General features: G+C 42.4%; 1 protein-coding gene across 1 annotated transcript; it reads right to left on the bottom strand.

Annotated features, from left to right (window-relative positions):
* Window positions 1-23,632: 23,632 nt before the first annotated feature.
* Window positions 23,633-88,103, bottom strand: LOC124709083 (homeobox protein CDX-1-like). Its single transcript, XM_047240731.1, has 3 exons — window positions 88,022-88,103; window positions 79,584-79,729; window positions 23,633-23,875 (listed from the first exon to the last, which is right to left on the bottom strand). Exons 1-3 carry the CDS (start codon window positions 88,101-88,103, stop codon window positions 23,633-23,635), a joined length of 471 nt encoding a protein of 156 aa, XP_047096687.1.
* Window positions 88,104-144,179: the final 56,076 nt, after the last annotated feature.

Here is a 144,179-nt window from a genome sequence, read left to right as displayed (position 1 = left end):
CTAATGGAGAGTGTTTTTGTCATTGCTGTGATATTATATTAGAGGTTGTCGCCGAACTTGTTAACTGGCATGCATGTGTACGGTTTCATCTCCGGGCACGAAGTATTGCTTTTAGCAAAAATTCATGAAATTTTAATGATTATTCACTATCTTAAGTGTCCCAGCAAAAAAAAATTAACTTGCGCATCCTTCACAGGATGTTATGTCTATGTACTGCAATTATTTGTATCTTGGGTCTATTTTCTCATCTAAGCAGTATTATCCTCCTGTGTACTGTACGCATATTTTAGTTGACGGTAAAGTACTATATGCAACTGATGGTCTTTAAGCTGTGCATAATCATAGAGAGACATATGTGTCAGAAACAATGATATTACCAAGGAGCGAAGACAGCTCCTAACTGTATTAAAGAAAACTGCCGCGGAAGGCTGTGTAATTTATGAACCAATATTTTTCTGTGGTGTGAAACTATCAGATATTAGTTTGCAGAATTTGTAATACTAAGATAGTAAATGTTAACAGGTCATTCTGCACATTAATCACTCAGTTCATCGCTTCCACTACCTACCATTGTAACAATTATAAATGCCAAACGGTACGTGACGCTATAAACAGACCAGTGGCTGACAAGACAAGGAAGGATACGAAGCTGAAATTTTGCAAACTAATGTATTGTAACACGCAGAAATGAATCTGGGATGTTAACTAAGAGAAAGAAAATAAAGTCGGCTGAAATGAAAATTTAAGGAATGTCGGACTTTCTACCCTTAGAGATCAAATATGAAACAATATTAGAGGATATGTAGTTAATACGCATTGTATAAATGAAAAAATACAGCGAAGAGTGATAAAATGGAATCGACATTTCGACAGGTTGAGGAAAGACGGATTAGTTAAAGAAGTAATAAATTGTAACCGGCAGGAAAGGCGAATATAGGACGAACGTGAAAGAGCTGGCTTTAGCGAAGGCGGACCGTGCTGTAAGCGTACTTCATGAAGCGAAGAAGATTTCTGTCTTTGCTGCCCCTGTAATGTAAGGTACATATTTGTCTCTAAAATAAATTTAATGAATTTCTGTCCACTACAGTCTTTAAATAATTACTGCATGAATGATCTGGAAGCAGTCTTGATCGCATAAATTTTTTTAATGTGGTGACGGGTTTCGATTTTATTATAAGATCCATCTTCAGACCGTAGATGTCTGCCGGAGGCTGTGGCGCATGGCAACCCTCTTGGTTCTGGCTGGTGGTGTACTGCACCACATTAAAAAATTTATGCGATCAAGACTGCTTCCAGTTTATTTATATTAATTATAGATCGCTGTTTCCTATAATAACAACTTTGTTCTTTAAAATGTTAATTAATGTATGGTTGTTCTGTTTCAGAGTCATAAAACGAGCAGGAACAGTGGCGCTTAGAACGAAACACAGCTTTGACCACGGCCAGCGCCTGGGAGAATATGTTCTCATTCCCTGTGATCATGATATGAACATTGTGTGACTGAAAAACAAAAACTGAATGTTGTTAGTGACTTGTTATATGCATGTTGTACTTGTGAGTTCTCATTTGTATCTCAAGCAGAAAAGCTGTCTCTCGTATGACCACGGAAGCAACACAATGTAACTATGAATTTAAAATACTGCAAAAACAGAAAATAAATATTTTATTTCATGTTCGCCGTAGTGGATAATCTTGACATAATCGAGGCACTGGAATAAGAAAAAACTCAATTATAAATTATGTACACTGTCTTAAACGTAAACACCTCTCACGGGTTAGCCCGTAGTCCTGGTCGACTCCGGCCTTCAAGGCAGTACGAGGAGCGATCTATGACCGTGGGACATGTGACCGACACATCAGCAGTCCCTGAAGCTGTTACTGCCAGCAGATGGATGCTGCGGCTGCTCTTTATTAAAGCAGCTCCTCATCTGACCTCAAGAGACAGAGTGGACCCAGTCTCAGATCTCTGTACCTCAAATAAAATCCGAGGAGGTACCTGGATTCGAACTTGGGTCTTTCCTAGCCGAAGCCAGCGACGCAAATTTTTTCTTTTAATTAAGTAGAATTTTTTGTTTTGTTCGTCCATTTTGTCGTACACTTAGGTGACAAAATTCATGGGATAGGCCTGCCTCCTTACATCGTGTCGGACCTACTTTTGCACATCATGATCAGGGTTCAAGGTTGGGGCCTTAGTTCTGGCGCTGCGCGAGGCTAAGGCGGAACTTGAGTAGATTATTGTTTGTACCTTCCTACTCGGTCTTGTCCAGACTAGGATCCCTTACCTCACATTCAAACATTTACCCTTCTGCATCAACCCTAACAATTTGTATCATCATAACGGAATCACGCTGTGCATAGCAACCCCAGGCATATGTCTGCCGGCCGCTGTGTCGGAGAGGTTCTAGGCGCTTCAGTCCGGATCCGCGCTGCTACTACGGTCGCGGGTTCTAATCCTGCCTGGGGCATGGATGTGTGTGATGTCCTTAGGTTAGTTCGATTTAAGAAGTTCTAATTGTAGGGTACTGATGACTTCAAGATGTTAAGTCCCATAGTGCTCAGAGCCATTTGAACCATTTGCGCAGCGTAGAGTAGTACCTCGAGGTGGCATGGACTCAAGAAGTCGATGCAAGTCCCGTGCAGAAATATTGAGCCATGCTGCCTCTATAGCCATCCATAATTGCGAAAGTGTTGCCTGAGAAGGATTCTGCACACGATCTCGATATGTCCCATAAGTGTTCGATGGGATTCATTTCGGGCGATCTGGGCGACCACATCATTCGCTCGAATTCTACAGAGTGTTCTTCAAACCAGTGACGAACAATTGTGGCCCAGTGCATTGTCATCCACAAAAACTCCGTCACTGTTTGGGAACATGAAGTCCATGAATGGTTGCAAATGGTCTCCAAGTATCCGGACATAACCATTTTCAGTCAATGATCGGTTCAGTTGGATCAGGGGACCCAGTCTATTCCATGAAACACAGCCCACACCATTATGGAGCCATCACCAGCTTGCATCGTGCCTTGTTGGCAACTTGGGTCTGCAGGTTTGTGGGATCTGCGCCACACTCTAACCCAGGGGTCTCCAAACTACGGCCCGCGAGGTCCGGCAAACCGGCCTGCGTTAGCTGGTGGCCGGACACCCCCGGTATCCGGACCGCCAAATAATTGAAATGGTGCCTATACTGCCAACAACTGAGTTTCGAGGCAAATCGCGACCAATACACCGCGACATTGTCGGAGCTCTATCTTTACAAAGCGGAAGGTCATGGTTAAACTTGTGGCTATCCACAATAAACAGACAGACCATTCTCTGTGCGATAGTGAAAAAAAAAGAACGGTTAACAGACTAGTTTGGCGAAAACATTTTAAGTAAAAAAAAATTCTTTGCATTTTATTCTACTCACGAGTCTGGTGCAAGTCTTTCAAATGGACGCCACTTTGGCGACTAGCCTTAGTAATCAATCATTATGGAAGATGCTTCTTAAGCGAGGTTTCACTTTCTTTTGATTACGTTGTAAAATACGCATAGCAAGTAAATCGTATAAAATATTTCTATTTAAAGACAATTTAAAGAACGTACAATACCTGGTGTACATAATGATATTGAATATTTTTGTTGTAACTGATGTATAAAAATAACTGTAATTACTTTATATCTGGAAAACTCACAGTGTTAGAGTTGTTATTCAGTGTTTACTTTCTTAAACAGTGACTGCTGGGTTTTTACCTGGCGTTTCAGAGACTCATACATTTCTAATCGTTCGCATCCTGTAAACTTGGAGTAATTCTGAGAGTGCTTAGTCTCATAATGACGTTTTATATTGTATTCTTTGAAGATTGATATTGCTTCATTGCAAATAATACACATTGGTTTGTTGCTTGACTCCACCACGAAATATTGACATCTCCACTGCTCTTTAAAAATTCTACATTCACTGTCAAGCTTTCGTTTCTTTTCCATATTTGTACAGAACTTCACAAAAGATTGTAACCTGAAAATAAAATTGTGCTATCTAATACTAATAAAAGTAGGGAGTAGTCTGCCTAAACAGAATGCAATGAATTTATTTTTAAGGTACTTTAATTACTTAATTAAACTCACAATTACACTGTAGTTCCACTAAAAAATACAGTGAAAAAATACTCAAGTCGTGCTATACGTATTTAGATTTTCAGATTATCCTTGTCTCTTCTATTTCAAACTTTGAATTGTCCCACACTTCGTCGTCTCACCTACTAGTACAGCGCATAAAACACTAAAAAACTCCTGAGACACTCGCAACATAGACACAATCACGCAACAGAGCTATCAAATATATGCTCTGGCTCTGCTACTCGCTACAAGGCTACATAACTAAACTTATTGTTGCGCCGCTTGAAATAACAATGCGTTGACATACTCTGCCTCTGTTAGGTCTTGGCTGGCTCTGAGCACTATGGGACTTAACTGCAGTGGTCATCAGTCCCCTAGAACTTATAACTACTTAAACCTAACTAACCTAAGGACATCACACACATCCATGCCCGAGGCAGGATTCGAACCTGCGACCGTAGCGTGTTACGTCTTGCAGTAATAGTGTTGCTAACAATGATTTTAAGATTTCGTTAACTTTGCAGGACGCTTTCGTGAAGAATGTGCAGTGACATACTTTTTTGTCGGTGAAATTCGCCAGAATAAAATACGCCAGAATTTCGGTCAGGTACGCCCACCAATCAAAATTATGTAATTAAATAAAAATCATAGTTCGTTTCAGTGCTAGGTATTCCCACAACCTTAGATTTTTGTGATTTCATCTTTCCTTTAGCCTTACATTACGGTGATCATTGAGTGCTAGGGTGCTTTACTGCCACTAGGTAGATCTTGGCCCTTATGACTTCGTGGAGGAGTCAATGTGGCCCGCGGACTAAAAAGTTTGGAGACCCCTGCTCTAACCCTAGCACCAGCTTTTGCAGACTGAAGCTGGGACGCATCTGACCAGGCCACGGTTTTCCGGTCGTGTAGGGTCCAATCGATATGCAGCCCAGGAGAGGCACTGCAGGCGATGTCGTGCTGTTAGCAAACGTACTCGCGTCGTTCCTTTCCTGCCACAGCCCATTAACGCCAAATTTCGCCGCACTGCCCTAACCGATACGTACGTCGTACGTCCCACATTGGTTTCTGCAGTTATCTCACGCAGTGTTGTTTGTCTGTCAGGACTGACAACTCTACGCAAACGCCGCTACTCTCGGTCGTTAAGTGAAGATCGTCGGCCACTGCGTTGTCCGAGGTGAGTAGTAATGCCCGAAATTTGGTATTCACGGCACACGCTTGACGTTGTGGATCTCAGGATATTGAATTCCCAAACGATTCACGAAATGAAATGTCCCATGCATCTAAGTCCAATTACTAGTCCGCGTTCAAAGTCTACTACTTCCCGTCATGCGGCCATAATCGCGCCGGAAAGCTTTTCAGACGAATCACCTGAGCATAAACGACAGCTCCGTCAATGCACTGCCTGTTATACCTTATGTACGCGATACTAACGCCATCTATATATCTACATATCGCTAGCCCATGACTTTTGTCACTTCAGTGTAGTTTGCTGTAAATGGACTTTTATGTATGTATGTATGTACAAAGCAGTTGATGGACTATTGTAAGTGAAATGGGGCCTCTCCTCTCCTTAGTTGCATGTCAACACGTTAATGAAACAGAAAATCAAGTTATCTTAAAGTTAAAATTTGTAAATAAACGAAGGTGTGTAAAACAGAATCATACAGCATGAAAGATAGGGCGAAAGAAAAAGATCAGTTTTTGACTGAGTAGAAAGTTTCTTTTGTCATAAAATAGCTACAACGCAATTACAACAGAATGAAGTTCGGTCTGTGACGAACCTGAAGAAATTTCTCCTCTTGAGTTAAAGTTTGACACCATAGGGAATAAATATTCTTGTCATTTTAGCTCACAGTTACAGTGGGCTTACGTACAAACATATTCTCGCAGTTTTTTTTATGTCTGAATCTTACATTTGTTACAGGTACCGAGGTTAAGGAAACGACTGGTTGTAATACTAAGCACAAGAATACCATGTTCTTGACATGACAGCGAGTCTCCCTTGAAGCCATTGCCATACTTCCTTGGCTGTAGAACATGTGTACAGATGAAGGGCTTATTTCAATAGTGGTACAAGTCCATTTTTGTTCATTCTGAGATACAGAGTCATAAAGTTAAATGAGCGCTGAAAAATCTGCTGTTGAGATACCAAAAATATTCAAGAATATATATATTTGAATATTTCTGGTATCTCAACTGTAGATTTTTCAGCGCTCATTTAACTTTAAGACTGTATCTCAGAATGAACAAAAATGGACTTGTACCACTATTGAAATAAGCTCTTCATATTTGCAAATGTCTCTTATTTGTTACATTTTCCGCTGTTGAGCTTGTCGATTAGACGAATTACATGCAGCTTACTACGTAACGAAATGTTTTGACAACCTCATAACACGTTGACCTGATATCTACTGTTAGTTATGGTTATTATTATTTTTCCAGACCACAGTCTCAGTTTAAAAGAGGTACTTGTTCTGGACTTTGATGATGCTTCAGTAGAGTGGGCGTACCATTTCCTCTCAGTGCACATTTTATCGTTCATACTTACACAGCTACTCTCAGGTATTGCAGGTTTCGTGAAGCCTTGTTTAGGGTGTATTTCTCCAGTGTTAACAGGTGCATTGTGGCTTTCAGGGGAAACAGCATTTGCCAGGATACCCATCAGATTTCAGAGTTTACTTTCGCCCTTTGATCATATTGCGTACAAGCAAGGCAACACCTTGTACTCTGCTTCCACTTCAGTCTTCCGATCCACTTTTCTCGCCAAGTGAAGTTAAACCCTTGTATTTGACACTGAATAAAGGATGATTTTTCCCAACATGTACAAACTCTAGGGATTGATCGGTGAGAGGATACGGAACAAAAAAGAGGTATGAACTTCTGCCCGGAAATTCATGGTTTCCATGCTAGACACCATTTATTCAATTATACATTGTCACAGAGACTTTGGTCTAATACGCGCTGTGCCATGTAGCCATAGTTAAAGTATGTGTTGAAAATGGTTTCCATGTGCCTCCGCGTGCCGTAGCATGTTCTGTCTCACACTTTCACATCGGTCAGGCTGCATGCGAACAGTGTCAAAGGCAGCATGAATACACTGCTCCAGTGTTTCCCCATATGGAATGAGCTCTGCATATACTACACTTTTGAGATGGTCTCATAACCAGAAATCGCACAGGTTGAGATCCGGCGAACGAGCAGACCTTGCATCAGGACGCCCTCGTCCGATCCAAAGACCAGGCAAGACGCGACGGAGATGCGTCCAGACGTTAACGGCAAAGTGGGCTGGAGTACCACCATGTAGCAGCCACATAACCATTCGAATCATCAATGGCACTTCTTCCAGCAGGGGAGGCAAAGGAACGCCGATAGTTCCGATCTGTTAGGCGACGTGGGAGGAAGACTGGTCCCAAAATAAGGTCGCCAATTATCCCGGCCCACACATTCCGGCTGCACCGATGCTGATGATTCGCTGTCACCGCACCATGGGGGCTCTGCATACATACTCATCTGTGAATAGGATGGATGGCACAAATACCAGAATCTTGGTTGCCTGGTGAAGAAATCAGTGACAAAACTGTTCCCGATCTGGAAAGTCTGTCGCCAGTAAGCCCTGGACACGCTGGAAGTGATAAGGGTAGTAACAATTGTCATGGAGAATGTTCCAAACGGTCGTCTTGCTTACCCTCAACTGGCAGGCCAACTGTCTCGTTCTGAAGCGGCGGTCGCCTTCCACGGTGCTAATCACATTTTCCTGCAAGTCTTGTGTCCGAACATTTCGCGCACGTCCTTCATGATTTCCTGCTTCATGAAACGATCCTGTCTCAGACAAACGGCGAAACACAGTTGCAAGCGTCAATGCTGTGGTTGTTGTCGGCGGGGATAGGCCTCCTGATACAACCTTGCCACCCGCCGCCTGTTGTCATTTGTCTTTCCGTAAGTAAGGACCATGTCGGCAAGCTCTCGAATCGAATATGGAATCATTGTGTACAACGCTGTATCACATCCACTACAACATGAGTTAGCACAACATTAACAATTACTAGGGCAGGAGAGGGTGCTAGGGCATGACGTATGAGGAACGGTACCACCATCTAGTGGGAAACCATGTGCGCTGTACTGTGGCCGCATGGTACAGCTTGGGTTAGACCGCAGCTTCTGTGACCAAGTGTAATTGAATAAATGGTCTCTAGCATTGAAACCATGCATTTCCGGACTTAAGTTCATTAGATCTGTTTTGTTCGTATCCTCTCATCGATCAGTCCCTAGAGTCTGTACACGGTGGAAAAATTCACCCTGTATATGTCCTCGGAACACGAAGAATTTTAGATCTGACACAATCCATTTAACTATTGCTGACGGAACTGACATAGGCAACTTGGGATGAGGCTGTTTTCTAGTCTGCCTTTTGATGCATATTTTTTGAGCTTTGACGCTGGCTCTAGCTCTGTGTAAATAAGAATTTGCCTGCGGACGCAGTACTGTGACTCTGGTAACCTGTCACATTGATAAATAATTATTGCAGATCGTATAACAAGTTTTTGCATATTATATCCGTACACAATATAGAAATATGATTGTTAAATAATTAACTTACGCTCATGTTTAATTTCAACTGCTGACAAGAAAAGGCGGTGTTGCTAATTCTTTTGTACAGCATGTAAGCAGAAATTTGTTGGAGGATTATACTGTGCTGCTTAAAATGTAAGTTTGTAACGAAGGAATTTTTTCGTTTACATCCGCTTTTCAATAACGTGTTGTCTGCGTGTATATCTCATTCCCTTGTTTTCCAATTTTTATTGTACGGAGTGTTTTTTGTGTTGGTATAAAACTGGCAATAAAATTTAATTTTTTTATTCTGTATATTATCTGTGTTGGTGTAAATTTCTGTCATGATTCGTATGAAGCGTATGATGGAAACAGAATTTCTGTGTACTTAATGTGATACGATGGCTCACCAATAATGTAGTCTAACATACAGTCGTGACACTCATTTCTGCGAAAGTTGTAACCGTTTGACAGTTGGTGCGACACTAGCGCCCCAAGCGGCGGGAAAGCAGCCCTAAAATTAAAGTTTGTTTTTTATTATTTTTCTAGTTAATTAGCGATATAGTTATTAACTTTGCGTTCCAAGCATTAGTTAATTATCAAGAGACATGAGTGATCATGAAATGCATGTAAAAACAGGCGAATCTCTCTGTTTCAGTGACATAAGCTACAACTTAATGATAAAGAAATACTTCGGAATGTGTATATAGTTGCCGCTTACTCCACTGAAAACAAGAGAATATAAACACATAATTTATGCAAGAGAAGAACATATTTCCCTTGTAGACTGTTCTTATTCTGACAGGCACTTTCCTTGACGCGTAGGAACTTTGTAGGGAGCCTAATATTTTGCACAGTCTTACGCTTCACTCTACTTTCTAGTACATAAATATTTTTGTAAATTTATTTGCTTTCGCCTTAAAGGCGGATGTGTTGAAAATTATTGCCGTTTGTGGCTCAAATGCAGCAACAATTGTGGTAGCGGAATCATTTGTGTCGGGAAACAGTTTTATTTCCTTTGTTCTTTTATCATCACGTCTGTGTGGTTTCTTCTTCAGCTACAGTTGTGGTAGATTATCTGCCGCATTAAATAAAGTAGGTATTGCATACCATACACGTTTTCTATGTTCTACATTCACTGATTTATTTGGAAGTGTAGTGAAGAAAAACTCGTTTTTGAATAGATATGCGATACCTTTCTGTGAAAGGTCAGGTCTTCTACCGTTTACTAGCAACTTCTTTGTTCTTGAGGATCGCTACATTGTCTAGTAAATATCTGTAGGTTACAAGAAAATCGTAAATAAACCGTTGTGAAATGTAGCGGTTCACACCCCCTAGGGTCGTTGGGAACCTAAAAAAAGACAAATGTGGTGTCTTCTTCTTGTTGTTGCTGCAATTTATTGCTCTACAGACGCTGCAGTTTGTAAAAACAATTATACAGACCAATATAAACAATTAAAACTTGCTTTAGCTTTCACAAGATCTCACCGAACTCAACAGTATTACTTCCTGACCGCTTGGCGCTCTGCCATCGCACTGGGTAACAAAAAAGAGACAGAGTGTCGTGATTGTCATATTGGACTGTGGTAATAACATCTGTAGGATTTTGCTGATGGTGGAGATTATTTTGTTAAAACAAGAGACTGTGTGTAGCCGTGCTGGCGTGTGAAGGCGAGAGCGAAACCGAACCGGTGCGCGTAAATTTCGGAAACTTTAATTCGGTGTTGTGAAAAGTCAAGACTTAATGAGAGCCTGGAAGTGTTTTGCTGATCGGAATCGTTTTGGGGACTGTGGAAACGCGATTCAATGTGATGCATCGTTGAGCAAGTGGCTGGCTGTTCCGTTATTAAAGGGGACCAACACTGGTAACTGAGATTGCGGATCTGGACTGTGAGACGAGAAGAAAATCAGTCGGCGGAAGAACCGAGTGAAAAAAGTGGACCGTGATACAGCTGCATTGCATGGTGTTCGTCTATGAGCAGTGACGTACAGAATTGTCGTGTAGGAGAATGGAAGATGCAAACGGATAATGTTACGAGCGCGCTAGCTCCAGATTGACTGTACGAATGACATTATACGGACAATTCGTAAGATTTGTTTGTGACGAAGGACTGAATAAACGAGCACGTTCCTGAAAAATAAACTGGAAGCGGGCGTGTATGCCTCGCTACAGATATATAGTGTTTCAGCTGCATTTCCGACTTAAAACTCCTTTATCGACTCTTCATTGTTCTTATAGAAATCTGAGGCGTAACCGGAAGAACTAAATTAACGTCTTTACAGCGTGAAAGAAGAAAAACATTATTTAATACGATATTAAATGGAATGCAGAAAGAAGAAATTTGCCCTTCCGATCGACTGCCATCTTTGATGGTCCAGCACAAGACGCAGATATTATTGCAGTACCACAGAGCTTCTAACGCAGGCGTGGCATGAAAGGCACGTCTTTGTGGTTCCACTACATCTCTGGAGAGGGCAACTGTAACACAGGAAATAACAAACTGTACGAAATTTTATAACCCAGTCCACTAACAAGGGGAGGCCACTACGTTTGGAACGCGGATTTACTGCAAACTTCGTTCACTCGTAGTACTCCATTAGGACAACAAAATGTGTAAGCAGTAGCGCGTACTTCTCAAGCGTTACTGAGAAAATCGCAAGATAATTTCGGTCATCAAACATATACCTGTGCGTGGCCATTTTTGCCAGGAAGCGGCGGCAGCCGACTGATCGCCGGCACGGTAACTCAGTGTGTTCAGTCAGAGGGCTAGCTGCCCTCTGTAAAAAAAAAAAAGTGGTTAGCGTTCAAGCCCCGTAATCGTTGGTTCGCTGGATCGAGTACCGTTCGTCAGTTTTTTTTTTATTTTCAACATAGTCATTTTCTTTACTATTTGTATTAGAACTGATATAATGGGAAAAATACCTGTAATCGGATGAACTTTTATTAAGTTTAAAATTTTATTTGGCAGTCTACAATTTTTTATTATCACAAATAATATAATATTCATAACTATCGACTAGTAAACGACCAAAAGCATAAAGTGATACTGAAAATGTATGCTTGCCCGTGATTTGAGAAGTCCCTCATACCTGGAAGGAGCCCCTAGCGACTTGTTACCTTGCTATGAGCGGCACAGACGGCTTTCGAAAGATGTGCAATTAATCGTCGCTTTCGACATTACGAGTACAAGTTGCAGGATGGTATTTTTCGTCAAAACATGGAAACAAAGTTACACGGCAACAGCAGCATTGAATAAATGTTATGTTTCCGCATACGCAAGGTCTTTTGAGGTTTTCCGTGGGGAACAGACCTCGTTAACATTTTCAATAACCTCTCTTTCAGACGATAATTTGGAAGCAAACCATGCATAACGCAGCATTTACTTAAATATCGGCTCTGCTAATTGGTCATGCAGTATCGACTGTATTTTGGTAGCGTCTTCACGAGAAGCAATTTCTCATTCTCTTTGATTAAATACGAACAATTTTGAAGATACGGACAAGCATGCATTTTTCGTATCACTTTATGCGTTTGGTCGTTTACTAGTCGACAGTTATGAATATTATATTATTTGTGATAGTAAAAATTTGTGGACTGCCAAATAACATAGTAAATTTAATAAAAGTTCATCCGATTACACATTTTTTCCCATTATATCAATTGTAATATAAATAGTAAAGAAAACGACTGTGTTGAAAATAAAAAAAAAAAAAAAACTGACTAGCAGGACTCGATCCAGCAGCCCAACGATTACGGGGCTTGAACGCTAACCACTTTTTTTTTCGGCTGCCGCCGCTTCATGGCAAAAATGGCCACGCACAGGTATATATTTGACGGCTGAAATTATCTTGCGATTTTCTCAGTAACGCTTGAGAAGTACGCGCTACTGCTTACACATTTTGTTGTCCTAATGGAGTACTACGAGTGTACGAAGTTTGCAGTAAATCAGCGTTCCAAGCGTCGTAGCCTCCCCTTGTAAGCTAGAATCATAAAAGAACCTTCGATCCAAGTAGGAAAGAAATATTTACGTACGAGTAGTGTAAGCAAAAACTTGCAACAGCTTGATACATATAGTATCTAGGTATATAAAATTGATAAATCTTTTACAAGAGACGTTCCTTAATTAAAAAAATTAACTGACTACTCGCAGACATTTACCACATGACATACCATATGATTAACGGGTTGTGTGACAGATCGTAGGGTTTAAAGACAGTATAATTCACCTGAAAATGGGATTTCTACTTCAGTTACATGTAGAAGGCATAACTGTTCTGCATGATAACAAAATAATTCATACCCACAACACTTAATATACTTTATTTTATGATGTATTATATTTTTATTGTTGTTGCCTTTCTTCTTGTTGTTGACAGAGAGAGAGAGAGAGAGAGAGAGAGAGAGAGAGAGAGAGTGTTATGTGGATGTGCCGCGTTGTCTTCCTACGATAGTGTCATACGTAAAGATTAATTGGAGGAAAGCCTGAGAATTGAATGTAGTTCATGTGTTAAAGTTTGCTCAGTGTTTGCACGCATTTCTCCCGCGGAAGACCTGAGTAACTGGAGATTTTTATTATTATTAACAACGGTTTAACTACAAAATATTCCTGCAAACAATACAGAAATAAAACTTCATTTATTTAGTGACTGTGGAGCAGCACGCTCTTATTACTATAGCAGTATTAGCGGTTGTATTAGAACAGTTCAGCCCTGTCAAGACAGGCGAACGGCACAATTGCTGACACGTTAATCATAATTGCATGTTACGGAAATAAACCGACCATAAAAATACATTTTCATCTGTATCACTTCATACACAGTAAAGCGCTTTCAGTTTGTCGTACTTGGATATTCACCGTTGAAGCTAGTAACCAACAAAGTTTGAAAACCTTCCGCACAATGTACGTTCTTTGTAGTCACTGTAGCTGTAGTATCTTTCTTGCATTGAGAGAGCCGGATTATCCCGTTCGTACATTACGAATGGCAAAAATAAAAAACGACGCACTTTCATGTTACGTTGGTTCGTTGCCACAGGCAACAAAAGGCAACAGGAATGCATAAGACAGATAAACTGAACAAATGTTGTCATTATCTTGCTGGAAATACTAAGAAAGATCTCAGCGTGATTTGACAGGCCGTTATTCTGTAACGTAGCATTAGTTGCAGTTTGTTATGCAGTAGATGAGAAGGATTTTAACCATTTGCATAGTACTAGTATTCGTATAACTATAAAAATATGGAATTTGATGTTATTTTGTTAGCAAAATAAAAATTGTACACCGTAATTAGTTGGGCCGAGCGGTTCTAGGCGCTACAGTCTGGAACCGCGTGACCGCTACGGTCGCAGGTTCGAATCCTACCTCGGGGATGGATGTGTGTGATGTCCTTAGGTTAGTTAGGGGACTGATGACCTCAGCAGTTAAGTCCCATAGTGCTCAAAGCCATTTGGACCATTTTTTTTCTGTAATTAGTTGAAGATTACAATATGACTACGACGAGATAGTTACTTCATGAAGAGAGGGATTATTCGTAATTTAAGATTTCCAGAAGACACCTTTATGATTTTCGTATTCTCTGTTAACTACCATTGTTAACTATTGCTTCTTTTATTTGATTGTCACTGATAATTTTATGTCATACCAACCATGATCAATAATTCATCTTCGAACCAAATTTCGCCTAGACCGAAACAGCATATAAACACTACATGTGACACATGTTCTTTAAACAGGTATGAATTTATTAGCTGTTAAATAATAGCACCATCTGCAAAGAATCTAAAACGCCTGCTGACATCGTGTCCTAAATCGTTTTGATTCGTTAAGACCGGCAGACGTTCTATAACACTACAATGGGGAACGACAGACCCACTCGATGACTTTTCATCAGTTACTACGAATTACCTTCCTGAGAAGAAATTACGAATCCAGTCGCACATCTAGGCCGATACTGACTTGTTTTGTGTGCAGTGGGGGATCTGTTCCGACTCTAATTAATTTACTTAGCACGAAACTCTTAATTCTTTGAATTTAAGCCGCATTTAGTCTACGCTTACACAGTCCGGATGGAGTGGAGATCGTGTCTTCGGAAGGCGCCTAGCAAATTCTTATCTGCTTTTTTAAATAGATATATTTTTCTGCTTGTTTAAAAAGACATTTTTTGTGTTTATTTCTACATCTACATGGATACTCTGCAAATCACATGTAAGAGCATGGCAGAGGGTTCGTCGGACAACTTTCACAATTCTCTGTTATTCCAATCTCCTATAACGCGCGGAAAAAATGAACACGTCCGTGAGACTTCTTATTTCCCTTATTTTGTTATGAAGGTCGTTTCTCCCTGCGTAGGTCGGCGTCAACAAAATATTTTCGCATTCGGTGCAGAAAGTTAGTCATTGAAATTTCGTCAGAAGATCTCGTCGCAACGAGAAACGCCGTTGTTTTAATCATATCCACCCCCAAATCGTGTATCATTTCAGTGACCCTCTCTCCCCTATTTCGCGATGTTACAAAACGTACTGCCCTTACATGAACTTTTTCGATGTACTTCGTCAATCCTATCTGGTACGGATCTCACACCTCACAACAGTATTCTAAAAGAGGACGGACAAGCGTAGTGTAGGCAGTCTCCTTAGTAGATCTGTTACATTTTCTAAGTGTCTTGCCAATAAAACACAGCCTTTGATTAGCCTTCCCCACAGCATTTTCTATGTATTCCTTTCAATTTAAGTTGTTCGCAATTGTAATTCCTAGGTATTATTAGTGGGTTTGAATGCTACGGCATGCAATTTTGCAGCAATGACTCCGTGGTCACTAATTCCTGTATCCGTCATGACACTATGTATTTGCTTGTTGTCAAGAAGTTTAGTATCTCAGGATTGTTTGTTGCCAATTGGTCTAGTACGTTATCAAAACCATCTACGCTTCGTATGGGCTCCTGAAGAAATTGCTCCGCCCGGGGCACGACACTTTTTTGGCGTCCTCTCCCTTCCTCCTCGGCTCCGAGGATACGACAATCCAGAAACCCATATAGTAACATAATATATATAATTTACTCCAGTAATAATTTATTTTCCGGAAAATTTTGTTTGTCTTGGAGACCCTTTGGCGCTCCTCTGCAAGCGGCGCTCGGGGCATGATAGACCCCCTGCCGCCCTCTCGCCTTGCCGCTGGACAGACTGAAGTCACTACCAACTTTTAATTGTATGAGTCGGCTGCCCATTCGAGTGCTGGTTATTAGCAAGTAAAAGTTCTCTGTGATCCGCTGATCCTAATGTTCTACAGCAATATAGTATTACCAAATGTCGTATATTAATGGTAAGAAGATGGGCCTTATTCTGCCCATTAATAGTGTTCTTAACGGCGTAATCGCGTTGCTGTTTTTTTCAGTTTGTGCTTATTGTCTTGCTTAAAACAACAACGTGAGGTGTTGAAACAGTGGTCAACCGAAAGAATAGTGTTAGTATGATGAACTGAATTTCAATTTGTGGTGTCATAGCATTTGTAAATTGGTTAATAGTGATTTTGAGAAGTAAAGATTACATGCTTCATACCATTTACGGTATTTAAAGTTTAAAACGACCATTATTTATATAACATATCACTGCATTCGTCAATAATTATTGAGGAAGCGAATGATAAATGAAAGTAAATGTTACAATAGGAGTGATGACGGTGTGCAAGATTGCGACAAATTAAGTAAACGATTGTTTCTCGTGATTGCGACCACAACATACTCGCACTCTGCTGTAGCTTTGTAATGTTAAATCTTTGGAATTATCATTCGAAGACTATGAATGTGAGATCGTATTGTTGTCTATTTGCTTCAATAATAATATAACGAAAGTGCGATTTTTTATCCAAAAGTGAAGGCATCACGCACCGATTTCTAAACATCTTTAAATGTTGTCTAAGCGACAAATATAGTCTCAGCAATGAATTTTAGTCTCTTTTCCAAAAACAGTAGCAACAAAATACGAAATTTGACGTACAGGAGGGAATATCATACATAAGAGTATTAAAAGCTGTGAAAATTTAAATCAGAAACTATCGCCACAGGCCTGACTTACGGAACGAATGTTTGTAGATGTTAAATTGATTAAAAAGGAAGCGAGAAGAGAACTACCATATTTGTATATACAAATGCTGTACCACATAATCGTTATTTGGAGCTTTAAAGCAATTTACTACAGTACCGCATGCACAACACTAGCCGACAGGATACATGATAGAAAGAGACATAGTTTACTGTGCTCTCAGCCAATCAGGGAAGATACCATTACTGACCTCACACTCTTGTGTCTGCATAGGGAACTCGTGTGCGCCATCTGTCTGTGAATCGTGTAAACTTCATTCTGCATATTTCCGGATTTTAGCTGTTTTGTGTATCGTTTTCTCTGATGCGGAGACACGAGGCCGACGTAGCATTTGCCTAAACGAGCGTGGAAAACCGCCGAGAAAACAACACTCGGTGTACCAGACAGGTGGCCGTTAACCCGGCGGGTTTGGATCACCTCCCACGCGGCGCGTTTAGTTACACGAGCAGTGGTGCTTTTGTATCACCCCGAGAGGGAGAGAACCGTGGACGCGGCCATAGTCGAACTTGGTTCGTCACTTGACTAGGTACAACCACGTTCTGGTTCAAAGTGGGCACCGTTGTTAGTGCAAGTGCGGGAAGTGACCGCACAAAATGCTTACTGTTACCGTCCTTACATTTGTTGACGATGACGAAGAAAAATGAATGATTGTAGTGCCGGAAACGATGACGGGCGTCGCAAGCACAGTGTTAAACTCAGTCGGTGGGCTACGCATTATATCCGGAGGGCGCCCAACGAACGGGCCACTGACGATATGGGCGTTGCTTTATTAGGCAGACATTACTGCAATTTTATTAACAAATAACGAAAAACTAATTTGCGAAGGCTTTGTTTTTGTTGCGCAGAATTAGATTCCAAGGATAGCCAGGGTATTCCGAGAAGAACTATTTTGCCTAGTCGCCGTGTGTGCGAATGAGGCGACGCACGAACCCAGGAGTGTACCTCCTCCTCCCCCTCCCCCTACCCGTTTCTCATGCGTAAACATGATCAGGTCTTCAGTTGACTTTGCGAGTAACATGCGCATTAAACTGTTTGTGAACCGTGTTTCGTAACCACTAAATGTGAGTACAGCTATCTTACCTGTGTGTTCCACTGGTTCCCAGGCTCGTCCACTCAAATTTTGCATTAAGAAGTACAAACCTACGTCACCAATCTCGGCACGTTCTGGAGTGGGAAGCCGGAATGTGGTGTTTGAGGATCAAAGGAAAGAACACAAAGGAGAAATGGAATTCTCCGTTGCTTTTTTTTTAATGAAATCACACAACAGCTTCATTTCTTTAAAAGTGTAACTAGAATATATATTATTCAGTAATATGTTACAAGGTAGGCACCGAGTGCTAAACATTTTCCGTCAGAGGAGGTCTGTTTGTACAAAGCTGTGTACGGGACTACTTTACAAAGCGATAAGCATTGTTCTGCGGCGCCTGCTGCGACCGACCGCGGCAAACAAAGAGCGACGCGCTGATAACGACGCTCAACCTGACACTCGCCGCTTTCAGCCGGGCTGGTTCTCGTAACGCACACATAACAGAGTTCACAAGTAATTTATATTTCCGCTAAATACTATCGCGTCGGTAAGGCAGAGATTGTGGACACCAATGTTTCATTTGTTCTCGTCTGACACGCTTTTTCGTAACCTTAACAACTGTGTCTTTGACTTACTGCGAGGCGACAAACTGAAAAAAGCGTAACGCCAAAAACGTCAGTGAAGTCTGTGAAAATGGAGGAGTACCATCGAAATGCTTAGGACTGGATCACGAAAATAAAAATCATAAAGATACTGTTACTGAACATGGCATCGCAGGTAGAAACGTCTGTCACACAGAAGCAACGCTCCGAGACTGTTAATGCCGAACTATCTGTCATTAACGTGAATAGAAGAGAATATGTTACCGAACGAGTGATGTTACGCTTCCTGTTCTTCATTTTGTTAATTGGTCTACGTCCTGTACGCCGATGAAATAAGATGTTAAAGAATTGCTACTTTGTAGTGTTTTTTTCGGGTTTGTGGCGGGTACTCTCTCGTCCTAGGCCTATCAGAATGTACACAGAGCTCAGCTGGTGACGTCTGCTGCTGTGTTGTGTGAGAGATTAGCCAGTTACGAGCCAGGCATGCGAGGCTACCAACTGGCGCTCGAGGGAAGTTAGCGCGGTATGCTGGATCCAGCTTTCGGTACCCGGCTAGGCGGGTTCACTTTTTCACCCATACAGAGCACAGTTACCTAACCTTTGACATCCGTTCTCGAAACGTTTTCCCCACATAGCATGTGTCCAAGAGATTCCCATGGCCGGAAAAAACAACATATATCACAAAAACAAGTGAGATTGCCATTTCATTTTATCGCCGAGAATTCGTCAAAGTGAATAGGATTATTTGACTTTCACTATAATTTTATTTTCTTATGAGACCCGCATCTGCGTCGAAATAAAAGCAATAAAATATGCCAGCGCGTTCCATGTCCTCTCATTTTTGAACTATCCTCAGCGGCATTAAATTTTTGGTACGGTCCGAGGCGCCAGATTCTTACGCCTCCCTTAAAGATATTTGCAGTCCGTTTTCACGTAGACAAACTCTGACTAGGAGCGCACGAAACGCGTTTCATAACTTGTATAGTCTTTCACCGAGATCCAGGCATTAACTTCGTTTCATCTCTTAAACATAAGTACAGTATAGACGTACCACACTAGCAAATAAGTATAAGAAGAAATCAGCGTTGAAACTTTTTTGTAAGTCTGGAAAGAAATTACGGTGTAAAACTACGTCCAGTGTAGGCTTTAGCACGGTGCGCCGTCCAAACGGCAGCAACAGCGGCAGCGCAGAAATCCCCACGTTCGACTGTTCTCACTCCGTAATTTCTTCTCGTATCTACAAAACAGTTATATCACTAAGTTCTTCTCACACCGATCTGCTAATAATAACTACCGTGTTTCCTTTTAAAAATAAAGAAACGAAGCTGAAGTCTGCATCTCGGTGATTTGTTGATCAAGTTGCGAAAATGCGTTGTTCTTTTGTTTCATGCACATCTGGCCACTATTCGTGTAGGTGAAAAGAGATTACTAACATCTGAGATTAAAACGTTATTTGAAGTTAAACTCTGATTTCCCATAATTATGTAAAAAAATTATTATGAACGGAATTTAATTTAGAAATTTGGTGTTCAACATATAAAAGAAACACACGCTCCATTGTGTAGTGCTTATACGTCAAGTCGCTATAGAAGAAGCTGATTCGGTACCCAGGGTTGGTAAAAATGGAAGTGAGTGTCCGATAAAAATGCCTAGAAACATATCGGATGTTGACAGACACAATTAGATTCGACTAACGTCAGTGGATGTTGATTAATATGGGCATTGTTTCCTTGTTTTCGGAGTCGAACTGAATGTGAGGTTCTGAAGTACGCGTGGTGCTTAGCGACAGTATTCTACAAAACATTCGGCCGTCGTTTGTCAACTGCAGTCGTGCCCTCTGTCGAGTGTGGTCGCAACAGGCGTGCAGAAAAGACAACAACCGTTTAACAACAATAACAACAACAACAACAACAGCATCTTCTGCTAGCTTCCCTCGACACAAAAGTCCCAGCAGCGGTAAACCAATAAATGAGACTGAAACTAGCACACTCCGTCACGCTTTGTATACAAAAATATACTCTGTCCCCGCTATCTGCTTTCGACGTGAGACCTGTTATACAGGGGAGGCCGAGCTGCCACGCAGTCGGAGCTGGGCTAAGTTCTGCTAGGAGCAGGCCACTGCAGGCTGAGTGCTAAACGCGACCCAGATACCCCTTCCGAGGTAGCATAGCGCTTCTGGTCTAAAACCCAGAGTAGATTTAAACGGAAATTGAAAATCATTACCGAGATAAGTTGCTCCTCGTGCAAAATCTTTTTATAGCTTACAATTTCGCTCGAAGTGTCATCATCAGCAATGTAAAAGATCGAGTCAATGTTCTTACTCAGTTAATAGTATGTCGTCAATAACAATATGTAATTTGGGAGGTTCCTTTATGATCACATGTACTGGTAGAAAATCGTGTGCTATTTTGACCATTACAGCTTCTATTAGCTAACGTAATCGTATGGTCAGTTGATCAGAACAGCTATGGGTGTCATATTATTTTCTGTCAGTAGATACGACTGTAGGTTACACTTTTTTCGACATACAATTATCTATATTAAGTACATCGGCATGACCTCCTTTTATGGAGCTAATGGTAATTTTTGTATTGGAACTGGGAGCCAATAAAAAGATTTTATTCGAGCAGCAGCTTATCTCACCAATGACATTTCCAAGGTTTGAGGCACCACCTACATAGCTGAAAGGTGGGAAATTCGGTGGACTGTCTTACAGTTTAGCGTGGTGTATTCGCCAGAGTGCGTTTCGGAGCACAGCTTCGTGTTCAGACCTTCGAGGAGCACTCTCTGCAAAGTCAGCACTGTGGAACGGGCGTCTATTGAATCTTAAACCGAAATCAATCGGAGAAAATCCGAAAGAAGCCATTAAAGCACTTTGGAGGCTTCAGTGGTCCGTGCACCACATGTCACGTTTCTCTCTTTATCGCCGCCACAGGTTCGAGTACGCGGTGACATCGGAACGACGTCGTCTACCGAATAAAACGAAATGTTCTGCCGTAATACAGTCGGGGCAGTTTTTCATTTTCACAGAGCTGCGTCAGTACAGGGAGGTACGTGCTCGCCAACGTATCGCGGCTTCAGATCTCGCCTTCTACCACGGCGCCACGTGAAGGCGGCTTACCTCGGTATCCCTCCGCGCATTTGCGTCAGCGCCGTCTCAGCGACAAGGCTGAGCGCGCCTCGAAGAATGGCGCTCCTCCAATGCCACGGATAGCATTCAGCCTGGCCTCCGAAGAATGAATTACTTACATAACCTGTAATTACTCCGGCAGACAAGTACTGCTGATTGTTATAATGGAGGTGCAGCGGCTCCAGTCTTACAAGCGGTTTCTCCCTTTTATAAATAGCATACTGCAGAGTCAGAAAGCTCAATGATGAAACACAAAAAGAGGTTCTTCTCAGCAAGTTTTTCTGCCTTATCCACTGATTCTCGATATTACTAAATAGCACACTCGTAACTAAAAAGTCCTAGTCACATGGCGTCCCTCTGTTCTTTTCACTGCACTCGGAGACTAATCGAAACGTCACACTGATTGCTCTCAAAGCGTCTTCAGGAAGACGAATCGTAGCTTCCCTATGCCTCTATTGTCTGTTTACACGAAGGGCCTGCTCTCTGTTGGCACGCTAGAGGCACCATTCACACGCTAGTTTGTGACTGCACTGGATTTGGAACGGCTGTTCTCTGTCGCGGCTTCCAATGCAGGACGAAAAGTGCCCAGCGAGGTATAGACAGAATTCAAAAGTTCATCAACTGTTGAGTTATTTGATGTCTCCTAACAGAATTGTCGAGACTGCACGAAAGAGGTGAATGGCCAACTATATGTCTCTTATTTCTCAGCAGCAATCCACAATCATTACGGCGAGTCCGCACACAGTGGGAAAACCTCAGGTTCGACAACTGAGGCTGGCAGCCGGCAGATCGTGTCGAAACCCGGCCTGAAGGTTGTCAGTCCAGAACGGCAGCGTGACTGCTGGGCTGGCCGCACTCGAGAACATCAGCCGCGGCTGTTGCAGGACACCACGCATTCCAGAGCGTGCGAGAAGCGCTGAGTGGCGTCGAAGCAGTGCGGCTCTGGAGGCGGGGTCACTTGTGGAGCTGTCTGTCAGGCAGAGCTGGTGGCGTTACGAGATACTCGCGCGGCACCATACGTGACATTCGTGACAGGCTTCACAATTGTAGAATACTTCCCTGTACAGCTGTCTGTCGATGGTGAAAATCTTCTTAAGGAATCGCTTGCGTCCTGAGCCGTCCCTAAATCAGGAGCAGCAATATTGAACTAGAGGCGTACTGTACATACAGTGATAGTCTCACAGATATTTTTTTGTTCTTGCATCTCTGCACCAGCTGCTGCCATCACATGACAGGGTTCTCCGTCCCCGTTCCAAGCGGCAACTTTGTGTGAAATGTGGACCCAGTGAGCTGAATAGTTGTAAATGTTATGCGGTACAGTATTCCTTCACGGTAAACCTTCAGACTGCCACTTCACCCGAGTGGCTGTTACAGGCTGGAGTTGTTTGATAACATTATTGTTCGACAGTCTAGACTGTACTGTTGATACTGGGGCTCAGGCTTTCTGTTTTCGAAACTGTGCAGGAGGTCAGTTGCGTTGGGCATTCTTCTGGGCGCGGTGAGACGTGTACTGCCTCGTAGTTGTGATACGATTCCTCTCCTCTAATCGTCACACAGAACGTTGTGTCGTGCCAGGTTGTCACAAGCTGTACAGGTTGCTGGACAAGCTGCTCTGCCGATTCACTGGCCAGTCTGCTGGAGAATCTGGAGGCTACGTCCGGTGTTCTAGGACAGCCACTAACAGACAGTCGCAAAGCTTCTGCTGCCCGATCCACTGGGCATGCGGGCAGTTCCCGGGACCGGTAGTGGTGCCGTCAACGGGTCCAAAATTAATGGACGAACGAGACAAACCGGACTCAGCAGAGGAGTCACTTGTGTTCTGTGTCACAGTTGCTGTGTGACTCGCCAGTGGTGGGTCAGGTGGCAGGCCGGCAGCAGGTCTACCGTAGTCTCCGCGTCAGTTGATGCCGCGTCGTGGACGATCACACACTGTCCCAGCCGGAGAGGCGCCCGGCTATCCACTAGAGCAGCCGAGGGAGCAGCGGCGGTGCCCAGCTGGGGTGGTCGACGTCGCCGAGCCGAGCTGCCGCGTCCTCGTCGCTGGGGGCGGCGGCCTCGCGTCACAGGACGGCCGCGTCGGCGGCGGCGGAGGCGGAGGGGGCGGCGGTGGCCGGCGCCGCCCAGGGAGGCGGCTGTCACATGACGGGCGCCAGCGCGTGGGCGTGCGCGTGGCAGTGCGGGGGCGGCACCTGCACCTGCACCTGCACTGGCTGCTGCTGCTGCGGCGGCGGCTGTTGCGGGGGCGGCTGCGGGGGCGGCTGCTGCTGCGCGGCGTGCAGCTGCTGCACCGCCTCCATCTTCTCCTTGTGCAGCAGCTCCTCGCGCTTCTTCACCTGCTTGCGCTCCTTGGCGCGCCGGTTCTGGAACCAGATCTTCACCTGCAACAGGCGTCAAACGCACACGCTATTTCTGCGACCGATACTCCGATATCGTACGATTAAAGAGTAAGAAGTGCACAGTAATCGAGAAAACGGTATGGGAGGCTGGGGCTCAACGGGGGACACGACCTTCAAAGAACGAGGCCGTCCACCCATTGAAACGAGTGTGTCAAATTTCGACTACAGCGTATTAGTCAGGGGAGCCCTCTTTTCGCCCAGAGCCACAGGAACCGTGGCGCCGGAAGATACCTGCCCTGTGCTTCCGCTGCGGGGATACAGACCAGTACGGAGAGGCCGTTTCGCAGGCAGAACTTACAAACCGATCAATCGATCAGATGCGGCACGATTTTCAGGTATCGGAGAAACTGAGCGTATCTAGATATAAATATTAAGGAATGTTTTAAGAGGAACTCTCTTGGCGAGTGCATGTAGTTTGGGAAAAGGGGTCACTACAGAGCAGCATTAATAGTTGATCTCAAATAAATAAATTAACCCTTCGGAGCTGTGAAGAATCCACGAATGAGAGGTAGGGCACAGTAGGGGAGGGAGAGTCCTAGACCATCCTGGCATGGAACCCGCCACCACTACTGTGCTGCCACACACGGACAGTATGCATTGCCCCTGTGCTGACATGTCGCCCGAAAGCCACTGTCATAAATGTACCCCTGTCGATGTACTGTTTGTCTCTGATCTTCTACTGAACCGTAAGAAAAGAAACCCTGAGATAATTATCAATACAATGGGCATATTATTGTCCCCTTATTTTTTATTGCAACGTGTGATGGAAAAATATTCCCTCATTAACACGCAGCTCCGGTTGACTCCAATAGGAATTATTAATTTTTATTTTTTTCCGGGAACTGTAGTAGATGCTCAGGAAGTAAATGCAATAACAGTCGACGGTAACAACAACTGCATACATTTAAATCTGGCCCGCATTTACACACGGATCCCATTGGGTTGTAGAGCGCTCTCAAGTACTGCAAGCCGCGCAGTAGCGTGTTGGTCCACCTTTGGAACACAAGACAACAATACATTTGCGGGCAATGGTGCGAAAAGTCCTCGGTACGTTTCCAGACCATGTGGCACCAGAAGTTTTCGCGCAGGTCACTCTTTTCCCACAAAATACGAACCGAGATTTCGTGGGCGCGGGGCCAGCGCCCGCTAGCATCCCAGATGTGTTGAATTCGTGTTTCAGACCGGGAGAATGTGGCCTCGACGGCAACGTGAGTTAACTTCTGTGCTCCTCATACCACTCTCCAGGGTATCTATGCAAAGTGGTTGAAAGAGGGCGCAACCACTATTGGGCGATTAGATGTCAGTCGTCCTCACCTCATCACACAACTTTGTCAACTGAAGACATAAAGTCTTGACGTTGATATTACATCAGAATATTTTATGATCTGAAGATGGCGGTGAAATAAAGTAAAATCCGCCCAAACAGGCCATGAAGGGCCAACGGTACCGACCGGCCGCCGTGCCATCCTCAGACCACAGGCGTCACTGGATGCGATGTGGAGGGACATGTGGTCAGCACACCGCTTTCCCGGCTGTATGCCAGTTTACGAGACCGGCGCCGCTACTTCTCAATCAAGTAGCTCCTCAGTTTGCCTCATAAGGGTTGACTGCACCCCGCTTGCCAGTGGTAACTGATCCGAGTGCTAGCCCAGCGCGGCAGCGCTTAACTTCAAGTGTCATCACACGACGGGGAGGTCGGAGCCTCGCCCGCTCTGTGAAGCAGGATAGGCGGCTGCCTGCTGCTTATCCGACGACAAAGTGCGTTGCTGCTGAAGACACAAGTGTTTCCGACCACAGCGTTCAGCGCACCTTACAGAACACGGCTCCCCGCAGCAGAATGCCACTACATATTCTCAATTTGGCCCAAAGTCAGTTAGGATTGCAGTGGGGACGGGATCATCGAGATTGGACCGTCGTTGGGCCATAACGGACTGCCCTTTATGTAGCAATTTCCCATATGCAGCCCGTGTAGTCGCTAGACCGACTCCGCATTCGTCTCTGCATCGCTTATCCACCGCAGCGCCAGCCGTGTCAGCTCACCAGTGTACAGGAAGACACGATGCCTTCACGTACAGGGTGCTCATAATTAAACGTACGCTATTTGAGCCAATGTACACGGAAACTACTTACCGTATGGCACTGATGTTCAGACTGTGTGCTGCAGGTTACTACTGTTACTGTCAAGATTGGCCGTTCGGCGACGTAGGATCGAAACATAAATCAGCGTGCATTACAGTTGCAGTTAACACGAATCAGGACGACTTGGGCAGGGCTTTACTCGTAAAGAAACAACAGCAGTACTGCAGCTGCTCTTCGCGAGTATTGATGCATTAAAAGAGTATGCAGAGGTTCTCATTCCGCAGCGGCGCTGAAGAACATGATTCGGAAGTTCGAATTACGAGGGCAGTTCAATAAGTAATGCAACACATTTTTTTTCTGAAACAGGGGTTGTTTTATTCAGCATTGAAATACACCAGGTTATTCCCCAATCTTTAGCTACACAACACTATTTTTCAACGTAATCTCCATTCAATGCTACGGCCTTACGCCACCTTGAAATGAGGGCCTGTATGCCTGCACGGTACCATTCCACTGGTCGATGTCGGAGCCAACGTCGTACTGCATCAATAACTTCTTCATCATCCGCGTAGTGCCTCCCACGGATTGCGTCCTTCATTGGGCCAAACATATGGAAATCCGACGGTGCGAGATCGGGGCTGTAGGGTGCATGAGGAAGAACAGTCCACTGAAGTTTTGTGAGCTCCTCTCGGGTGCGAAGACTTGTGTGAGATCTTGCGTTGTCATGAAGAAGGAGAAGTTCGTTCAGATTTTTGTGCCTACGAACACGCTGAAGTCGTTTCTTCAATTTCTGAAGAGTAGCACAATACACTTCAGAGTTGATCGTTTGACCATGGGGAAGGACATCGAACAGAATAACCCCTTCAGCGTCCCAGAAGACTGTAACCATGACTTTACCAGCTGAGGGTATGGCTTTAAACTTTTTCTTGGTAGGGGAGTGGGTGTGGCGCCACTCCATTGATTGCCGTTTTGTTTCAGGTTCGAAGTGATGAACCCATGTTTCATCGCCTGTAACAATCTTTGACAAGAAATTGTCACCCTCAGCCACATGACGAGCAAGCAATTCCGCACAGATGGTTCTCCTTTGCTCTTTATGGTGTTCGGTTAGACAACGAGGGACCCAGCGGGAACAAACCTTTGAATATCCCAACTGGTGAACAATTGTGACAGCACTACCAACAAAGATCTCAAGTTGAGCACTGAGTTGTTTGATGGTGATCCGTCGATCATCTCGAACGAGTGTGTTCGCACGCTCCGCCATTGCAGGAGTCACAGCTGTGCACGGCCGGCCCGCACGCGGGAGATCAGACAGTCTTGCTTGACCTTGCGGCGATGATGACACAAGCTTTGCCCAACGACTCACCGTGCTTTTGTCCACTGCCAGATCACCGTAGACATTCTGCAAGCGCCTATGAATATCTGAGATGCCCTGGTTTTCCGCCAAAAGAAACTCGATCACTGCCCGTTGTTTGCAACGCACATCCGTTACAGACGCCATTTTAACAGCTCCGTACAGTGCTGCCACCTGTCGGAAGTCAATGAAACTATACGAGACGAAGCGGGAATGTTTGAAAATATTCCACAAGCAATTTCCGGTTTTTTCAACCAAAATTGGCCGAGAAAAAAAATGTGTTGCATTACTTATTGAACTGCCCTCGTAACTGGCGATTTGGGAACTGCTTCTAGGTGAGACCGACGGCCAATTGCGCCAAAAAATGTTGAGGAAGTTAGTGTCCACGGCTGAGAATGGTGGACGCAATGTCCCGTCTTCAGGCAGCGCACGAGCTGTGTCACGACATTCCACGGTGCACCGTTCGCAGAATGCTGCGAACGACTGAGAAATTGTATCTGTAGTGACGTTCCTGAATGTCACGGATGCAGATGGGCGTCACACTGAGCAACGTTTGTAACCTAGAACGCAAACGTGGTACGCAATTAACAAATTTTACCTTCTCATGTGGACATTAAGATCTGATTCTTTCCATGGTTTATCCGTTTTTTCTCTTTTGTATGTCCTTACAAATGTTTCCACGAAGTTTTTCATGGGTACCCTACCAACTAGTGAAAGTTCAGTTATAACCACCCTGTACGTCGGACGGTACCTTCTCCTGTGGTGACGGTTTTTGTGTCTTGTTACATAGAGCTTCAGTGGTTTTTGTAATTGTGCTACTTTAACATTATTTTTCGTGTTTTGGCTTGTACAAAACGTTAACTAATCATGGTGCGTGATAAACCTTTTTAAAGATAAAGTCACAGAGACATTAGTTATTGTTACGTAAATATTGTTTTACGATGCCGTTTATTATCGTGTAACTGAAAGTGGAGTATTAATAAAACTGTCAGGAGAATGTTAATAAGTGACATTTTACAGAGTGTTGTGATACTGCAGAGCGGAATAAGAGCTCCCTTTCTACAAGAAAGTGCCTACCGCTGTACAAATGAATGAACTGACTCTATTCAGTCGGTTGTTTGAAAAATTTATACTCATTTGCTTCTAGTTTTGCGTTTAGTTTGATTTATTCATTCATTCCACTAAGTGAAAAAAGCTTCCACATCGGTAAAAACTAATTAATATATTGCTGTAGATTATGTTTTTCAGATACAGTTAACACGTAACTCGATATCTGCTCTTTATCTAGTGCCGACAAATAGCCTTCAGTTCAATTTTTCGACAATGTTTGTGAAAAGGCGTTTAATTAATAATTGATTTTGCATCTAGATCAAAAGTCCGAAACGCTCGGTGGCGTGGTAATGAGAGAAGAGAAGATCACATGATTGGATAAAAAGTGTTCCTCGAGATACATTCAATGCATTACCGTTTCTGCAAGGATAATTCATATTCTAAAAATATATTTATTGCAGATATTCAAAGAAAATGAACAATGACAAATATTTTTGAGGAAAAAATGCTCGCGACAAGTGACAATACACGATTAAAAAGCAAGTGATAAAGTCACCAAACAATTAAAAAAATATATCTTACATGCTTTCCGTTCACGTCTCCTCAGCATTTACCGAAAGAGAATTATCGGTTATGATTTCAAACCAGTGAGAAGACAGACACAGGGCTTCATCAAATTTAAATAATGTAGAGCTTAGATGTTTAACCAACAGACAAAACTTAAAATACAAACCGCACGTAAGGATATAACACTGAAAAAAAGAACCTACTACTAAAACAAAAATAACATACGTTCCATCAAATTACTTGGCCACTAAACGAATAAAATGAACGAAGTTTTACATACGATAAATGTAAAGTTAGCATTTCCACGACCAGTAATCTGAAAATACGAATTCGATCCGGGAAAGCCAAAATCTCAGAATTTTCGAGGCCGGAGTTAACAAAATTTATTACGAAAATTGTGCGAAATTCTACAGCAGCCAAGCAGGAGGAAACAACATTAGATTCAAAGAATATACGAGAGCAGGTGAAAGCAATCAATCAACTAACCGCCTACATCTTAAAAATGAAAACCACAAAGCAGAACACCTTGAAAACACTGTGCAAATTTTACACAAAATATCTAAAGGGCGTATTATGAATGTATTGGAAGAATTAGAGATATACATACAAACGAGAATTTCCTGATAGGCTTACTTAATGAACAAACTGACCTGAAACAGAAGCCCAAAATTTTATTGAAATTTTCAACCACGGGAAAGGATGGACGTATAAAATCAAAGATAATACATACACAAAAAATCTTAACCAATAAAATCTATGAAACAAAGACACCATCCGCGACTCCCAAAAGCGAAAAATTTGTAAACATACAGCATCTAAGGATACCAAATGTTAAATAGCTGTGAAGCAGTTACCACGAAACATTTTACATTAAAGAAAACTGCGTGGTTATCATCATCATCATTTAAGACTGATTATGCCTTTCAGCGTTCAGTCTGGAGCATAGCCCCCTTATAAAATTCCTCCATGATCCCCTATTCAGTGCTAACATTGGTGCCTCTTCTGATGTTAAACCTATTACTTCAAAATCATTCTTAACCGAATCCAGGTACCTTCTCCTTGGTCTGCCCCGACTCCTCCTACCCTCTACTGCTGAGCCCATGAGTCTCTTGGGTAACCTTGCTTCTCCCATGCGTGTAACATGACCCCACCATCTAAGCCTGTTCGCCCTGACTGCTACATCTATAGAGTTCATTCCCAGTTTTTCTTTGATTTCCTCATTGTGGACACCCTCCTGCCATTGTTCCCATCTGCTAGTACCTGCAATCATCCTAGCTACTTTCATGTCCGTAACCTCAACCTTGTTGATAAGGTAACCTGAATCCACTCAGCTTTCGCTCCCATACAACAAAGTTGGTCGAAAGATTGAACGGTGCACAGATAACTTAGTCTTGGTACTTACTTCCTTCTTGCAGAAGAGGGTAGGTCGTAGCTGAGCGCTCACTGCATTAGCTGTGCTACACCTCGCTTCCAGTTCTTTCACTACGTTGCCATCCTGTGAGAATATGCATCCTAAGTACTTGAAACCGTCCACCTGTTTTAACTTTGTTCCTCCTATTTGGCACTCAATCCGTTTATATTTCTTTCCCACTGACATTACTTTCGTTTTGGAGATGCTAATCTTCATACCGTAGTCCTCCATTTCTGATCTAGCTCTGAAATATTACTTTGCAAACTTTCAATCGAATCTGCCATCACAACTAAGTCATCTGCATATGCAAGACTGCTTATTTTGTTTTCACCTATCTTAATCTCACCCAGTCAGTCTATTGTTTTCAACATATGATCCATAAATAATATGAACAACAGTGGAGACAGGTTGCAGACTTGTCTTACCCCTGATGACTGCGTGATTATAATAATATTATTTCATAACAAACAGTTCACCCCGAATTCCACATGGCCGTCAACTCCACCTAGAAGTCAGCAAAAATTTAATCTATAAAAATCAGTTGTTGATCATGAATGAGACGTAAATTACATTCATTGTTCACAACACCCGCAGGTGCACTTGAAAATGGCTTTGCAAGCCGAAACAGGCAACCTTTGTGTGCAGAAACCTCTATATACAATCCAATAAAGATTACATTACAGCTACTGGAATTGATTTCATATTTTTTTTAAAAAAAAAGGTCGTATTTCGAATTACTCTATGCTGCAGGCTCTACGGACAAAAAACTATAATCAGTTTGCTGTCCTCCAAAAGCCATATGTTAAGTGGGAGGTCGTACAACTGCTTGCAATTCGTTCTATTATCGCAAAACGCGAGTTGCCCCTTGTGTTGTTTAGAAAAATCTGTTGGTGAATATTCACAGCCTGTCCCGTGAGCTGTCCTGAGGCCATCTAGCGTGTGAGGAGGACGCCCCCCCCCCCCCCCCCCCCACAACACACAACGCAATGCCAGTTTCAATTGTTTCCAGGCGCGCTCAGTCGCATTCGTGTAGGTAGGCGCCGCGGGCCTTTCTGGTTTCTGCATCTGCAGGAAGGTGTTCGCATTGTGGGTACGGTGTTCTCGGGCGCTATCGTCTCGATTTGATCGCCAAAATGTTGGCAGTGGGACAGGAAACAGAAGGTCCTGCCGCGATACTCCACAGCTCCCAAATTACCCTCGACAGCGATGCGCTCGACATCCGTACGTGAAGGCGGCCCAAAACATGACCCTTCCAAATATCCATCGTCACAGAAATTCTCCACCTATCGGTGAAAGGTGAAGAGGCTGATCCACATTTCATCCCAGGTCTTCCCGCCCAACTGTGCTGGGGCCTTGGCTGTGGCTCGTAATGGCCGCCTAGACGGCCAATTTGGTGGTTTGGAGACGAATGCGTTCTGTCTGTATCGCCACAGCTGGACTACCCCAGATGCCTCTACAGAGGGAGCTTGCAGCTCGGTCAGATCCTCCTCAGAGCACCGAAGTCACACAATGTTCAGGTAGCGCTCACCAGTCGGCGTTTGCCTACGGGTGACTGGTGCGAGACAGATTTTCAAACTTGTGTGTCTTACGACAGCGGGTGAAAGTCCGAATGACGTCGCTGCGGTGTGGTCCACGGTCACCGGAACACACGGTGGCTACTGTGATCGACGACCTCACAGCTGACCCTCTCACCTCACCACAACGCACGGAATCTTATACAGGGTGATCCCCTGATGAAGTTACAAACATTCAGGGATGAGGAAGAAGTGTAAATGCCTTAATCTGAGATAACAGACCATAGTCCGGAAACGACCGAGTCGAAAATTGTAAACAAAAAACGTCCTGATAGCTCTGTCAGTCGAATACATGTACCGGTACTGCTGTTGTTGTTGTTGTTGCTGCTGCTGCTCAGATTGTCAGTGGATAACCCCGACCAGCACAGCTACAAACTCAAGTAGCCCAACGCAGATGTGAACGTATTTGCCCTATGTGAAACCCCATCACATTCGCTTGACCCCACATTGAACACTTAGCACACTGAACTGTGTCTCATTTGCTTTAGAGTGACTAAATAAGTCATTACAATACAAACAAGGAACATCATCACCATCCTCGAAAAAGTCCACGCCTTCGTCACGTCCAATAGGCAAATCTAAACAAAGTTCCTTCTCAGCCTGTTTGCATCCCAACACTCTTTTCTTGATTGAGTTTGGCTTTTACTGCTAAGCCATATGGACTGCTGGTCAGAACTTATGAACTCAGTTTCCGTTTGTTAGAAACGCTGCTAAGCCATATGGACTGCTGGTCAGAACTTATGAACTCAGTTTCCGTTTGTTAGAAACAAGCCTAGCCTGAGATCCAGAAGGACATGGAGATATGTCTACATCTACGTCTGCATCTACATAGATACCCCGCGAGCCACGAACAACGGAGGGTATCCTGTACCACTACTACTCATTTCCTCGCAAAAGAGCGAAGGAAAACGACTGTCTGTATGCCTGCGTATGAGCTCTAATTTCTCGTAGCTTATCTTCGTGGTCCTTACGGGCAATGTGTGTTGGCGGCAGTAGAATCGTTCGGCAGTCAGTTTCAAATGCGGGTTCTCTAAATTTTCTCAGTAAAGTTCCTCGAAAAAAAGTTGACCTAATAAATGAAGGTCCTGATCGAGGAGATGTTGCAGTATCAGAATGTGATATAGGCCAGCTGATGAAATTAGAGACAGTTCCTAAACCAGCATAGTTTTCTGCTTGTAGGTTCGCTTTAGTAATTAGGCCTACAGTTTCATTTCCAGTAATTTCTTTTTTCAAGAGCGATCTCTCAGTTAAAACCGATGGACAAAAAAGATTATCTGGGAAAGTATTGTGGTTGAATGACCATATTAAGGTATTTGCAAAACCGCTGGTTGCGTAATGAATAGTGGCGGCTTTTCCATATGCTGCTAAATATAAACTTGCCACCCGAAATTGTCCCCCAGCTCTCCCAGGATGGTTTCTCAACAAACTAGAACCCTCTTGGTTATACTTGTTTTAAGGAGACCAAAAAATGCCACATCCAATGGCTGAAGACAGTGTGTACAATCTAATGGAAATGACAACATTATGACATCATTGTCTTTGATATTTGTGGGTTGAGTGGCCATGCAATAAAAGAATGACCTTATTCTCGTTGGCAGACCAAACCTGATTCATTAACCAGTCCTAATGTGCCAGTTGTAGCATTATCAAAAAGTTCAGCTTTTGCTCTTTTTATTTCAAGGATGAGAACAAGTGGAGTAAAATTTGCAGAAGAGCTCATACAGCACATCACATTTGCATGCTGACCTCGTTCTGGCCGCGCGGTTAGAGGCGCCATGTCAGTAATCGTGCGGCCCCTCCAGACGGAGGGCATGGGTGTGAGTGTTATCCTTAGCGTTAAATTAGTTTCAGTAGTGTGTAAGTCTAGGGCCCGACGACCTCAGCAGTTTGGTACCTTAGGAATTCACACATTTTGAACCTCGTTTTGCACCAGTTATTGCTCCTGCTTTCTTCTTTCCTCATGCTGCAAGTATTTTAGGAGGTCTCCACACACTTGAAATCTCAGACTCATCTGCATTCCAAATTTTTGTTGGCTGAATATGATGAGTTTGCACTACCTCATTCAAAAAATGCTTTGACTTGTATCTTGTTAAAGACTCGGGCTGCAGCAACAGATATCGGTTCTGGCTGCCTTAGTGAAATACTTGGATTTCTCTTTCTGAATCCATTCAACCATGCTTTTCCTGAACTCATCGAATAATCAAAATATGTTTAAATAAATTTATTGTAAATACTTTAAAATATAAATATAAGTTTGATGTATTAAAAACAATTGTAGGTAGCCTATTAAATGATTATTGTTTGTTTGGTTAAATTAAGTAGGCATTTAACTGCCATCAACGTCTCCTTGCTGAGTCGATTGCCAATTTTATTCCTCTTGGCCAACTCAAACGCCAGTTTCCTTACATCGTTCAATGTAAGTCCAAATAGCCTGGACTAGACGTCTTTAGTATACTGTACTAGTGCAGTTTCTAGCTCTGTTGGAAACGTTTTCTGGAATCGGCCTATGCCTTTGTCAGCTCCTACAGCTTGCTTATTTTTGTCGTGTTCTTCTTAAAGTGGCTAGAGGAACACCAAACATTTTTGAGGAATACTGCGAGCCCATTTGCTTGTTAACAACATCAATAGTCTTCTGCATGCCCTCTGAATCCCATGACTGGCGATCACTGCTTCTGTTATAAATTTCAACCATTGTTACTGAAATAATATTAATAATACTTGTTTTGCAAACAGTGCGTTCTCATTAGGCCAGCGCTCTTAAACAGGACATAAAAATTACTAAATACGGGCTTCATCTATAAAAGACATAACCCAGTATTGCGCCTGGTAAGTTCTACTTGTGCCGTGAACTTCGTTCGCCACGTCTGTTGACGAAGCCAAAAACCTGGCGTCCCTGAGCTGCCCTTCACGCCGCTCTTTGTTGGATCTTGCCTATCTCTTCTATTGATCCAAGATGCTAAGGCTCCGACGTTGATGAGCAATGCTCAAGAATTGGGCGACAAATTTTCTAGCAAGCCATCCCTTCAAATGCGAACATTTTGGTAAAGCTTTATCGTGAATGAAACAAGTTTACTGTTACCAGTCACAATTTGTTTATTTCCACGACGTGTTTCGGGCGTTTAAGCCTTCATCATCAAGTGGATTTGTATGGCGCAATACAATGTTATGTATCATGACAGAACCATCCCACCTAGAGCACAAGATATGAGACAGGGAAAGTTGCCCTAAGACTTCAAGAAAAATATTAGAACTCTAACTCCAAAAAAGACAGATGCCGACTGCCGTGCATACTGTAGAACCACCAGTCATTAAGGTCATGGTTGCAAAATACTGACGCGAATTATTTACAGAAGAATACAGGAACTGATAGAAGCCCACGTCGGGGAAGATCAGTTTGGGCTGCGGAGAAATGTAGGAACGGGCGAGGCGATATTGACCTTACATATTATCTCTTAGAACAGAGGTTGAAAAAAGGTAAACCTCGGGAAAAGTGTTCTAAAATAGCATAGTCTCGTGTTTCTTGCTACTGCCAGCAGAGGCAGAACTTTACGACACGAGATTATGGTCTAGTACTGGCTACACTTCTATGCCAAAATGGCGAGGCCGTTTGTGGACGGAGGTAAAATGACACAACTATGTCATTTTCCCACTACCTCAGTTTATGCTTCCTATCTTTCCATTCGTTTCTGATTATGGTTATACAACATGTAGTTCATTAATACTACTACTCCTATTGTTATTATTACTGCTGCAGCTGGAAAAGGCAGTTTGTTTTGCAAAACAAGTATTTATATGCTTGCTGCGGAGGGTGGCCACACAAACGAACTTGTTAATAATAATAATAATAACAATAGAAACTAGAGAAGGTCGAAAGAAGAATTTTAAGGAAAATACTGGGATAATGCTGAATACAGAGAGCTATATCTGAAAACGAAGAAACTAACTGATGTAATGAGGAAGAGGAGACTACAGTTTTTTGGACATATATTCAGAATGGATAACAACAGACTAACCAAACGGATATTCACATTACTCAATAGCTACAAATCCAGGCCAGCATGGTTCATAGAGACTGAAAAGGATATTGAAAATGCTGGAGTTACAATAGACACAATAGAAAACATAACACATTTCAGAAAGGCAGTTCAAAAGGCAGAATTTCAGGAGAGAAAGAAAATAACTAGACGAATGTGGACTCAAGAATAAAGGGAACAACACTCTAAAAGGATGAAGGAAATTTGGAAACTGAAGAAATCTAATACAATGAAGAGTAGCCAAAGTTGATTCATCGTACCCTCCAAATGGGTTATTCGAAAGAAAAAAAATAACAATAGTAGTAGTAGTATTAATGAACTACATGTTGTATAACCATAATCAGAAACGAATGGAAAGATAGGAAGCATAAACTGAGGTAGTGGGAAAATGACATAGTTGTGTCATTTTACCTCCGTCCATCGGATGTCAGTTTACCCGCAGTTTCAAGGGGAAGTGTTCACGCACCGTGTGCTTTGAAACGATTATTACTCAAGTAATCTAGGCGTAGTATGTCACACAAGAACAATTGTCGCTATTTCTAAATCCCGTTCCAAACGTATTCTTCAAGTAACACGCACCCTTTAAACAAACGGCCTCGCCATTTTGGCATAGAAGTGTAGCCCGTACTAGACCATAATCTCTTGTCGTAAAGTTCTGCCTCTGCCGGCAGTAGCAAGAAACACGAGACTATGCTATTTTAGAACACTTTTCCCAAGGTTTACGTTTATTCAACCTCTGTTCTAAAAGATAATATGTAAGGTCAATATCGCCTCGCGTGTCCCTACATTTCTCCGCAGCCCAAACTGATCTTCCCCGACGTGGGCTTCTATCAGTTCCTGTATTCTTCTGTAAATAATTCGCGTCAGTATTTTGCAACCATGACCTTAATGACTGGTGGTTCTACAGTATGCACGGCAGTCGGCATCTGTCTTTTTTGGAGTTAAAGTTCTTATATTTTTCTTGAAGTCTTAGGGTAACTTTCCCTGTCTCATATCTTGTGCTCTAGGTGGGATAGTTCTGTCATGATACATAACATTGTATTGCGCCATACAAATCCATTTGATGATGTAGGCTTAAACGCCCGGAACAGGTCGTGGAAATAAACAAATTGTGACTGGTAACAGTAAACTTGTTTCATTCACGATAAAGCTTTACCAAAATGTTCGCATTTGAAGGGATGGCTTGCTAGAAAATTTGTCGTCCAGTTCTTGAGCATTGCTCATCAACGTCGGAGCCTTAGCATCTTGGATCAATAGAAGAGATAGGCAAGATCCAACAAAGAGCGGCGTGAAGGGCAGCTCAGGGACGCCAGGTTTTTGGCTTCGTCAACAGACGTGGCGAACGAAGTTCACGGCACAAGTAGGACTTACCAGGCGCAATACTGGGTTATGTCTTTTATAGATGAAGCCCGTATTTAGTAATTTTTATGTCCTGTTTAAAAGCGCTGGCCTAATGAGAACGCACTGTTGCCGTCTGTTGTGCTTAATGGAACTACGGTGCATGAATTTCATTTATTCTCCTACTCTCTCACAGTTTACGCTTTCTTTGCGCATATGCAACTTGTGTTAATTTCCTTCGCTGTTCTCTCCACTTTGCTAGACAAATATCAGCCTCTTACTGGATGTTATGGTTCGTAGTACATGGGTTTCATTCGTTCAAACCGGCCCGACATTATCTATGTATCTAATGGTCCTTCATTGACCATGAAACTGCAATTAATTAAGGATGTAAAGGATAACGCTTACATTACATCGAACAAAGACATTCAGTAGAGGGGGCAGGGGGATAACCTTTTGATTATCATGAGCATAACTAAAACTTTCATTGATCTTCTTCCATTAATGCTTCAACTACTCCTTCAGCAATCTCTTAGTTTACCATTCAGACTATTTTTAAAGTGGAGTTGAAAAACAGTCCTCTTTTGATGAGGAAAGGGAGTGGTAATTTTGTTACATCGATAGAATTTCGTGATTTTTTACAAGTATCTACTTTAATTATTCTCGAAATAACTTTCAAAAGGGATTTATAAAACAAGAGTCTTGGTATGGCAAAAACATCTAGCGTTATGACTCCAAACAATGAAAACAGTTAAGATTTTCCTTTGTTCTCCTACGTACAAAAGAATTTCCGCCACGCTGTAGGATAGTGGACGTGGGTTACTTTCTATACCCCCTTCAGCATGTAACATAACATTCATGCAAATACGGGGGGGGGGGGGGGGTGATTCCTGAGGGACTTATGCTACTGTACACACTCAAATTATATTTTGTACGCCTTTCAAATCTGATATTGTTCTCATAAAGAAAGAGGGGCAGCCTGGCTTTACCAATAACATCTACACGAAATTTGAATTCTAAGTCACGTCTCTGAATGTCATTTTTCATGGCAGGATATTGAAACAAACTATTTGAACCACCGTGGGGGAGGTAAGACGCACGTGGCGGTAAGATGTGGGAATCCACTGGTACGCACAAAAACAGCTAACCGAAAAATACCAGATTGTTACGTAAAATGCGACTGAGGGCTATCAAAATCATTGTATGGGACTGCAAGAAGCAACATTTGAATTACTCTTGATACAGATATTATATAAACTGTTGCTAAACCACATGGTCAGATCTTACTTACAAAGAAACAAGTTGAAACTGAACAAAAATTCCCACAAAAAGCGGTCTTAAATTTCCCCGAATCACTTTTATAAATCATTGGTACAATTTACAACACTCTAAAGCCTTACGGGTCTTAGAATCGATTTTACACGCACACTTGGCGAGCCGTATCCCTCCACTACACGACACAAAGAAACGACCAAAAATTCACAGAATAACTAAATTAAAATACTTTTGTCGCTTTCTATTCCCCTTAGCAAACATTTAACATGGCTAAACCCATGCAAAACTTAGAATTTCTACTCGTTAAGCTCTACTCCCGCAAAATGGTACGTCCATGTGCTCACACCTTCGTTGCGAAGAAACCTGTATAAAAGTCAAACTTATTCTACAAAACCTACGGTTAAAATGCAACTTCATCAAACGTTCCCTCAACAGAACAAATTTCACCCGCAAATATTCACGAAGTGGAGTGCGGAACTGAAGGCCAACACAGCTACTCCTATCACCTGAATCATCAAAATAATCGTGATTAAAAATTTTTTAACATCGACTGTAAACGACATATCGCGAATCTTATCAATGACATAACTCGTTTTGATGCGTTTTTCTCACCATACCCGCAACATCTCCACAAGAACCTCTGCACCTCAGCACAGCCAGTCTAACAGTGGCGAAAAAATCGTAGACTTCCCGAGACAAAGTCTCCGTGTTCGAATTCTAGAGAGGGGAACGTCTCCTACTGGCTATGACAACCTGCAACCCTCAAACTCTCGATTCCGTCGATCTTTGCTTTGGCAAGACCACCACATTCTAACTACCTTTGGTTAGTCCATTCCCTTTCTGTATGCCATATATTCAAACTTCATGTAATCACACATTCATGGATGGGTACAGACAGGAAATGGGAAGTGTGACACATTAAAATGAAACACAAATGGGTCCATTCTCATATCAAAAGGCCATGTTTCAATAGTATTAAGTGGAGAAAATTCTCCTTATACCACGGAGTACCGTGACAAACAAACAATCAATATAGCAACACCCAGATAATGTCGGCAAGCAAGGGTTAAATTGAGCGTACCGTCTTTCTGGTACGACTTATATATATATATATATATATATATAAAAAGACAGGAAACGACGAATCGCTGATTAAAGGCTATACGTACTTGGTGCGTTTCGTATTATAGCTTGAGTATGCCATTTTAAGGTATTTGCGAATTGGAGATTAATCAAAAGACCGTTGTTTTTTGTACGATTTGTTATAATTAAATGCCAGTTAGTGACGTATCAGATTTTAAATTCTTCAGGAAATAGAAAGACACAGACTTCGTAAGGCACAGGTTCGAACTGACATCTCTTGACTGTAATGTGGTGAATAGAGACGCGGATTGAGATCTGAAAAAATTCCACTCTGCGTCCTGCTTACTGCATAGAGCAGTATTATTATTTATGTGCCTGTGAAGATTCTGGGACTTTCTTATTAACTTGGCAGCGCCAAAACATTATGACCACAGCCCAACTCCACAATGAATGCCACTTGGTGGTGTTACGGACAAATCACGCGGAAAGGAAAGTATAAAATGGAGCAGAGAGTAATGGGGAACCATTCTAGCGGCGTTACAGGTGCAAAGAGGGAAATGCAACGACATAAGCGTTTAGAAATGACCGTCCCGGAAAAAGCGAAGTTGTCTGCTGTTCGCTTACTACTGTCGTGAGCATCTGTGAATGAACAGTAAAACGTAAACACCGACGTGTTGACACGTAGGCTCTGGAGAGTTGGTTCAAATGGTTCAAATGGCTCTGAGCACTATGGGACTTAACTTCTAAGGTCATCAGTCCCCTAGAACTTAGAACTACTTAAACCTAACTAACCTAAGGACATCACACACATCCATGCCCGAGGCAGGATTCGAACCTGCGACCGTAACAGTCGCGCGGTTCCGGACTGCGCGTCTAGAACCGCGAGACCACCGCGGCCGGCAGACAATACAATCATCCGATGTAAGTTGCCTCAACTTAGAAAAGGCAGATGGAACTGTAATCCACCAAGTGGCTTATTTATTTGTCCTTTGAGGCAATATAAGTGATTCGCAGACATTAGTTTTGACATCTGTGTGATAGAGCCTTAGACACTGTTTTGTGACGGCGCTACACCACGTAAAAACGAATAGGAATTACAAGTGCAACAACTATTCATTCAAATAACTACTGGTCAGTAATTTTCAGAATAGTGAAATAAATTTTGCAGTGGACTTCTTATTCATTCAAATAACAACGGACCCTCTAATTCAGACCAGTGAAAGAAAAATTGCAATGAACTGATTATTAAACTAATCGTGAATTACAGGATCTGCTGAATTGAATGAACAGTCTAATGAGTACAAAGCAGGGACTGAGAGTAACTCGAGGGAAGACGAAAGTAATGAGAAGTGGCACAAATAATGACAACAGCGAGAAACTTAACATGGAGGTTGGTGATCACGAAGTAGATTAAGTTAAGGAATTCTGCTACCTGACAGCAAAATGACTCATGACGAACGGAGCAAGGAGGACACCAAAAGCAGACTAGCACTGGCAGAAAGGCGTTTCTGGCCAAGAGAAGTCTACTAGTATCAAACACACGCCTTAATTTGAGGAAGAAATTTCTGCGAATGTACGTCTGGCGCACAGCACCGTATGGTAGTGCAACAGGGACTGCGGGAAAACCGGAACAGAAGACGATCGAAGCATTTGACATGACGAATGTTGAAAATTAGGTGGACTGATAAAGTACTGAATGATGAGATTTTCCGGAGAATTATCGAGAAACGGAATATATGGACAACACCGACAAGAAGGACGGAGAGGACGGTAGGACATCCGTTAAGACATGGGGGAATAACTTCCTTGGTACTAGAGATAGCTGTAGAGGGCAAAAGCTGTACAGGATGACAGAGACTGTAATACATCCAGTAAATAACTGAGGAAGTAGGTTCGCAAGCGCTACTCCGAGATGAAGAGAAGAGGTTGGCACAGGAGAGGACTTCATGGTAGGTCGCATCAAACCAGACAGAAGACTGATGATTCAAGGAAACATAGAACGTCGATAGTGACTCTTATTTCAGCTGATACCAGCCGATTCTGTTTGTTTTGAAAACACATACAGATCTGCTTTATCTACCACAATGAATTTTGTCGTCGTTTTAATCGCATTTCACCACAAAAATTGAGATTTAAATTCGTTAAGTCAGAACACTCAATCTGCTGCTAACTTCAAGAGATGTCCTTTGAATTTCGCTTTGTGTAGTATTTTGCACAGCGATAAAAGACGTTTAGTAATTCCAGTGTAAACAATATATAATTGTGTCGTCGTAAGGTGAAGGTTGTCGCTATGCAGGCTGTGTTGAGTAGTATAATGTACAATAGTTGGTTACAGCAGCTAAGGTCTGTCAGCACGCACCGTTGCTGAAAATTATGGGAGTCTGGCCACAGTAGTGGGAAGCAACTGAATAGTCTCCGAACACTGCAGCAGTGGGACCACAGACACACCAGGACCTCATCGAGACTCCCAAAGTAAGTCTCCGAAAGAGACTAAGAGGCTGTGAGGACTTAGTCCGCATGTCTGTTTGTCGTTTAGCTTGTGCTCTATTTGTGTGACCCCAGTTTTTAAGATAAAAATAGCAGATCTGTAACATGTGAAGGCAAATGAATTGTGCGCAGGAGCTAACCTAAAGGCGTTATCAAGCTTTTAGAATAGTATGCAAGCTTTTTTACTGCTTTTGGACGTGTCTAACACTTCCGGATTGAGATGAAGCAATTTTGTTTATGTGCCAGTGATAAGCCTTCTTTACATCTCTTCGCCAAAGCTAAAACAGGGAAATGTGTTCATATACGAAAACATCAATTTGCCTTCAGGATCATAATTTATGAGAACAACACAGAGGGGATTGGTTTGGTAGTGGGAGGGGGGTGGAGCAATAAGGGTGCATAGTAATGCAACCTTGTACTCTACCTATAGCCTCCACAACAAGGTGACATCCTGTTGTGGAAGATACTAAATCAACTACAGAAATATGTAAGCATATGGCATATTGCCGTGATTGACGAACTTAAGTATCAGTTGCGACAGCAAGTTGTGCAGGAACTCTGCGACCACTACGTGTGTACTGAGCATGTGGTTTCGCACAGCAGTCCAGTTTTAATGAAAAATCTATTTGTTAACGCGTTACGGGCATAGCCCATAATCAGAAAATAACATAAAAGGATTTCATACACATTGTCGCGTGACACGATTTTGATCTTAACATTAGTGCTCAATTAAGAATCAAATCACACTACACGACACTATATTTTGTGAATAAAACCGGCTAGATCGCTTAATATATTTCTTTATTACTTCTTTTTCGCAACTGTTCCACGACTGCCATCATCAGATTAAAAACTGTGTACGATGTCCTTTAATATGATTTTGTGATGATGGGTTATGCACGAAACGCGTAAACAACCAAATTTTAATCATGAGTAAACCATCATTATTACGTACCGAGTAAATTAGTGAACTCAGGCGTGATCAATATCAACTAACATACGACAGGACTGTGTTGTATGAGGGATACATAAGTATTGACGCCGTTCACAGACTGTTGAACAAGTTTTAGTAATAATCTGGTGGACAACGAACACTGGTAGTTTAACACAGTATACAGCGTCTGGATAACCTCTCACACATTCCAGCATTGTCACGTCCGTTTCCGCAAATGTTGCCGTTTCTTTTTGTTTAAGAACTTGCTGTCATTGTGCTCTTCACTAGAATCAACTTTTTTTACTTTTACCGTAGCAGTCTATTCTAACAATTACTCCTCGATTATTCACATTATGAATATTTTGATAACCTAGAGGCTAAAACTAAAATAAATAATGCCAGCTATGACGAGGAGGTCCGTCCAGGCAATTTCCCCTGCTCCTAATTTATGGTGTTTCGGTCGGCTTATACTGATTTGTCTGAGGTTTACGCCATGTCTGTAAAGCTTAAGCTTTACTCTTGCTTTGTTAGCCCGCTCAAGAATCACATCGGCTAACTATCAAAGGCACGTTTTTAGTCTAGGAAGGTCATTCCACGCAGTAACTACACCTAATTTCGTCTTGTCATTGCAAATTATCTGTCGTAGCCACGTCTAGGACAATGAGTGAGCAGTGAATGCTGCAGTTGCTTGCTAGGTATGTGGAAGCGTCATCGCACTGTAAAGTCAAGGCTGCGTTGGGTGTACGAGGCATGGTTTTTTTTAAAGTAAGTACCGTTTTGAAATTAAAAAAAGACCTGCTAAGATATCTCAATAATTTAATTTTTATATGAAAGCCTATACCTTAATCTACGCACTGGCGCCATTACAGTCTGAACAGTCTGATTCTTTTACGTTGTGTACTGAGTGTTTAAGATGCTTTCGATAATCGTGAGTCCCGCCGACTGTGAAGTACGGGCTGTTATAAGATTTCTTAGTGCTAAAGGCCTAAAGGCGATCGATATTCATCGTGAGATCTGTACAGTTCACGGAGAAAACATTATCAATGATGAAATGGTAAGAAAGTGGGTGAGAGCATTTAAAGATGGCCGCACAAATGTGCATGATGAACAACGGAGTGGGCGTCCTTCGGTCGTTAATGAAAGTTTGGTGCAGGAAGTGGACAATAAGGTGAGAGAAAACAGACGCTTTACTTTTTCCTCCTTGCGGGATGACTTTCCTAATGTTTCTTGTAGTGTTTTGTATGGCATTGTGACGAGCACTTGAATTACCGAAAATTGTGCGCACATTGGGTACCAAAAATGTTGACGGACCTGGACAAAACCAAACGTTTAGACAGTGCATTGACTTTCCTTGAGCGGTACCACAACGACGGTGATGATTTCTTAAGCCAAATTGTTACGGGCGATGAAACATGGGTGGCCTACGTCACACCAGAATCAAAGCAACAGTCCATGGAATTTGAGCAAGGGCATCGTTGTGCTGCAAGACCAAAGATTTCATCATATCTTATCAATGGGAAACTCTAGATCATCCTCCGTACAGCCCCGATCTTGCGCCCAGTGTCCACCGTCTGTTCCTGCACTTGAAGAAACAACTGGGCGGTCAGCGTCTTCAAGACGATGACGAAGCCAAAACAGTGGTGATGCAGTGGTTAACAAGCCAGGCGGCAGACTTCTATGAGGAGGGTATTCAAAAACTGGTGCAACGTTATAAGTGCCTCAATATTGACGGAAATTATGTAGAACAGTAGATTAAGGTACAGCCTTTCAAGTAAAAATAATTGGGATATATTAGCACGTCTTTTTTTTATTTCAAAACGGTACTTACTTAAAAACACGCCTCGTAGTTCCCAGTCTCGAAGGAGACCAGCGTTTAACATTTTACGTCACAGAACTACAGCCGTTGGGTTTCCTGAATGTCTAAACGATACTACACGAAGCGAGAAAACCATTTTCTGACGTAATTTATTTATAAGACAAACCCCACACGTGGCACAAGCGTTCGAGATTTCTACCCTTCGTTCGCCCCTTCATTAAATCCAAAGAGAACAAAATGCCCCAAATCTTAAACTTTTTTTCTGTTCCCCGCTCATTCTTCTAAACCATAAACAAAGCTACTCATACCCGTCAAATATGCAACGTTCAAGGTAACATCGCTTGAACAATACTGGAAACTCAAATAAAAACCGACGCTTGATAAACACACAGTAACTTTGCGTACCAACACGTCACGCAAAATCGCCACTAATTTGTGCACAAACCTCAATTTTCCGGGAATTTTTTTTTCGCAGTCGTAGATTACATATTTAGTATTCCTAGCATCTTATGCCGCGTGAGCACGGGTTATAGCGTTGTTGTTATTGCATGATATACACTCAGTTTCTCGGAAACGTTTCACGCCGAAAACCAAACAGCGATATTAAATGCTAGGCTTGCCGACGTCTGCTACAGGTAATAGGCTGGAGGCGCAACGCGTCTCCACGACCTGTGCTGACGCCGCCGAGCGTCACGCGCTCCGATCAGAACAGGAAGCCACGAGCTGTGTCGCAGAAATGTTTTCCCAGTGTTCTGCTGTTACTGGTGGGTTAGAAAATGAAGTGAAGTATCTCTTAGCTTCCGACGGATTGATGCTGTTAGCAGGCAATCGAGGTGTGGTACATTACATGACGGTAAAATCAGTTCAGTAGCTCTGCCTTTATTTTGGACTGCGCGGCGTTTGACATGATCAAGTGGTGCAGCAGAATAGCTCAAGCGAAAGGCAACACCCCCCCCCCCCCCCCCCGTGGAAACTTTCGCATTTTTCGATATTGGTAGTTTGTGTACATGGCCATTATGCGATTTTATTTCTGTGATTACAAAACCAAATCGAATGGACATCAAGGCAGCTGGTTAATGGTGAATCGATCGAACAAGAAAATGAATGTATTGAACAGCTGTAATCCATTCCAGGGAGTCAGGATGTCAGAATCCTCATCATGTGTGGCACACCCGCATTCTACAAAATCATGACCCTGCCATATTTGAAGTTCGATTGATGCTTTGTTTGGTATTCCTAGGGTCTGGACTCTGTTCCCACTTAAGGCGACGGTTTTGTAATGGGCACAAACAAATCCTATCCACTTAGGTTCCGCAAAGTTAAGAACGCACGATTGCACAGTGGTTGCGAATCCACATTAAACTTGATGCCGTTTTCTACCGACTTCAACAAAGGCGGAATTGGTGGCACGTAAGAAGTCTGCCACCAGTAACCTTTCTTACACTAGTAATTTTATTTTACTTAACGAACCAAAAGTCGTTTATGTCCTAGGGCACTTATTTCATCTTCTGTTTGAGCTTGAGATGTTGAATATATTGCTTCTGGACTGGGACTCGAACTCGGATCTTCCCATTTTCGGAATCTGATTCCTTAGTGACGATACCGTTCCACCAATTCGTTGTTTGCTCAGTACTTGAAGCCCTTCAAGGTCTCCACGTGAAGTTCATGTCTGGGTTCAATTGCTGATCCGACACAGAACTTTTCGCCATGCCTTTTCAACCTCTATCACGGGCTCACTTAACTTCTGGTGGAAAATAATTTACAGTTTTAAAGTCTCTCCATTCGTTGTCAGCAATAATGATAGGTGACGACTACGACTGCTAGTGAAAGAACTTGCCGTCAAACAAGCCACTCTTAACTACTGGCGAAAATGAATTCGTCAGTTAACATCTCTTCGTGCGTAGTCAACGACGATCTGTGTGCGATTCGATTCCGAGTCAGAACTGAACTCTTCGTGACGTTGTTTCTACTTCAAACATACGCGCATCGCACTGCAGGTGAAAGGAACCTACTCTGATCGGTCAGAACATTATGATTACCACCTACTATCGACGTAAACTCGTCTAGGTGATAGCAGCGTCAACTGGCGAGGAATGACTGTTAATCAGACACAGGCACGGTGCATGTAGTATTAGTGACCGTGATGCCCATGGGTAGAATGCGGAAGGCGCGCGATCTATCTGAGATTGACCGACGGCAGATTGTGATGGCCTGGAGGTTCGGCACGAGCATTTAGGGAACTGCAAGAGTTGTCGGGTGTTCGGGGAGTGCTGTGGTGAGCGTCTTCAACACGTGGCAGCGCCCAGACTTGTGGGGGTTGGGCGGCGACCCCGCATTACTGATGTCGGACGTCGTAGGCTGGGCAGACTGGTAAAACAGGACAGGCGGCGAACTCATTCCATGTAGGCTTTCACGGCCGGCGTCTTTATCAGTAAACTCTTCCGGGCTAAGTTGCCGTGGTCGATCTGTAGAACTTCTTCTCCCTGACGTTTCGTTCTCAACTACGGAGAACATCTTCCGAGGTGAGTCGACGACTGGCTGCTAGGAGCTGGGGCCGCCGCTTATATAGAGATCGTAGGGGGCGCCACCACACGTCACGTGGCGTCGATGTGCAGCTATCTCTGGCTATCGTCTGTTCTCTCGATTGCAGGCAATCGATTGTCACGTGATTGATGCAACGTCGACCGCCATATCTTATCCAATTTTAATCCTTCTTCTTTACGATTAAAATTGTATTGATGTTTGTGGATTTCAATTGCCTCTCTATACATTCGTGTATAATAGTGCGACGTCCTCGCTAGCACGCTTGTTTCACCAAATTTTATTTCGTGATCTCCATCCTTAAAAACATGTTCCGCTACTGCCGATTTGTCGATATGTCCCAAGCGACAGTTTCTTTTGTGTTCCGTCAACCGTGTATTGATGCTTCATTTTGTAGTTCCTATGTAAACCCTGCCACAACTACACGGAATTTTATATACCCCTGGGGTGGCTAGGGGGTGACGGGCATCTTTTGTTGATTTTAGGCATTCACTAATTTTCTTAGTAGGTCTAAAAATGGTCTCTACCTGAAACTTGGCTAGTACTTTTCCAATGCGATCCGTGATATTATGGATGAACGGAAGAAATACTTTTCCAGCTGATGGTTGTTGCTGTCTCCTATTTTTAGGCATTTTTGTATTTGGGTGAAGTGCTCGGTTAATCTCGTTTTTCGTATAACCATTTTTCGCAAAGGCCATTCGTAAATGATTTAGTTCTTCTTGTAAGTAGCCTGGTTCACAAATATTATTGGCCCTATCCACTAGTGCTTTTTTATGACATAAAAACACCTCGGAAGATGTTCCCCGTAGTTGAGAACGAAACGTCAGGGAGAAGAAGTTGTACAGATCGACCACGGCAACTTAGCCCGGAAGAGTTTACTGATAAAGGCGGCGAACTGTGGCGGAATTAACGTCAGACTTTAATTATGGGCAGAGCACAAGTGTGCCTTTACACACAGTGCACCGAACACTCCTAACGATGGGCCTCCGCAGCTGACGACCAGTGTATCTGCCAATGTTAGCACTACGACATCGGAAACTACGACTGAAATTGCCACATGCCCATCGGCACTGGACGTTGTCGCAGTGGCAGAGCGTTGCAAGGATTAATGAATCCCGATACGTTTCTCATCATACCGATGGAGGGCTCAAATCCGTCGTTTTTCAGTGGAACAGCTCCTTGAAATCTGTACCTCTGACCGGAGACAAACTAGCGGCGGCACCATTATGTTCTGGGGAATATTCACGTAGGCATCCACGTATCCAGTGGGGCTCATACAAGGTTCAAATGGTTCTGAGCACTATGGGACTCAACATCTATGGTCATAAGTCCCCTAGAACTTAGAACTACTTAAACCTAACTAACCTAACGACATCACGCAACACCCAGTCATCACAAGGCAGAGAAAATCCCTGACCCCGCCGGGGATCGAACCCGGGAACCCGGGCGCGGGAAGCGAGAACGCTACCGCACGACCACGAGCTGCGGACATCATACAAGGCAACATGACGGCCAAGAAGTATCGTACACCCGTTAATGACTATCATTTTTCCCGACGGCATTGGCATTTTTCAGCAAGATAAAGCGCCATGTCACGAGGTCAGGTGTGTGATGAAGTGGTTGGAGGATCAGAGTGATGAGTTGCAATTGATGTACTGGGCCCCCATCTCGCCAGACCTGAGCCGATCGAACACGTCTGGGATGTGATTGAACGTGGCGTCAGAACTTACCGCCCCCCTCCCCGGAATTTACGGGAATTAGGTGAGTTGTCTGTGCGGATGGGAAGCCAGCTTCCTACAGCGTCCTTCCAAAGCCTTACTGCTTCCATGCCACGACACGTCGCCTCTGTTATTCCTAAGAAAGGTGGACACACCGGCTATTATATAGCTGGTCGTAATGTTCTGGCTGATCAGTGTACATTTAACGTTCATTCGTGGCTAGAAAACAATGGCGATAGGTGCTGGGCTCGATACCCGAGAAGGCAGAAATTATTCATTTGCCTAGCTATTGCATGTTCAAATATCTCGCTACTGCTGAGAAAATTTGATATCTGACATTTGATTGTGTTTAGTTAGCAATCCGTGCTGGGTTCGAATTCCAGTCCAGTACCAAACTTTACGTCCTTCATTTCAAAGATTGTTACTTGTGGATGAAACCATATTTAACATCTTTCGTGATTAATTAACAAGAATATAGTTACTGAATAAGAGTCCTAGTCCACTACAAAGGTTTCCGGTATGTGATTTCGAGTTTAGGTTTACTAACTGATTCTAGTTAAAATTAGGAATATCATGTCTTTTTGTGCCTATTTAACAATGAAAATCAGTCCTGTGTTCAAGTCTCGGACAGGCACGAAAACTTTTCTTTGTTAATACTGTTTATAGGCGCTGAGTTGTAATGCAGATCGAGAACAAAACAGTTAGTCACGTCCTTTAAAGTTCGAACACATGCACAACTAGCTGCGCGTGAATATTTAGATGTCTAATGTCACCTCGTATTAGAGAATAAGAGTGATAGGTTACTTTGAGGTGCACATAAATCTACGTGCCATCATGAATACAGTGAAACTAATAGTGACACGTGGTTGATGGTGGTGATAGCCCGCTTGGCGCTGTTGATAGGGTAAAACAAGGCTGTATGGTCACGAGTTTATCTAATGCCATTAAACTTAATACATAAAAAACTGGGAAATTCGTATACATCTCTTTATATATTCATAAAAAACAAAATAAGACTTAGTTCCGTAATTTAGACAAAATTTCTAACTAAGTACGAATTTTTTCGGATTATGTAAACATGACCATCTCACAAGTGTATCAGTATTAGACGGCGAGGCACGCAATAAGTAGATGGCCAACTGATTAAACACTTTAAAAACAAAGAGGAAATCGTACTAAAAGAGTATGCAATAACCTTACCATGTCTTTATTGAACTACGTGTTACTGGTATGTTTTGGAGAGAAAAATATAGGATCTGTTACTACAGGTTATCCGTCTTGAGATGACGGCAGTGGCTAGCCGGGGTGGCCGAGCGGTTCTAGGCGCTAGAGTCTGGAACCGCGTGACCGCTACGTTCGCAGGTGCGAATCCTGCCTCGGGCATGGATGTGTGTGATGTCCTTAGGTTGGTTAGGTTTAAGTAGCTCTAAATTCTAGGGGTATCAGTTTGGCGCAAGCGGAAAGGTAATTTATTTCTTTTCTGATCTATGAGTAACAGCTAAATTTTACAGAAACATTTCCGCGAGAGAGCTCAGAACACCCTGGGATCCAGAGTTTGGCCTCGATGCGGCAGACTTCAACCGCATTATTGCTGTAGTTTACTTTTGTGCGTGAAATGTCATCGATAAACCGAGTGAAGACAGTGATGTGACAAGAACAGTCTGACGATCGCTTATGCTGCATACGCCGTGAAAAAAAAATGAAATATGTAATTTACCATCACGGATAAAATTGATCTAAAAATATCAGAGTTATGCATATTGTTCTTGTTTGGCGTATTGATATAGCTATCAGCTGTCATTTTCTATTTGAAGAACTAATATTTTTATTGTGGTTACGCATTGAATTTTGCACATTTCAAGGTCATGGGTATTGCTTAAAGCTTAGAAAATGGAGTGTCAGTCGTGAAAAGATCTAATGTTAGCCGAGTATCGTCCGCATTGCAATTAGAATGTTTTGGAAGACAGTGACGGCAGGTGTAAACATTAGTGCCGCGTGTAGGGCGTCTGGCCCCAGGGTAATCATGACAGGAAATTTTTTTCTCGTTTCAAGGAGGAACGTTCTGAGATGAATGATTTGCCACACTCAGGAAGACTTAGAGCTATAATTAAGAACGTTTCGGCAGTTTAGTCAATGATAGTTCGTGTCAGTACACCCGATGATCAGCAGAAACCATTTGCTAGCGTCCTATTTGTATGTTGGCAGCGCTAAAGACCATGTTAATATCGCTGACAGCGGTCTGCGCCTTCGCCAAGAAATTCTGTGGTTAGGCGGACAAGCAGTTAGCGAGTGGATAGGGAAGTGTATGGACATGGTTTTTCTTAGTGAGGACTATTGTAAAGTGAGACGCAAGGAAATGTATGATGACGTGTATTTGATAGGTAATGTTTGGGCGGTGGAATTATTGACAACTATATAATTTTTGGAACTGGATATCAAATGAATAGGGTAAAATTTTCTAAATACATTGTTTATTCTACAACAAAATCTTTCTTTTGCTAACCATATGCCTCCCAGTACTTAGAGTCTATAGTAGTTAGAATCTTTTTATTTAGCTGGCCGTAGTTGCTGCTTGCTGTAATTACTGCAGTTCGTGTTATGAAGATTTTCTGTACGGTATGTGACTTGTGAATAAGAATGAGTTATTCTTAGGGTTTCTTGCAATTCAGGACCATTCTTTTGTGTTAATTATTGGAAGCCATGTTGTCACTGTATAGCAGTCAGATTGCGTTGGACCTGTGTTCTGTGGGTAATAAATGAATCGGTTAAGTTTGAGATGTCTTTGTTAGGGAAAATTCTGAAGATCAGTGTTTAAATGATGAAAATAATTAAAGACTTGAAACTTTCTGGCAGATTAAAACTGTGTGCGGGACCGAGACTTAGGACCCGATTTCAAGTCCGGTCTGGCACACAGTTTTAATCTGCCAGAAAGTTTCATATCAGCGCACACTCCGCTGCAGAGTGAAAATTTCTTTCTGAAATTAATGATTTAGTTGGTGAAACTAAGTCTTTAATTACTTTTATTATTATGAGTAATAAATGAATAGGTTAAGTTTGAGTCGTCTTTGTCAGGGAAAATTCTGTAAGTCAGTGTTTGAATGATAAAAATAATTAAAGAATTAGTTGGTGAAACTGCTGCTATACAGTGATGACATGACTTACGATAATTAACACAAAAGAATGACCCTGAATTGCAAGATATCCTAACAATAATAAAAATCCAAAAAATATTAAATAAAAGAAATATGAAACTACCTCCAACTCTGTTAATTGCCTAAACTCATCTCAATCACGAATCCCGATAGTGCAAACCCTATTATTTTTCATAAGTCACTTACCACACAGAAAATCTTCATAACACGAACTACAGCAATTACAGCTAGGAGCAACAACGGCCAGCTAAATAGAAAGATTCTAACTACTGTAGACTCTACACTAGGAGGCATGTGGTTAGCAAAAAGAAAGATTTTGTTGAAGAACAAACAATGTATTTAGAAAATTTTACCTTATTCATTTGACATCCAGTTCCAAAAATTGTATAGTTGTCAATAATTCCACTTGTAAGTAGGCTGTTTAGGTTTTTTTATTGGTAACCCCACCTCTGTATGAAAATCACTGGCTGTGCTGTGTGGAGTCTGTGGCTGCTTTGCATTGTTGTAATACTCGCCATTGTAGTGTTAGGCAGCTGGCTGTGAACAGCGCGTAGCGTTGCGCAGTTGGAGGTGAGCCGCCAGCAGTGGTGGATGTGGGGAGAGAGATGGCGGAGTTTTGAAATTTGTCATGAACTGCTATATTTATATATGATGATATCAAGGTAAATACATTGTTTGTTCTCTATTAATATCTTTCATTTGCTAACTATCCCTATCAGTAGTTAGTGCCTTCCATAGTTTGAATCATTTATTTAGCTGGCAGTAGTGGCGCTCGCTGTATTGCAGTAGCTTGAGCAGCGAAGATTTTTGTGAGGTAAGTGATTTGTGAAAGGTATAGTTTAATGTTAGTCAGGGCCATTCTTTTGTAGGGAATTTTGAAAGTCAGATTGCGTTGCGCTAACAAAATATTGTGTGTCAGTTTAAGCACAGTCATGAATAATTGTTCAAAGGGGACGTTTCATACACTGCCCAAACATTACCAAACACACGTCATCATACATTTCCTTGCGTCCTACTTTACAATGCATGTCCTACCAACACAGAGTCTCCACTAAGAACAACCATGTCCATACGCTTCCCTATCCACTCGCTAACTGGTAGTCCGCCCAACCACAGAATTTCTTGCTGAGGGTGCAGAGCGCTGTCAGCGATATTAACACAGTCTACAGCGCTGCCAACATACAAGCAGGCTACTTACACATTCATTTTTCGCTTAAGATTTGCATTCAATGGGTAAGGGTCAAATCTCGTGTGTCGGCGAAGAGCACGCTCTAATTCGAAACAACAAAAGTCAAAGCGATGGTCATATATGCATTTTTCCTTGATTGTCATCAGTTTTGTCCTCAAGCATTGCTACCCTACATCGTTACATCATTACTGACGACGACGTATGATGCCTTAATGTTAACTTCATCATAAGAATTAAAACATCTCCTGAAGCAAACGTCATTGTGAGTCCACAAATTAAAATTTCGCGCATATGGCGGCACGAAGAGGGTGTTGTGTGCTGCAAACAGCTTCCCAGGAGTACCTATATGTCCATCGCAGCTGGTATTGACTGCTACAACTGAGACGCCTTTTAGTGCAGTGTAAGAGAAACGGGCAAAAAGTCTACAGCAATGCTGTGTTCTGCTGATTTGCCAGAAACAACTACCCATAGCCAAGGTTGGGACGTTATCCCTCTCCTTACCCGTGCTGTTGATCTCGTGCTTCCAAAGATTTACCTATTTCGCTCCTTCTGGAAAGAGCATCGACAAAAATTTTTTTCTTGACGAAAATATGTTTCAAACTTTTTTTTTTTTTTCTAATTCCAAACGGATAGATTGCGATGGCCTTAGAATCGAAAAACCACCCGATTGTTGTCACGCTGCTGTAGTGGATTATGTTGGTGATAGATTTTTCTCTGATGTTTATCTGTGATGTTCGACAAATTAACGAGAAAACTATACAAAATATGCACTGAACTCATACAGATCAGTTGTAGCTTACCATGTAACTTTCTGACGAAAGACTCTTCTAATAAAATAGGCAATTTCTGTAAAAAGAGGGAGTCCGAAACTTCACGATTTAGTAAGAGATTAGATACTTTTAAATTCAATATGTTCTGTGTCTATGTGAAGTCATTTTACCACACTGAAGTAGCATTTCGTGACTAGCACATAAGACTGGGTATCTGGCCCTGAGAGGAGACGCAAAGAAACAAACTACAGTTAACAGTTTATTCAGTGAAACTCATTAATCAATGAAGTGCTGTATTCCTCCATTAGAAAAGATAAAAATTATGTCGGTGGAGGCAGAAAAATGCTGCTCTTGCCGAGTCTGCGATTATGTAATTTCATATGGCTTTCACCTTCGTATATATGACTCCGCCCAACGGCACCGACCGGCCGCCACGTCATCCTCAGTCCACAGGCGTCACTGAATACGGATACGGAGGGGCAGGTGGTTAGCAGACCGCTCTCCCGGCCGTATGTAAGATTCCGAAACAGGAGCCGCTACTTATCAATGAAGTAGCTCCTCAGTTTGCCTCATAAGGGCTGAGTGGACCCCGCGTGCCAACAGCGCTCGGCAGACCGGATGGTCACCCTTTCAAGTGCTAGCACTTAACGTCGGCGATGTGGCGGGAACCGGTGTTACCGCTGCGGCAAGGCCGTTGGCACCTTCGTATGTATACAGTAATGATTTGAGGAGTCAAGAGGACGTAAGGCGGAGAAGTTAAGATTCTTTTACTGATTTTCGATTGTTAGCATGTACATCAGCCAAAGACGAGATAAAAGGCTGCGAAAATATACTTGCTCTCGTTGACCAGAACTTAAGGCTAAGACAGTGCATGTTAGGTGCATATTTGTTTCACATACTATAAAGGGTAGTAAAATTTTGGAAATGTCACTAATTTCACTTCAGAAGCGTTTAGGAGCCCCTCAGCTGTATCAGTGAAGAGCCATCCCGGAATCCGGCACCAGTCGCAGCGTGCCTGCCTGGCGTCTTCCAGAGGCACCGAAAAAATTTATTTCAATAGATGGCGTAATTATTGTCCGAATATAAGAATTTAAAATGCTGTAGCAATCTATTCATTAAGTAGTATTATCTTATGTCAGTAGTTTCACACAATAAGACAAGAATTACACTTAGAAACTGTGTGTTTGTCTTGATGCGGAACTGATGGCGTGCTGGTACCCGGACTTCATTCGTCCGGTGGTGACTTCCAACAAACTTTAAACATAATTTCAAATATTTTATAAACTTTTTCTTGCTTACAGGCTTAAAATCAAATATTTAAGGGATTAACTCATTTGTAAAGTACACTACTGGCTATTAAAATTGCTACATCAAGAAGAAATGCAGATGATAAACGGGTATTCATTGGACAAATATATTATACTAGAACTGACATGTGATTACATTTTCACGCAATTTGGGTGCACAGATCCTGAGAAATCAGTACCCAGAACAACCACCTCTGGTCGTAATAACGGCTTTGATACGTCTGGGCATTGAGTCAAACAGAGCTTGGATGGCGTGTACAGGTACAGCTGCCCATGCAGCTTCAACACGATACCACAGTTCACCAAGAGTAGTGACTGGCGTATTGTGACGAGCCAGTTGCTCGGTCACCATTGACCAGACGTTTTCAATTGGTGAGAGATCTGGAGAATGTGCTGGCCAGGGCAGCAGTCGAACATATTCCGTATCCAGAAAGGCCCGTACAGGACCTGCAACATGCGGTGGTGCATTCTCCTGCATGTAGGGTTTTGCAGGGATCGAATGAAAGGTAGGGCCACGGGTCGTAACACAGCTAAAATGTAACGTCCACTGTTCAAAGTGCCGTCAATGCGAACAAGAGGTGACCGAGACGTGTAACCAATGGCACCCCATACCATCACGCCGGGTGATACGCCAGTATGGCGATGACGAATACTCGCTTCCAATGTGCGTTCACCGCGATGTCGCCAAACACGGATGCGACCATCGCGACGCTGTAAACAGAACCTGGATTGATCCTAAAAAATTGCATTTTGTCATTCGTGCACCCAGGTTCGTCGTTGAGTACACCATCGCAGGCGCTCCTGTCTGTGTTGCAGCGTCAAGGGTAACCGCAGCCAAGGTCTCCGAGATGATAGTCCATGCTGCTGCAAACGTCGTCGAACTGTTCGTGCAGATGGTTGTTGTCTTGCAAACGTCCCCATCTGCTGGCTCAGGGATCGAGACGTGGCTGCACGATCCGTTACAGCCCTGCGGATAAGATGCCTGTCATCTCGACTGCTAGTGATACGAGGCCGTTGGGATGCAGCACGACGTTCCGTATTATCCTCCTGAACCCACCGATTCCATATTCTGTTAACAGTCATTGCATCTCGACCAACGCGGGCAGCAATGTCACGATACGATAAACCGCAATCGCGATAGGCTACAATCCGAACTTTATCAAAGTCGGAAACGTGGTGGTACACATTTCTCCTCCTTACACGAGGTATCACAACAACGTTTCAGCAGGCAACGCCAGTCAGCTGCTGTATGTGTATGACAAATCGGTTGGAAATTTTCCTCATGTCAGCACGTTGTAGGTGGCGCCACCGGTGCCAACCTTGTGTGAATGCTCTGAAAAGCTAATCATTTGCCTGTCACAGCATCTTCTTCCCGTCGGTTAAATTTCGCGTCTGTTGCACGTCATCTTCGTGGTGTAGCAATTTTAATGGCCAGTAGAGTTATTAGATGTTCGAAGCTGTTTTATGCACGGGAGATCGATTCTTGAAGTCAGGAGTTTCCAGGTAGTATCCTATTAGAAGGAAAGCGGTCACCTGTAGCAAACGGCATAGGTCGAGAACATACTTGAAATCCAGCAGATTGTTGTCAATTTTTGGTTTTTGTGGAGTGCAAACATTTAACGCAAGTTGCCAATATTTCGAGCAGTTTGAAATCTTGTCAAAATCGGATACCGGAGTTGCAGTGGCCCTCGCGTAGTGTGCGTGACGCGCCCGCTCGGCGATCTCGGGGACAGCGGCGGCGTGCGGCGCGCCGCGGTAGCGTCTGCCGCTTGTTTACCGCGATGATTGAGCGCCGGCGCTCGGCGCTGTCGCTAATTAGCATAACGTTTGGCCAGCGCATTAGGCCGTTTATGGGTGGCGGCTTCGCTTTTGTTATTCGCGGCGGCAGTTATCTTTACTACTTCCGCGAGGCCGTAAACCGCGTCGCGGAGAAATATGGCGGTGTGGTATGTGTGTGTGTGTGTGTGTGTGTGTGTGTGTGTGTAGAGACGGGGCGGTCGCGTGGCACCGCAATTAGGGGCTGGCGAGACAGCCGACAGCGCCACTCATGCGGCGACAGCCGGCGACGGCTGCTGTCCACCGCCGGACGTGGGTCTGCATCCACAGGGCCTCGCAGCGCGTCGCTCGTGTTCCGCTGACGGGCTGCCTTAAGGCGTGTTTACATTGAGCTGAGAACATGTTTTTGTTCGGAACATTGTGTGCAACTTGTTCCCTCAACATGTAGGCAACTTTGTTCGTTGTTCGCATTCCCGTTTACACTAGCGACCAACATTTCTTCGTATTCGCATAGTCTGCTGCGGTGAACTGATAGGTTACTTTGTGTATTCACATCAAGAGATACGTTATGTCAAGTGAAGAGGAAGAATTAATGACATTTGGTGCTGCATTAATAATACTTAACGAAATGAACAGACGAAGAAATCGACGTAGTCGTCGCTGGTGGACCAAAACATACTATAGAAGACGTGGCGGGAATGACACGCTTTGTGAGCTGAATTTGGAACACGGTTCTGCCTTTCTTAACTTCACTAGGATGTCGCCGTCAGATTTTGAAATGTTGTTGAATATTATAAGACCAGTTGTTTCAAAGAAAGACACAAATTTCAGAAAAGCAATCCCTGTGAACCAAAGACTTGCTGTTATTCTTCGTTGTTACTCTTCGTTTTCTGGCATCAGGAGACTCCTATAAAAGACAACCATACCTCAAATAGTTCCATATCATTCAGGAAACGTAGATGTTTAAATCCAAACCACTTCGTTTCGTAAAGTGTGTCAGTACCACATCCAGATTTTTTACTTTCCTCCATTTTCCTTTTCTGTCGTCGGTACTGAGACAAGAGAGATTTGATTTCTTTGTCCACGTCACTGCTGCTGGTGCCAAGCGCCGCAGCAACTTTTTGTAATGAATCACGTTTGATTTTAGTATTTTTGTAACCTGCGCAACGTACATTCCACAGGCACTCCTCTGCCTCATAGAGCGATATCAGTTGTAAAATTTTGTCTGGCGACCACTCCATTTCAAATAAAAATGAAGGGACGTCAAATAAACGCACCACTACACTCCAGCAAAACAAACACCAAAACACTCACTCAGAGGAAAGGAACACTAGCGCTGCGTAGCGGAATTTAGTGGCAGCAGGCCACGACCAATGTTTCCTTGATCTCTACCGACGTAGCCGTGAAACATTGATTCTGTGTTGCGAACATGTTGCCAACATGTTGCGAACATCGGCAGTCAATTACTAGCCACGAACAATGTTGCGAACAATGTTGTGAACAATGTTGTGAACGCGCCTTTACAAGCTACAGCGTTCTTCTGTAAACACAGTAGCGCAGCTAATGCACTCGTCCGAGTGACTAGTGCTGTGGACAGGCACGAAACGACCATTTTATTAACGTTCGGCTTCAGCAACGCCTTTAACTCAGCTGAACTTCCCAAACAGTGCAGTGCTACGTCTCAACGAGTCGTCTGTAGGCTGCAGAAATCACCGTGGAAACATACGCAACCGAGAACCCCTCAGGTCTCACTCCTTGGTGCAATACTGTTCTCGCTGTGTACCGATGAAAGGCAGACTTACACTTGACGGAACGGAACGATGAAAAACATTCAGCAACGTATTTCAAATGGCACACAACGTCGTCTGATGACATATTCTTACTTTAGGTTTCACAATACCTGGACAAACAAAAACCTGCACTTTCCATAAATAAAAACATAGATTAACGGAACAATCAAGAACAAATAACCTGTAACAGCGAGAAAGTTGGCTCTATTGACGGACAAATACGCAGGTTTTCAGCGTTATTTGATACTTAGAAAGTAAATGCACAGAATAAGATAAAAAAGCTCCGTGAATTGCCTTCTGAATATTATTTCGTGTGATTGTACGTAGGCCTACATATTTTCTCTGTCAAATGAAACTATCCAGCTGTAGATGTTTTGAAATCTTTGCACAACTCTTTTTCTATTGTTTCACTTCTCAGCACAGGGGAAAATTTGGTTTACAGACTTTGCCAAGAACCTCCGTAATGAATTTTGCTTTGACCATTCACAAACTCTATCGCTGCTAGCTCCTTCATACTGACACTGTTATTCGAGATCATTTGTTCAGATGCTGAGGTTTAGGAACGGATGAAATTGTGAAGCCAATAATTCTGCATAGATTTTTTTTGTCATACAGTTATTGATCTTTTCATAATAAATTTTACAGGCAGTCAGATGTGAGCCGTGGCGCTCGTTACTGGCGCGCCAGTCTCTTGGATGTCCATTATCGATCCTTCGATGTTTCTTATCTTTGCTTGTCTTGTTGTTTTCCGCATTCGCGGGGCGAGTGGCGGTTGACGTTTGCTCGGGCTACCTGCTGAGACGCCGCGAGGTACGAGGTGGGAAGCAACCACGTATATGCGCAGTTGGTTGTACGCGGTCTGCCGGTTCAGCATGGAGGATATGTGTTGGCTGCCTGTCTGTCTGCTCTCCTGATTTTGCTCGCCGTGACTTGCGACCGCCTAGCTTGGATTGATGCCTGGTGTATCCTACACGAGCCATACCGCTCGTCCAGCAAAGGCCAGCAGAAGTTAAGCAGCCTTGTGTTTCTTATAAAGAAAAGGAGCAAATGTGTAAGACTTTTTGTGACCAATTTTGATGGCCTCTTAAGTGTGGCCTTAGCGTTTACACTGCCTTTGGGGAGAGCTAATTCGTTTAAATTTAAATAGTTGTGGTTCCCTGTCCTTTATAATCTTTTGGGGGTTTTATTTAAATTTTCTCTTTGGGATTCCTTCCTTGTGCTTGGTTAAATGTTTACTTGTATAGCGGGAAGTGACTCCTGCTTAAAACTCGGAGTAGGTGTTCGGTGTTACTGCCGCCTACGGCATTCGTCTTTTCAATTAAGTGTTGTCATCCCTTCGAGCGACCTGGTGTCACTCCTCGTTAATTAATGCTGGTTTATGTGTACTTAATTTTGAATTGGCCATTTGAATTAATATTTTGGAGTGCAGTATATCACTAAGGCAACCTCATTGTATACCACCTTGTGCCCCGGTCTAGTACCTTAATTTTCAGTGGCACGCGTTAGCTCCACTACCGGTTTTACTGATGTGCTCCCTTCAAAATCTTGTCTTGTATAAGTTTGCCCCATGTGTGTCTGGGAACACAGAGATGAGCTTCAGTGTGACTTCAGTGCTGGTCAGTTAATGGAATCTTCATTTTGGCTTGGCTTCCACTGAAGAGTTTGAGTGGAGCGTAGTGTGTTTGATTTGTTATTCATTTAATTACTGTAAGTTTGTTTATTTAATGGGGAGCAAGACATTTAAGGACTGTTGGTATTATCTCCCCTAGTTGTTGCTAATTCGTTCCAAATGGCGTACTACTTATTCAGCGGCCTGGCTGTTGATTAGTTGGTTACTGTGAGTACAAATTCACGCTATTTATTTGTTGCCGAAATTGTTAAAGTGTCTGTGTCGTGATTCAATCACTAGCTACGTGTTTGAGCTAAATTGTTATAAACCTTACATTGCCTCCTTAAAATTTGTTGCCACCAGAAACCCTTAAGAAACTAAGTTTTGTCAATGCTCATTTTAACCTTTACTGGAAGCAATATTTCATGTAGTTAAATTTTGTCTTAAAATGTGTATTTCTCTGATGTAATAAACCAGTGATAAAAGAAAAAAGAAAAGGGGCCTGGCCCTTCCTATTGTGTCCCGTTTGTAACACGTATCAAGATGGTCTAGCCAGGGGTATTGTGTCGCGGGCCTTCTCGCTGACAGCTGTTTGGAACGTAATTATTTTGCCCGTGCCTTCGCTGCTTCCGCTAACATCTGTTTTTACAGACGTTCAAATGGTTCAAATGGCTCTGAGCACTATGCGACTTAACTTCTGAGGCCATCAGTCGCCTAGAACTTAGAACTAATTAAACCTAACTAACCTAAGGACATCACACACATCCATGCCCGAGGCAGGATTCGAACCTGCGACCGTAGCGGTCACGCGGTTCCAGACTGAAGCGCCTAGAACCGCACGGCCACATCGGCCGACTTTACTTAGCACATACGTCTCCAGAGCGAAATTTACAATCAGTTTAAGCTATGACTATAATTCCTCTACGGCCATATTCATTATCTAAGTTGGATGCTAACAACTGCTTATCTGCTCTTTCTAGCAAAAACTGTCTCCTAGCCTTCTTCGTGGATTTCTTAACTTTAGTAACATCATCGCCGTGATATCACGTTAACTAATCCCTTTCTCTATACTAACACCGTCGATAAGGCCAGGTCTGTTTGTAGTTAAAAGATCTAAAATATTTGCACTGCGTGTGAGCTGTCGAAGTAGCTGCTGAAGTTTTCAAAAAACGTGTTCGAAACTGCTTCACAAGATTCTCTGTCCATACTATCTGCAATGAATCCACAGACGTCCCAGTCTATACTCAGCAGGTTAAAGTCGCCTTGTAACACCATAGCTCTAATGCTGTGCCGATTTATTTTGCCTTTTGTTTAGTTTAGTGTTATATCGTTGAGTTTCTGCAAATGTGTTTGACTGAATCGATAACACAAAATTGTATACTCCTTTCTTTGTAAAAGCTTTGATGTCTTTTAGAGTGTAGGAAGTGTAATCTCTGTAATATGTACAATATGAGCATATTATATGTTTTGTCTTTGGTTATCTTTAAAATTAAATAATTTTGTGTAGAACTACCAATATTAGCAAATGTTCTGTTTTATTTAAAATGTTTGTTTGCTGTTATGTAAACTGCTGATCTTCACTTAGGGTCCTTAGTTATTTTGTATGTCAAAAGGTGTTGTGGTTCCCCTCGGGAACGGAACTGTGTAGCGCGCGCAAATTGTGGTTGGCCTAGGTAGAAAAGGTGGAACAAAGAGTCAGTCGGGGACGAGCTACAAAACTATCAACTGCTGATGTAAAAGTTGTGTATTGTGTTGGTTCTGAGAGAGGCTTTTCCTGACGCCTTCCAATGCCTCGGATGGATGGATAAAGAGCTGCAACTATCCTGGAGTTGGTATCTATCATCGCCACCAAGAAGTGACAGAGTCCAGCAATTCTACCTGCAAATCCACCTACCAATATGCAATCGCCACCACATTGCGCAATCACTGCAATGGAACACTATATTTCGGAGCTTTCTACTACGGGTTTCAGCCAGCTCTCGGTTCCAAGATTAATTTGACCGCAACAACTCTGCTGGAGGGCAATAAATACGGGAACAGGCGTAGCTTCCCCCTCGATAGATCTCTGTTGTCTTTGTTCTGGTCAACAGCGGACCGGTGTTTTTGTCAGATTGTCAACACTACCCAGCTTTCCTCGTCTCTACATTTATTTTCTTCCTTTCAGTTCATCTGTTAACCTTACTCTATTCTTTCTCGCTCTCCCTCTGACGAATCTGCTTCTTCCCCATCTTTGATTATTTTAGTGCTTCCGCCACACACTTCTGTTACATGTCAATCACGTTTGATAAAAACTGTAACGAGAAAACTACTCGCGCGGTGTCAATCAGGCAGACATTTATAATATAATTTCGAGAAGATAATTCCTCGTACGTAGACGAAGAAAATATAATATACGGACATGGATGTGGAACCGCTTTATTTCCATGTAAGAGCTCAGTCTCTACAACTCTTCAACACATTCATCACGGAATATACACCGGAAAAGCACGCATCAGCACAATGTGAAACACTTTCCTAAATGCCCACCGCTAGCAAAGACACATGCATCAACCCGCTGTCGCACGTGATCCCTGTGCGCTGATCTCTCCCAGAAGTACCACGTATTAACACACATAAAAAAAAGTTTTGCATCACCCCGTTTCCCAGAACTCCTGAAAATAGACGCTGACTGTGGGTATCGTATCACAGACACAGTCCCTCTGAATGTTCAGAGATGTCACTAAACCCGCCCAAAGATGTAAACAACCATGCATGAGGAGCGCCTATTAGACGGAGGGGTTCCGACAGCCGATCAGTTCCAGTCATTCCACCAGGAAGGAGGTACACGGCTCGTGTTGTCTGCAGTTCAACCATGCCTAGACGGTCAATACCGCGGTTCGATCGTGTCCGGATTGGTACTTTGTGCAGGGAGGGCTCTCAACAAGCGAAGTGTCTAGGCTTCTCGGAGTGAACCAAAGCGAAATTATTCGGACATGGAAGAGATACAGAGAGACAGGAACTGTCGATGACATGCCTCGCTCAGGCCGCCCGAGGGCTACTACTGCTTCTGTCTGGAACCGCGCGACTGCTACAGTCGCCGGTTCGAATCCTGCCTCGGTCATGGATGTGTGTGATGTCCTTAGGTTAGTTAGGTTTAAGTAATTCTAAGTTCTAGGGGACTGATGACCTCAGATGTTAAGTCCCATAGTGCTCAGAGCCATTTGAGCTACTACTGCAGTGGATGACCGCTACCTACGGATTATGGCTCGGAGGAACTCTGACAGCAACGCCACCATGTTGGATAATGCTTTTCGTGCAGCCACAGGACGTCGTGTTAAGACTCAAACTGTGCGCAATAGGCTGCATGATGCGCAACTTCACTCCAGACGTCCATGGCGAGGTCTATGTTTCCAACCACGACACCATGCAACGCGGTACAGATGGGCCCAACAACATGCCGTAAGGACCGCTCTGGATTGGCATCAAGTTCTCTTCACTGATGAGTGTCGCACATGCTATCAACCAGACAATCGCCGGAGACGTGTTTGGAGGCAACTCAGTCAGGCTGAACGCCTCAGACACACTGTCCAGCGAGTGCAGCAAGGTGGAGGTTCCCTGCTGTTTTGCAGTGGCATTATGTGGGGCCGACGTAGGCCGCTGGCGGAAGGCGGAAGGCGCCGTAACGGCTATACGATACGTGAATACCATCCTCCGACCGATAGTGCAACCATATCGGAAGCATATTGGCGAGGCATTCGTCCTCATGGGTGACAATTCGCACCCCATCGTGCTCATCTTGTGAATGACTTCTTTCAGGATAACGACATCGCTCGACTAGAGTGACCAGCATCTTCTCCAGACATGAACCCTATCGAACATGCCTGGGATAGATTGAAAAGGGCTGTTGATGGACGACGTGACCCACCAATCACTCTGAGGGATCTACGCCGAACTGCCGTTGAGGAGTGGGACAATCTGGACCAACAGTGCCTTGATAAACTTCTGGATAGTATGCCACGACGAATACAAGCATGCATCAACGCAAGAGATCATGCTGCTGGGTATTAGAGGTACTGGTGTGTTCAGCAATCTGGACCACAACCTCTGAGGGTCTCGCTGCATGGTGGTACAACATGCAATGTGTGGTTTTCATGAGCAATAAAATGGGTGGAAGTGATGTTTATGTTGATCTCTATTCCAATTTTCTGTACAGGTTCCAGAAGTCTCGGAACCCAGGCGACGCAAAACTTTTTTTTGATGTGTGTATTTCACAGCGTTCCACAACCGTTAATTAGAGATGCGCGCGCAACAAAACTGGCCCGCTTACTTCGTGTCGTTAGTGTTGGCGAAGCCTCTTTGCCGTTCGTGGTAGGATAAAATTACTGAGAGAATAGCTGAGGAGCAATTAAGACGCTCAAAACGAAAATCGGTCAAATCCCTACTCTCCACCCCACAGTGGGAAGAAGATTACTTTTTCGATTCAAACACAAACCAGCCGTCAGTGCCTGTGCTGTAATGCTATTTTATTGGCGTGGAAGAAGTAAGCTGTGAAGCAAAATCCATGAGAAATTCGTGATAACGTTGTATACTGAGGAAATGATGGCCAAACTTCTCGAGCTACAACAGAAAAGACAGAAAGAAGAAAGTTCGTACAGATATACGTCATTTCTTAAAAATGTTTCTGTAATTGATATAGCATCGTGGTCCTTTGCCGTCGATTTCACTTCTTCCTTGTAACGTATGTACAGGGAGAGTATATCTCATCCACAATGATTGAGCAATGAGAGTAAGCTAGCACATAGCTATTAAAATAGCCAAAACAGGGACAGAAAATTTGTTTAAGAATATTTTGTTGTTGCTACAACAGTCTTGTCTCCTTCGACGCTTCCAGTTTTCGAAACAGTTCCTCTTTAACGGAAAATAGTTTGTAGACGCATCGAAGAAATGGCAAACGACATAAAAAAAGGAACTGAAAGGTTAGACTAAAGATTTGTTCTTTTTTTCTCATTGGCTTTGTATGAAAGCGTGGATGTACCGGATGTTGCTCAGTTTATGAGAGGTGTTGACCCTATTTCATCTTAGTGAACGAACTCCTTGATTTAGTGCCAGTGCACGGTACAGGTACGTCTGACGACATATTTTGCCTCTTAGGAAATAGTATTGACAAATATGAGCTTTGTTAGGAAAAACTTTCGTTGATTCCAACAGATGAAATCCCTGCAATGATTGGTCAAAAAGCTTGTGTTGTTGCTTTGGTAAGGAACAAAGTGAAATAAGATGGTATCCAGCAGGAAATAGCAACGATGCACTGTGTCCTAAATAGCGTTAATCTTCTGTGAAAATTTGTCACAATCAGTGGCATCATTTACGTTGTTGTAAGAAGAGTTAATAAATTGATATCACACGGACATCGGCAGTTTAAATCGTTCCTGGCGGAGCTCTGGTGTGATTATAGCGGTGTCCCGTTTATTTTTTTACTTTTTAAAAAGTACGCTGGTTGTGTCGAGACATGAAAAGAACACCAGTAAAACAGTCTGATGACCTCTATTAGATCTTGCATTTCTGGCTGATCTTACAGAGGACCTGAAAGTCTTGAGTACAACTTTACAAAGTAGGCATAAAGTAATTGCCGATGTTTATGACATCTTCTTTGGGTTTTAAAAGAAAATGAAGCAACTTTCAGAATGGCCATTTGCGCGGTTTTGAGAAGTTGTACTACTTACAAATGAAATAAATCTTGAAAAAAAGTCACTGAACAAAGATTCTGATGCATCTGTTACGATGCTTACAGGCTTTTTAACAAAACTTTGAAAGTAGATTTAGTGACTAAAATAGATCTGAAACTGATTTTAGTATTTTTGCAACTCCTTTTGCTGTTGTTATAGTGCCCCTTCTGAAATTGAGTTGGAGCACAGTCGTGTGCTGACGGATAGGTTTCGTACTGCAGAAAATATTGAAATGTTTTACAAGAACTTCCCTCGAGAACGGTTTCCGAAGTTGTTTCGAATAGCTGCTCGAGTCTGTAATATGCTAGGGATCACATATTTGTGTGGAAGTGTTTTATTCAGCAGTGAAATTAACAAATACTAATCTTAGCGTAGCGTTATTGACGTTGATCTGAATGGATGGATCGAGATGCTAGCGAAAAAGCATTTAAAGACGATAGCAGAGCGATGAAAATATTTTCTGTCTTCTAAGCAATAGGCCAGCTCCGAACTTCACACCTCTGTTATATATTAAGTTAATAGATTTTAGATATAATGTCCTAAAAACGCATCTGCTTTTTATCAGTGTTGTATCTGTGACCGAGAAATTAAGTCGACGAGCGTGCTATTTTATTCTCTTTTTCTTCCTTCCCCCTCCTCTATTAAATGACAGAATTTGGAACATTTGGTACTGATCGTAACTACTCTCAACCTATGCAGTGTATTACGTTGCGGCGCTGCGCAGATTATTTCTAACTTTGTCGTTGTGTTGCGCGTCTATCGAACAGAAGACGGTCACAACAGCTCCTCTACCGTCTACTGGTGTCATCCGAACGTGTGTACCTGCCATTAACTTTTCGAATGAAACAGAAACGATACCTCTCGCACAGAAGAAAGTGGAGTGGTGGACAAAAGTATGTACATGTTGCACTGCGTTGTCGTACTGCAGTAATTACGGCAGTGCAAAGGATACTAACATGACTACAAGGTCGAGCGTCGGCTGTCGACCGTGTATTACCGGCCGTCTTCAGGTCCGTTCGCGAGCGGGAGGGAACGGAGTTGGGTGGGGCGCGCGTCGTGGCGCAACTGGCCGGCCACAACCGGCGCGGACAGCTGACGCGCCCGGGGAGCGCGGAGGCCGAGGAACTGGCTCCACCTCTGCCTGTCCCTCTGTTTTTTAGAAGCCAGCCAGCGTCGACAGTGAGACGAGAAAGAAACTTAACTGCTGACACTACCTGCACACGCTCCACACGGTTCGGGTACCGCAGGTTCTCACGTAGCACTCTCCAGACAGTCGTGGGATCAACATTACTTGTTGCAGCTAATTCTCTTACGCTGACACTAGGGTCGTTGTCAATTGGACGAAGTAGTTCCTCCTCCAGATGAGGTCTCCCTGTCCTTCTAGGCCTCCTCCAGTTCGAGCTGTAGGCTTAAACGTCCCGTGCTCCCTAGCACGAGAACCAACTGCTTCAAACGTCGTCTTATCTTGATACCGTCGATTTGGACATCTCTCCCGTACAAATGTTGAACGCCACGGCCCTTATCTTCTAAGCCGTGCAGTAAGTGGGCATCTGCTACTCCACATTTGAGTGCACTTCAGTTGCACTGTACGGATAAACCAACTCTGTCATGAACACGAAACACTTGACGCTACGTGTTTGATGCTAGTAGAGCAAAAAGTGATTAAATTTACAAGTCAACACAAGCAGTGAAGTGAGTCACTTGTCAACATTACCTTCGCTCCGCAAGAAAAACAATCTCTGGCGGTGAACTGTACCTACATTCAAACCATACGTAAACACGAGGATATTTTGAACAGTTCATGCAAGAAAACATTTCCTGTAATACTGGTATCTTTTTTTCTGTATATTTTCCGTGGTTAATGTGATTATGCAAAGTTCTAACATGGAAATAATGTATTCCGAGAACCATGCCTGTTGTGAATAAGGCGGAACTATGGGCCTCATGGAAAAAGGGTGACCCGGCTGAGTCATGCAATTTGCCTCTTAGACTGATGACGAGGTGTGGCCATTAACTGCACGCGTTTATCACATAGGCTGACGTGAGGATCAATGAACTATCATTGACGGGATGTATCTGAAACATCGTAGGTGATTAGAAAGTTAGACAGGAATGCGGTTAAATACTTAGCTTTAATTCAGAATCAACGGTGAACGTCGATCTTGACTTTGTACAATAATATTTACAAGTGCAGTTATAGACGGAACTGCGAATACTTCTTTACAATTTTGATTGCTTCACACATATAGACCAGTTGTCAATGCATAAACTGTATGTGGCGCCTGGCTAGGTCGTAGCTACTGACTTAGCTGAAGGCTACGCTAACTAGCGTGTCTGCAAATGAGATCTCTGAAGCTATAACAAGTCAACCATTCCTATTAAAGTCGGCTGTAGAACTGGCCAGTGCGGTAGCTTGTCTCGTAAGACCAACCGAGTGGCGGCGCTCGGTCTGCTAGCGTCGACAGTGGCGACTCGCGGGTCCGATGTGTACTGACGGACCGCGGCCGATTTGAAGCCTACAACCTAGCAAGTGTGGTGCCTTGCGGTGACACCACAATGGCCATGTAATACGCTTCATTCCTACATATGTGAAGGATGTTTCCCGAAAGTTTGACCACACCTTTTGTCACACCCTGTATATCCATTACCATGTAATAATAATAATTATTATTATTGTCTACTGTTCATGTACTACATATACGTAATAATAATAATTATTATTATCTACTGTTCATTTATTACATATATTGTCATATCACCGAACTAGGCATGTCTAGTTGGATGTAAGACCGGCTTGACAGGTGAAATAAATGCATAAATTAATAAAGAAATAAAATAAAGAAGTTTTATGACTGCATCTGGGATAGTCCCTACTTACGTGTTAGAGGTTTGTCGTAATGTCTAAAGGGACCAAACTGCTGAGGTCATCGGTCCCTGAGCCTACACAGTACTTAATCTAACTTAAAAACTAACTTACGCTATGGACAAAAAACACACACACACCCATTCCCGAGGTAGGACTCGAACCTCCGACGGGGAAGCCACACGGACCGCTTCAAGGCTCCCTAGACCGCGCGGCTACCCCGCGTGGCGTGTTAGGAGATATTTCGCTGTTAATATAATTATATGGAAGGCATGCTGAACCATCGATAGTGTTGAGCTTTTTCTGCTAATCGCAGAGCTATACGATTCACCATTCTAGTTATCATTCCAAATCTTACTGGACATTCACTTCCTCTGTCCCGTCAGTCAACCCCATGTGGGTCTGGCAATCGGTAAGCGTTGTGAAAATCTGTTAGGTTGCTAAGCGTTCTACAGCGAAACATAGGTGCGGTAAGCTATTAAAAGACGGGGAGAAACAAATGATGTTTAATGCTTTTTGGAAGAAAAAGTTACTGATGGTGCTGACTGTAAAATAACATCTGCATTTCCTGAGTTTCTGTATCGAGTGTATAAAGAACACAAAGAGACGAACAGAGTGCCGGTAAAGTGGCTATATAAGTATTGGCTCAGTAGCTGCAGTGGGTAATCCCTACATTACACTTTAACCTCATGTATACAAAATAGGCTCTGTTTGCTACACATTTCCATCCTGATCGCTGCACGCCTAACTTAAGGTTACGGCCTGATGCCTTGTTAACTGTATTTCCACAGTTTTACCTTATATTAATCAATATATCCTTTTTACAAATTGTACTAAATAGCATCTGAGCTTTTATTGCTTGCCCACTTTTCATCACTAACACGTATTTTCTTGTTTGGCTGCTGAGGATACATTTATGCAGCCTGTGGCTTACTCCCCATAATCATAATATAGTACAGGAGAGCACATTAATTTGTATCAACAATGTAGTATGCCTTACCCGTCATGACGAAGTGGTAATCCAACTGCAGCAGAAACTGACTTGGTCACGTGACTGTACAGTCACGTTCCAGTTCAAAGTAACGCGAATTGTCACCCGGCAGGACGAGCGAGAAAACCGATCTCGAAAGCTACCGCGCAAAATACCTCCTCGGGAAGCTACGACACCTTACTGTTAACGTAATTAATTTTACAGACAGTCAGAACCAGAGGTGTGACGGTGCCGACATAGAATATAATGGAAAGGGGAGTAAATGTTCGCAGCCAAAAGATAAGTCAGTGAACAGTGCGCAAATTACGGAAGGGGGAGCACGCGACCGATTTTATTATATTTTTAGTTTCCTCGCCCGTCAGAGTCTCTCCTCCATTAGACAGCACACACTTTTTTGGCGTGACACAAGGCTTTTAAATTTTTCTAATTTCGTAGCAGCGAAAGGTAATAAAACAGCAATGAACACGAACTCACCGCGTGGTCTGGTGGCTAGCGTTTCCTTATAGTAACGCCGAGCTCCCAGGATCGATTCCCGATGACCACTGCTGACTTTTTGTGGTGGGAAAGTCTGGAAGGAGGTCCACTCAGGCTTCTGGGGCCAAGTGAAAAGCTGAGGGCAGCGAAATTGAGTTGCAAGTCGCCGAAGAAGCGGTACGTCGAAGGGCTACCACCGAGCGAGGCGACCCAATACTTTATTTACGAACGGCAAAAGATTCAGCAAAGTGGAGCAGAATTCAAAGCAGGACGAGTAAAATGGAAACAGCAAGTATTGCGTTGATGATATACATAAATTATTATTAGGCAGCAATTTCCGTCCTTTCTACTATCAGTTGGTAATTGTCAGGAAAAAATTAAAAACGCCTGGAGACAAGGAAGCCGAAATTATGGCATCAGTTAAGAAGCACCAACCTGTCCTCTTTATTCTACTGACAAAATTTTCCAACTAAGTAGTTATGTACTAAGTGCTGGCCTATAGTAAATCCTATACAACTGATCCGCAGTCGTAATGCGCTCTTAAACACGAAAAACTAACGGCTGATGAATAACCTCCAAAATTTTGCTCTGTTCGTTTTCCTGTAAGCTGCATACAGTTAAATTTGGGCCTTAAAAGGACCATGAAACGTCCACTGAGTCTTCTGTCCCAAATTCGCAACATTCCAGGCAGGCAGTACAAATGAACAGGGCTTAATGTGTTCGACAATTGGAAGTGATTATAATTTATTTTATTTTCAGTCGGACGCAATCACAAAATTTTTGCTTAAATGTCCGGATCTTCAGAAACTACAGTGGGAAACTAAAAAAACAAATTACCAACATGTGTTGTTGTCTTCCGTCCTGAGACTGGTTTGATGCAGCTCTCCATGCTACTCTATCCCGTGCAAGCTTCTTCATCTCCCAGTACTTACTGCAACCTACATCCTTCTGAATCTGCTTAGTGTATTCATCTCTTGGTCTCCCTCTACGATTTTTACCCTCCACGCTGCCCTCCAATATTAAATTAGTGATCCCTTGATGCCTCAGAACATGTCCTACCAATCGGTCCCTTCTTCTTGTCAAGTTGTGCCACAAACTTCTCTTCTCCCCAATCCTATTCAATACCTCCTCATTATTTATGTGATCTACTCATCTAATCTTCAGCATTCTTCTGTAGCACCACATTTCGAAAGCTTCTATTCTCTGTTTCTTAAACTATTTATCGTCCACGTTTCACTTCCATACATGGCTACACTCCATACAAATACTTTCAAAAACGACATCCTGACACTTAAATCTATACTCGATGTTAACAAATTTCTCTTCTTCAGAAACGCTTTCCTTGCCATTGCCAGTCTACATTTTATATCCTCTCTACTTCGACCATCATCAGTTATTTTGCGCCCCAAATAGCAAAACTCATTCACTACTTTAAGTGTCTCATTTCCTAATCTAATTCCCTCAGCATCACCCGACTTAATTCGACTACATTCCATTATCCTCGTTTTGCTTTTGTTGCTGTTCATCTTATATCCTCCTTTCAAGACACTGTCCATTGCGTTCAACTGCTCTTCCAAGTCCTTTGCTGTCTCTGACAGAATTACAATGTCATCGGTGAACCTCAACGTTTTTATTTTTTCTCCATGGACTTTAATACCTACTCCGAATTTTTCTTTTGTTTCCTTTACTGCTTGCTCAATATACAGATTGAATAACATAGGGGATAGGCTACAACTCTATCTCACTCCCTTCCCAACCACTGCTTCCCTTTCATGCCCCTCTAGCCATCCCTGCTTAGCCATTTTGCACTTCCTGTCGATCTCATTTTTGAGACGTTTGTATTCCTTTTTGCCTGCTTCATTTACTGCGTTTTTATATTTTCTCCTTTCATCAATTAAATTCAATATTTCTTCTGTTACCCAAGGATTTCTACTAGCCCTCGTCTTTTTACCTACTTGATCCTCTGCTGCCTTCACTACTTCATCCCTCAGAGCTACCCATTCTTCTTCTACTGTATTTCTTTCCCCCATTCCTGTCAATTGTTCACTTATGCTCTCCCTCAAACTCTCTACAACCTCTGGTTCTTTCAGTTTATCCAGGTCCCATCTCCTTAAATTCCCACGTTTTTGCAATTTCTTCAGTTTTAATCTACAGTTCGTAGTGGTCGGAGTCCACATGTGCCCCTGGAAATGTCTTACAAATTAAAACCTGGTTCCTAAATCTCTGTCTTACCATCATATAATCTATCTGATACCTTCTAGTATCTCCAGGATTCTTCCATGTATACGACCTTCTTTTATGTTTCTTGAACCAAGTGTTAGCTATGATTAAGTTATGCTCTGTGCAAAATTCTACCAGATGGCTTCCTCTTTCATTTCTTAGCCCCAATCCATATTCACCGACTATGTTTCCTTCTCTCCCTTTTCCTACACTCGAATTCCAGTCACCCATGACTATTAAATTTTCGTCTCCCTTCACTATCTGAATAATTTCTTTTATTTCATCATACATTTCTTCAATTTCTTCGTCATCTGCAGAGCTAGTTGGCATATAAACTTGTACTACTGTAGTAGGTGTGGCCACAATAATGCGTTCACTATGCTGTTTGTAGTAGCTTACCCGCACTCCTATTTTTTTATTCATTATTAAACCTAGTCCTGCATTACCCCTATTTGATTTTGTGTTTATAACCCTGTAGTCACCTGACCAAAAGTCTTGTTCCTCCTGCCACCGAACTTCACTAATTCCCACTATATCTAACTTCAACCTATCCATTTCCCTTTTTAAATTTTCTAACCTACCTGCCCGATTAAGGGATCTGACATTCCACGCTCCGATCCGTAGAACGCCAGTTTTCTTTCTCCTGATAACGACGTCCTCTTGAGTAGTTCCTGCCCAGAGATCCGAATGGGGGACTATTTTACCTCTGGAATATTTTACCCAAGAGGACGCCATCATCATTTAACCATACAGTAAAGCTGCATGCCCTCGGGAAAAATTACGGCTGTAGTTTCCCCTTGCTTTCAGCCGTTCGCAGTACCAGCACAGCAAGGCCGTTTTGGTTATTGTTACAAGGCCAGATCAGTCAATCATGCCGACTGTTGCCCCTGCAACTACTGAAATGGCTGCTGCCACTCTTCAGGAACCACATGTTTGTCTGGCCTCTCAACAGATACCCCTCCGTTGTGGTTGCACCTACGGTACGGCCATCTCTATCGCTGAGGCATGCAAGCCTCCCCATCAACGGCAAGGTCCATGGTTCATGGGGGTAGGATTACCAACATGGAATTAAAAAATCGTTTCTCATCTATCTGGGAAAGCATAATTGAAAATAAATATAAATACCCTCCGTACCTGTGGATCAGCAAATGCTATTAACGTGTTCAAAAGTATCCGAATGACTTGAATTGCGTTCCTCCAGATTTGCACGCAGCCCACATAACGTAACTTTCTTGCAGGTCCTCTAATCTCTTTTAGGTACAACGTTTGACTACACAGAATAGTCACCACAAGTGGTCCTGGAGGACACTGCTCTGTACGACAGTAAACTTCCAGACCGTTAAGGCCCAAGGTATGTAGACCGGCCGCCGTGTCGTCCTCTGCCTGCTGTGTGGAGTGGCACGTGGTCAGCACACATCCACCCTCGGCCGTTCTGCAGACTTCCAGAACGTGGAGTCGCTACTACTCTGCCACGCAGCTCCTCAGTCGGCGCTACGAGGCTGGTATCGAAACACAGTCCAACCCATGACAGCCGTTTACGCTGACCATCTAGCTACGGAGGCGGACTGCACGGCAATAGGTCCACACGTAAATGAATACCACTATACGCAAAAATACCAGAGACTAGTAAATCTCCTACTCTTCAAAGAATGCAACTCTCGTTTTAAAACACCGTCAAAAGTCTGATTACCTTCCCAGATGAGTTAATGCATAAATATTTGACTTCAGGCATGCAGGCAAGAAATTATCCTTAAAATGAGTTACGAGTCGATAAGTGCTCTCATTATGAGACACTGGAGGAATACAGTCTGGGCAATTTGCGCTCCATTTTAAGCAAAATCTAATTTTTCACGCAACTCAATATTTATAATGTCGTAGTTACTGAACTATTTGTTGTACAACGATATAATTTGGCAGGTACATTCAGCGATGTGTATGTGGCTACGTTCAGCAAGTTGTGTTGCGAATACAGTCCGTAGTAAAGAAGTAATAGATAAAAATGTCATGCCTGATGCGGCAGTTTTACTGCATGAGCAGTGAAAAATTTAAATTTTTGAAAATTTATTTTCCCTTCTTCTCTTTGTGGGGATATCAGCGAGAAAATGGTTCCTAAAGGTTTGAAACTATGTGTAACAATTGTTGGAAGTCGTAAGTGCTCTCATTCCCGAACACTAGATGAATATTGTCCGGATAATCTGGGAGCCGCAACTTACGCTGCCCTCAGGACATTTACACAGTTTCAACTTTCATGTTTGACGTATTGTCAGCTCTTGCTGAGTAGATTACGACAGCATTGTAAATTATTAAATTCGGGCAATAGTTACGGGAAATACTGAAAATAACTTTTTTGTGCTCCTCTAAGACGCCAAACAGGCAACCTGCAAGTGGTGGTAGGTTCTAGGACAGCGGTCTAATAATACAGATGAGACGGCCCTTAACGCTCCTAAACTCAGATTCATTACAGTGAGTGACATCTCTAAAATGTTACCACTCTAATTAATGTCTGAGACACCAAAAATGCCTGTAACTCTTCCACATCAATATTTTCCTAATCCTTACTCAAAACTATTTCTTGTTTGTTGATAACAGTTGGCAAATTTTATCGTGAAAACACATGACGAAAATGTTTATACTGTACCAGGACTCTTATCCAGCGATTATAGTCCTTGTTATCCATTCACGAAAGGTGATAACTATGGTTTCATTCACAAATAACAAACTTGAAATGGCATGTGGTAAATTTTTGAGTTGCATGAGGATCCGAACCCAGCACTTCGTCGGATTGCTAACGAAGCACAATCAGAAGTTAAGAGATCGAATATTTTCAGCACGGTACTCGACATGTGATAATTACATGACGACATTACTGTACCAGGACTCTTATCCAGCGATTATAGTCCTTGTTATCCATTCACGAAAGGTGATAACTATTGTTTCATTCACAAATAACAAACTTGAAATGGCATGTGGTAAATTTTTGAGTTGCATGAGGATCCGAATCCAGCACTTCGTCGGATTGCTAACGAAGCACAATCAGAAGTTAAGAGATCGAATATTTTCAGCACGGTACTCGATATGTGATAATTACATGACGACATTAGTGAACATCATTCAGACTATTTAATTCAAATACCAAGCAAATATCAAGTGAGTTCAACAGGATAGTTTGTGTCTCTCCAGGTAGTGCTGCCAAGCGTCTTCTACAATGTTGCCAAGTCCCACCCATCTCGCAGCAGGAAGAATAAAGCCAATACGTTTTTTGAGTGGGCTAGCAGTTCAGCAGCAAGACTTACACTTCAAAACTTCACAGACGCAACGGAGGCAGCCGCTCCTATCATAACTGACATTATTTTATTTTTGTTTTAGTCTCTAGGTTATCAGAATATTCAATTGACAATTATTAAACAAAATGTTCAGATGTGTGTGAAATCTTATGGGTCTTAACTGCTTAGGTCATCAGTCCCTAAGCTTACACACTACTTAAGGGAAATTATCTTATGGACAAACACACACACCCATGCCCCAGGGAACACTCGAACCTCCGCCGGGACCTGACAATTGTCGAGGAGTAATAGTTTCAACAGAATTCTTAATTAAGTGAAGAGTCGAATGACAGAAGGTTTTCAAATTAAAAGAAATTTTAAAAAAGTAGCGTGAAGTGGCATCTACACACAGCGATGTACACCAACAGGGGTAGTTGTCAGGCGTAATTTACCCGCTGCTTACAGAAAAAAGACGTGTTAAAAGTTCCTGCTATTTGGGGGCTCTCTTTGGTCAGTTCATTATTTAGCTTTAAAGAAATGTCCTGATTCCTTTTTCCAGTCTCATTTTTTACAGATGTCGAAATAATTCTTATCTTCTTGCAGGAGGAACTTTTTCTTCCAGAGACACAAATTCTGACGCTCTCATAATTTTGCTTAAAATTTTCCAAAACAGTTTGTAATGCGTTTAACCCTGTCATCATCTATGTTTTTTCTTCCTTACTTCGCATAATATTCTGATCATAGTTCAAGTATTTACATGACAGCATTGCACTCTCGCTGTGTATGTACAATCGGCATCAAGTGCAGCCGTTCCGGTTCCCACGACTCTTTTTGTAAATTGTATGAGAGAAAGACAGGTTATATGAAAAGGAAAGTGACTTAACCATAGTTTCACAATAGACACGCCCGAAACATTAAAGCTGAAATCTTCGCTTAATATTACCTTGTTTCGTTTAGAAGGTCAAAAGTTTAATAATGCGTCGCGTTGTTTCATGAATAGCTCGAAATCACCCACTCCAGCCTTGTATATTGGTGCCTGTTACTGTTAACTTCCTATGAATTTTGAATCCGTACTTCGACAGGACAAGCTGTAGAATGTCAGAGTATCATTGTTTTTATATTTATAATCCTTCTCAATGGAAATGGCAACTCCTGTTTCGACTTCTCAGAATGGTTCGTGCCCGCTGATGCCTACGTAGAGCCCTTACTCCGTGTGAGCAAAGCGAAACGAAAACCTGTGCGGAAATGAAGCGAGAGCGATAAAGACGACAGACAAGAAGAGGACAGAAGCTGTCTAGCATCGTATGACAGAACAGTGCTGGAAAGAGGGTGGCCAGATCGGGCAACTAATAAAAAGGTACTGCCTCGAATTGGCGAGAAAAAGAAATTTATGGCACGATTATCTCGGACATAGTGCTGCCTCCATGCCAGTGAGCGTGGATCCCAAAAACTATTGTGACAAATCCTGCTCGCGTTTTCTCACATGAAATCCCGAAAACCTTGGACCTACTTCAGCCATCTACGTGCGTACATTCACACCTATGTGCTCGGTAGAACGTTCGCAACACGACATTCAACCCATTTCTCTACCGTTCCACTCTCGAACAGTACGCGAGGGAAACCAACACCTGAGTCTTTCCATGTGAGCTCCGATTTCTCTTATTTTATTATGCGGTCATTTCTCCCTATGTAGGTGGGCGTCAACAAAGTATTAGGCATTCGGAGGAAAAAGCTGGCGATTGAAATGTTGCGAAAGATCTTGCTGCGACGAAAAACGCCTTTGTTTCAATGACTGCCACCTCAGTTCACGTGCCATATGCGTGACGATCTCTCCAGTTTCTTTTAATGAGATATCAAGCGAAATTTGTAACTGGATTTAGCAGGGAGGGCGCACCATATGTGGTGTCACCGCCAGACACCACACTTTCTAGGTGGTAGCCCTTAAATCGGCCGCGGTCCGGTAGTATACGTCGGACCCGCGTGTCGCCACTATCAGTGATTGCAGACCGAGCGCCGCCACACGGCAGGTCTAGAGAGACGTCCTAGCACTCGCCCCAGTTGTACAGCCGACTTTGCTAGCGATGGTTCACTGACAAATTACGCTCTCATTTGCCGAGACGATAGTTAGCATAGCCTTCAGCTATGTCATTTGCTACGACCTAGCAAGGCGCCATTATCATTTGCTATTTATCTTGTGATGCATGTACCGTCAGACCGATGTTTACCAATTATGGATTAAAGTTAAGTATTCCAGAAGCTACGTACTTTTTTTACTAGACTCAACTCCTTTAACTGTTCCAGACCTCACGCCAGCCTGCGTGAGCTTAAACGCGTGCCTTTCGGCTATCTCATAGTGGCTTGGATGTCTTGCCAAGTCACAACACCATACTCTCTCGCGTTGGTCCAGGGAAGTGCGTTCGGAGCGTTGCTGTTCGTGTGGTGTGTTTAAAAGCAGCAAGGATATTCAGTCAGATGTTGATAACATTTCAAATTGGTATAAAAATGTTCGTGTGGGTGTTTAAGAGCAGCACAGATATTCAGTCAGATGTTGATAACGTTTCAAATTGGTATAAAAATTGCCAACTTGCTTCAAATGTTCAGAAATGTAACATTGTGCACTTCATAAAAATGAAAAACGTAATATCCTACGACTACAAGATCAAGGAGTCACAGCTGGAATCGGTTAACCCATACATATATCTGGATGTAACACATGGTAGGAATCTGAAATGGAACGGTGAGATAGGTTTAGTCGCGCATAAGGCCTGTGTCAGACTTCTGTTGTTTAGCAGGATACTAAGTATGTGCATTGATTTTATAAAGGAGTCTCCTTACAGAGCGGTAATCCAAGAATACTGCGCAAGAGTGTGAGACCTGTGCCTAATAACAGTAACAGGGGATATTGACTGCGTGCCAAAAAGGGCAGCACGAATGTCGCAAGTTGGTCACGAAGACGCTGAAGAACTAAACTTGCAACAATTGAAAATGAAGCAAACTGTCCCGTGAAATGCTTCTTACAAAAGGCGTCTTGGGGTGAAGTACAACCTCGAGACTAACTACAGCTCTCACAGAGGGGCGTGGGCAATCACTCTTCCCGTGTTCTATACGTAAATGGAACGGGAAAGAATTTTAACACGTGGTACAGTGGAGAAGTACATTCTGCCACGTTCTCCACGGTTGTTTGCAGAGTGCAGGCGTAGGGGGGAGAGGGAGGTCGCTATGACACACTCAAAGGCACCCGTGAATAGTAAATTGCGCATTGAGGGTAAGGGCGGGGCCGGGTAAAAACTGCAGAGTGAGAGCAAAGCCCAGACTGTACACACCTGCCTCTCGGAGAGCCCCAGGTTGGCCGCCAGCTCGGCCTTGCGGCGGATGGTGATGTAGCGGCTGTAGTGGAACTCCTTCTCCAGCTCCAGGCGCTGGTGGTCGCTGTACACCACCCGGTACTTGTCCTTGGTCCGCGTCTTGCCTGCGGGACAGAGAGCGCGCCGTTAACACAGCGAAGGCAACGGTTCTGAGCAACCGTAACTCGCCCACGAAATAAGTTTACACTTAAAACACTTCGTGCAGCCTTCCAGAAAGGAAAAGGACACTAGCACAAATACAACTGCATAGAACTCAGTGGTGTTAAATGTTATCAATCGTAGCCCTCTTGTGTTATTTATATCACACAAGCAGCATACAGTGGCACTAACTAGTCAAATATTGTTATGCAGTCCTAGACCGGACGACATACTTTTGTAGCAAAACAGATGTAGCCATCTGAAGCGGGACATGATATGTCGAAACAGGTCATGGCAAAAAAGCAGAGTTTTATTATTATTATTTGTGGCTCGTTGGGTCCTCCGCCAACAGTCCTTAACTCAATGACAATCACAGAGTTGAACAAGATCCAACACGGATAAAAAACTGTTTCATTAACTTATCAACTAAGACAAGTTGTAGGGCCAGTATTGGCTTGCATGTACCTATATGTCAACTGTATCTCCACAGAAATTGCACCGTGGGTAACATTATCCCTTCCAGAGATACGAATTTTCAGTTTTGCGAGCAGAAATTTCTGAAATATTGCAACGGCATTTCATACATGTATACTGACAAATTAGCAATGACTTGACGCTAGCTTGGAGCGTGTACATGGAGTGCGTGGGGACAACAAGTGTTTGGACACACGCGTATTTCTTGACATGCGTCTGCGGGCGTCGTGTGGACGTGTCTGCTTACACAATCCCCCCAACGAGCCAACATCTTGCTCTGTTAAATGGCTGTAAGCTGAAGTAGCGTCACACGAAGTAGATATCCGTACGGCTAAGTGGGTAAGTGTCAGTCCCCTGCCTGTCCTGCTTTCAAGATGGACTCTTCCGTATCGCTCACACGACAACGGGCACACCCCATCAGATGTGGCGTGCCGCAAGGTTCTATTTTGGGTCTTCTTTTGTTTCTAATACATAAATGATCTTCTACTTGCCGTTTCGGAACATGGAAGCTTCGTCCTTTTGGCTTGTGACACATCTATAAGAACAGAAAGTAGTACTAATCCCCTTACTGAAAAGGAAGCAAACTAAGTACTTGAAAACGTCAACGGATGGTTCGAGGCAAATGAATGATCGTCGAATTTTGACAAGAGCTGGCGCCTACACCTCACTACTTCTCATCGAACCTTACAAGCTATCAAAATAGCTTCCTGAAACAATGAAATTCAAGAAGTTCAAAGTATGAAGACTTTGGGTCTACAGGTAGGTCACATCCTTAATTAGAAAACCCACAGCCTAGAACTAATGAAGCATCTTAGTTCAGCTACATTTGCCGCAAGACTGATTACTGCTGCAGTTAATGATAAAACTATACTGCACGTATCCATCCACTAATGAGTTGTGGAACCATTTTTCGAAGAAACTCAACTTACAGGGGTAGTATGGTAACATTAGAATGCATCAGACAGAAGTGGGATTAATTCTAGAACATCCTACAGAGAAATCCTACAGAAGGTTGTATTTTGACGCCTTCTTCACAATATATATACCTTTTTCAAAAAATAGTAAAAGACAAGGGACTAAAACCTCTACAAACACTTCCAGGGCTTAGCACTAGTACAGATAGGGCTCAAATACATGCGTACACATGTGTGAAACGAGTAGGAGTATGTCAGGTCTCTTGTGGTTTTGTGGGTGGTGTAGAGGAGTTTAAGAATGGTTTATAGTACAATACTTTCCGTTGGACAACTCGTTCTACTCTACCGAAGAGTATATTCGTAGAAACTCTTAATATTAGATCTTTTACGTTATTTTATAATTAGCATTAACACAACGGCCTGTCCACTCCAGTTCCAGTCGACGCCCTAGTCTAAAATGGGAAATATGCAGTTCCACAGCCCGGTGAGACAATCGACCTAGTGAAAGAAAACCATTAATAATTGGCAACCAATTCTGTACAATCGCAATAAAGTCATGAGATGTTCAATTGACTCTTTTATTAGAACATGTTACGCCTTTCGGGATTACACCCATCTTCAGACATCACAAACTTCAACTCCTTCCTAACCAACCAGGCGTACAGCCTTGACAACTCAAAGAAAGTGTCCAATAACATATGACTATAACTGCGACACAAGCAGTCCTGGGGCAGAGCGTATACGCAGCAGATGACCATACCGGCAAAAAGACAACGACTAGCAGAAATCCTTAGATAACACGGGAGATATTGAATGTAATTTACGAAAGACGAAATTTTAAAAATGCTGTAAATAAAGCAGGCGAAAGGGAATACAAACATCTAAAAGAGGAGATTGACAGGAAGTGCAGAATGGCTAAGCAGGAATGACTAGAGGAGAAATGTTAGGATGTAGAAGCATGTATAAGTATGGGAAAGATAGATACTGCCTACAGGAAAAATAAAGAGGCCTTTGCAGAAAAGAGAAACAGCCGTATGAACATCAAGAGCTCAGATGGGAAACCAGTCCCAAGCAAGGAATGGATACCTGTAAGGTGGAAGGAGTATATAGAAGATATATACAATGGAGGTGTACTTAAAAGCAATATTATAGAAGTGGAAGAGCACGAAGATGAAGAAGAGATGGGAGATACGACACTGCGAGAAGAATTTGACAGAGCAGTGACGGAAGTCGAAACGAGGCCCCGAGACTAGACGACATTCTGTCAGAGCCAGCCATGACATAACTCTTCCATCTGGTGTGCAAGATGTATGAGACAGGTAATATACCCTCAGATTTCAAGAAGAATATAATAATTCCAATTCCAAAGACATTAGGAGCTGACAGGCGTGGACACAACTGAACTATCAATTTAATAAGTCATGGTTGCAAAAAGTAACACGAATTATTTATGTAAGAATGGAAAAACTGGTAGAAGCCGACCTGAGTGATCTCAGTCAGGATTCCGGAGAAATGTAGGGACACGCGAAGCAATACTGACCCTACGACTTGTCTTCGAAGACAAGTAAAGCAAAAGCAAACCTACGTTTATAACATTTGTAGACTTAGTATTCAATCTGTTCATTAAGCAAGCAGTAAAGTAAACCAAAGAAAAAATTTTAATACGAATTAAAGTTAAAGGAAAAGAAATCAAAACTTTGAGGTTTACCGATGACATTGTAATTCTGTCAGAGATACCAAGAAACTTGGAAGAGCAGCTGAACAGAATGGACAATGTCGTGAAAGGAAGGTGTACGATGAACATTAACAGAAGCAAAACAGGGATAATGGAATGCAGTCGAGTTAAATCAGGTGATACTGAGGGAATTAGATTAGGAAATGACACTTTGAAAGTAGTAGATGATTTTTGCTATTTGGGCAACGAAACAAATGATGATGGTCGAAGTAGAGAGGATATAAAATGTAGACTGGCAATGGCAAGAAAAGCGTTTCTGAAGCAGAAGAATCTGTTAACATTGAATACAGATTTAAATGTTAAGATAACTTTTCTGAAAGTATTTGTATGTGTGAATGTATGTGTATGGAATGTAGCCATGTGTCGAAATGAAACATAGACAATAAACAGTTTAGACTAGAAGAGAATAGAAGCTTTTGAAACGTGGTGCTACAGAAGAACGCTCAAGATTAGATGAACAGATCAATTAACTAATGAGGAGGCACTGAATAGAATTAGAGCAGAATGAAATTTATTGAACACCATGACTAAAAGAAGACATCTGCTGAAAGGACACATTCTGAGCCATCAAGCTACTACCAGTTTAGACTACCAGTTTAGACTGGTAGTAGCTTGGTGGCTCAGAATGTGTCCTATCAGCAGATGTCTTCTTTTAGTCATGTTGTTCAATAAATTTGGAGGGAATTGTTGAGGGTAAAATTCGCAGAGGGATACCAAGAGATCAATACAGTAAATATATTAAGAAGGATGTACTTTGCAGTAGTTATTCGGAGGCGAAGACAATTGCACAGCATAGAGTAGCATGGAGAACAGCATCAGATGAGTCTTCGGACTACACTACCGAAATGAAGGAGTACAATATAACTTGAAAATTAGTTAATTTTTCTCTATCAGCTCAGGATAGCTGGACAAATGCCAGGTGTCAGGGATGACTAAGCAACTAATATGTACCAAGGTATTAAATCTGCAGTACGGGGTGCAGACATTGAGGCTATGGCCAAAAAACAACCCACGCGGATCAGATCGAACGACCTGTGGTGGTTCGAGGTACGTGGGAGAATAGCGGAGGAGAAACAGATGGCGTATCATAAAAAAAAAATTAGTTCTAAGCACTATGGGACTTAACATCTATGGTCATCAGTCCCCTAGAACTTAGAACTACTTAAACCTAACTAACCTAAGGACATCACACAACTCCCAGTCATCACGAGGCAGAGAAAATCCCTGACCCCGCCGGGAATCGAACCCGGGAACCCGGCCTCGGGAAGCGAGAACGCTACCGCACGACCACGAGCTGCGGACGGCATATCATCGATGCCTAATAACGAAATCCGACATGTCTCGCTGTATAGAGGGCAAAGAGCAAAGACTCCCAAGACGCAATAAGTAAAGCCAAGAACGAGGCATGGCAGAGTGCTGCAGCAGACATTGAGATGAGAATGGGAAATCACAGCGCAAACAACGCGTAGAATGCCCTCGAGACATGATGCAATTTCGAAACAAATAGCAGAGTCGGTACTCTTCGCGATCTCATGGAGAAACAAACGACTAGAGGTACAGTTACTCATTTAATCTTAGCAGATCTGCAAGAAACTTGTGATAACCGGTCCACAGAACAGGTTGTGCACCATCATGATAATTGCGGTAGTATCGCATACATTTGTTAAAGAAAGTTACACAGCAACTCTGTACATGCTGTACTAGTAAGGTTGAAGAACATTATTTAAATAATGACAAATGTAATGTTGTGGCTTAAACCATTTTAACCGTTATCCGTGAAGGTGGTCCATGACTGAAACCGGTCGATATTTGGGTTCAAAATAAAAATAAAATAAAAGCGGCTGATGGTCAACAATAATGCTGGAAAGGACTAAGACAAGGATAAATTTAGACAAATTGCCTATGAAGCGCAGCGATCTGATGCTATATATAGATTAAAATCGACAGTCGAGATCGCAATAATGTTATAAATTTAGACAACATTGTCTATGGAGTACAGGGACCTGACGCTATATTTAGGTTAAAATCAACTGTCGCAACAGTATTATTGCGATCTCGACTGTTGATTTTAACCTAAGACAAGGATGCTCTGTAGCGCCTGCCTTGTTCAGCAACTCGTTCGAGGTAGACCTTAAGAGAGGGAGAAATAGGTGCTGCGGAATGGGGGCGACGACAGAAGATATAACTTTGCGCAATCTCTCTTCGCTGACGATCGGGTTGCTGTAGTCGCAGATAGGGATGTCGCAAGGTACAAGCTGCGAAAGATGTGCGCTTTACCAACTCGCTCCCGATGTCAACTACGGGCATCTTACGACGAAATTCTTTAATGGATAAGGGCTTTTTATTTTTTACACAGTTGATGTGATCCTATGTTGCCACGCCGCAGGTGCACAATCGTATTCTTACCAGAAACAAAACGAACACGCATTAATCTAAATGCAGTGATTCTCCTTCCTACTGCCCAATTCGTCAATAGTAGACCATTTTCGCTAACAAGAAGTAGAATCAGGAAATTGTAGACGTAGAATGCTGAATTCCGTTTCTCGGGTAAATATTTTGTGATTTTTGTGAAACAGTCTCAATAAATCGATTTTGATGAAGTTCGTTAACCGCAGGTTGCAGTTTCTTCAAAAAAAATGGTTCAAATGGCTCTGAGCACTATGGGACTTAACAGCTGTGGTCATCAGTCCCCTAGAACTTAGAAATACTTAAATCTAACTAACCTAAGGACATCACACACATCCATGCCCGAGGCAGGATTCGAACCTGCAGTTTCTTCTTTCATTTTCATTTATAGCGATAATTTCCTCCGATGAGCCTTTCTATAGTACAGAGGCGTTTAAATAAATGTCTCCCTTAACTCTTACCCTACAAATTTCGTTAATTAGGTTAACGTTCAATATTGAAACCAAATACGAACCCGGTCACAGATAAACCGTCCACCAAGAATCGCAAGAATGCGTACGCAAATTTCAATTTATTTATCACTGAAAGATTAAACTTACTGCAATAAACTTATAGCATTGACAGGTAGTTTCTATAAACCCTTACCCAGGTTAAATGCCGTTCAACTTTGAATCGCTCGGGCCAAAATTAGCGTAAACCGAATTCGAAACTTTTCAATAACTCTCATTGTTGCCCATGAAATAATGAATGAGTATTGAATTAATTAGACAGTTCCTGATATTTCACTGGGTCCAGAACGCGATTTAACTCTGACGTGGTAATTAATCATCCAAGTTGATTCAGTATTCGCTATGAGATGTATTGCTATTTCTGTACATCACACGCGATGCGTAAAAACATTTAACGTCAGCGTCATTCATTTAAATCATTCCTAGACTTCATCCGAACTGTAAGAAATTCCATCGAAGTTGGTTAATAAATCGACTTTTGAATATCAGTGGTAAATTATTATATAGCTCTGCATGAGACTATCATTCGCTTCTGAGCTTTCTCAGTAGTGCTTCATATTATATTAAATTTTTTAAGTTAAAAACTTTTAATGTCCAGATTGCAATTTTCCTATTACAATGAACCCTTTCAGGGCCTCTGGCAACAACTGTGTACATTAATTTCACTGTGTATTAGCTGGAACAGAAATATTTTTCGCCAATGGAACCCGGGGTACACATTTGTGAATGTTCAGTCCTTTCACCATGTGCCAGTGCTGCCAACTGTACAGTTGTATACTGTGATTGTTATTTTGCACGGCCATTTTATTTATAGCAGTAGAGAATATTTCATCATTGGCTATTTTAGTCCATAAATTGAGGCCATGTGCAGAAAGTATATTTTGAAATAGGTACATATTTTTGTATAAATCACATAAAGAAAAATTTTCCTTCCTCTAGAAAAGGTTAAAGTATGAAAACTAATTTTCGTTGCTATCTTCAACCATCTTCAGATCTGTGAACAGATGGAGGAAAAGTAACCTAATAAAATTTCGTACACTCAAGTAGGATATACAAACACTATAAATGCTGACAAAAAAATATGAGGGGAGCCAGTTCTAATAGTAAATGTCAATATTTGACAAATCCATTTAACATTGTAGTATAAAATATGTTGATGCTTATAAAATAATGTAAAAAAGCAGTGAACATGCATAGGAAAACATAATTAGCTGTAGTCATGCAATGACATGCGTTCGTAAACACAAAGGCAGTACGTTGTTTAAAGACATCACCGTGAGGAAGCCAGGTTGTAGATCTGCCGAAAGAATTTTAGACCAGAAATCTCAAAGAGCTATGTCCACATCCAAGTGAATTTTGAATTTATAGAGATAGTGAGTCAATACAGAATCCCTGCTTTGTAATTTTAACTTAGTGCCATTATAATCTTTAAAGTTTTAACATTCACTTGGATGTAGGCATAAACCTTTTAAGATTTCTGGTCTAAAACTTTTCCGACAGATGTATAACATGGCTTCCTCAGGGTGATGTTTTTAAACTACGTACTGGCATTGTCAGGATATTAACGATAGGCTTTATTTAGAGGAAGACATTTCTGAGAATGTACGTTTGGAGCACAACATTGTGTGGTAGTGCAATATGAACCGTGGGAAAACCGAACAGAAGAGAATCGAAGCACTTCAGATCTGGTGCTGCAGACGAATGTTGAAAATTAGGTGGGAGTGATAAGCTATGGAACGAGGTTCTCCGCAGAATCGGAGAAGAAAGGAATGCGTTACAAAAATGAGAAGTAGAAGGGACAGGATGTGAGGACATCTGTTAAGACATCAAGAATGACTTCCATGGTACTAGAGGGAACTATTCACGGCAAAAACTGTAGAGAAAGAGATTGGAATACATCCAGCAAATAATTGACGACGTAGGTTGCTAGTGGTACCCCGAGATTTCCCCGGTGCATGTTTCACTATTATTTTTCCTTCCTTCTGTTTCTTTTACGACTATCGAATACCAGTTCGCATCAGTCCTGTAATACTCCGCATAATGCTTTTTTCATCTTGTCGTACACGGTTTCAAGCTCTTAATCATCTGCTAGGGACTTCTTTCCACATCCCACAGATTCTCTCCGAGGGTTTCACGGAATGCGACTAACGTGATTTACGTTAAGGACATAATGAGGAGAGGTAGGTATCGTTCGCCAGACGAGACGAGAACACGGCGTGCGTGCTGCCTCCCGCGGCTCTTCTGGGAAGAGCAGAAGAAAGCCGGCCGCCTCTACCTGCTGCTGGGTCGCCGCCGCCGCCATGCCTGCGATGCGATGCGATGCGATGCGAGGCCGCTCAATTGAAACGTCCGGCCGGGCCCGGCAGCTCCAATAAAAGCGGACGCCGCCCGCCGCCACAGGCGAGCCGCGGCCGGCACAAAAAAACGGGAGAGAGCCGCAGACCGAGCCTGCAGCCTACCCTGGTCCCTGGCCGGGCCGCGGGCCGCCCTTTTACGATCCCCCGCTCTGCTCTGCTCTGCTCCACTCACGATAGCACAGGCTCAGGCCGCAGCTGTAATGGCCAATTAGCCCGCATCCAGCGTCCAGCCTGCGCCGGGCACTACTAAAAAATAATTGGCCTTTCTTCCCCGGATCTCCGTGAACGCCCCAGTGTAATCAATCGTGGACTGCCTTCTCAAGTCTGCCACTGCTAATTCAGTACATACTCAGAATCTATGCGTTGCGACGATTACAGCAACAGCTACGTTTGCGACTGTAAACTGCAAACCACTGATCTGCATGGCAGAGGGTGCTTCATCTACATCTACATGGATACTCTGCAAATCACATTTAAGTGCCTGGCAGAGGGTTCATCGAACCACCTTCACAAGCCTTGATTATTCCAATCTCGTATAGCTCTCGGAAAGAATGAACACCTATATATTTCCGTACGAGCTCTGATTTCCCTTATTTTATCGTAGTGATCGTTCCTCCCTATGTAGGTCGGTGTCAACAAAATATTTTCGCATTCGGAGGAGAAAGTTGGTGATGGCAATTTCGGGAGAAGTTTCCGTCTCAACGAAAAACGCCTTTCTTTTAATGATTTCCAGCCCAGACCCTGCATCATTTCTGTGACATTCTCTCCCATATTTCGCTATAATACAAAACGTGCTGCCCCTCTTTGAACTTTTTCGATGTACTCCGTCAGTCCTATCTGGTAAGGATTCCACACCGCGCAGCAGTATTCTAAAAGAGGACGGACAAGCGTAGTGTAGCCAGTCCCTTTAGTAGGTCTATTACATTTTCTAAGTGTCCTGCCAATAAAACACAGCCTTTGGTTAGCCTTCCCCATAACATTTTCTATGTGTTCGTTCCAATTTAAGTTCTTAATTGTAATACCTAGGTATTTAGTTGAATTTACGGCTTTTGGATTAGACTGATTTGTCGTGTAACCGAAGTTCGAGTTCCTCTTAGCACTCATGTGGATGACCTCACACTTTTCGTTATTCAGGGTCAACTGCCACTTTTCGCACCATTCAGATATTTTTTCTAAATAGTTTTGCAGTTTGTTTTGATCTTCTGATGACTTTATTAGTCGATAAACCACAGCGTAATCTGCAAACAACCGAAGACGGCTGCTCAGATTGTCTCCCAAATCGTTTATATAGATAAGGAACAGCAAAGAGCCTATAACACTACCCTGGCGAACGCCTGAAATCACTTCTATTTTACTCGATGACTTTCCGTCAATTACTACGAACTGTGACCTCCCTGAGAGGAAATCGCAAATCGAGTCATATAACTGAAAAGATATTCCATAAGAACGCAATTTCACTACGAGCCGCTTGTGTGGTACAGTATCAAAAACCTTCCGGAAATCCAGGAATGTGGTATCGATCTGAAATCCCTTGTCAATAGCACTCAGCCTGTAATTTAGTGGATTACTCCTACTACCTTTCTTGAATATTGGTGTGACCTGTGCAACTTTCCAGCTTCTCGCTGTACCAATTACTAGAGGTACCTCCCGTTGTATTCGTGCACGGAAAACTGCCAGAATGCCCGCTTAGATACCCCTGTGCGGATTCTTATTTTTTTAAACTTGTCTTCGCAGAAGCTAGGGCACCAAAACGTTGGGGATTGTAGCGCATGCACATATTCCTCACAACTGACCCGGTAAACACTGTTAAGTAGAATTTGGTGGGACAGTTAGGGTCTATTGTCGGCCGCCTGCCACTGTAGGTACGGCAGCAACTTCGTGACGTCCCATCACGTGTCAAACAAACACGTAGCCATTCGTGCTGCTCTTCTTTGTATTTTTATTGCGTTCTCCAGTCCGAGGACCGGTTCGATTCAGCTGTGTTCGTCAGTGTGTCCTGTATGAGTCTCTGCAGAACTAGCACAACCTGTACAGCCATTTGAATCTAATTACTGGATTTGAGCCGTGGTCTTCCTTTTCAGTTTTTACCCTCCAGACTTCCCTCCGTTGCCAAACTAACAATTCCTTGACGCTTCGAGATATGTCCTACCAGTCAACACCTTTTTTGTAGTCAATTTCAGCCTTAATCTCATTTCACCCTCATACGATTCAGTGTCTCATTGTTTGTTCGATCTACGCACGTAGTCTTCAGCATTTTCCTGCGATTTGCATACTTTCAATATCCCGTGTTAATCCTGTTTGCTATGTTACCATACACTTGAGCAATAATTAATAATGGTTCGCACGCGTGCCTTGTGAGCCCTTTGACTGCATTTCGCCAGTACCCTCCCGATGAACCGGTGTTGCGCCTGCTATAGCCACCATTTAGCGTATACGATGTATCTGTTTCCCCAGCCTCACACATCGTTACAGCCCGTTATTTGCATGTGCTGACGGATTCCAGCTGTAGCTCAACATTATTGTAATCATAGGGTACTACAACTTTGCTTTTGATGAAGTGCACATTTTTACGTTCATGAATATTTCAAGTAAGAAACCAGTCCATGCACAACTTTGAAATCTTATCAAGATCTGACTGAAAGTTTGCGCAGTTCTTTTCAGGTAGTTCTCACAGGTAACTTCATCAAGCGCGAAAAGTCTGATATTACTTACCAGATGAAGAAGGCGGGCCCTTCACGACCGATCTAACAAAAATGACTGGCGGTTTCTTGCAGCAGCACGCAGGCACCACGGCGCTGGGTTACGTTCTACACGTGTGCTGCATTCTGACGCGGAAAATCGCAAATGTACGTCAAATTACACAGTCGCCTGCGGGTCATAAAACACTTAATTTCTTTCCCGTGCAAGGAAAATCCTGCTATATCTTCAACGTGTTTGCTATTTGACGTCTATACACCGTGCGGGCAATTCAGTTGATCATTACCAGAGCAAGAAGTAATATAACTTAGTGGCTCCATTGCATAGTGTTGCAAGAAACTGCAAATGCTAGGCAGTAAAAACAGTTACGTAAGAAATTTCACCATTCATTTGAGTCCGTAAGGATTTAGATTGTGAAGTCAGTGCTCCAGTTTTATATTTCGAGTTCTGTCGAAGTTTATTGGGTATGGCGTCTGTCTGCGTGCTGTTCTGCCTCTGTTTTTCCCTGCCTTCGTCTTTTTGCATGTTCCCACTGCACTCGAAAGTCCGAAAATCCTTAGAATTTAGATGCTGATGTTATATTTTGTGATTCCTTCAAAACATAGAAAGTCGCATACACTCATCATTCAGAATGGTTAATCACAACTTTGTACAACTATAGTATTACTTGCAAAAGACTCAGCTTACAGTCAAACTGGTTAATTTTCGTCGATTACATATTTTCATCTTCCTTAGCTGGCGCTTAGGGCAGTTTAAAACACAATGCTTTAAATTCATTCATTTCAACAGTTATTGCGCATAAGAGTTTGCTTCGTGGATACAGTTCTTTAATAGGAGTGAGATGTATGAAAATAACATTTAACTTCTTTGGTGATAATACTCAGTAAATGTCTAAAGATGGCCTTGTAAGCCGAAAACCGGTTAACAATAAAAGTAATATTGTAGAACAAAAGCAAACTGATGTTTTTCATTTATTATAATGTTGTTCTACCAAGAACCGACGGAAGATTCTGTTAATAAAATATTACTGTATTTTCTGTTCATTGTGTACAAGAAAAACGTTTTTAAAAAATGTGTTCATCATCTGACATTTAGAATTTTTTCGAACTTTCCTAGCTTGTACTACACATGAATAAACATAACTAGCGTAGTAGTTCATACTAAATCATTAGGTACGAGATGCTTGCCACCTGATGAAACGCGTAAGACAAACAAACCCCTTTTTCCTTGGCGCAGGATTAATTTTTTCTGTGTTATTTCCTCTGTCATTTCGTTCGCACCTGGAGCAAAGGAAGACACTCTTGTGAGCACCCTAATCTCTTTTGTCTTATCCCTGCGTGGTACGCACTTGCGATGGAAGTAGTGGAATTGTTTCCTACTTTACCACTAGCACCGGTGCTCTAAATTTACCCAAAGGTAAGAAGGAAGCTTTGGGTTTAAATGTCCCGTTGAAAATTTGCCCAAGAGCATTTCGAGAGAAAAAACATTGCTTTGCTGTTTCACATATCTCTGCTGCACTATCGTACCAGCTACAAAAAAAATGGCTCTGAGCACTATGGGACTTAACATCTGTGGTCATCAGTCCCCTAGAACTTAGAACTACTTAAACCTAACTAACCTAAGGACATCACACACATCCATGCCCGAGGCAGGATTCGAACCCGCGACCGTAGCAGTCACGGGGTTCCAGACTGAGCGCCTTGAACCGCTACAGCACCGCGGCCGGCTGTACCAGCTACAAGTAACGTGCTGCTAATACAGCACAGCGTCTCTGCCTTCGTTCGATGTCTTGTGAAGCTAACACTATAGAACGATACAGACTTTTCCCCTGTTTCCCGTGCTTTCTTTTTCGTTCTACTTTGGTTTCTTGATACACTGAAACAGATATTTCAGGCCGAGTGTTGTAAATTTATTTCTTTGAATAACTATGTTTTTGTTTACATCATGCAGTTGTCGTGAATGTAATTCCTATTTTGATTGGTTCTGATGTTGCATGTTTTCACGCTTGTTAACACGTTGTTTAAATTCATTTTCCACGGACAGAGTAACGTGGTGTTATTATTTTATAATAAACAGTAAATCGACGTACTCGGAATCTTTGAATGTGTAATGCGAAGCGAGATGTGTTGAGAGGTATAGAAACATATCGATAGGTCGCCAGAGAAAAGCGCCAGCATAGAGTCCGAAGCGAGAACAAAGTGATTGTCGTGCTCTGTAGTGTGCATTGTGACTGTGTGGTCGTAGAACCACTGGCTCTACCCCCCCCCCCCCCCCCCCAACAACATCGCTGCCCTACCGCAGCAAGAACAACTGTATCTTTGCTAGATCAGTTCTCTGTAGTATGCGCTCTACGCTACACGAATCGTGTATACGATGCGAGAATAAGTGTTCATAGTAAGTGAGGGGAGTGATTATTTATCGTCGTAATTACCACGCCCGCTTCCCACTACCTAAATGTCCGTGGTTCAAATGGCTCTGAGCACTATGGGACTCAACTGCTGAGGTCATTAGTCCCCTAGAACTTGTTAAACCTAACTAACCTAAGGACATCACAAACATCCATGCCCGAGGCAGGATTCGAACCTACGACCGTAGCGGTCTTGCGGTTCCAGACTGCAGCGCCTTTAACCGCACGGCCACTTCAGCCGGCTAAATGTCCGTGACCGATGTAAAGTAACTGTATGGACGGTGATATGTGTTCTGATTTTGGTGTGTACAGCGGACAAAGAGTCTATAACCGAACGTGTCACTTTGCCTATTAGTCGGAACTGCCACTCGCGACATAAATCTTAAAAAACTATGACGTGCGGACCGCTAAGCTGGGTGAATGCTTTAAAATGCACTGTTTTGATTGTAGATAGCACGGGCTGTTTAGTGGATACCGCGGACAGCGAAATTAAACAGAAATATGATAACGCATTTCAGTGTCGTGAACGGGTATCAAAAACTTCAATCGAGAATGCACTATGTGCCGATCGCGGCGCAGTTTTGATGTGATTACGGTGACTTGTGCACGGTACGGTTTGTTTGATACGGACTGTTAAGTCAGAGTACGAGTAACTTAATGTACTTTCTTATTGCGGACGGTTGTATTGTGAAACGTGCCTAGCCGCGATAGAACGGAAAACCATAAATCTGAAATTGTGACTAATAACAGTTAACCAACGTTATGACGTCAGGATATGTCACGCGTTAATTGAATGAAGCGTGTTTTACTTTCGCCGCTGCATACAGACGCGCAAATTAAGATAATTCTACAAACATCGCGCGTTCCTGCTGCATTCGGAATGGCCGCCTACGATCATGAGGAACAGGAAGACAGTTAAAACGACTGGGCTGCACGCTCAAGGATTATGGACGTCGACGACTCTCCGGTAGCACCAGTTATGTGAGGACTCACTTCAAAAACAATGATAAAGTTTCAACTCTCACGTGCTCTTTCCCAAATAGCACTGCAAAGACTTTTTGCGAAAACAGTGATAGTTTTTCGTTGTCACTGAATTATCACATTGAACTGCGTTTCTTCAGAATAATTATTAAAACATGTTTCGTTCATTAAACCACTTTTTACTATAGACGTTATAATTCTACAAATCCGTTAACTTCCTACATTGCCCTTATTAAAGTAAATAAATGTTATTGCTACTAATAAGACCAAATCTATTCAGTCTTTATTTTCTATTCTCTTTTTAATCACTCTGCATGTTCATTTGTGTTATTAGTGAGTGTTTATTTGTGTTTCCATGTTTTCTTGTTTCTGTGCTAATTGCAGTGTCCGCCATCACGTTAGCAAACAGTAGCCCACCACGACTTGGTGAAATATCTGTTAGGGCAAACTTTTTTGATTTTGACAGATGTGTAAACACTCATCATATTATAATTTTAAGACCCTTGCTTGCGTATGAGACCATAATATTGAATTATTCCTGGTTAAAGTTAAACATTCTTGGTTTCATTTAGCTCCAAACTTACGCACGCGAGAAATCAGGGGAGACACATCGGGGTTCTTCCACATTTATTAGGCGAATTTGTAGTTAGGTTAATATTCGAGGGGTGCCCTTCGTCTCGCATGGCTAAATTTCGTGCTTGAACTGAGTCACATTCGCTACAGTCTGCTATAATGCCTACTTGAAGGACTCCAAGCGCTGAATGAAAATTCAAAACATTTGTCGCACTAGCTTCTTCTTTCTTCAACAGACACACCAAAAGCCCAAAGATTTTAAGTTTAAATTTTTTAAATAAATATTTCAACGAACCGAAGTCATCGTTATAGTTTTCTACAAGAAGCAACGCTACCGCAAACATATATCCCACGTAAGGAGCGCAAAGACAAGGTAACTGAAATTAGGTTCGCAAGGGGCATACAGTCAGTCGTCTTTTCCTCGTACAATTTACGAATGTTGCAGGTAATGGAATTACTATTAAGTCAGATACCCTCAGCAATACTTAGTGGCTTGCGGAATATGATAACTAAATGTATAGACACCGGTCGCAGAAGACACAACAAGTTCTAAGATATGTACTTAACGTCTATATTCGCAATATAGTACAGGGGAGCATATTGATTTTCTATAATCAATGTAAGAAGTAACTGTTGCTGTGTGAATAATGTTGCCATCCGTCCCGATATATCGGGAACGTCGGCGCTGTGGAACTTTTTGTCCCAATTTTGCGAAATACTGTCACGAGCATGGCTCAAGTACTTAAATGACGCCATCTGTGAGCGCAACATATAAATGCAACCTCACTTGGTTCTATTTATGTCAACAAGTTTATGTTGACAAGGTCGCCTGACAAATGACATCGCGTGTTGTATCGGCGATGCAAGCACCTTCTAGATCTAGCGCCATCATTCGAGAAAATACCAGACTTCTCCAGCAGTACGGGGGCTGGAAGTATTCAAGCAGCGCCATGCGGAAGACTCTGGCAGTTCCCATTTGAAAAGCGATCTGATAAGGCCATTCTTTGTAAACGTAATACGAATAACGAGTGCAAGTCAATAATGTTTAAAGTGTTTAGTATGGGTATATAAGGCGAGAAGCATAAATTGGTGTGTACTTCAAAGACTAAAGTGTCATTGTCGACTGTTTACCATTTTACGAAAATGCCTAAGGATAAAAAGAGAAAGTGTCACTTTTCGGACGGTTACACAAAATAATGGTCTTTTGGTCAAGAGAGGACGTACGGATCAGGAAGCGTTGTACGTAGCTGTTCCATCTCAGTAACTCACGGAGGTAGGCAGATGTGAGGCATCACTTTTCTACGAAGAATCATACAAATAGATTCGCGGTAGCATCTACATCAAAATCTATTTCTGCTTCCATGACTAAAGAAGATACCGAGATAGAGTTGCCCGGCCTGCTGCAGAACTAACAGCAGCTTATGAAGTTGCCAAGCATTATCAATCCTTCAGTTACCTTGACTGTACCGTAAAACTGGATTCCGCAACGTATCCTGACTCCAAAGTCGCCGCAAAGCAGTCTACAGCCAGGACCAAAGCTACAGCGATTATTAGAAAATATTCTTGCACCACACTCCGTGTACGAATGCATAAAACAACTGCAAAAAGATTCATTTTGCAGCATAGGCACCGACGCATCGAACCGCAAGACTAAAAACATGTTAGCTTTAGTTGTTCAATACTTTACTGTAACGTGGAACACAATAGAAGCTGTTGAAGTTTGATTCGGTGAATGACGAAACATCGGAGACAATTGCAAAGTTGTGTCTAAACACTTTAAGACAACTGCATATTACATTACATAAATTAATCGCTTTTTGTGGAGACAGTATCAATACCAACTTTGGAAAGCTTCGTCGAAGAGTATCTTCCACCAAGTTAAAGAAGAACTGGGAAAAAATGTTCATATGGTTCACATGACTCTAAGCACTATGGGACTTACCATCTGAGGTCATCAGTCCCCTACACTTACAACTACTTAAACCTAACTAACCTAAGGACATCACACACATCCATGCCCGAGGCAGGATTCGAACCTGCGAACGTAGCAGCAGCGCGGTTCCGGACTGAAACGCCTAGAACCGCTCGGCAGGAAAAAATGTAAACGGAATTGGATGCCCTGCGCATATTCCCCACAATAGTATATCAAGCGCTGGTGGAGTCTTAACTGTCGGCATTGAAATAATCGCCACGAAAATATTTAATCATTTTTTAGTATACACGGTAAGGGCAGAGGAGCTGAAAGAGTACTGCTTGTATGTTGATGTCAGTCATCAAACTCTTCTACCTCACTCAAAAAGAAAGAGGCTGTCGTTATTGCCCGCAGCTGAGAGAATTGTTAACCTTTGTATTTCATCAAAAATTTTTTTGACTCCGAAGACAAGCCACCTAAAATAATTTCAGATTTCTTGAGTAGTGCGATCACTGAAATTTACTCATGTTTCTGCAGTCAAACAGGGCTCTGTTTGAACAAATCTAAAAAGCGTGGAGAAGAATAAATTCTCGATAATGGAAATAAATATATTAATCGACAATCAAATATGTCTGACTCACAGGAAGACTGCCAATTTTATTGGCACGGAAACCAAGGCAAATCGCAACAAATTAAAGAATGACTGCCCTACCCAAGAAATAATTAATCTTATATCCGAAGTTTGAGGAAGATACAATGGCTTTCTATATCATAGCATTTGATTACTTAGAGAAATGGGCTATTTCTTTTAATAAATATCAAGTATTTGATTCGATGACACTATCTGAAACCACAGGTTGGACGGTGATTGAAAATACTATTATATAGCTGGCTAAAAATGGCGTGAAGATTTTAGGCGATAGTTGTTTTCAGGAAAATGTCTAAAAACTTCGTGGAAGAAAGGTTGATTTACTTTCTTAAGGAAACCGATAATCCTGAAGTCAAATACGAACTGCTAAAATTATGCAGGCATTTGTTTTCTATTAACGCAGACAGCGCCAGCGTATTTTGGATGATGTCGGCCAAGTGGACTAATGAAAGCAATCCACTGCTGCCAGGGATGTGGAACCAGTCTTACAGCGGCAGTTTAATTACAAGCTGACTTGCATGGAGTTTTATAACTACGTGAAAAGGAAAAAGATTCGCTGAAAAACGTGAAATCTTCCGAAAAATATGGTGTGGCAACTACTTCTGCCGCAACACGTTCCATGTAATTGTGTTGTAAATAAAGTTATTATATCAAACAAAATTTTTTCTTCATATCTACAGTCGCATCTCAGTGTTTCCCGACGAGCTCCCAGCTATGTTTGAACAACGTAGGAGTAGGTGGCTCTGCCGGTCCTCTCGCGTGAATTTTCGCGGTGGTCGTATCCTGGGGATTATGAGAAATAGTCGATTAATGGGCGTTTCTGATTAATTAAATCTACAATGACATCGAATAATTCGCGTTTCCGATTATTTAAAAATCTATAATAGTATCGATTAATTGCATTACAATAATGGATTATTCGAGTAATTGTTACGTTAGGTCTTTAATTTTACGCACATAAAGCAACCCTTAAAATTACTATTTTATGATGAAAAGGTTTGTTGTACAAAAAAGGGATGCTATTATACTTTCATTTCTCTTTTTGCCACTAACAATAGACGTTCTACTTTATGAAATACATAGTTAACATTTTATATTTTTAGCAGAAATATATATCGTGACACTTATTAGTGAAGCTAACATCGTTGTTTTTAACACAGACACTGTAGTGAATATGCGTACGAGAACGAAAACTTGTCAGGAAGTGCACCGAAGAAGACTCACGGGTTGGTGCGTCGCGTCAAGATCAGCAGCTCTGACCGAAGTAACAAGACAGGATCTGGCGAGGACGCATCGTGGAGACGTTCGCGTTCAAACGAACGCGTCGAGTTATTCAGTTCTTACTGACGCACACAACACAAGATTTGGCCACGCTGCTAATGGGCGGCCCACAGGGGACTATGTGTGTGCGCAGATGCCTGCGCATGCAGTTCATCGGCGCGAATCGCGCGCTTCCAAGCGACAGTTTCACTGTACAGCTGGCCAGCCGAACGTCGTTCTGGGAAAGAACTTTCAGCGGCGACCGGCTGCCGTCTCGCAAACGATATCTTAATGGATAACATGATGCTGAGCACCTTCACAACACTATCAGAAGAAAGTCAAAAGTTATGGTAAAAACTTCCACAAGTGGCAACACGTTAACAAAATATAACCGCCAACGCCACAGTGTCTTTATTTGCTTGAAAAGTGCGAAACATCCCCAGCCACGCCTGGGCTTTTGCGGACCGCCAGGTGCACGTTCGAACGCAGCGGACGAAGGGCAAGGCAAGGCAAGGTAGGGCGGCGTAGCGGGTTTTTGTGACTCAACAGCGCAGGAGGGCTGGCGTGGTTGACGGGGTGAGGGCGGGGGCGGGCTGTGGGTGTTCTGCGGTACAGGCGCGACACCACCGAACGGAGCCCAGGCACTCTACATGTGATTCCAGTAAGCGTTTGGTGTTGGGAACGCTTTCAAACTTTGTACCTATATTTTATAACTGACGTTTGAAAACATTTCTCTTAACTTTTCCATTACTAATTATTAAACAGCGAAAATGTCTCCAGTACTTCAAAAAGTAATTTTCACAATAGACTGATTAAATTTATTGGTTAAATTTTACATAAATTACTCTTTAGGAGGGAGCCGCAACCAACCACAAGTTTTCTCTAAATGATTTCATTATGCCACCACTAGTTTCGGACCTGAGCCCATCGTCAGATGGTAGCGTTGGCCTCTTTGCAGCTTTTAAATTTATGTCCTAAAATATATTAAAAATTTTTTGATGTGTAGTGTACAGAAGGCTACCATTTGCGTCCCAAAATATAACAGTTTTTTACACTTTATACATTGTACTTACTTCCTGAAAAGGCCTCCTTTACGGATTATAGGTTGATTTCCTTTTACAATCCATACTGATCAGTGAACAGAACTAAAAACAACATGGCGCATACATTTGTTTACATCGGCTGGTGTTTTGGTATGCCAAAGAACGTGCTATATGTACAGATATGTTACACTACTGGAGTTATTTCAAAAATACTTCTGCATCGTACAGATAATTTTATAGTCAGACAGTTAATAATCTACGTTTGAAAGACGCTGATAATGGCCAATGGAGAAACAGTTCTGCGCTTACTTTACCAGATATGACATGTTAATGCCCTATGGACTTTTACTATTGTATTCGATAATGGCGAAAAATCTGAAATCTAGATTTTACAGAAGAAAAATACAGTAATTTGCAGTATAATGGCCGTGTATTTTATTTTTAAAAAATGTACTAAGTTTGGTTGAAATCTGTCCAGTGGTCTAGGAGGAGATGTGGAATTACACACACACACACACACACACACACACACACACATATATATATATATATATATATATATATATATATATATATATATATATATATATATATATATATATATATTCGCGGGAGCATACATCCATTTTTATAATATGTAAGGATATAAGAGTCATACATGTTTTTGGAAAGTTAAAACTAACGATTACAGCAATCGAGATAAGATGGTAGCTCCTTGTAATTTTAATAAGGGAAAACAGGAGCAAACACCAAATAGGGAAACGGTAACTAAAAATAGTTGCGAGAGTAACCAAAATTGTTGGTTCTACCTGATTTGCGCTTAGAAATCTCTCTCATTACGTTGACCTGCATAAGGTACTGGTATCACACTTTCACTCGGTACTCTCCTCTGCGATAATCTTTTGTGGCAACGTACGTAAAATAAAAGAATTTACCCTACAGAAGACTGCAGTGCCGGCAAGAGTGGCCGAGCGGTTCTAGGCGCTACAGTCTGGAGCTGCGCGACCGCTACGGTCGCAGGTTCGAATCCTGCTTCGGGCATGGATGTGTGTGCTGTCCTTAGGTTAGTTAGGTTTAAGTAGTTCTAAGTTCTATGGGACTGATGACCTCAGAAGTTGAGTCCCATAGTGCTCAAAGCCATTTGAACCATTTTTGAAGACTGCAGTCAGAATGCAGTGTTAAGATGATTAAGAAACATATTGCAGCAGTGTCTTCTTCTGGGACATACGGGCAGGGATACTTAAATTGATTGTCAGTACATGTACTGCCTAATGGAACACTGAGTGGGGCTATAAACTGTACAGTCCACCACCATATTCCTGAAAGTAAAACTTTTCATATAGCCTAGACTATGAATTCTACCTAGAGATCAGAGTGGAGCGCTATACTGAAGTGCAAAAGCTAACAACAGGTTGATGGCAGACTTCATGGAGGGAACTGCAAATTCCCATACGCTCAGAAACTAAGTAAAAGAGACCTCATTGCCCACTCCTGTAATTTATTACAACATATTACATTACAAAAGACGTCTACAAAAAATGTAAATATATCGTCTGCAACTTGTCAAATTTAATATGTTAAATTACTGAGATACTTTACTTGTCTTTATGAAATCGTCCTTCATAGTGTTGTATACAGATTAGCGCATGTCGGATATTATTTCGCCCAATGCTCTTTTGGACATTGTTGTCGACACTCTGAACCTTCACAGCTTGGTCCTGTCGTCAGTGATCGCTGTGTCGCTTTGAGTCGCCCGTGCGGTGAAATTATGGTCCTTCCTACAAGAATTTAGCAGAGCTGTGTGGGGAGTTATCAGCGTGAGTGAATATTTATATTCCTCCATGTTCGTTTCAAAACAATTTCGCCAGTCTTCGGGTTCACCGCGTTCCTCGCGAAGCAAATTAATACTGTCGTCGCTGAAGCAGCCACTGTCTTGATCATTTAAATCGTTATTTCCGCCCCTAACGCTCTGTCAACAATTGGTTTCTCCGTCTTAAGCTTACTGCTATAAATTGAACAGAATTTTACACCAGGCAGGTTTCGCTTTTATTTATGAAGCATCTTTTGTGGTCGTTGGTGTTTGGCCTCTTGTTTACATATTCTTTAAACCACTGCTTCTTCCCTCTTTGTTAGCAAACAAACACAAGCTGTTAGCGTAATTAACTTGGGTATCCGTTGTCAGGGGGCTGGCCGCTTCTCGCTCAGAGCTGTAAGCAGCAGTATGTCGAAACGGCGTGTAGTTTGGTTTGGTTTGGTTGTGCTTTAGGGTGCAAAAAGTTCTGGTGTCACACGCGCCTCGTGTCGTTTGCGTGCAAACAGACCGTAGCGTGTGGACCACGTTTAACAGGACAGAAGCTACACTGCACAGTACAATTCTTCACGGGTTTTTAACCCTCCATTCGACCACACAACAGTATAATTTATTTACATGTAGACGAGAAGTATTAAGGTTGTCAATTATAAATTTATACAGTTTATTTTATGTGTAACTCGACTGTTACATATATTGGCGTATGTTTATCACCTGTCATTAATCCAAGCTTTTAAAGTTTACATTTATCAACATCCCTTGATGTTTATTATTCCAGTTATTAAGTACAATTCACGAATGTCGATGGCACTCGTCTTTGCTCGAATGCTTTGGCTTACCGACGGTATAGCTAATCGGAAGCGTTGTGGCTTTATTGAGTGTCGGGCGCAACTACGAGTGGGAAACATATTTTCATAGTATTTATACTGTAGTTCCTACAAGCTTTTACTGACTTCACAGTTCGATTTCGTAATTTTAGATTGTCCTCCTTCAACACGATAAAAATTCACTCAGATGGACAGCAGCGTAATGTTGTACGTCATATACTGACCCTAAACGAGAATGACCTGAATATGTGGCTTAAGCCCCGAAAGCATAGTACAGAATTAGTAACGTCTTTCATGGCTGAGTACAGATAGCAATTCTCTTCTTTTATATTTTAGTTGTAAAAGCTCTTACAAGTTATTGATTAAAATTTCTACGAAGTTACAGTCGGTTAGACAATGTCTAAAGGGTACGAAAAACCTTGAAGTAATATTTGAATCCCCAAGGTTTTCGTTCGTTGTGAAAAACATAGCAGATTATTTCTAGCTGACCACACAGGATCCTCTAGTTCTTCATTCGCATTACGGAGTAATGTGTGTGCTTATGTTGCTAAATGGCTGGTCATATAGGTTTATATCGGTGGTCATGCTGCATTTCCAATGGTAACTAGCCCTGGGAATAGTTATGAGATTCTTCGTGTTTAGTCTATGTAGAATGGCGTGAGCCTAACATGTTGCTGATTTTGCTGCCACTGCTAACTTCGATATACTGAACAAGCTGGAATAAACCAGAGGGTTGAAGTATGCATATGGAGTGAACATTCAGGGCCCCAAAAGACGACTTTTGCCTTCAACACGCTTTGAATCTCATCAAACGATTTCGGAAGAGCATAACGTTTGTCTGTAAGCGCTTTGCAGGTTTGTCATCATCATTGTTAAGATAATTCTCAGTTATTGTTCTATCTTATTTCAGTGTATCATACTTCATTTGATGGTAATTCATTTTTTGTAAGAAAATAAGGGATAGGCACCACTGTCTTTTTTGAGTTTTGTGCTTCACTTCATCGGAAAGCCAAGATTCTGTTAAATGATACTGCGGGAAAATAACAAAATGCAATCCTAGGACGCCAAAGTGAAAGTGTCCCGAAGAATAACACATATGGGTCTATGACACGCAGCAAATTAGCGATTATTTCCTTTACTGTTATTGAAATTTGATTATTTGTTTTGCTTTCTGTAATAAACAGGCAAGTAGCAACAATATTTTACTTTTTTGTACATTTGTTTGGCGCATTTTACGTGCCAACGTCTTCTACGTCTGAAAAAAATGCGTAAAAAAATGCAACGAGTTGAATAAAATTAACAAAAGAGTATACACACAATCAAACACACACACACACACACACACACACACACACACCTGCAAATATTTCCCCATAGAAACAGTCTTCTGTAAATTTTTTGAACAGGCTTTGATATATTTTTAGGTTCGAAATTTACGCGTTTTTGCTTTCTGGTGCCATATTTTTAATCTTCGATCTTTCTTAGAAAAGCTATAACAATAATCACCCATAATATTTATCCACGTTATAGATACTATTAGTAGTCTGCATGTTTCAACTGTAAAATAAACACATTGGTTTTGAAATGAGCACAATACGGATGGAGTGACATATATTGTCATATTATGTATCCCTTATCTGCTGACGGACATTGCTTGAAATTATTTTATATTCAACAGATTAACTGGCCGCATTTGTCTAGCACTTGTCTCGTAAAATGCGGCCATAATATCGCATAAATTAGCCCTATGAGATTAACTAATTAGTTCTGTATGTCTCAACGTTTTACAACATATAAAACACGTCTTGCTATTATGAGAACTGTAATTCGACATTTGCGAGCGATGCTTACCTATGAAAAGTGAGTTTTGCTCCTTTGAGGGGAGGTTCTGGTAGTGACCGACAAAAACATCTATTTTTTACATAATGTGCATCCCTGAAGTAAGTAGATTATGCTCGAAAAAGAATTTTAGTTGTAAAAGTAGTATAGAAAATACAGCGTGTTGAATGGAACCGTGCGCCGACCGAAATACAGGCAGCTGTAGGCGCTCGATGAATTAGTCCAAGAAAAGATTCGATCAGTATACGAATTTCTGTCCAATGAAGGTTTGCTTAAAAATGCACCGGCGCCAAACACAATATGACAAAGAGAGCTTCAATGTGGGTGTTCCAAATCTGGTACCGAAAGATCTTCATCGTGAGGCAGAACACCTTGAAATAACAATATGTACTGGGTGTTCAAAAAAAGTGTCGAATACTTTAAGAGGTGATAGTATTCATCGAAACAAGAAAAATAAGTCCAATAAACATGGGTCCGGAAACGCATACTTTCCGAGATAAACAAGTGTTTGTAGAAAGTGCTGCGGGACGCATGGTTGCGGATGTTAGCACAGTCGCTGCATTGGCGCCCCGTCAACTGTGTCGGCAGGGTATTATGACGTCTTACTTACAGTACTCTACCGACCATTAGGTGGTCTGCAGTCAGCTGTGTGGTTCGAGTCGTGTTGTGGGCTACGTCAGTTTTCGTCGTGCCTGTGTGCCTCATTGTACAGTACTGTCAACCCTGGGTACGTATTATGGTGTTTTACCTTCTTCCAAACGCGGATTCATTTATGTGTTTATTGTTATTACGCTGTACATACAAATGGTGTAGTACAGATACATTTTCTCTCTTCCTCCACCTGTCAGCAATGGAGGCCTGCTATTCGACAAGTGACATGGCTGATATGACATTCTGCTATGGTGTAGCAAATGGACATAGCCTGCTAGGCCGTGTCCTCTTCGCTGAAAAATATCGGCAGCGCAGAGTGCCGACTGCTAAGCTATTCGGCAGACTTTTTCCAGCGTCATCTCGGAAGACTGACAGTGGAAGGCCCCGCACAGTCAGCACGCCTGACATGGAGTAGCGCGTGCTACGTTCGGTGGAAGAAACCCCTGGGACCAGTGTGCGACCATTAGCGGCAGCAGAAGGTGCGTCTCACTTTCTTATCTGGGAGGTACTTTATGGACAGTTGCTGTGCCCGTATCATCTACACAGCGCATTCAGACCCTAAGGCCACAGGCGGTTGTGCCAGTAGCTGTTGCACAAGTGTACCGTAGCTCCACTGTGCACATCCAAGATTTTATTTACCGATGAGGCAATTTCCATAACCAGCCCGTTTGGGCAGACGTAAATTCAAAAATGGCACTGAGCACTATGCGACTTAGCTTCTGAGGTCATCAGTCGCCTAGAACTTAGAACTAATTAAACCTAACTAACCTAAGAACACCACACACATCCATGCCCGAGGCAGGATTCGAACCTGCGACCGTAGCGGTCGCTCGGTTCCAGACTGTAGCGCCTAGAACCGCACGGCCACTCCGGCCGGCGACGTAAATTCCCAAGCAATTGGGGGAGAGGGCATCGACACTGATTCTCAAACAACGTATGGGCAGGCGTAGTTGGCGATAGATTAACAGGACCATAGGTGCTACCACAAAGGTTGATTGTGGTGCATTATCTGGACTTCCTCATTAACGTATTGCAGCAACGACTACAAATGTGATTCGTGTATGATGGCGCTCAAGCACAATGTGGGTGAACACGTGACGCAGAGCAGACATTGCAGGACAGCTGGATTGGTCGAGAGGAGGGAGGGGGCACACATTGGTCTGGCATATTCGTTCCCCAGACCTCAATCCCCTAGACTTTTGGTTACGGGTACATTTGAAGGCACTTAAAGGAATTGGTCTACGTCACCCCAATCAACTATGTACGGACACTACAAGGTCGCTTGCCAGTAGGTACCTACAACAACCGGGTACACTTCAAGGTGTGAGTCATTCTTTACGACTGTGGGCAGAGGGATGCATTGTCACGAATGGACGCCACATTGAACAATTTCTATTAATAGGTGTTTGTCGCAGAAATTACGCATCTTCGGACCCACATTTATTGGGCTTACTTTTGTTGTTTCGAAAAGGACTACCACCTCTCAAAGTACTCAACACTTTTTTTCGAACACCCTGTATGGCGGGGATATATTCAGCGAGGGTTATTCGCCTATTCTGAAGACCATGAACGTGCCAGTAGTCGTCATAGGGACGAACAGCAGAAAAAACTTCGCGGAGTTATCTGAGAAGAAACTCGTGGCCGCCGCGGAGCAGGGAATATCTCAGTTTGTCAAAAGAGCCCGGATTAAAAAAAAAAAAAAAAAAAAAAAAAAAAAAAAAAAAAAAAAAAAAAAAACAGCACCAGGTTCAGAACCAGAGAGGAAGGAAGCCTCAGTAGTCCTGGGATCGCAAATTAACCGCAAGTTCTGAAAAACTTCTTCAGCGCGTGAAGCGCACTAGAACCTCGACTGATTAACCGATTCACTCGAATTTTTTAAAATGAAAGATAATTAAATTTAAGGGGCCTTAGCGAGAGTTTTTTTATTTGAATTTTAAATATTTTGTTAAACATTTTGTAACCCCATAGCTCTAATGCTGTACAGATTTATTTTGCCTTTTGCTTTCATTTAATGTCACATCGTTGAGCTTCTGTAAATGTGTTTGTTTGAATCGATAACATAAAATTGTATACTCCTTTCTTTGTTAAAACTTTGATGTCATGGTTTGGTTCTATGCAATGTAGTATATCTGTCATTTAAATTCTTTTTCCCATTTGGAGGAAACAAAACTTACTGTATACAATTGTAATTTCTGTGTGATTAATTTTTTTGTAGAAATGTCAGTATGTGCAAATGTTCTGTTTTATTTATGTATTTGGTTGCTGTTATGTAAACTGCTGATTCTCACTTAGGGTTCTTAATTAGTTTGTATGTAAAAGGTGTAGTGGTTCCCCTCGGGAACGCCGGCCGGAGTGGCCGAGCGGTTAACGGCGCTACAGTCTGGAACCGCACGACCGCTACGGTCGCAGGTTCGAATCCTGCCTCGGGCATGGATGTGTGTGATGTCCTTAGGTTAATTCGGTTTAAGTAGTTCTAAGTTCTAGGGGACTTATGACCACAGCAGTTGAGTCCCATAGTGCTCAGAGCCATTTGAACCATTTGGACCCCTCGGGAACGGAACTATGTAGCGCGCGCAAATTGTGGCTGGCCTAGGTAGAAAAGGTGGAAACAAGAGTCAGTCGGGGACGAGCTACCAAACTGTGCACTGCTATGTAAAAAGTGGCATATTGTACTGGTTCCCAGAGAGGCTTTTCGTGCCGTTTACCAATGCCTTGGATGGATGGATGGATGGATAAATAGCTGGAATTATTCTGGGATTGGTATCTATCATCGCCACCAAGAAATGACAGAGTCCAGTAATTCTACCTGCAATTCCACCTACCAACATGCAATCGCCACCACATTGCGCAACCACTATAATGGAGCACTATAATAATGTACAGTGAAGGATCAGCTCATTGGATGTTTTAGTGGGCACAAATATAAGGTAACTTATAACTGAATTTATGTACCTACCCTGATTTTTTCCTTATCATAACACCTGTCAGGTTCCTCTCCGTTTGAACTAAAGTGATTACCGAGTGTCCCTACTGAAAGAACATTAAAGACCAGTGTTTTGCTAAATAATGCCTCTTGAACATAGTAAAAAGAAAGTTAAAGTTAATGTGGCAAGAGAGTGAGTTAAAGTAAATGATGCTTGCTGAAAATAATTTTCCTATTAAAACTGCTTATTAAAGTGTTGTTGCCAACTTCAAAATTAAAAGTTCATAAAACTGAGGCTTATAAAGTTTTCCTTAGTTAATGATCATAGTGCTGCGTGTGGTAAATTTTAAAAGGTGAGCCAGTTCCTGGAAATTTGTCAACATTGTGTCTCATTGTAGTAAAAGTCGCGAATTGCAATAGTGGATAGTTATATATTCATGTGTGCTAAGTGTTTGTATCTCTTGTGTATTGGAAGTACATAGTAATAGTATAACAGGATCCACAGTTTGTCTATTGTGCTAATGCTAGTTAACAAGTAACGGAAAGACCATTATTTATGAAAACAATAATATCTTTATTCAAAAGATAGTGAGAAGCAATCTGTTAGTGAATTCCATTTAACTTTCATTCTAAATAGTGAAGTATTTAACTGAGAGAGACTTAACCTATGTCCAATTAATGATTCTGCAGTGAATAGTAGTAATAACTTATAAAGACCATTCAGTATGAATAAGCACTGAAAGTAATAGTGTGTTTCGTTATTTGTTATATCTATGCAAATAGTTTGTGCTGCTCTAGCTGTTTGTTCCAACCTTAACGTTAACATATGCAGGTGTCAGAGTTCATTGCACTCGCCTGTGGCCGAGTGTAGGTTGTGTTTGTCCGTTAAAGTTACGCATACCTTTTTCTTAAACGAGAACGTTAATCTTTCTCTTGCCTAATTAGGCTGGCGACCGTTTTCCTTATTTTTTAAACATTATAGCTAGGCGAAAATACTGTTTGTTACTGTTCGAATATTTACGTATTTCTGACTTTCATTTCCGATAAGCCATTTCCGTTAGGTACAACACCTCTCAGAGGGTAACACTGTTCTGTTGCGTTATAACATAATTGCTTTCATAAGATGGTTTTAATTCACAACCTGCCTCCAGCTTCGAGATTATGGTATAGCAGTAGAAGACGGTAGTGTTATAATTTGAACTTAGAAAAACATGCCAAAATTTGACATGTTTTCCAAATAGCTGCCAACAGCTGCCACCTTGTGAGGTATTTTCCAAACTCCATCGTTATGGCCCCCCAAATTAATTATAATTTAAGAATTTTCTATTTTTGTAGGTATTAGAAATAGCCACGGGTCTGTACAACGCTTCGCGCGATCCAGGGCTCGCCGTGAGTTGCATACTTTGAAGATGGGTGCAGCCTCCATTTTTAATTTGTTATTAGATAAAAAATTTATTTATATAAGAATGTACGTATAATAAAGTGGTAAAACCTCCAGTTTAATAAGAAAAAATTCTAAAGTTCACTTATTTTTCGTGTCTCTCCTTGACGTATTTAGATTTGCATTTGTAGCAGCAACAATTATTAACTAGTACTGTTAGTAGTCAATCAACGTGCAAAAGCGGGGCAAATGTGTCAAATGTGAATTTCTCGGTCTGCCGTTAGTGCAGAATGTAAACAGCGTTACTGTTGTACCGGGATCGCGCGGCGGTCCCCGCCTGTTGCTGGCGACGTGCGCAGCGCTCTGTACCCGCTGCTCCCGTGTCAGCCGGCTCTTCTCCCATTCAGATCGGAAGACATTTAAGCCACAAGTGACGTGCGGAGAAAACACTTTACACAATGTAAAGTAGGTTAACGAATAAAAAAAATTCACGAATTTTCATCTTGTGGGTTCAAACGCAATGAGGTATGTCGCACAAAATGATTTTCTCCCTGCCAACTAGCACCAATTCGGAAAATGTCGGTCGTGCGAACCCTAACTCGTCCTTTTCTTATACGACGTACTGAAAACTATAGCTCAAGGCAATAATGTGGTAGCTGTACTTCATGACTTTCGAAAAGTATTTGATCCGGTAGCATAACAACCTTTATTAATGAGAGTACGTTCATATCGAACATCAAACAAAATCTGCGACTGGCATAAGCACAGGAAGAACACAGCATGTTGTTTTGGATGGAGATTAATTTACAGATATAGCAGTAATCTGAGGCAAGTCTCACGGAGTTGTACATCTGCTGGCACTCTTGCCGTTAATGTTGTATGTTAATGACCTGACAGACAATGTTACTAGTAACAGCAGACGTTTAAACAGCCACTCTTCCCTCGCTTCGCACGCGAACGAAACGGGAAGTAGCCCCAATAACTGGTACAGTGGCAACTACTCTCTGCCACACACTTCACAACGGTTTGCAGATTCCAGTATGATCAAATCGGCACCTTGCTTTAAATGCACAGAAAGTTAAAACTGTGCCCTTCACAACACGCAGAAAAGTAGCATCGTATGACTACTGAAAGTTAGCCGGAGTGGCCGGGCGGTTGTAGGCGCTACAGTCTGGAACCGCGCGACCGCTACGGTCGCAGGTTCGAATCCTGCCTCGCGCATGGGTGTGTGTGGTGTCCTTAGGTTAATTAGGTTTAAGTAGTTCTAACTTCTAGGGGACTGATGACCACAGATGTTAAGTCCCATAGTGCTCAGAGCCATTTGAACCATTTTTTTGTTAATTAGAGAACTGGTCGACTCATTCAAATAGTTAGGTGTAATGGAACGATCACATAGGCTTGAGTCGCTCGCAAAGCAGTTGGCATATTGCGGTTCATTATCAGGATGCAAAAGGGCCTGCTTACATAACACAAGTGCGTCTCATCATAGGATATTGCTCAAATATGTGGGATCCGTCCGTACCAAATACGGAATATTGAACGGATACCTAGAAGGCAGCACTGTCAAAGGATTTTTCGGCTCGTGGGAGAGTCACAGAGATGCTGAAGAAATTCAAGTGGCAGACTGAACTTAGACATTCTAGGAGTAGCAGAGACGTGGTGGCCAGAGGCTGCAATGTGTGAAGTTCAGGGGGGAAGAACATATTATTTAGGAAATCAAGCTAACAGACACGGAGAAGACGTAGAATATTCGTCATGGAAAAATGATCCAAATCTGTAATAATTTCTTCCCACTTTGAGAACGAATGGCTTTACTTCTGTTTGCCACTTCAATTAATTCAACATCATCCAAGTATACGCGTCCACATCAGATTCAACTGATGATGAAATTGAGATATTCTACGAGTAACTGATACAACTGCTTAGACTGGCAAAATAAAAGGAGACAAGCTTAATAATGGGTGAATTTAATCGGAGAAGGGAGATTGGAAGAACTAGTCGGTCCATGTAGGCTAGGAATACGAAATTATCGAGGCGAAAGGCTTTATCAATTTTGTCAATAGGAAAAGTATGTCAGTTAGTATGTGAAAGTCCAAGCAGTAGGTCGTGAGTGAGTGGACGATGGGATTTACAAACGCAGAAAAAGCTAACATGCTCATGATGTACGGAGAGTGTAGGAAGAATGCAGTTCGTTCTTGTACGGTGTATGTGGCAAGACATCCCAATAGACGTCAACCATCTCGGCAGTTACTCAGCAGCCACTTCAACCAGTTGCGTGAAAGTGTGGCACGTAGACAACGCAACAGAAGGAAACAAGTGACGATGGAAGAGTGGGAAATTAATGCCGTTGCAGTTGATCCTCACGTTACTTCCCGCATAATCGCACGAGGAAGCGGCATGAGTTACGGAAGTGTCCTACGAAATCTCCCTCGACATGGGTTCCAACCCCATCACATCTCTACCCATCAAGAGCTGCATGGAAACGATTATGAGAATAATGTTAACTTTCGTACGTGTGCATTACGAAAGGATATGCCAGATGAATCATGTATCTTGGCTAGAGATGAAACCATGTTTACGCCGGCCGCGGTGGCCGTGCGGTTCTAGCCGCTGCAGTCCGGAACCGCGAGACTACTACGGTCGCAGGTTCGAATCCTGCCTCTGGCATGGATGTGTGTGATGTCCTTAGGTTAGTTAGGTTTAAGTATTTCTAAGTTCTAGGGGACTGATGACCTAAGATGTTAAGTCCCATAGTGCTCAGAGCCATTTTTTTGAAACCATGTTTACCAACTATGGCCAAGTAAACCGCCGGAACATGCACTAATTGTCTGTTGGTTCGTCCATGGAGTATAAACGTGTGGTTTGGGATAGTGAACCATCAGCTCATAGCCTAGTTTTTCATAGACGGAGCACTGAACGCTCACAAGTGTCGCAGCATCCTATCGGACCATCTTCCACGGATGCTAGAAGGCGTTCCTCTGTAGACTAGGAGGAACCTATGGTACCAACACGTCCAACCCGAAGTGCATAAAGTACTACGGCATGTCTTCACGAATTGTTTCCAAATCGTTGTGCTCCAATATGAAATTTGCTTTCAAACTACACAAAAGTCCAACGGGAATAATAACCAATAGTAAAGATGTGTTCGTAAAATTAACGATTATAAGTACACCGTGCAGTACTTGGGGTAGTCATAGTTATACACATCACCACGAAAAAATAAAGTTACGTAATTATTACTATTACTATTATTATTATTATTATCATCATCATATTTGGATAAAGTGGTGATCGGCTTCAGCATTTTGTTTTATGTTTTCGCTCGTCTAGCAGCGGGTATTTCAGGGTGTACCAGACGTGCAGGTCAGACGGTACATCCGAGGTGATAGTTAAGTCTGACCCTCCTATTTATCAGTCGCTATGTAGGTAAAAAGTTACCTTCATAATTCTGCACAAATAGCTCTGTCCATGACGCTGGAACAAGATTATTTAGATTGAATTTAGATTTACCAAGAAAGAATACACAAAAACTAAGAACAGCGTTTCCTACTAAGGAATAAAATTTTACAATAAATCACCTAAGCAGTATAAAGAGACTATTAAAACAAACTCAGTTTAAAAAAGGCGTTAAAAGTGCCTCTGAAGAAACGAATTGTACGCAGCGGAGTATTTCTTAGATAACGCAGAGCAGGGGTTTGGTAAAAATGGAACGCAGGTAACTAGTAATAAAACATCTGAGGCATTTCACAATACACTTTCGCTCTATGATGGTCTTTTTCTGGAAAACTTCAATCCAAAGCTCTGCATCCGGTAACAGCAACGTCTTATTCTATTTTTCCGCTCAAAATCTTCCTCATGTTCGACAAATTCTGACTGTTTTTCAAGTATTCGAACTGGAAGTTGTGGTGCACCAAACGGAAACCAAACATTGTCGTCATTTCCCGATTTCCGGTGATTACGTCTATAATGTGTAGAAGGAATGGCGGTGAAAAATGAGTGAACAGCAGCATTAGCGTTTTGCAGAATTAAATAACCTTTCTGTAAGAGCGTGTAAACAAAACTGTATTGTACACACGAAGAGGCTGTGTTGCTTTAAACATACTGGCCTCATACTGGGGCGGTTGGGGGATCTCATCCCATCCAGTCATGCTGACGTCGGTTTTGTTTGGTTCCCCTAAAAAGTTTCGGACGAATTACGGGATGGTCCCTCCCTTGTCAAAGGGGACGTCTATATCAGTAATGATTCAAATAATAAATTCACTGCACCAGCTATGTTTTTTCATGGGTAGCACGATGTATTAGGTGAATTTTTTCCCATTTTCAAATGCTTTGACAGTTTGCGTGAGTGTTGTGTGTGTGTTTTTTGTTTTGCGTCTCTTTTCCTGCAGTTGTCTTCTTATGTTCTCACTGCAGACAGAAAACAGCAAATTACGCCGAAATGTGTATTTTGGGGTTTTGGTCCTTCTCCCATCTCATGTAATAAAGTTTTCTCTATTACTCCTGATTTTGTTTCCACAGCAGTCAACTTCTTCTCCATATTCGATTTCATCTGTATCGCTGCCGTGCATTTCTATGCCATTACTCATATTCGATAAAAAGGTAAAAAACAAATTATGTAAGACAGTGTTAAATAGTCAGACATTTCTGAAGTACTATAACATTACCATATGTACTGTTGTTTTTATTTTTCGCAACATACAGTACATTCTGTGAAGTTTTGGAATTGCGTCGATTTCTTGCCCCGATATTTCGGCTGACAAACACTCAGCCATCTTCAGATGAGTGTTTTGCACTATGCCTGCAAAACACTGAACTGAAGATGGCTGAGTGATGGCAGCAGAAATATTGGGGCAAGAAATCGACGTAATCCGGTTGCAATCCCAAAACTTCATGGAACACTTTCTATGCTGGGAAAATTTCAAGAACCGCGAACAGGACATTGTTGGATGCAGTCAAGGGGTAGTGGTTTTACAGAATTGTGCTGTACCTTGTATTTCACGATGTTTACTGCGTCCTAGGATTCTAGGCAGAGCGCTCTTCACGTTCTACGGCACTGATCCAAGGAACGAATGGTGTCGGTGAAAACATCAGCTTTAACGTTCCACAGCGACTAACAACGATGCTCAGATCCTTACGTTTCAACTTCTTATGAGCCACCGCATAAATAATTTTCCCATCTCGTGAGACGGATACACCGATCAAGAGGCACGATCTTTGATCTGGCTGACGCGCAACAGTGTCTGGTTAGGCTTGTTAACTGCAACCGTTTCGGGCTCTATGTATTTGTCGACAGTGTTACATTCAGTTGTAGCCTCATTCCCGGTCCACACGCAACGATCCGTCTGCGCAGACATCGGCGCAGATGTCTGTACATGCAAAAGATCGCTGCAAATGTGGTGTGTTCACACCACACAAACTCCAATCTACTACTCGCCCGCCATCTGTCGGTGGAGAAAAGAAATATCAGTGGCTAGCGACTACGCTCCCCGTAAACGTCAAAAATTTAATTCAGTTCTTTTGATATATAGAAATGGAGGAAGTTCTGTTGTGGTCTGTGTTCGCAACTTGCGTTGCAAAAAACATTCAGACCAACCGCAGGAAACAGAGAAAGCGGTCAAAATGGTGTAGACAGTGGCTGGTGAAGCGAAAGTAGTTTTCTCACGTAAATTTACTGCGAGATTTGCAGGGCGAATCTTAAGAAAGCCAAGCAGATCAAAATACCATAGCGTTGGCTGGTATACTTGATCTACTGCTACACCAGATCTTCTAGGTTTCTGAACTTTGGATAACTCTTTTCGGTAAACAGTTCGCAACGAATTTTTTATTTTTTTAATTACTATTTCTCTCTTTGCCGGGGGGTCAACTACCCGCAATTTTTCAATTAGAGCATTGTATGGTGCTGTCATTTTGTCTCGGTCACTATATTCTTTACTTTTAATCTTCCAGAAACATGGGTGGTTTCTATATATTTCAATGAATTCACTAACAAACTCTCGAGAACACTCACGAGTATCAGCCATTTTAATGCCCTGTGCGCACAAATACAAACACTAGACTGAGCAAACAGCTGTTTCGCGCCAGATTTGCGGCGATCTCCTGTCCACACGCTCCAACTTGTCTGCGCAGATGTGGTTTGAACCCACAGATTTGAGAGGTTTCGCTCAAACCTCCAACTCCAACTTCCAGGTTTGCACACACCTCAGGTTGGTGCAAATCTTCTGTCCACACGCAACGATCTGTCTGCGCAGATTTGATGTGCGCAGACATTTGCGCAGACAGATCGTTGCGTGTGGACGGGCCTTTAGGCGTGTGGTAGTGCCATTTGATGGAGACATATGAAGTTCGTAAAGCTCTGCAAATCTGCCAATGAAGTAATGAGCACGCATCATTGTGCTTCTGCAGATGTTCATTCATTACCATTACAGGGCAGCCTGATGTTACGTCGTCCGTCGTCCGTAGTATGGTCCACAAGGTCGACATGCATCGTCTTGAGTGCTTTTAATTATGTGTAGTTGTTGGTCCTCGAGGTCTGCTCTCTGGGAACTGCTATTACAGTTTGTGACTCTGTTGTCGTTCTTCCTCTTTAAACCTGCTTCTGATCTCTGTCAGTATTTAAGTTCGCCAGGCGAATTCGGTACTGGCTGACCAATCACAGATTTCTGTTCAAATATTCGTTCCGGTTGATTTTTGAGTTTCCATTCTGATATTACTTTACGGAAGTGCGTCAGCATCAGTACCTTCTGCTTTCAGCGAGAACTTTCTGAGCCTGGGAAATAATTCCTCTATTTCTCTCATTTTGTCGTCTCAGACTGTACTATTCGGCGCATTATTGCTCTACTCTGTGTGCATTTTCTTCCGTTCTTCTGAGAATTCCTTGCCGGTCTTCTTGTTAGACTTCTGCGTTAATCTGAACTTCATTAGAAGTGTTCGAAAAGTTAGACGATGATTTATTATATTTTCTTCTGTGTAGTTCATATCTTGCAAATTTTGCATACCTTCTTCTGTCGAATTTTATTTTCTTCGATTTATAATTCTTGAGTAGTCTTTTGGCAAGCCTATTTTTCCCATTCTATAAATACATCTACATAATTTCAAGACTCTTGTGCACTGTGTTGGTGAACCTGTCTATTTGCATGTGGACTACGATGTTCTACTCTTCATCCAAACTCAATTATCTTGCGCGCGACAATTGATTTTCCCCAGATTTCTCCCTCCTGTTGTTCACTATTTGCAACGTCCGAATGCCCTCTAACTGTTGTGCTCTCTGAGGCGTAGAGACTTGTAACGTTCCAATATCGCGTTGCGTGGTATTACTGTTTTTCATTTATTTGAATAATGAAAACTGCACCAGTTATTTTTTGATCTTAGCACAACACGTTTTGGGAATTTACTCTCATTTTTGAATGCATTTGCGCGTTTGTTTTCATGAATATGTTTGGTGATGTTTGAATGTATTATTTTTTGCTTCTGTTGCGTCTTTTTGAAGTTATTCTGTATTATGGAGGAGGGACAATACCTGTAAGTAGGGAAACGAAAATATCATTTCTAACATTAGCGTTTAAAAACTCTCAGATTCATTTTGTCCCATTTTCCGATTGCAGCCTAACTTCAAAAAGAAGCAGGAGAAGCAGAAAATCTCACATGCAAACATCACCAAACGTATTCATGTAGACAAATGCGCAAATGTACTTCAAAACGAGAATAAATTCTAGAAACGCGTTGCGCTAAGTATCAAAAAAATAAGTAAAAAATAAGTTCATTATTTACATCACGAACGGCTTGCTTTCAGGCTTTCCTAAATCATGTAGTAGGATGTGGTTCCATGTAAATGTGAACACCTTTCGAAGTTTCACGGCTGTTTCTAGGCTGGCGCTGCTGTCAGATCGTGAGCACGGTACGATCTTTCCTAAGTATCTGAAGGAGGAGCATATCTTGAAATAATCTGATGTTCCATCATTAGTAGATCTTTCCTGCTATTTTGAAGCCGTTTTCCTACGTACTGGGTTTTGGAGGCGCGTTGTCGTTATTACTCTCCTCCGTACGGAGGCCGCTAACGCTCGCCAGTCGGTGGCATTCAACTCGGAGGTAACACGGTTCGAATCGTGGCGGTGGAAAAGCTTCACTGCCAGTACTTGGCCGGCAAGGAAAGGAGGAGTGACCACCAGTCTTTGCGCCACGTCCTGACTCAAATTCCAAACCTGTGGCGCGGTTCCTCGTGGAGCCGGAGCACGTGACACCTTCGAACCTTCGATGGTGATACGTCTGTCAGATGGGGATGTTAAGCACGGCGGTCCCCTCAATGCTATTCCAGAGCAACAGCCTGTTGGAGGCAACACCCTCACCCACAGATGACGAACTCACAACTACACTGTACACTCATCCCCACGAGACAGCTACACAAATTTAAACCTTCTTTAAACTTAATTATTCTTTATTCTTTCGAAACTGAGTAGTGAGTCGAGGGATTTGTTGCCAATCTTGTAGGAAATATTTTCACTGGGGTAGGGGGGGAGGGGCAGTGGGGAGAATGTTGGGAGAACTGCAGAGTATGCAGTAGGAACATTTTGATTGATGAACAGGAAAGGAAAATCTGTGCCCTTCAGGCACAGTTGGAGGAAGCAAGGAAAGAACTGATAAGGATCAAGGGAGAATGGGGGGAGGAGGGGGATTGGGAATTGGCAGCCGGTAGGAGGATAGGAAGAAAGAGAACGCGATCTGACAGTTTTATCAACAACACCAAAAACAGATATCTACCACAGCCAGAATTAAGTGAAGAAGAGCCTCAGGTAGAACGGGGAGCAGAAAATGTGCAGCGCACTTCAACCGAGGCCAAGAAGCCTAGGAATGTACAAAGTGTTAGGAAGAAGAAAGTGCTGCTGCTAGGTGGTAGCCATGGGTGAGGTGTAGGCCCTCAGTTACAGCAAAGTTCAGGGGCAGATAGCCAGGCCACCAGTATCTTCAAGCCAAATGCAGGGCTATGTCATGTCTTTATGTAAGGACTTTACAAAAGAGGACCATGTAGTGATAGTGGGTGGGGCGGGAAACAGTTTGGACAGGGATGGGGCATATGACATAGGTGGTGACCTGGACAAGATAGCTTCCCTGACTCATAGCACCCACATACACTTTGTTGAGCTGTTCTGGCGTCGTAATCGGCCACACCTTGATGGAGCTTTGAGGCGAATCAATGTGGGGTTATGGATGGCTCTGAGGGCAGCCAAATTTGCCCGTCGGGACTATCAACAGATGGGGTTTCACTAGGCATGGCCCACACCTAAACATGACTGGGGAGGTGAGATTGGTACAGCCGATTCATGAAAGTACAGGGAGTGGATCTCCATGTACTTTTTTAGGATAAATCCAGACAACAGGTTCCCCTGCCTAAAGAATATCTCCAGCACTTTAAAAAATACTGAAACAGTCTCTCGCAAGACAGATTTTAACACTCCAAATATTACACATTCCGGATGTCACAAAGAAAGCCAAACAATTGGAAAGAGTAACATGGGGCATTTCACAGACTTAACAATCCTCTATCAAAACATGCAATCAATAAAAAATAAAATACAACTCTTAGAAGTTGAGCTCCAGTCTTTGAATTGCACAGTAGTTTCTGTTACTGAGCACTGGTGCAGACAGACAAAAATCCAACATGTTGTGTTATCATCGTATGAAATGGCAAACTCTCACAGCAGAACTGCTTTAAGGGGTGGAGGATTATGCATTTATATCAGAAAAGGAGCACAGTTCAAATCAAGACATGACCTCAGTACAGCAAGTGAAGACAAATACTTTGAAATATCAGCTGTTGAATTAACAGGGCTTGATACCACCAAGAAATTAATCATTTTATGTGTGTATAGACCTCCCAGGCCGGCCCCAGGGGCCGAGCGGTTGTAGGCGCTTCAGTCTGGAACCGCGCGACTGCTACGGTCGCAGGTTCGAATCCTTCCTCGGGCATGGATGGGTGCGATGTGCTTAGGTTAGTTAGGTTTAAGTAGTTCTAAGTTCAAGGGGACTGATGACCTCAGCTGTTAAGTCCCATAGTGCTCAGAGCCATTTGAACCAAGATCTCCCAGTGGTAGTGTGGACACTTTTTTCAATAAATTAACGGAGGTTCTAGATAAAGTCTGAAGTACAAAGGTCAACATAATTCTGTGTGGGGACATTAACATCAACACTAATATCATAAACGAATCCAGCAGCACCCCCATAAATATCCTTCAAAGTTTTGGGATGTCCCTATTGGTTAAAAGTGCAACAAGGGTTACTACGAAGACTGCGTCAGTAATAGACCATGTGACCGCAAATATGGACAGGGAAAAATGTGATGTAGCTTTAAAAGATCTCGGACTATCAAACCATCTCTGTCAAATAACAGTAAAATCAGGCATCCAATCATTTCTTAAACTAAAAGCCTACAAACGACTTCTATCAGAAATCAAAATCAAAGATTTTTCAAAGCCTAGCAAAACAAAGGAGGGATGAAGTGTATAAGAAAACCAATGTGAATATGAAATTCTCTAAATTCTCCTCATTTAGCTTAAGAAAGGCATTTCCAAAAGTATGCAGTCTGTATCAACATCTCACAAAAACAGATGGATAACTGCAGGTATTAAGAAGTCCTCCCAAACACTTAAATACCTCAGTTCCATGAAAAAGAGTGGCAATGATCCTGAATTCTTAAATTTCTATCATATATCTAATGACAAAATAATATATAATGCAGAGAATTGAGGCAAAGCAGTGTGGGATGTTATAAAAAAGGGAACAGGGAGAGGCAAACAAACCCAGAATAATATACTGCTAAGGGAGGGGGGGATAAGGTAATAAATGATTCACAGCACTTAGCAAACTATGTAAATGAGGATTTTTCAAGTATTGTAGAGAAATTACAGCAAAAATTCCCCAAAACAAATATAGCACCCGTAAATAATGTTGCACTAAATACAATGATGTTATTTCCAACCACAGAAAATGAAATCAATACAACTGTTCAAAAGCTAAAAAATAAAAAGTCAGTAGGCTTGGATGAAGTACCAGTGTGTGTACTGTAACAATGCGTAGAGATTATACAAGGCCCCTTCAGAAATATAAGAAATGAATCCTTCACATCAGGAACATTTCCAGAGCAATTAAAACAGGCCAAGAGTTGTACCTTTGCTTAAGAAAGGTAATGCAGAAGACATAGAAAATTACCGGCCTATTTCCCTGCTGTCACCATTCTCAAAAATAATAGAAACAATTATGAAAGACAGCTGAATAAATACAATCTTTTAAGCGAATCACAGTTTGCTTTCCGAAGCGGTAAAAATACGGAGTCAGCCATAGTAGAATTCACAAAGGCTGTACTTGATGCTCTTGACAAAGATGAGTGTGTCACGGGCATATTTTTGGATCTTTCTAAGGCCTTTGATATAGCTGACCACAACATTCTATTAAATAAATTAGATGCATTAGGAATAAGAGGGGTAGCTAATGGCTGGTTTCTATCATATCTAGCAGATATGGTACAAAGAGTAGAGATAACACTTACTTCAAATAGATCTAAATATTTAGTAAAACACTTATCAAAACCAGAATACATTAGTATAGAGGTTCCGCAAGGTAGCATTTATGACTTTCCCAATAGTGTTAGTCATGGTGAAAAAATTCTCTTCGCTGATGACAGCAATATTATAGTCACTGAGAAAATAAGAGAACTCCTTGCCGAGAAAGCAAATGAAGCTCTCAAGGAAGTTTACGATAAAGTGACACTGAACATAAACAAAACTAATGCCATGAATTTCAGTTTGAAGAGGAAAAATGACAATGTTAAATTAAATATAAACGGCACCTCTATAGACTGTGTAACAAGTGCAAAATTTCTAGGAATGAATATTGATTCTCAGTTGAAGTGGTGTGAACACACAAAGGTACTTGCAAACAGAACGGCATCAGCATGTTATGCCCTTAGAATCCTATGATCAGTGTGTAACATGCAGTGTCTTTTAGTTACATACTGTTCGTATGTACACTCAGTTCTTAGCTGTGGCATTCTTTTTTGGGGAACAAATGTGCAAAATATGAACACAATTTTCAAGTTCCAGGAAAGAGCCATAACAATAATAGCTAAAAACGGATGTCGAGCTCATTGTAAAGATCTGTTCAAAACACAGGGCATTTTAACTGCTCTGTGTGAATTCATTTACCAGTCAGTTGTACACATCAAAAATAACATTGGTAATTACTGCACAAACAGCTCTGTTCATGACTATGGAACAAGAGCTTGACTCAACTTACATTTACCATGAAAAAATAAACATAAAACTCAAAACAGCACTTTCTATGAACGAATAAAACTGTACAATAAATTACCAAAAGAGATGAAAGAAATTGCAAAAATACACTTATTTGGCAGCTAAAAAGTACCTTTTATGCAATACATTTTATACATTGAAGGATTACTTAGATAAAACAAAATAGGGGTTTGGTAAAAGGAAAGTTTTATACAAATAAATAATAACAATGAATATAAAACATCCAGCATTCCACATAACACCTTCCCACTATGTTTTTTCCTTTTACCCCCAAGCTATGGATAGCACAGTACTAACACCTCTTCCTCTTTCTGAGCTCAGCATCTCACTCATCATAGAGGGATGCTGACTCGGTTTTTCAGGATAGCAAATGGGAAGTTGCGGTAGAGAAAATGGCCCAGAGATCACCAGTGTGTGTGTGTGTGTGTGTGTGTGTGTGTGTGTGTGTGTGTGTGTGTGTGCGTGTTTGTTTGTGTGTGTAGTGAGTGAAGTATTATGAAGGAATGTGTGTATAGTGTGTGCAGTGACTGGTAGTGAGAGGAGTGAACAGTGTGGCATTACATTATTTAATAAGTTATTTGGAAAAAAAGTATTGTATAGCAGCAGTAAATCTAATGATTGTCTCTAGCTGCTAGAAGTCTGTAATTGTATGTGTATACGAATTAGCTTATTTTAAATTGGTCTAAACTTGTAAATACTCTGACATGTCCGATATCCTCGTAAAAAGAGATCTACGGACGAATAAAGTTACTACTACTACTACTACTACTACTACTACTACTACACCCTCCACCAGGCACCACCTCCACTAGGAGATTCCCGAGAGCAACGACGGAGGGTTCCGGCTGCACTCGTTTGCTGACGACGGGAGCAGTACGCCTTGTTATTTATTATTAGGATGCCTAGAATTTGTAGAAGCACATGGAGAAACGTTGACTGGTGTCGTAGTTTATTTCAGCCGAGACGCAGGACGTGTCTGTAGCCAGGTAAGAGGCGCACTAGCAGAAGCGTTTCCACGCTGCATCCGTGTAAGGACCCGGCGCGGTGTGGTAAACGCCGCAATAAGAGGTGAGCGGCGGCCACCTCTAGCCCCCTGCCCCCTCCACTGCCCAAAGCCCCCTCCCCCATCCCACCGTTCACCCACGCCTTCGCGCCCCCCTCCTCCCAGATCCGCCATGCTGGGTCGGCCATGGCGCTGCTGCCAGAGATAAGAGGGCGCTATCGGGCGCGCCGCCTGCCGCTCGCCAGTGCTGCTCACCCTTCCCTCCCGCCGGCACGCGTGCGGTCTGCGTCTCGGCTGCCTCGGCCTCCAGCCCGCCCACACACGTCCCACCCTTCACATTGTTTCGTGTGTCGCCGCGACGTGGCCGGAGAGCGACGCCAGGACCGCAACGTGGACGGTGGACGCGGCGGGGGCTCCGCGGGGCTGCGCTGTCGACGGGCGATGCGCTGCTCCGTACCACAAGTGCAGCGCCAGGAGGCTGCAGCAGAGTGCGGGGGTGATGCGCTCGGAGCGAGGACTCTCAGATGACCCTCAGCGTAAATAAATGTAACGTATTGCGCTCTACACTGTTGCTGGGGGACGGTTCGTTCACAACAAACATCCTCAACGATCCTTCGGTCGTCCGGTCCAGTGCAGCACATGTCACTTACAGATAAGCAAGGAGTTTTGCGTGCTGTTCCCATCAGCTTACTTGCGTGCTACACTTAAAGTGATCCTGTAGCACGTTGTGTTCGTTTTTCCTCTGACCAATTGTAGACTGAAGCAGAAGATACCGACCACGATTCCACATCAGAACATTCTCCGCACAACTGATTCTGGTGAAAAACACAAGTTGATTTAAATGCACACAAGTCCCGTGATTAATCAGTTCCTAAACGTTTTCTCCCTATATTCATAAGTCAATGATGACATTATTTGGAATGTAATAAACGAGATCTTGTGAAATATTCCGGTAAATAACGGCTCCTACCCCTTCGCCAGGTTATCACATTTTGTGCATAAATGCATATTCGTCAGTTTATATCTGTAAGTCGCAGTGACAATGTAACGCAGTAGAGTGTTCAGTCACACCCAATAGAGCGTGGATCACTTGTAGGCGCAATACTCAGACCTGGTCAATTTTGTGAAATAATCTATAATTAATATCTAGTGTTACGGTTGGCAAGTAACTTGAATGGGTGATGACTTCCTATTCTCTGGGTAATAATTGACAAACGGCTACAACACTAGGAGAAAGGATGATCTTCACTACTCAAGGTTAAACCTAACTTTGCCTCAGAAGGGGGTAAATTATGCTGCCACAAAAGTCTTTGGTCTGTTACCTAATAGCATCAAAAATCTGACAGATAGCCATATAGCATATAAAAGGAAATTAAAAGAATTTGGGAATGGCAACTCCTACTCATTAGATGAATTTTTGGATATAGTAAGTGGGTAATAAGTGGGTAATTTCCCCACCCCTCACACAAAAAAATTGTCATGTAATATTTTGTGTGATGTAATATCTTGTATTGACACCATTTATTAACCTGTCACGTTCCACATCATTACGAAGTGTCGTATTCATGATCTGTGGCACAAGTACTAATCTAATCTAATCTCTAACGTTTATTCCAAATTTACGTGTTTTTGTCACATAACGCCTTCATTTCTATATTTGTAATGAAACTGCGGTACGCTTCAGCTGTGATACATTATGGAAATAGGAGAGCTATTAAAAATTTGGACCGGTATCCTCATAGAAAGTAAGAAGATGCCCTCACCGAAAATCCATGTGATTCTTTCAGTTTACAGTATTGGCGATGATTCAATGGAAACAGGAACAGCCGTAAAATGCCTAGAGACAATAGTGCAGAGCGACATGTAAAACGTGTCGTCGTTGTGGTATTCAAATTCAAATGGTTCAAAAAATGGTTCAAATGGGTCTGAGCACTATGGGACTTAACATCTGAGGTCATCAGTCTCCTATAACTTAGAACTACCTAAACCTAACTAACATAAGGACATCACACACATCCATGCCCGAGGCAGGATATGAACCTGCGACCGTAGCACAGCGCGGTTCCGGACTGAAGCGCCTAGAACCGCTCGGTCACAGCGGCCAGCTGTGGTATTCAGTCCGAAGAATGCTTCGATCCAGCTCTTCGCACCAGTCTTCCCCCACAACTTTTAGGCCCCCCTCTCCCCATACTCGTCACTTACAATTTTGCGATTTCTTGATCTTCTACTTCTAGTCACATTGTGCGATAAATTTCTCTTCTCTCCAATCCGACTGAGTAACTTCACATTTGATTCGGGCGCTGATGACTGCGCAGTTGAGCGCCCCACAAACCCAACATCATTCACATTTGATATCGGATCTACCCATCTAAACTCGAGCGTTCTTCTGTGGCACCAGATTTTCTTGCCTCAGCTGTCTGCCATCGCCGTTTCAGCTCGGTACACAAACGCGTTCAGAAAGGACTACCGGGAGGTGTGGCCGAGCAGTTCTAGGCGGTTCAGTGTGGAACAACGCGACCGCTACGGTCGCAGGTTGGAATCCTGCCTCGGGCATGGATGTGCGTGATGTCCTTAGGTTAGTTAGGTTTAAGAAGTTCTAAGTTCTAGGGGACCGATGACCGCAGATGTTAAGTCCCATAGTGCTCAGAGCCAATTGAACCATCAGAAAGGACTTTTCCATTCAGCAGACGTTGTCTTGTTGCTGGCCTCATTCTTTCTCTTTCTTCGACTTCGGGGTGGAATTTGCACTCGCACTGCACTTTCAAACATTCACGGCACATTCGCTCTCAAATGTACTGGCCTCTATTATCTGCACAGTGCATGACTTTAAAATTCCTACCGGTTGCCGGTTACTACTACACGTGCTTGCTACGGGAACCGTTACTGTTTTGACTGAAGACCTGTCTGTTTCTGTGGTCTCCGTTTATACAACAGCAGACGTTACCCGGCGAAGCGAACTGAAGACCCAGCAGTGGCGGCAACACCGCCGGGTTTGCTTCTAGAAGCAGAGCAGAGCGGCAGCGGACGCCGGACGCTGCAGCAGCCTTGCCTCGCAAGCGGATCGGGAGCTTTAGTGACACTGACGGCCACTTTTGTCTCACCTCAGACCTCCAACACACTTGCGTAAAAATTTGTGTCTTTTTCACACGTGGCGGCTTGTTTATTCCGACACCTTTTTACAGCAAAATCGCACTGAGAAAATAATTTTCTCGCAGATTACTTGCTGGCTTGAAATCCAGCTCCATGCGAAATGTGCTCCCAAAGTTGGCATTTCTTTGTACTGTTCGTAATATCGCAGAAACTGCTGCCTAGCAGACATTTATCCGTACAGTTACTGTGAAAGTCGCGAGATCTATCTTCTTATCTTGTATTTTCTACTGAAAATCTCGTGATTGTACTCTTCTTAACTCTACTATTACAGAGATCACCTAAACTTTTTTTTTTTTTTTTTTAATTGGTCCTGTGCGCAACAGATAACTTACTTGGTCTTTTTGCTGGCACTGCTCGATCTGCTGCATTCCATTATTTAACAAAAACATAAAAAACCCATCATTCATGCTGAGTGCAATGCATATTCTGTATGGCGGCTCCTTCTGTTGCTGCGGCTGCTGCTGCTTACTACAACTACATATAATTCAAGAGAAAGGGTTTGGTCAAATCTAAACTCGATAAATGATAACCGAAACAAGTAATTCATTTTTTCAAAAACTATATTCTGAAAGCGATTCTTTCTCATTCAATTAACAAAACGCTAGAAGCTCTTTGAACAATCGCTTCGTACATAAATCTGCCTCCAGTGGCATTAAAGCAATATTACAGATTAATGAAACTCTTGAGACAGAAATACTTCTCAATCAAATACATGAGTGAAACAATTCCCTGACAGTTACAAAAGAAATCAATGACAAAAATCAATACTTAGTCTATTCGCCTAACAATGGCTTCCCTTAAGAATTCAACTCCTATCATTATCAAATTACCGTCTGCTGCTACGCACATACACAAACCATTTTCTTTAAACCAATAAGCGCGCTGCAAATTATAAAAAATATCAACTCAATACCAAATCCCGTGTCGCTGCTGGCGGACACGGCAGTACGGCAGCTCGGCGACGACCCCTCGCCCAACACACGTGCGCACCACAGCAGGCGGGCAGGCGGGCTCCTACACTGGCTTCCAAACTGCCACTGGTTAATCCGTGCGCTGCGAAGCGCGACAATTCTTAGATTCCAGAGCTTGTGTATACGCGCTGTAGCCGACCTTTAAATCCTAAGAGTATTGCCAACTCTCAACTGGGACTTTTCATCGTGAGAGTTCGATACCACGTCCCCTGCAGCTGTAGACTACACGTGACCGACTTGCTCGACTTGAACGTTTCCCTCACCTCTTCCCGCCAGCAAAGTCATTCCTTCTTCGGATCGCCGCAGATAAATTTGCTGCCGTTAGCAGCGGCGGCTGCGGGCCTCGTTGGCAGGCAGCCGCCCCCGCGCTCGCACCGACAACGGGCGCCGCTCCGGACCGAGACGTGGCTGGCAGCCCGTCAGTTGCTGAGGAAGCAGCTGGCTCTTCTCCGTGGGAGCGAATTTTCGACTATTTGCCAAAGTGGTGATACACTAACTGGGGGTCACTTTAAGGGACACAGTGAGAAAAGAAAACACATAAAAAAGCATTGCTGCCTAACAGGCATGGTACGTGGCGTACAAAATGTACCAATCTGAAGAGGCACCAGCAACTTTTAAGTTGGCACGTAAAGTCCTGCAAAGTTAACCCTAACGAAGCAGAGATGTGGGAAGCTCATATCGCCAATGTGTCAGCAGTTTGTCTGGTCGCAGAACGACGACGACAAACGGACAAGGAATTTGTGGAAGTGCTGAGATATGTGTCCACTGCAACAGACTCGCCACACACACTTTACGAAGTTGTGCGGCAACGGACCGGCGTAGGTCTTCAAATACTTACGCACGAGGCCGCCAGACGTGCAAACAAGACGAAAAAGTGGTAGCACGGGAAAACAACATGCTGACGGGCGGGCCCTGGAAGTGGGCGAAAGAGCTGCACCCGCAGCTGAACAGGACAAGTGCACAACAGATACCAACAACGCTCTGATGGAAAATCACCACAAGCAGCTCAATTTTTCTCATTTATTATTATTATTTCCAAATACTTTCACCATTAAAGTCGCCAGCTGGTAGGATTTTAAATTTTTTACCGTTTATATGGTACACCTACAGTTTTAAAATGTGTCAAATAACTATGTACCACCTTGAATGTAGGCAGCACCGTTTTATGACATCGTCATATTCTGCTTCTTAGATGCTGGATACTTATTTAATGTATTTTAAAATTGTATTCGTGTAGTATTCTTCATAATGACGTTAACTTAATTCTATATACTGCTGTCAGTATTTCTTTTCTCGACGTTATTACTTTCTTAAAATAAAAAGCAAACCACCTTCGGTCACAATTTGCAATTTTTATTCCAGTACACGATGCACTTCAACCGCTGGGTCTTGTCTTCAGGTGCTGATCAGTCTACATCATTTTCCGAATTTAGGTTATTACAGTTTCTGTTAAGAGCACATAGGTGTGTTACAAGGTGACAAATTACAACTTCATTTTTCTACACAATTAAGACAGAACCGAAAAGTTACTTACTGTTTCGAGTAGTGGTTACATTGTTTTTAAGCACCGTATCTGTAAACAAAATTGCCGGCCGAAGTGGCCGTGCGGTTCTAGGCGCTCCAGTCTGGAACCGCGAGACCGCTACGGTCGCAGGTTCGAATCCTGCCTCGGGCATGGATGTGTGTGATGTCCTTAGGTTAGTTAGGTTTAACTAGTTCTAGGGGACTAATGACCTCAGAAGTTGAGTCCCATAGTGCTCAGAGCCATTTGAACCATTTGTAAACAAAATTATTTACTTATAGACACTTCTCGTTTAATGGCACATTTTTAAACACATTTCAAACAAGTCAGGGGATATCCAAATATAAAGATGTTACATTTCTGCATACATACAGATGTTGTTATTTCTAAGATGATATACAAATGTTAGATTATTATTTAATCGTAGTAGCAATTTGCAAAACAATTATTTGTGTAGATATCAGCTATGACCTCATAATTATTACAACTATTAAATACTTATTTCTTCAGAAAAAATAAACTTTTAAGATTGCTGAAAAAAATGGTGATTTTTGAAGTCTGTTTAACTTTTTTCGGAAAATATTCCTCTCTGTAACAGTATTTCTATTTGTTCTGGCAGATCAAGTTTCTACCCTTATTTTCTGTGAGGAATATAGTTAGAATTTTTTTTATTAAGATACATATGGTTAGCCACTGAGCATTTATCAGAGTGGTGGAACCTGAAAACATCGTGTGTTCTTCGTTATGTTTATGGAAAATTCTTCCTATGTTGGCTATATAGAAAGCAAGGCAACTGTTACATTGCAATTTATATATTCCACTGCATTCCGTTATTCGGGTTTTTACGTCTGCTGCGTGAGGTAAGTGGTGTCCAGGTGTGTAGTTTGTGGAGAAAGATATCTTTATCTTGGTATTTCTAAATAAGTTAACGTTTTTGTGACGATATATCTAAGGAGGGATTGCTTGTAAAGATTTGTGTTGCGTCATTTCTTTTACCTGTAGTGCTTCTATCTCTGAGGTTGCTATGTATTTTGTTGGATACTTTGTCAATTAATTTTATTAAATATCCAGTATTCATTGCAATTGCTTCCATGGTATCTGTTTCTAGCGTTAGTGCTTTGGGTTATAAAGATAACGTCTATGTGTTCTTCAACGTGGACCTAAATGCAGCATGCTTGTGTGTCTTTCGATGGCGTGATGATTTGTGATATCAGCATAGGTTGGTTTCTGGAGGAAGTAAAAACTATGTTGTCCGTATTCATTAACAATTGTGAAGTCTAAGAAATTTATAGACTGGCTTGTTTCATGTTCTGTTGTGTTTTATTTTATTATGGAGTGAAATGAATGATTTGATCTGCTACAACAATAATAAATTTCTTACACAACGAAACATTTTTTGCAAACATGTTAAACGAACAGAATTTAACAGCTACAATTTTCTCAGGAATTTCAAAAGTTAATTTTTTTCTAAAGAAAAAAATATTTAATCATTTCATGACACATGACACAAGGTCACATCTGATACCTACACAAATAATTGTTTTAAAAATGAAATCTGTCTAAACAATAATGTAACATCTTTGTATCAGAAAAAGCAACACATTGTGTATACGTAGAAATGTAACATCTCTATACTTGTATATTGACTTTTATGAATTGTATTTACAAATGTGCTGTGAGACGAAACGTGTGCGTACGTATACAAATATATCTAATCATACCGTGATTAAAAACTATTTAACCACTACTGGAAACAGTGAGTTTACTGTCTCGTCTTTCTTTTGTGAAATTTGTCTTTGCCACTTTGTAATACATCTGCCTACTCTTGATAAGACCAGTAGTAACCTAAATTCGGAAGAAGATGAAGATTGATCAAGCACCTGAAGAGGAGTCCCCAGGGCTCAAAATGCATTGTATATTGAAATAAAAATCAAGATTTATGAAGGAAGGCGGTTTTCTTCATTAATCACGATAATGACTATGACATCTAAAACAGACGCAGAATGAAAATAATAATAAAATTTAGCTGCTCGTGATGGTTTTTTAATCAAAACGTGTCTTACAAAAACTGCGGAGCAGAGTCGAGGAGCATTTTGTGACACTAACGAATGCGATTAGAAAACAGTGAAGTAAATTCCACTGGTGTTGATCATCAGTCGAAATACCTGCCGCCACTCAAGTTGAAAGAGATTTTTTATATTAACCACAGTACCTCTCGTTGTAGTAGCGACTGATTTACGTTGATAAGATGTGAAGTTAAATCGTAGTATTTTTCGTTAAAAAGCGCAATGCATTTCGAGCCCGCGAGGCGCAACTTCATGTGCTCAGCATATTATTTTGTCGTTATTTGCAGAGGGTAGTTCTCACTGGTTCTGTTACAATTAATAACTAAACAAGACGTATTCGGCACGTGGAGATGGGTTAGCGGCGCATGAATTGCGTCGTGCTTTTTAGTGGGAAAGCGCCGCAGTTGCATCTGAAGACGGGAGACTTCTCTATACATTTCGCGAAGGAGAAGACGTTCAGTACTGCCGGAAAAACTAATGAAGAGTGGAACAATTTATTTTGGTGCCGTATTTTCATCAGTTTTGTGTTAAATTCATTCAGTACCATCATGATGTTTTTGTTTCTTACATAAATGCGATTCTTCTCTGCGAAGACGAATTAATAAAAGGGAAAAAACAGGACTGTAACTGTTTTCATATTTGACACAAGAGATGACGTTCAGTTTTCCCGGAAAAGTTCCTGAGGGGTGAAACGGTTGATTTTGGTATCATTTTATACATATTTTCGCCATTTTTGCCTTAACTGTATTATCTTCATTCGTGCTGCCATCATATACGTGATGCAATATAAATATCTTAATAACACTGAAACTGTTTTGTCTCGATCTCACAGTTAATAAAGCACTGAGAATAACGACGCCGACTATGAAGGATTCTAATGTAGACGTCTGCTTTAATTACTTCCCCATCCAAAATTTTAAGACGACATTGAGAAAACAGTGCAGGAAAAGGAGGGGATCTTTGGAAAGGCATTTAACATTCAGTGAGAAAAAAAGTAACTTTGTGGTTTCAATATTACACTGCAATGCTGTTGGACACGGAAAGGGCTTGGAAGGACAGCTGAACGAAATGTACAGAGCCAAGGCCGCAGAACGAGCATTGCAACAGTCAAACAAGAATAAAGGAATGTAGTCGCGTTAAATGGGGGGAAGTAGATTAGGAAATGAGATACTAAGATTAGCGTTTGAGTTTCGCTATTTGGGCAGTAAAATACCGACGATAGCCGAAGAAGAGAGATATCAAATGCAGATTGTCAATACCAAGAAAAGCGTATCTGAAAAACATTTCATTATCGAACATAAATTTAAATGTTAGTTCGTCTTTTCTGAACACATTTGCATGGAGAGTAGCCTTGTACGACATTGGAACGTGGACTATAAGCATTTCAGACAAGGAGAGAATATAAGCTTTTTAAATGTTGTGCCACAGAAGAATGATGAAGGTTAGAAGAGGAGATCGGATAAGTAATGTAGAGGTACTGAATCTAACTGGGGAGAAAAGAACTTTATGGCACCACTCGACTGAAAAAGGGATCGCCAGTGAGGGCACATCCTGAGGCATCACGGGAGCTAAACGTGGGACACAGAGGCGTGAATACAATAAGCACGTTCAGAAGAATGCACGTGAAGGAGCTCGCACGGGATATAGTAGCATGGAGAGCTGCATTAAAGCAGTCTTCAGGCTGAAGGCCGCAACGACATACAGTAAGTGTGACTAGAAAGACAGATTGTAAGCAGGTGCGCGAATCGTACGAATGGTAGATGTTCAAAACTGCCAAGCCGGTCGCTTTCCATTTGTATAGATAGGAAGAAAGAAGGTAGAAGAAAGATAGAAGATAGAAGAAAGGTAAAGGTGAAAATGGTGAAACCATCTTGGCAACTGTTATCACGTTTAATTTCACGTAAGACACTATTTTGGCGAAGTCGACATTCATCTCGGTTATCAAGCGGTAGCTGCAGAACTGATGTAGTTAACATACTTATACCATTGAAACACCAGCTGCAATGAACAAAAAGACATCAATTTCTCTCCAGTAAATCGCACTCCGATAGCCATTTTATATAGTTTATTTTAATTTATTGTTAAAGTGTTTCGTTGTTACTAAACACGTTTGTCACATCAAAGCAAAATCCCAAATTTAAAAAAAAGGATGCTATAATACTTGTAAAAATTTCAATGCTAACATTGCTTCACAGCTTCGACAAGAAAAGATGAACTATAAATTGTAGCATTTCAAAAGAAAAACGGCTTTCGCACGCTCCATATTGAGTTTTTTTGTTTAACTTATGCACACAAACGCGTTTCGCCTTAATTACAAGGCATCTTTAATGAGTCTCAGAAAAGCGTTTAATTCATTATTTGTACGCCTAATAGCCTTCTTTCATGTGGCAAACTGGTTGAAAGTTTACAGTTTTTCTTTTGGTCACTGATTTACGATATAAAGCACTGTAACTGCTATTTTTTCATAGATAAATTAAAAGGAACAACGGCTACAAATTTGTTTCCTGCCGTCATTTATTGTCGCTATACGTGTCAAGTACATGCCCTCATTTATTCTCAAAGCATTACCACTGAGCTGAAATTGTATGTCTTCACTATATTCGCATGTGGCGGAGCGTACTTTAGCTCACGTTATCATTTCGCTCTTTCCTGTGTCGGGAGAAACGATATTCCAAATGAGCTTTTGGCATATTGGAACTGCTTCCATATGATATTGCATTCTTGCTCTTGCACAACTTGACTCCGAGCACCCATAACGTGGTAACTGATGATGCATTCGGTGATCTTGCTGCCTTTTTGTCATACAGCAGTGTTTTTTTCTTTTTTCAGGTTTTATTTTAGTTGCATTTAAATGTAATGGTGGACGCGGGATTTGTTGTAGGTCGCCATTCCGGTACCATGCACATTACTGCAGATGCAGTTGACGTTTTCATCGAATAACTGGCCAGATTACTCAGGTTACACGTATTTTCTGTTCTGTATTAATTACGGTTTCACTGTACGAGTACATAAATTTCTCATAAGAATATTATATTTATTATAAGCGTGTTAGACCTTACAGAACACCCACGCGTGTGTCACGTATGTATTGTCATTGTCAATACTGTTCGTCATTATTAGTGTTATTACTGTCTTTACTGTCAGCAGTGTTTTTTTACTGTCACATGTTTTTACTGTCATTGTCATGACTGTTTTTTGTGTTATCTTCTACCTAAGGTGTCGTATAAAAAATTTCTTTCCTTTCCAAAATAAAGTTCCTTTCTCCTCTTCACATATCACCGTTAGCAATAGATATGGATTAATACTGCAATCTCATGTTCCTCTGCGCATGTTTAGATTCTTTATATGTTGTAAAGGTAGTGTCTTGAGAGTCAAGTCGCACATCTTTTGGACAACAACATATACTGTAAAATGATTTTAAATGTTATGTGTTTAGGTTGTAATTAGAATATTTAAGGAAGGAAACAACTGTTTCAGATTAAAATTACATGGGAGATCACAGGCGATAAACGCCGATCACTACAGCCACCTGGTGGCGATAATTTTTACTTTGTAATGCGCAGCACGGCGAGAGCAAGTTTGGCTTTTGATATTGAGTAACTTGTTTATCTGTGGCTAGATACTGTGCGTCCATACGGTGTGTAATAAACCTCTGCGTCACCACAATCCTTCTGAATATCGTTTATATAAACGTTTGTTCCATCCACTTCTGACCTACGTTAAAACGAAACACGTAGTCAGAAGCAATAATAAAGGGAATGTAGCGATCAAGAGGAGAATATGTTACTCAGACAATTTGTAACACGACTTCATTTGAAATCCAAATGTTGAAGAAATATCTCACGAAAATTTCACAAAATCTGTTTCGGTAATTACGACTGAAAATTGTTAAGTTAAGGAACTTATCAAGAACAAGACACACTATTTCGTATTAAAATGTGTTCGTAATCGGACGCTACGTTTTAAGTCTATGTAGGCCTAATAGAATCACCCTTGGGTTTCAGAGGACGTTTTAAGTCTATTATGGTTGGCAAAGGAGTTGGAGGAGCAGTTGAACGAAAAGGATAGTGTTCTGAAAAGAGGTTTAAGATGAACATCAACAAAAGTAAAACAAGGGTAACGCAATGCAGTTGATTTCAATCAGTCAATACCGAGGTAACCTGATTAGGAAAGTAATAGAAATTACTGAAAGTAATAGCTGAGTTTTGTTATTTGGGGAGCAAAATAACTGTTGATGGAAGAAGTAAAGCTAGTGTAAAGTATAAACAGCCAGTAGCAAGTAAAGCTTCTCTGAGAACAAAATGTGTTGACATGTGGTATACATGTAATTGTGACAGTCTTTTCTGAAGGCAGTGGCCTCATGTGCAGCCCACAGCCTAGTGAAATGCGGACAATAAAGAGTACAAGGAAGACGATATTAGAAGGTTTTGAAAAGTGGGGCTGCAAAGGAATATTGGAGATTAGATGAGCGTCTTAGTTAGTGGTGAAATAGAGTTAAAATCGAATTTCGGGTCCTGAAGCATCACTGAATAGTCAGAGGGAAGTGTGGCGGGGAAACTGTAGAGGGAGATGAAGGATTGAATACAGTGAGCAGGTTCAAATAAATGTAGGGTGCAGCAGTTTTGCAGAGAGGAAGATACGTTCAGAGGACAGACTAGTATCAGGAGCAAAATCAACGACAGAGCATAACAACAGTAACGTCATTGTGAAAGAAACGCGAAGCATTTCCTTTATTCAAAGGGTACCGTACCCTTTGAACAAAGGAACTGAAAGTAAATTGTGGCTGGTTGCTGTCCCATCACCATCAACATTTGTCTTCAAATAACAGCCACGGTCTCCAACCATGTCATATGACAAAATTGCGAAGCATTTGTCGCTGTCAAATCAGATCGGCGCCAACGAACGTCAGCTAAAGCCGACCTAGCGCTGTGTTTTGGAGGAAAAGCGCTTGCGCAGCAGGTGTGTGTTTTGAAGAGAGGAGCTATCGACGTATACAGCTCATGTAATCAATCGCGTTCCCCTGCCGCTGCGTCCAGTGTGACGTCACCGCAGGTCAGCTGTCTCGTCCCGCCTGCTATCGCTCCTCGCTGCCTTGTCTTATCGTCCAGGGCAGGGGCCCGCCACAGGCAGTACGTGTAGTACGCAACAACACGTCTCGTATCAAGACTTCACCTTTCTGTTGAGTAACCAATGCAGAGAGATAACAGAGATGGTAAAACTCTGGCAGGGCATCGAAGCATTCTTGAGACCTGTGGCAGTATTAACCCTGAGAAGTTTTTAATTGGGGTGGCGAAGAAAGAAATAAGAAACTAGATTCGCGATCGAAATAATTTAGTTCTACGTCCGGCCATCCAACTATAGGGTTCCCGTGGTTCCCCTGAATCAATTAAGTTGGTTCCTTGAAAGGGTCCTGTAGCCACCTTTCATTAGTCCGGTAGCCCATTTTCATTACCATTTCTCTTTCTTTTCCTTGTTTCTATATTCTCTTTACTCTCATAGTAGTGTGATTGAATGAATGTGGTTGTGTGTCACGTTGCTAGACGGTGGCGTAGTCTGCTGCAGAAAGTCTGCGATAGTCGTACAGATTCAGCAGCAGTTGCACAGAATAGCCAACTCTCGTAGTGGTCAAGTCGGCAAAGAGTTTTCCGCTACTTGTGAGAAATCCACCTGCGTTAAGTTGGTGGCGGAAATGGCATCTTGGGGTTTTCCGGTCCACGCGGAGCGTGGAAGAGGCTGGAGAAGCGGGAGGCAGTCTGCCGCCGGTACGGGAAGCGTCCACAGCTGTGCTCCAGTCGAAGAAGGGTGAGTTAGACTGACCGCGTGGCGCGTTGTTACTTGGCGAGGGGAGAGCTGTTAGGTTTTGGTCTCGCTTTTCAGATCTGGAAGATTGCTTTGCCTTGTCGCAGCAAGGAATGCAAAACTTTGGCAGATTTTTCTTTTAGCAAATTTCTATAGCAGAGTTGGATCCGCCGGAAGAGCGCCACACAAAGGTGTCGATAAGAAGTGAGCACTCGCTTCTGAATGAATGTCTGTTTGCCTTCAGCTGTGCCTGTATAAGCTTTCACCTTTCTAAATATTTAGAGCCTTGCCTTCTCGTAAATTTTCCTTACTTTCCTTGTCTTTCGTCCGTGGGGAACCAACCACGTGGTAGAACATTATAGTTGTTGGGCTACCGGCATCACTAATTGTCCGATCGCATGTTTGTTTTAGAAAATGTTAACATGATTGTATGATGTGATATTGTTGGAATTTGGCACTATACCTAGAAATTGTGCCTCCACAAACCACGTGTTATCAGGAATCGTGTACATGCCTCACATCCTTAGTTTAGGAATAAATGATTTTATCTACAATTTTCTCTTGTGTTCCGAGATTACGTTTTTGCGCCTAAGCCACTCACCTCGTAGCTTTCCCATTAGCACATCCAATGCGTTTCCTTATGCACAGGTCCAGTGATTAGTCTCCTCTTGTATTTTATAACAAATGCTTTAGATTAAGTCATATTTTCAGGTGTGTTGCTGGGAGCTGATCTTATGCAGTGTTCATGCATTTTCTATTTTATTTTAAATGTTTGATTGTCGTGAACAGCGCACGGGCAATACTATTAATTACATCGTATCCGCTGTGAGCGACCTCACAACGTATGCATTTTTGTGAGTTTTTGGTCTGTGATCAAATTAATTTATTTTCCGACTCGACCAAATCTTTGATTAGTTGTATGGTTTGAGTCGGTGGCGACCCCATTCTTCTCACGTTGATTTCATAAGCAATAAGTATTTCCATTCCCAATAATAAGGAATAACCCGTAGTAACCGGTTAGTTACATCCTTCCGTAAAGAATACGGCCCATTTCTTTCCACAATCGGGCTGAGCATTAAAAAAAAAGTAAATTATACATCTATGTGTTTCTCGATACAATATGTCGCATGGAGGCATCGTTGGTATTATACCATATCGAAAAATAGATCTAGGTTTCCGATACATCGATACTTATTACAACTGAAACTATTTTCGAAAGAAACGAGCTACACAGTGTATAACATCAGCACACTGTCATGGTGTTTGGATGCTCGGTCAGTACTATATTGAGTGGTACATTACTGACGGGTTGCGGGAACGCTGCAGAGTCCTATTGTCATGGTTACAGCCGTACCATCATTGTTACAATGAAAGTACTTACAAAGAGCAGTACTCATTTTAATAGCTTTAGTGTTCTTGAAAGATTAACTGGCTGCAATCGTTCAGACCGAAATAGCTTCGGGCCCCTCTTGTCTCAATAATGCTCTGCTTAATGCAATGAAGTTAATGCTCCCAAAGAAGACATACAGTAATCATATGAATTAACATAAAAGTTTAAAAATTATTTATATGGCAGTGTTTTTCAATAGCAAACTGGTAAATGCTCCTTATGTTCAAACTGGTTGTGCTCCTTCCTCAATAATTGATTAGCTTTCTAGTGTTGAATAGAGGAAGTATATGTTAGTAAGAGAAGGTTTGTCGCCAGAACGTTTTAGGTTTACTGCTTTCTCATGACAGACTCCTATTCCAATAATGCAGCACTAATTGTTACGGTGTGCTGTTGCTTCGTGTCCTACAGATTTCTGCCCGCATCTCGTGGTCGTGCGGTAGCGTTCTCGCTTCCCACGCCCGGGTTCCCGGGTTCGATTCCCGGCGGGGTCAGGGATTTTCTCTGCCTCGTGATGGCTGGGTGTTGTGTGCTGTCCTTAGGTTAGTTAGGTTTAAGTAGTTCTAAGTTCTAGGGGACTCATGACCACAGCAGTTGAGTCCCATGGTGCTCAGAGCCATTTGAACCTACAGATTTCAGTACCACGTGAAGTCTTAATGAACAGTATAACCACTTAGCACCACTCTGCCGACGGCGACTGGTGGCCGAGCGGTTCTAGGCGCTTCAGTCCGGAACCGCGCAACCGCTACGGTCTCTGGTTCGAATCCTGCCTCGGGCATGGATGTGTGTGCTGCCCTTAGGTTAGTTAGGTTTAAGTAGTTCTAAGTTCTAGGGGACTGATGACCTCAGATGTTCAGTCCCATAGTGCTCAGAGTCATTTGAATCACCACTTTGCCTAATTAAGTTGGTGACACTTTATTCATTTACGTAGTTGCACTTTACTTTAAAACTACCATAGATTTGGTTTAATTCCCGTTATTTCAACTACTACTCGAATCAAAACACAATCATTCGGTTAACGAAAAATAATCCGATACCTTTTCCATTAACACACGGTCCTTTTAAATTCCTTTCATAGGAGTAACATTTCGGGGTACTGCTCTAGTAGTAGTAACCAGTAGTGTTATGATAGGGAGATTGTAGATAGTGGTAGCAGAGTACCCTCCACCACACACCGAAAGGAGGCTCGTAGAGCATAAATCTCGTAGATGTAGGTGACCCTCGCTCTAGCCGCGCCCAAAGGCGCAAATCACGTTTAACGGCTTGCGTTCGCGGTGCAGAGCAGAGTTTCTGTCTCAGCAAGCTCCCTAGCTCCTTAGTCTGGCGTCGAGTGCAGATTTCGAAAATAATGGTTTCCAATACTATATCGATACTTCCAACCAAACGAGAATGTCTGCAGTATTCTGTGAATGATAACACAGACCAATAATGGAAAAAAAGACCACTTCTAATGGAAGTGGCTTATGAATTTGATTCGTAGCCTGCTGGATCGTAATATGGTAACAAAAAGCAGCATCACACCTCATTTCTACAGTTACCACTCAACATTTAGCAAATGGCTTTTTAGTAATTTTAATCATATATTTCGTGAAGTATTTCAGTTCATGATAATATCAAGACGCAATTTCGGTGAAGACCGTCGCATTCCTTACTATATAAGGCTCAATCCGAACTCCAACGAAAAAAATTCGGAGGTTGTTCAGGGATATTTTCTGAGTATTTTGGTATAAGCGACCCATGGTCTGTCGTGGTTCGTTGCGGAGTAATAACGTGATTATGACTTTCCCAGTTTGTTTCCCAATGACCTTTGGTTGTGTGAAAACACCTATACAACTCTGAAAAATTTGTAATGCGCAATCACTATAACAAGGAAGGATCCAGTTTCTCTTAAGGATCTATGTACAGATGAAAAAGTACTGTGATGTCATTGTCGCAGTTATCTGAAGTCGTCACCCGACATTCGAGAATACATTTCCAGCGTTCTTGATAAATAAGGAGTCGTTATAGAGTTCTCTGTACAAAATTTGAATAATTTTGCAGAATTTCGCGAAAAAAATTTTAATCATTCATCTTCGCTGTCGTCTCTTTTTCTTCACTGAAACGTTCCAGCATGAAGGCATTTATAATGGAAGTAAGAAGACGTTGACGACCTTCTTTAATTATTGTGTATATAGGTTTCGATGACATTTTCGATCCGATATCGGCCATGGCATCCCACAAGACAGGATGAGATGGACTGAAGAGAATGCCTCAATCATTGACCACTTTAAATTGTTCCAAGCTGAGAAGACGTTTCAGATCTCTTAGACTCTACATTTTTGTAGGCGTTATGCTTCATAACTATCAGTTACACTAGAATGGAGACAGCACAGGAGCACCATGTTCGATTCCAACTTTCATTCGTACCCGACTGTTAAGAAGGCTTAGTTGTCACTCGAGCAGCTCGCTAGGGAAAAGTTCGACAACTTAGGCTGACTGACGAGACTCGAGAGTCACTTCCTGAAAAGTCGTCTCGATTTATTCCCCCTGAGCATTTGGGTAATGTCACTGAACAACAAAGAGAAGGATTTCATCGACAGATTAGAGGGATGGGAATGCGGTATGAGGTTCACCGGAATACCGGTATGGCGGGAGAATACTGGCGGTCACTTGACCGAGACGTACAGTAGGCAATCTATAGCAAAAAATCCGGTGCCAGATGCTTTAAAGAGAAGAGAGAAAGGAAAAGTAAGCCAATAGACACGCAATTGCTGTGTATTAAAGATGCACTTTTATGTTCGTGAGTGATGCTGAATTATAAATTTTCCTGAAATTTTCGATCGTCCATGTAGTACAGGTTTCCGCAAATCGTCTCTTTATAGCACACCGTGCTTATGAGGCACGCTATACACAGGACAGACTGTACTAACAGTAGACTACCGTTCCCATAGTAACAGCGTTCTTTCGCAGTCTTACAGGCAATACACCAATGCAGAGCCGTACAGTGAAAATAGAACTCGGTTTTAGCCGATCTAGCTTCTATACCTGCCTTATAAGTGGTGTCTTTGAAAGGTCGATTAACACTACGTTCGTTCCTGGGTACGGTTTGCCAATCGATTGCTCTCGATAACCCGTGATTTCTGTCGTAAATAATCCCCGGGCGGAGACATCAGTTTCCTGTTGCGGCTGTTTATCTGTGACGCCCGCGCCTGCGGATGCTTTTGGTAATCAGTCCAGCACTCTCCACTGATAACCGTCCCTCGCTCGATGATATTAGAACTGCGAGACTTTTATTTCCAGTACGGACCTTTTCCTCAAAAACTAAAAATAACGGGATTAGTACTGCTAGATGAGAGCTGGACACCGCAAACTGCGACAGAGCGGAAAACTCGAGGACAGCTCTTCACCTTTCCGTAACAGCAGTTCTAGTGCATTAAGCGACGACTCTGGAAGTGAGACTGACAGGAATTTTAGAGGCTGAAAGCGGGCGATAACCCGTTACAAGTATCCCAGTGTGAACGCGACTCGTGTAAGCGGCCTCCCAAGACACGAAGTGTTGTGACTTAGCAAGACAGCCAAGTCACAAGGAGAGGAAGCCGAAAGGCACGCGTCAAGCTCACGCAGATTGGCGTGAGGTCTGTAACAGTTAAAAGGAAATGAGAACTTAGAAAATGGACGCAGTTGCTGTAATACTTTAATCCACATTTGTAGAACATCGCTCTTGATGATACATGCTTGACAATATTAATTATCAGTTGAATACGGCGCCTTGCTAGGTCGTAGCAAATGTAGCTGAAGGCTATGCTAACTATCGTCTCGGCAAATGAGAGCGTATTTGTCAGTGAACCATTGCTATGAACGTCGGCTGTACTCCTGGGGCGAGTGCCAGTACGTCTCTCTAGACCTGCCGTGTGGTGGCGCTCGGTCTGCTATCACCGACAGTGGCGACACGCGGGTCCGGCGTATACTAATGGACCGCGGCCGATTTAAAGGCTACCACCTAGCAAGTGTGGTGTCTGGCGGTGACACCACACGAAGTACTAATCCTACGAAGGAACAGAGCGCTGATTCAGTCTACGGAGAATGTACACTATGAAATCGAAAGTATCCGGACACCTATTAGTCGAATAAACATGGGGTATGTCCACCATGCGCCTTTATGACAGCTTAAACTCTGCCGGGGACACTTTCAGTTCTGCGTGTATATTTCAGTGGAGGAATGGCGGCGAAGTCGACTTTCTAACACTTCCGAAAGATAGTTCAGATCGGGACTACGGGCAGGCCAGTGGTTTCGGGAATATTACTGTCCGCAAATTATTACATCACAGACGCTGCTTTGTGACAGGCTGCGTTGTCACGCTGATGTACTCAGTGTTCCTCCAGTGCCGTAAAATTTGTAAGGGAAGCACACACCAAGCACTAGAGAGACCGCGATGCCGGAACCCCGTTTCCTCCACACTTTACTGTTAGCACACCACGTGGCGGCAGGTAACGTTCTCCAACCATCCGCCAAACCCAGACCATTCTACCGGACTGTCACAGAGTATAAGAGTTATTCGGCACTCCGAGTCACCCGTATGGAGCTTTCCACCGTCCAACGGTGACCCTCGTTACGCCGTATCGAGCGACGCTCTGCACAGACGACAGACCTGTGTGGCAGCTCGACCGTTTACTCCATTCTTTCTAACTCCCCACGCAGTCACCGTACTAGCTGGAATCCCGCTATCAACATGGAAGTCGCGAGTGATTCCTTGTCATTTCTTACAACAGACCTCCGCAGTCTCAACTGCCCCTGGGCGTCGCTACACTAGGTCCGTCTGTGGCTGTCCCTTCGCGACTCCATTTCACAGTCCCACCAACAAGCCGACTTGGGCAGCTTTAGAAGAGTCGAAATGTCCCTAATGGCTGTGTCACTTACGAGGGGACCTTGTGGGAGGTGCATCGCGTTATGAGCTCCGACTTCGCCTGCTTATACTGTGAGTAGACACCTATCACACTCTAAAATTGTAGGTGCCAATGCGGCCTCGTTTTTGAAATATTGTCTGTTAAAGTTTCTGCAGCTATTTATATACAGAATAGTTTCTCTATTGTGGCAAGTGAGCGAGTAGCCGAGTGACAAGGGAGCGAGACTCCAGTCCAGGCGACCCTGGTTCGAGACCCGTCTATGCTACTTTTGTTTCCTTTTTTAATTTATAATTAATTATCAAAATTACGCAAAGAATTGATTAAAAAGAATTGCAAGCCTTTACAAATTAAAATTACACATTGAATGTCAAATTTTGTCAAAATTTGTTAACTCCTGCCTTTCTTCATTGTTAGGTGGAGCCCACAAAAGACCTCCTTGGTCTTCCACCAAATGTTCAATATTGTCAAAATTGCACTGACTGACAACTCGTCAACAACTTGCACATTTTCCTCCACTTTAAAGGATAAACGTCTGCACACTTCAAAGCCAAGCTTTCAACTGACGAGAAACGTTTATTCGGCAGTTATAACCGTCGCTACTCACGTACACAGACAGTAGAGTCCCTTTAGTTGTGGAACGGCAGGTACAAATATTTTAACAACTTCTCTCATATTTCAGGTAAATAGGTAAATTTATGTATACCAACGTTTTGATTACGTTAAATTCCTGTTAAAATAAAAATAAAAACAAAAGATTGAAACAAGATGTGACATTCAATTTGTAATTTTGGTTTATAGAGGCATTAATTATTTTTACTCAATTCCTTGCAAAATTTTCATGAGTAATTATAAATTAAAACAAGCATTTGAAAAAACAAAAAGAAAACAAAAGTATCATGGACGGGTCTCGAACCAGGGTCGTCTGGACGCGAGTCTCGCTCGCTTGCCACTTTTTTTAATCTTATTTTTGTTCGCTTTCATTCGTTGGATTCGTTGGATCTGCTCGGGGCGGACGTCGTAAGACATCCGTTTAAGTTCGTTGTTGATCGATTAACTCAGTTTTTTTTATTACAGAGGGCAGCTAACCCTCTGACCGAACACGCTGAGCTACCGTCCCGGCAGCCACTCGGCTACTCGCTCACTTGCCAATAGTGAAATTTTTCTGTATATAACGAGCTGCCGAAACTTTAACAGGCAATATTTCAAAAACGAGGTCGCACTGGCACCTACTATTTTAGGGCGTGATAGCTGGCTACCCACACTATAAGCAGGCGAAGTGGGAGCTCATAACTCGATGCACCTCCAAGAGGGTCCCCTCGTCAGGTGGCATCCAATAGCTGGTCCACGTTCGAGGTCACTCAGTTCTCCTGCCCGACCCACTCTGCTTTGCTGCTTCTTACTGGTCGCCAGTTCTGGTTGTCCGCAAACATTTCATCAGATAGTGTAAATGCGTCAGTGCGTGTTCGCTGAACTCGGGAGGTCAGTGGAAATGTCAGAACTTACAGAGCCAATTTCGTGTCAGCAAATCTGTTTCACAGAGGTGACCTTCAGACGCCTAACTGGAGAAAAGAAGACGCTATGCGCCTTAAAGGATCCATTTCTTTATGTTGACCGCGTTGTTCGAGTTTGCAATTCGACATCAAAATTAGTAAGACAAAAATAATGTACGACGATATGAAACAATCGATTGTTTTTAGTATTTAGTCCTGCTGCAGATAACGATCTGACCAGACAGGAAAGGAAGAAAACAGAAGCGTTAAACTGTCCTGGACTGCCGCTGGTAAGCTGAACAATCTTCTGTAACGAACTCCTGACATAACAGCAAGTTTAAACCAGTTCCGACTTGTGGCAATTACACATGACGTTTTAATGCGAAAACCATTCGGAGCTGAAGGTTATTCAGCGCGAAACAGAGAGCTGCATATCGGGAGTCTCTAGCAGAGACGACATCGAGTGAGGACGTTAACGGTAACGGAAGTGGGCGGAG

This window comes from Schistocerca piceifrons, chromosome 7, assembly GCF_021461385.2.
Source record: "Schistocerca piceifrons isolate TAMUIC-IGC-003096 chromosome 7, iqSchPice1.1, whole genome shotgun sequence".
Classification (NCBI taxonomy): Eukaryota; Metazoa; Arthropoda; class Insecta; order Orthoptera; family Acrididae; genus Schistocerca; species Schistocerca piceifrons.
This window is presented reverse-complemented; position numbering and strand designations above follow the sequence as displayed.

What these genes read in the sequence shown, in the direction of transcription:
- LOC124709083 (XM_047240731.1), bottom strand. Translation starts at nt 88,103, where the DNA reads ATGGCGGCGGCGGCGACCCAGCAGCAGGTAGAGGCGGCCGGCTTTCTT. An exon ending in AGAGCCGCGGGAGGCAGCAC is followed by an intron (nt 79,730 to 88,021) that starts GCACGCCGTGTT and finishes TCTGTCCCGCAG; the next exon opens with GCAAGACGCGGACCAAGGAC. An exon ending in TGGGGCTCTCCGAGAGGCAG is followed by an intron (nt 23,876 to 79,583) that starts GTGTGTACAGTC and finishes CGCCTGTTGCAG; the next exon opens with GTGAAGATCTGGTTCCAGAA.